At 41.2% G+C, this 144,179-nt stretch overlaps 1 protein-coding gene and 1 long non-coding RNA gene across 3 annotated transcripts; both read left to right on the top strand.

Annotated features, from left to right (window-relative positions):
- The first annotated feature begins 4,349 nt into the window (after window positions 1–4,349).
- On the top strand, window positions 4,350–119,867 carry dntt (deoxynucleotidyltransferase, terminal). Of its 2 annotated transcripts, none has more exons than XM_031296858.2 (11): window positions 4,350–4,600; window positions 9,770–9,944; window positions 15,024–15,134; window positions 31,929–32,099; window positions 37,410–37,481; window positions 37,667–37,790; window positions 41,556–41,688; window positions 54,074–54,176; window positions 69,300–69,548; window positions 72,542–72,625; window positions 118,126–119,867. In XM_031296858.2, exons 1-11 carry the CDS (start codon window positions 4,407–4,409, stop codon window positions 118,210–118,212), a joined length of 1,503 nt encoding a protein of 500 aa, XP_031152718.1. In that variant the 5' UTR covers window positions 4,350–4,406; the 3' UTR covers window positions 118,213–119,867. The 2 variants fall into 2 exon arrangements, with proteins under 2 accessions (XP_031152718.1, XP_031152719.1); XM_031296859.2 differs by having other exon boundaries at window positions 72,545–72,625.
- A 16,201-nt stretch (window positions 119,868–136,068) lies between these two features.
- LOC116047896 lies at window positions 136,069–141,412 on the top strand. Its single transcript, XR_004104508.1, has 3 exons — window positions 136,069–136,079; window positions 140,922–140,927; window positions 141,329–141,412. It is a non-coding gene; the product is annotated as an uncharacterized LOC116047896 (long non-coding RNA).
- Window positions 141,413–144,179: the final 2,767 nt, after the last annotated feature.

Consider the following 144,179-nt stretch of genomic DNA (forward strand, 5'->3'; position numbering starts at 1 on the left):
CTTGCAAGAGCCCTGCTGAGACTGGGGTGTTGCTGGAGGAGCCTGCCCCTGGTTGCTGGGGGAGTCCGCAGGGTTGCTGGTGGCTCCCTACGCTCTACAGAGTCCAGAGGCACCTGCGCTGTGTCATCCACAATCTGACAACCTTCTAGCTGCAAGTCTTGGGCACAGAGTGTAGGTGGAGCACCCCTCCTGTGGGGACAGGGACAGGGGCTGGGACTGACACCAGGACTGGGAGAGGTTTGATGTTGTCGCTCTCTCTCTGACGTGTGGCTCCAGAAAAACCAGTATGGAAAAGTACTTCCAAGTACTTTTGTGGTCTGCCCCTACACCACTTTTTTCTCTCTGTTGCCTCCTCTCCTTTAAGTACCTGTCCCTTAAATTCTTCCACATTTTCTTACACTCCTCCTCTAAATAGATGAAGACGTGTGGATTATTTTCATTTCTTGTCATTGCATGTTTACATACATAAGTAAGAAGTCTGCAGTCATTGCAGTTGGGTATAATAAAGCTAAGCTATGAGCCTAAATTCATACATTCATCATTCATTCATACTCTGGGAAACACTTTGTTTAATGCACATATGCAATTAATTCCTCCAAAACTGGAGCTTACACACTTGTAAATGGGTAGTTATTCTGTGTAAAGGCCATATACCTAACTACCTAGATGTGAACTTCAATGAAAACGAACATGACTTGTCAATCAGTCCAAACATATTTTACTTCATATAAGCATACAAATACAAATGTATCCTACAAATACCTGTATGGAGCTGTATAATCAACTTGGTATTTGGTTTTCGCAGCTCACAACAGTAGGCTACAGTTCTTCTCAGTTGCTTTGGTGCATTTCTCAGATCAGAGATGACAATAATGTTTAACTTTGTCACATAGGGAATAGTGCTCCCTTTCATGTGCATTGTTCATTAGACTATACTTACAGAGTGAACTGTTAAATATGGACAACAACACAAAGCAGTTTCACTATCTTGGTATAAACAATGGCATAAGGACTTGTAAGTTTGATTGTGTCATTGGTATAAATACTTGCTTTGGACACATAAACAAAAGATTTCCAGCAAGATACATGCTTTTGCAGGTCAGTCACTATGCGGTGCAGTTTACACCAATTGTTTTAAGAAAGTGTCAAGTTGAACTTTGACCGTGGCATGCGCAAGAGCGGCTAAGCGGCAAAATTCCGCTTGCAGGCCAGTTCTTGTATGCACAAGCCATTGACAATAATGGGTTTCATAGTGCAACGCTGCCGCTTACGCTTACAATGTGAATCGGCTACACAGGCACAGGAGATGTAGGGCTGGAGGAGGATTTGCTGGAACCTGAAGCGCAGCAGACTGTGTCCTTTTGGCTTGAAGACTCCAGCCTGGGTGGATAGCAGGAACACTATCACCCAGGCAAAGTGTGTAGTGAAAGAGGTGAGCGGCAGGCACTGGGAGTCAAGGCCAGTGTGGGTAGTAAGGGACATTGTTGTGTGGAGACTGGCATGTGTTTGTGCTCCCTATGCGACACTTTTGCCTGTATTGTTTTTAAGGACCACTCTTTTCAATGAAACATGTAGGCCCATGAGGCCTGTATTTGTACCCTGTGTCATACTTATTGAGTGACGCTCCCCCTGTTCTCAAGGATCCGGGCTGCAGCCATTGGAGAGCCTGAGGGACATCTAATACAAGAACTGTTGAGGACCAACAACACCATACGTGACTTTGGGCTAGGGTTTTTAATCTTTTTATTGTGATAAATCTGAACTTATAATTCCGATTTGTTTTTAAAACTCTGCTAACCCCTGCTTTTTAGAACCTGTGTAGTCTTTTATTTTAAGCCTTACATTTTAAATTTGTATAGGCTTTTAACCAACTTCGCCACACATGTAGTGCACATTTAAAAGTTGTTTTTTTACCCAAACTTAACTTCAAAGAAAATATTAGTAATTCATAAGAGCTATATTTACACATTACAGTGTTGATATAGAGGTTACACTTACACTATAGTTGGAAAAAGATCCTGTGAGAGTTGATGGCTAACACTACTGACAGATGTTGAGAAAAACTAACACTGGTAAATTTGAACTCCAAAAAAGTAATTAAGTTTAAGTAAAGGACGCTTCCGGCGCAAAACGAACCTAAGGGTTAATAACATATGTGTACCGAGTCAAACGTTCTCTGGGACATGTTTTCATGCTAATCGAATGCGTCTCTAGCTTTAAACAAGCTACCGCAAACCGGTGGTTAGCTGCTAACGCTAGCTTTCGGGGCAGGGGGTAAATCACTATTTCAAAACCACTAACAAGGCTCAAAATAGCACCACACTTCAACGGTAGCATAATGAGGGTCCCTACATGTAAACCAAGCCATCTTGGAAAACAGTCGTGAGCAGTCAAGCAACAAACGTTGTGCAACCAGTAACCAGTAACATAGCTCAAACACAGCGTTCATGATTCAACTGCTCATGACTGTTTTCTAAGATGGCGCCCGCATGTAAACATGAACGCTACTGTCTTTATAATCTATCTTTTTAATAAACTGTCTGTACACTTACAAAGTTCTCAGTGCTTCGGTTTACATGTAGGGACCCTCATTATGCTACCATTGAAGTGTGGTGCTATTTTGAGCCTTGTTAGTGGTATAGAAATAGCGATTTTAGCATTTTAATTTGAGCCCAAATATTGCTTGCATAGATTGAAAATTAGGCTGCATTGTTCATATTGCATTTTGATTTTCTTAATTTTAAATAACATTTAAACATTGTCTACTGTACACCACGTTAAGTCTTAGAATTAAATTAAATTAAAGTTTTCAAATGAGCATTTATTTAGTTTATTTGTGTCTCAGCAAACCCGTAATACACACTAGTACTCATCTTCTACCTGTGCTACGCTGTTTATATGCACAAAATACAGTGATGCGTTAACTGGTATTACTACTAATGTAGTCTACTTACTTAATGGCTAACCTGGCTAGTGCAAACACCACTGTTATTCAGACTTGTTGTACTGGAACACAGTCAACTCGGGTGTGATGTCATTCCCACCACCTGCTTCCCACTTCAGAGTTAAACTCTGCATAAGTTCTAAACCAAATTGACTAAATATGGTGACATGCATCCACAGAGATACTGAAGAAAGTTGACAAATTGGATTCATTGCTCTTTGCAGTGATTGCTGCTGGCAGTGTGAGAGCCATTTGTCTTAGTGATGGTAGAATTTCATCTGTCTCAGTTTGAATAGGGACCAGCACCTTCAAACACAGCTGAGCGACTGGAGGGGGGTAAATAGTCCAACAATTAGTCACGTCTGCCCTGTGACACCTGGTAACACCTCAGAACCCTACACTAATGAGACTAGTGTAATAAATTCTGTCTAGCTGACAGAGGCAAGGTGCGCTTATTAAAATGAAGAAATGAACGGGCTTTTCAATTAGAGTGAAATCAAGGCCTGTAATGATTTTTCCCCCCCTTCGCCTAAATCAACAAACCAATTCTATTTGTTCTACTGTAGATAATTATAGCAAAGTGACATTTAAACCTTTTCTTTGTCCCGTTGTTGACCGCTGTAGCAGAGAAATAACAACACAAGGCAGGGGCTCATGTTGTAATTACCTCTTTGGAAAGAAAAAGAATAGTTAAAAGGAATCCACTTTCAGTTTATGTTCTTGACCACTGCACATGCAGTTCCTTTCTCAGGATAAATGTCCCTAATCATCAATGGCCCTGCATGTACTATACCTGTGTGCATGTATGAGTTTGTGGGATCTCAGGGGAAATGCCCACAAAGCCTCTCATTTTAGGCAGTAAGCTAATTAAAGCGATGGAGCAGATGGTGCAGACTTGGTCCGAACATAATGAGATGGTGAGTGGCGAGACGAACCGGACATGGCAGGACAGCTGTGAGGGGTTTGTGAGGTGACCAGAATCCAGGCATCTCTCAGGAGTGAAGCGTCACTCCAGCCAAGAGAGCAGAGTTCCTACTGCATGGAAACTTTGCAGGGCACTTTTTTATTTTTTTTTATTTATTTGTTTTTTAAGAAGCAACTGCATCAGGCTTTGTTTACTTCCGCCAAACCATGTGTTTGCAGAACAACTTTTACAGGAAGTGAATACTTGCCAACGGGGTGTTTTTATCTTCCTTTCTCCCATCCTCAATCATTTCCATCTTGGCAGGTGTTTTTTGGTAAACACCAATTCCTCAACACCTGTTGCCAACGTCCTGTCTGCCAACTCTAACCAACTGACACACTCTGGCAAAAAAAAAAAAAAAAAAAAAAAAATGAGAGCTACAACTGTCATTACCAAAAGTGGGTGTTTTTTCCTGGATGAGAACTAAGTGGCACACAACAACAAAAGCAGAAATTCCTAGAGGTGCAGAAATACTTCAGATATCTCACCTCAGGAGAGATGTTCCACGGTCCTATTGTGCCTCCAGTGAGGAAAAGGTCGAGGCCAGTGGAAGCTGATGTTCCCAGGCGTGAAGAGGTGAAGTTTGAGGATGTCAGACTGTACCTGGTGGAGAGGAAAATGGGCCGCAGCAGGAGAAGCTTTCTGACCCAGCTGGCTAGGTCAAAGGGCTTTATTGTGGAAGACGTCCTCAGGTTGGTTGTTGTTCACTGACTGAGCACGGCTCTGTGCCTAAAAGCTTTTCTGAATGCGAAGCTCAAGAGAGCACGCTAATGTAGAGCTAAGAGGGATGCAGGAGTGTTTTCTGTGTTTGTGTTTAGTGCTCCGGTACCAGCCAGAACAGGTAGACCTTGTGGTCGGCTTTCAAGGCCTTTATTGTAACTCTAATAAAATGGAAGGTTACAATGCTAATCAAAGGCCTGTTTAGCATGGTTGTACTGTCTTAGAGCTGGGTCAATAAATGCAAAATAAATATGATTTTAATGCTTAAATAAACATCCATTTATAGTCTGTAGAGGCAGTTACAATGATGTTAATAATGTAATGAATTTTGGAATTGAACCTACAGCGCAGATGTTTACAGTAGATCTGCAGAGATTAGTTGACTAATCCATGAGGAAAATAATCGCTAAACTATTTGGATTCATTTCATTTTAATAAAATACTGTTTCCAGCCTCTCATATCATAAATAAACTGAATAACTTTGGGTTTTGGACTGACATAAGACATTTGACATTACCTTGGACTTTGAGAAACTGGGATGGAACTTTATCAGTATTTTCTGACGTTTGATGTACCAAACGATTAATCAAGAAAATAATCGGCAAATGAATCTCTAATGAAAATAAGTTGCAGCCCTAGTTTTAAGTTAAGACTTCCTCTGAAAACATGTCAGGACATTTTCGATACAAGATCAGTTCTCCAGTGAGAGATTCAGTGTCACAATGTGCAATTTTCTTGAAAACATGTCTTCTTTTTTTTAAGACGTTCCGGTCCAATTAGCTAGTTCCAAAGCCACTATTGTCTAATGAATACTTAATTAGGAAGGGTAAGGGCATCCATCCTGTCTCTGCTACACCTTAGTGGATGTCCCCCCTGAGCCATAACTCTCAGCTCCTACATAAATACATTAAGCAAGGGAATGGCATTAACTAACCCAGCTACATGTTGTTTAAAACTAAAAACATTCGAAGAAAAGTAACAGATCGAACAAACTCTTTTTTAATGAGTTTGGCGAAAGTTTTTAGTAAAGTCACACTTAAGCAGAGGTGTTTTGTGAACTTGTTCCTCCCGATGATGAATCATGTATTGTGCGGTAATTATGGAAGCAGCATGCCTTCATTTTTTTCTGTCTCTGATTGAACGTATCTTTTAAATCCCAAACTGTGAACACAGCAGAAGTCCTCTGCTTGACATCCGCACAATTCAGAGTCAGGTTCCTTTGAGGCTGGTGATACAGTTGATGCCGACTCCCTTTTCTTAACAATCTGCTTAGATTTTGGGAATGGGCAGCCCAAGACTCAGACTTTGAGCTTTTCTGGTGTGCGTGTGTGTGTGCGTGCGTGTGTGAGAATTTCTCTGCTTCTGTCATTGCAAGGATCAACTGGACTTTTTAAGATTCACAGTAAGGGTGGTTTTTCCAAATTCATGTCCCCTTAAGGTAAAAAACAGGTTGAGGTTGGCATGTGATTTAGGTTAATATAGGGTCCTCTCGGGTATAGTATAACCAAGACATGTGTGTGTGAGAGTGTTTAAGTGCGTGTCTAAGTGTTCCTGCCAGCCGTGCGCCAGCTTGGCCATGGCAGCATTCCCAGAAACACAGCTTGAGCGCTCCTACGGTTACACTTGGCTTCATACAATTGTTTGAAACCAACGACAGGAAGTAGAGCGTGCCTGCCTCAAACTGACATTAACCCTGCAAGCCAACAAAACTGATATCAGCTGCAGTTTGATAGCAACACTTCCCTTTTCTAGTCTTACACAAGTTATAGGCACACTGCCTTGAGCATATGGTCAGAAGCACATTCCTCTGTGCATAAAGGAATATTCCTTCTCTCTCTCTCTCTCTCTCGCTCGCTCGCTCTCTCTCTCTCTCTCTCTCTCTCTCTCTCTCTCTCTCTCTCACACGCACGCACACACACACACACACACACACACACACACACACACACACACACACACCAGTCTTCCCTTGGCCTAATTTCAAGTCTGATGCACATGAACATGGATTCAAATATTGACATGTTTGTCCTGGCTGATTGATGAGCTGCAATAAATGCTCTTTCACATCTGACTGAGGTAAAGTTAGTTTAAAGTTGGATGTTTGACAGAGGTTCACTCTGGATCCAGCAGCGTCTTCTTACCCAGATTCATCCCGTGTTGGCTACAGAACGTCTTGTCCCCTTTCGTTACTGTTGTCAAGCTTTCTGTTCCCACATGGCACATATGCAGTTTACAATGGTAACAGGGGCGGATTTACCACTCAATTTTAAAACAATGGGTCATTGATTTTTAGGAAAAATCAGGTTTCTCATTTAAAGGCAGCCACCGTTGATTTGGTGGCCTAAATAAAGCTGTCACAAGCAGATTTTATCAGCTGTAGCTAGCTGTCCTAAGCTGATTGTTTTTCGAAACCAGAACTAAAAATGTCAGCATCTCACAGTTGATGAGACATGTAGAGAATATAAAGAAGCTAGTCTTAGTATGACAAGGAATAATGTAAGATCAGACATTTTCATTCTAACATAACCTTGTTTGATTAGCTAACATGTATACATATATATATGAATACAACATACTGGATGTGCTATGTAACGTAACCAATAAAACCAAAAAAAGGTGTACTCTTAAATGTCATTGGACTTTCCTTCCAGCATTAGGTTAATACTGTAGCTAGTGAGCTCGTTAGCTGGACATGCTAACAGTTGCTTACAAGCGACAAAACACATCTTTTAGCCCACAGCTTACACTTTTGCTCTTGAACTTTTGGTTTTAAGGGTTAAGAAATGTATGGCTCTATCCAGCCCCATGCACACAGCTTCAACACATGGAGAAATCTGAATATTGACAGGCATGCCTCGCCAAGTTGAGCTGTGATTGGACAATCACTGTTCGGGGCGAGGGGTTTATAGCGATTGGTCCCTTCCTCATGTTGTTTATCTGTGAAATTGGTTGACTAGGCATGGAATTTAATAATAATTTAAGGCAATTTAATTTTGATATTTGTTTATTATGAATTATTTACTATGTACAAGGATCATGTATATCTCAGTGAAGAGGTCCAATGGGAGCAGCTGTAAAAGGCAAACAGATGAAGCCTCGCCATGGTGTACAAATCTGTTATGGACATACTGTGTCTTTGATCCGCCTGTTGGTTTTCACTGGAAGGAATAGGAGGGTAGCTGCTGACATGACACGACTGAAGAGTGTTCTCCCTATTAAAGCCCATTGACTTTAGCCTGTCCTTGTGTCTGGGCTCAGAGTCACACTGATTCTGGGAAGTACAATCTGGTGCTGGGCTTGCATCCCCGCTCATTTGCATGTCAATCTGCCGTTGTAAATTCTTCATGGCTACGCACAAGATAAGGATCCAAATTCAGGGGCTGGATTATATCGAGGTAAACATGGCACGAGGAGAGAGCTTTTTTTTTCTTTTTTTCTATGATCTTAATCTTGTTCCAACATAACAGCTTGTGATTTGAGAGGAAAATCAGCCCCAAGAGCCAAATTTCTATTACTGGGGTTAGACAACTGTTCACGGCAAGTGAATTTAAGCTTTTGGAGATAATCGCTGTGTGTCTTTGATACCTCAAATGTGTCTGCTTGCTTGAGACGCTCTTTGTGCTGTGAAAGACATGTTTTTTTTAAACATGGACCACTGGTGGCCAGACTGGTATGCCGAGCAGATAGAGGATTAGTTTCGCCAGTGATTTGGCCAATTAAGCCCCAGCCTGAGCACTGCTGGGTTATCCTTTAAAGAGTATTTCCACTGATTTACCCACGCCAGGAGAGAGGAAGAGGAGGAGTGTGCCGATAGTAATTATGCATGGCTGGGCGCCCTGATTGGGTATGGTAGTTAGACTCCGTGGCAGGAAGCAGAAGGGCGGAGGCCGTGATAAAAAGTCTGCTGAGAAAGTCTCGGCGGAGCTAGGGAAGGCACCGGTTCAATGAGTTCAGCTATCAGACAGTGGAGGGAGGCACTGAGGGCCTGTGGTGATTGTTGTTCACCCAGTGTTGATCCCCAAACAGCTCTTGTAAGACCACGATGCTGAGATATGAGCTGCATTTCAAAAGCATGGCTTAAACCTCCGGACTTTCTGCTGAGACGAAAACAGGAAAGTTATTTTTGTTTAAACAAGCAGTGAAGGAAATCTTTGCGTCAAACAATTGAAGGTATCTTGGGAATCCTAATCCATAAACACGGTATCATAAAGGCTTTTGGCATAATTCTTTGCATTATGAGTAGTCTCGCATTCAACAGCGCTGCGGAGTAAGGTCTGGCCCCTCCACACATTCACTCCTGAATAGGAGAACGCTCTGAGTTGTTTGCATTTCGTTTAAACCAATCACAATCGTCACAAAGATGGTGGATCTGCAAAATGGTCTTGTGAAGGAACTTGTTTTGGCGGAACATTTGCACCCCACAAAAGAAAATGCCACGTACAATATAAAATGAATTTAACTGTTCACACAATACAGTAACATGAGCTATTTAAATTAGCTGGATACATGGTTAAACGTCATTTGCTCTTACCGGTGTATAACTGTATGTATTTTTTCCATAGCAATACCCACCAAACGGTCCCAAAACGTCCCAGTTAGAGAGTAAATGCTGTAAACATATTCTTTGTAAATCTTTACAATCATTCCCCGAAAGAACCAAGCAGGCCTGCCTTGTTGCACGATCCAAATTTTCTTCAAAACATTTTCAGCGTGTAGCTTGCGAGTTTTGAAAGGCGAGGGACATCCGGCGATTATCCAGTGAATGAACTGTCGACGATCCAGACTACATTATGAGAAATATATTCACTTAAAGGTCCCCAAACACATATTTTTGGTCAATCAGCTTCTTCTCACGCTGAGCTATTTGGTCAAACATTAACATTATTAAACTGGAACAGTTTTCTTTCACGTGAGAGATTTATGTATTTGTGTTTTTCATATTTATAATGCAATGTTATTGTTATCTACCTTATTCTTAGCCCCCATGATGCCTCGCGTAAATTATGGTCTGGACTGGTATACTAATCCTCTTTCATAGAGCCAGTTGGAAATAAAAATGTGAAAACACCACACGGAATGTAATAAAACCACAAAGTGAACAATAAACCTTCTGACAGCTTTTTTTCTTCTCCCTCTACAGTGATGAGGTCACTCATGTGGTGTCAGAGGACAGCCACGCTTCATCCCTGTGGAAGTGGCTAAAGGAGTGTGCCCCGAAGAATCTACAAAACGTGAATGTGTTGGACATTAGCTGGTTCACTGACAGCATGAGAGAGGGGAGACCTGTTGCTGTGGAGACCAGACACCTCATTCAGGTGTGTGTGTGTGTGTGTATCTGTCTCACAAACCAGACAGAAATATCTAGATAGATATAGGTTAAGCACTAGATGGCACTATGAACCAAACAGGCAGCTTTTCATTGAGTATGTGGTAGCCACAAAATAAATCAAATAGGCATGCAGTATTTGAGGAAACACAATAATTGAATACTCTTTCATGCAGAAAGATGTTGTGGAGGTATTTCCTCTACGTCTAGGTATGTATTTGGATTTTTTCATCCCCCAGCAAATCTATGATGTCAACCCTGACAGGGAGCTCTTAAAAAGAGGACACATCTAACTTGCCTCTGCTCATATTACCACACTTCACCTCACTGATAGCAACAGAAACATCCCCCTATATTGCGTGGGAGAGTAAAATAAACCCATCAGCTGGATGTCAGGGCTCAGAGCGGTCCACTAACTGAAACACACACAGAGACACACACATTTTTCTCCTTGTGGGTGGCACTATAAGGGCTTGGCAGCATATGGATCCAAAATAAAGAAATATGTTGTCTCCTGCTTCTCCCACAGCGGAAAGGAAAAAAACTCCCGAAGTCACTGCCTGTGTCAGCATCAACTCTCACAATGATATTGGCCGAGTTTGTGCCGTAATGTGAAAATCCCCCCCCCCCCCCCCTGTCTTGTTCTAGCATTGTTTCCACATGGCCAAGTGAGCGCAGCTGCATCATTAAGTGACAGGACTAATGATGCCATGCTGACATTTATTGACCCATCTCCCCAGGTAACCACAAGCCCATTTCTCTACTTGTTTCGTGATGCAATTCCTCTCTGAAGCCAACGAGGCATTTATGTGCGCGGCTTTTCCACTAGATAGTTTTTATGAGTCATAAATCCATTTAAGGAGCTACCATGTAGAGATAAAATATTCCCCAAACGGGCCACTTCTTGGGCGCATTTGCCTGCGGCTCTTCTTGATTGTCTGGAATTGCAATGTGTTTTACTATCATAAATATTCTACACCAAGTCAGGGAGAAATTTTAAGTATTAAACCCATTGAAACGTAATATTTTCCATCACTTCCTCGCTTGCAGAGAGGCTGTTTAGCCTGTTTAAGCGGAGAGGTGGTAAGATTTAAGAATATGCTGCTTGAAAGGAACAAAAATGGAGATTGTCAGGGAATTTAGGGAATTTAGAGTTTTATCGGGCTTGTGAAAACGTGTCAGCCGTCACTCTTCTGTTAGGAGACAGGTAGGTTGAGGCTGAGGAGGATGTTTGTGGGTAGGTGTGTAGGCGCGCCTCCCTTATGAGGTGGAACCATGGATTGTAAAAAAAAAAAAGAAAAAAGAAAAAAAAGAACAAGAAAAAGATAGAGGACATGTCTCTACTTCCTCCCACTGTACAAAAGTAAAGCTAAAATGTCCCCAATACGGGTGCTGCCAACTTGTAATTTTGGAGCCAGAGTCTGCGCCGTAGTAGTCTGGAACGACGTTAATTTTACGGTTATTCGCCGGAAAATCCGGCGACACCGTTCTCTTTGGGTAACAAGGAAACAACAAACTTCGAGCTAGCAAGCTACAGGCTGAAAATGGCAATTTTTGAAAAAAGATTTGGATCGTGCAACAAGGCAGACCTGCTTGGAAATTATTGTAAAGATTTAAATATAATACGTCTACAGCATTTACTCTCTAACTGGGACGTTTTGGGATTGATTGGTTGGGATTTGCTATGGACAAAAGACACACGGCGTGAAATGACATTTAACCATGTATCCAGCTAATTTAAATAGCTTACGTTACTGTATTGTGTGAACAGTTAACTTCATTTAATATTGTATGTGGCATTTTCTTTTGCGGGGTGCAAATGTTTCAACAAAAAAAGTTCCTTCCCGAGACCATTTTGCAGAGCCACCGTCGCTGCGTCTGGAGCTTTGCGCCGCCAAAAACGGTTGGTTGTGGTCGTGAGGTCAAAAAAAGAATTAAATAACTAATAAAAAACAAACTTATCAGAAGAACAATCACTTGAACAAATATCAGCATGACAAGAACTCCCTAAAATAACAGAAACCATCTTTGGAAAGAATTTATTTGAGGTGCCAGGTCCCATCCGCTCACATGAAAGGGGGCAGGATTTATTGCTTGTACTGCAGTCAGTTACCCCTATATTCCACTGGGTGCGTCTACACTGCGTTCCGAAGGAGCCGCGGCAATGCTTGATGTTCCACCAGCTGTGCCACGACATCCTTGCTTCTCGGAGCGATCTGCTCACTGTTTACCTTTTCCTGCTACAATGGGACTTCAGCGCAAGACTACAGCTAGCCTTCTCTAACGCTATCACTGTGCAAGCCACAGACAGCATTTGGCCCGTTTCCATGTAGTTACATAGTCACTGATATGGTCATAACCACTGCAGTGCTCAATTACCTATTTTTGAGGGGGAATAAACTTCAAGTTTTCATCGCAAAGGCATGACTTGTCCTCTGGAGGACATAGCCAGACCACCGGGCACTCACTGGATTGTTTTCGGGAGTATGAGGCGACGAAGGCGGGGAGAAATCAGAAGCAAGGATGCCCGGTCGGGCCTGCTAGCGCGGCTAAGGGTACCACACAAGTCGACAATGCCAAGCCTCCTACTCACCAACACCAGATCGATCACACACAAAATGGATGAGCTACAAATACACACAGAACTGCTGCGTGATAATTATCACAGAAGTCTGGCTGAACACGCTTGTCATGGGCGGCAGCTAGCAGCTAACAGGGCGAGCTACCTACCTATCTTGTTGTCACGTAAGGGCCCTGTTCATGTTGCACAGACATTTTAATTGCATTTTGTGTCTGTTAAGAGGCACAAAGGCACTCTAAAACTTGCTCCGACAACTGCCGTTTTAGCTCAGTGGAAGCTCGTACACGTAGCTGCAGCTACTCTGTGTTGCCTCACCGATTCGGGTCAGGGTTTTTTCAATCGAAAGTACACGCATATTTATAGCGATCAAGAGTAACGTAAAAATTGGCGGGAATTCTCTTTTAAGGACAACACCAGAAAAGAGAAGGCATGGAGTTTAACTGTAGGAGTGCTTGGAGTGGAAGGTAGATACTAGCTTAATAAACACGTGATTGTTCTGTAAAGTACAAAGTAGAGACAATAAAATCTGTGAGTCGGGCAGCAAGACACTCCCGGTGTGGTATGGTGCGTGGCGGACGGAACAAAACCAAAACGCAGCCGGAATGTAGCACAGACACGCCCAGTGGAAAATGGGGATTACCAGGGGGCGATCAAGATGTTTTGGCTGATGCATCAGCCTCTGGGGGGAGAACCTCTGTGACCTTTGCCCTGTTCAGCGGTCCATTAGGATTTCATTAACCCACCTGAGTGCACTTCGCAGCCTTAAAGTGCTCATATTATGCTTTTTGGCTTTTCCCCTTTCCTTTATTGTGTTATATATCTTTTTTGTACACGTTATAGGTTTACAAAGTGAAAAAGCCCAAAGTCCACCCCAAAGGGACTTACCATCTCCAACAGAAAACACTGTTCACAAACTGCTCCAAACAGCTCTATTGTAGTCCAGCCTTTACTTCCGAGACGAACGTGCATCACTTTGTAACACACGTTATAATGCTCGCCTAGCTAGCGTGGCACGCCCTCATACTCTGCAACTGACTAGCTAGCAGTGCTTACCTAGCTACTGCGCATGTGCGACTCCCAACAAAGATGGAATAGAAGTGTGATGCCTCACTCTGTAGCTAAAACAGAGAGCTCAACACACAGGATGAAAAGAGGAGCTGCAGCAATGTGTAGTACAACAAAAATATGGTGTTTTTTGAAAATTAAACCATGTAAACCTATTCTGATATAACCTCTAAATGCAATTATGAACCTGAAAATGAGCATAATATGAGCACTTTAACATGGAGGCAGGAACGAGCCTGTGTCTCAGTATGGTATGGAGGAGGATGCAGGAGTGGGCGAGGTCCTCCAACGCTTACTGCACCTTTTCATCTCAGCAGATGGTATGTGGAGCAATGAAGCTGCGGTGTGTAGACGGCACACATTAGTTTAGTTACATCTAAGCCATACAGCAGTGGTGGAGAGGACGCTGGAGAGAAGGCCAGGCGGGGATACGAGGCCTCTGAGATCAGTCAGAGAGCTTTAACTTCCACAGAGTTATAGGCCTGTATAATAACCCAGCCCAGATGGGGAAAACCAACCTCTGCATGCTGATGCACAGACGTTTGTCTCCATGGACCCACAATCCCATATTGGATTAAACAAACTGCAGCTGAGGTAGAAGAAAAGTGATGGAGAACCCCCTGTTGTATTAAGAAGAAGAACAGTTAGGGAAGACAGTTTTACTTTTGATTGGCAGAAAAATTGTGCCGTGAAATATATTCAAAGTTATTCTATTTTTTATTTATTTTTTGAGAACAGGAAAGGCTCCTGGCAGAGAATAAATGAACATTTTTTGAATCCCTTACTGATTGATTCAGCCCAGCAGTGTGAGTGGTATTAGCTCCTTTCATTATCTTTTCGAGACACCCATGTTCTGGAGCATCGGCCCCAGTCAACACTGTGTGGTGAAAATCTCTCGATCTTCCTCTTTCTCCTCTTCCTCCACTCTCTGTATCATTCTCCCACCCAATACATGGGTAATTTTATGGACACAATGTTCCCTTTTGTGATGTCTAATTGTCTGCGAGAATATTAATATTACATTGGTAATCCGTTTGACATATATATTACAAATGGGGAACCATTTCTTCATAGAATGAAAAGGCAATTTACAGGAGGCAAATTGGATGATGGCAAGCAGATTTGTAATGCCACGGGTTAGGTAGCATAATGGATTTGGATGCCACCAGACTGTGAGATGAGTGTCATTAGCCTGTTGCCCTGGAGACACACAGTCATAAAAATAACTTCTCCAAGGCAAATGGCTACATTTTTATGTAATTCAATTTGAACTCTTGGTTGGCTCTGTGCTATTCAGGAATAGCCTGACACACATTTACACACATAGCCTGTCAACAATTTGCAAGAGCTCAGATATTATGGCAATGTATGACACTATGTGTATGTGCATATTCATAAGTCTCTGGTTGTTTTTGTACACAGGACAATTTGCCCACATTGCCAGAAGGTTCTACATCCACTCCTGTGACCACCGTTTCTCAATATGCCTGCCAGAGAAGGACAACAACAGAAAACCATAACAAGATATTCACAGTAAGAAACTGTTATCTAACTTCACTCTGGACACAACTGCACTTTTACATGTTCGCCCACCAGAGGCTGTCGCTCTGACTTTTCAATGTAAGAAAAAAAAAAAAAAAGCCTCCTAATCTGTTCTGCTCTAATTGGATGGCTGACTTGCTTCACTCACTAGCGCTCTGACACAACGCTCCCCAAAATACATTAACCTGCAAATGAGCAGCATCTGCAGCTGCGGCGCGTTGGAGGTGCAACAGCTGATATGCCCATGATCCCTGGCACAGGGGCTGGCACGGACACGCCCGAAGGCGCAGCGTGCTACGCCATGATGGGCGACGAACGTGACACTCCTCACGAGCAATGATGGATCTGTCCCTCTGCCATCTGGTGGGGCAGTGTGGGAGGGAGCGGTGGGCGGGGTGGGCCTCAGAACCTCTGGTTCCCACACAGAATGGGGAAGTGGTTGATCGGCTGATTGGCTTAGGTGTTGATGAGCGTGAAAGAAAAGAGAAAGGATGTTGCATTTAGATAATGAGAAAATGTAGCTCCAGATGTAGAGTGAGAAACCAGTCAGAAAATAGGAACAAGACAGTGTCTGCATGCCGTCAATATATCATCCAAACAAACAATAAACCAAATGTGCAAATACGATTTGTAAGTAGTGCCGAAAAGATTACTTGATCGACATAAATTAAAAAAAAATAAAATGAACATTCAACATTCAAACAGTAATCAGTTGTAAGTCTAACTCTTTGCTTACTCTTTGTATTTCATCCATTTCCACTTCGATTTTTGCGATCCTTCTCTGTTGGCACTGTCTTGATGCCATATCTGGCACAGGATATGAAATTGCATGTCTGAGATGTGCAATATCACTGTGAAGTGGCAGCCAAACCTATGTGTGCGTTTGTATTGAAGCCTGGAGACACACTGATGAGTTTCTAGACCTATTAAGCACAGCTTACCGAGGGCCTGTGAGGCATCTGTTATGACATAATGACTTCTTACCTCGCGGTGACGGTAAATGTACATAATAGAAGCATGCACGTGTATGGCAATTCACCCACACATGCTCGCCTGCATGTGTTGTCCACGTGGACAGACACGTACACATGTGCACACCCACACACGTCTCACCTGGGGAGGGCTTCTGTTCCGTTTCTTATCCCCTGTTTCTTTCCACAGCATTAACTCCATAAGTAGCAATCCCACTCTATTTCCCTATCCCCATGATTAACTCATTATCCCCACATCAAGCCACATCAAAGGAGACATTCTGATTAGAAGGAAAGGTTGTTCTTGATGTGGTCTTGGCAAAGCCACAGGTGAACACTCCAATGACGCATATACAATACAATTACTTGAAATATTTAATTCAGAAAAAAACGTTGCCTTGCCCGAATTCCCTTTAACTGTAAACCAAGTCTCTCTTTAGATATAAGCAGCAGCAAGCCAATAGACACAGGATATGATCTATTGTATTGCAGTGCTAATGAGGAGCAAGCTATTGATCCACCGTTGCAAAGCTATCCTTGATCTGTCCTGCTGTCTGTCACAGTAATGATGTAATCCCTCTCAATATATTAAACAGCTTTTGAGGGGACTGAGATACTGTGTGTATGGGTCTGTATTCATGTACGTATGGTATGTGTGTTTCTGTGCATGTCTTTGTGTTGGTATGTGCTTGTATGACTTTGTGATGAAATGATAACTGATATGAACAAAAACCTTTAATCTTTTGAACATAGGCTACTCATTATTTTTTTGCAAATTTGCTGGTTCTCAGTTATTAAGAATGGGGAGTGTTTTCAGAAGTCAGATTTAACACTGTAGATATATTTGTAGAGATATTTGCAGATGTACTGACAGTTGTTGGTTGCATATACTGTAAAAATAGTTGACGTAGCAGCTGTGACGTCACCCATTAGTTTGTGGACTGCCATTTTGAAGCCTTGAGTTTGACAATTTGGCCGTCACCATCTTGGTTTTTTGCATCCGGATGTGATGATTTTTGACGAGAGGGTGGAGCTGAGGAGGATGACGAGCCCAAGCCAGTGTTGTTTATGGTTGCAATGGTGCTGCGCTACGCTAAACGCTAGAAAGGGAAAGTTGCTGAATTTCATCCCTTCTTTTAGGCAACCAAAATATTCCAATCAACTTTGACAAAGTGAAAACACACAGTGAGAGGGTCAAAGTTTAAGATAAAGACACAAACAGCACCCAAAAACAAGTTCAGGTCTATTTTAATGTGCCCAGTGCCATGGTTAGCATTGCTAAGCCTCTGTCCTGATTGACAGGTCGGTGTGTTGCCACGCCCCTAACGCATCCCCTGCTTTGTCGTCTATTTTAAAATAAATGGACCATAGTTTACTAAATTAACATCATGCTGTATTGAAGAAGACCTGAAAATAGCGATTAAGACCATAAACTCATTATGAAAATGTTTATTGAGGTAATAAAGTGTGAAGTATGGTAATTTTCTCGTAGATTTTTATAGAATCTGACTTGTTTTTTCAACCAGTGGAGTCGCCCCCCTGCTGGAAATTAGATAGAATGCAGTATCAAGGCACTTCTGCATTGGCTTCAGACTTGTGTTGTGGTTTTTGTTGTTGTTGTTGTTGTTGTAGTGGGTGAGTTTTAATACTGTGAAATTTGATTGTTCTCCTTTACTGTTGGGCTAGCATTTTTATCCTCCAGTGTTAGGTTTCCTGCCCTGATTAGCAAAAACAGATGTCAGTTAACACCTTAGTAGTCTATATCCACAACGTTCCACTTCCGGGATTGCTCTAATGCCGCTGGAAATTCCACCGGATGACAGTCTTTTTGGCTGGACTTTTTTATTTATTTTAAACTCTGGTGGATTTATGAGGACTATGGTTAACTGCTCCTCAGATCTCTGCACGGTTAATCAAGACAGCTAGCTATCTGTCCAATCTGAGTTTTCTGTTGCACGACTAAAACAACTTTGGAACGTACACATCAGAGATGTTCACGAGTCATTTTTTTGGAAGTCCAAGTCGAGTCTCAAGTCTTTGAGCTCAAGTCCAAGACAAGTCTCAAGTCTTTGAGGGACAAGTTCAAGTCAAGTCTCAAGTCTTTTGCCACGAGTCCAAGTCAAGTCTCAAGTCTCTGGCCATCTGATCTGTCCCTAACACTGTATTGTTAAATCTTATGAATTCAAAGCATGTCCTGTAGCTACCATCCATACAGTACAGTATCAAAATCAGTTGTAGGATAACTTTATGGGGTCTACTTAACACATCCCTCTAGCCCTCTGACCTGGTGAAATATTAACCTATGTCTGTCACGTCATATGGATACAACTATAAAGATACAATTTGCCTGTTCTCAGCATTAGCACAACACTTTGCGATGGTTAGCTTGTTACCTGTGACAATATACAGTATGTTAAATGTAACGTCTCTTTCACTCAAAAAAAGTGTCAGTCAAGTTGGTATCTCTCAGCTCAATTAACAGAAGCTCTCTTGACTCATGTTCAGCATTGCTTTATAAATGTATGTGCAAAAGTGTGTTTTCTTTACTGCACATTACAATGCATTTAATATTTCCCGCACTAACAAAGCAGCTGTATCACAGAAATATGAGCAATGCAGCTTCTCCAACAGCTAGGCTAGCATTACACGGTCCAAGTTCTCTTTCAAAAGTAAGAAAACCTAATTCAAAACCACACTTTTACATTTAAAATCATTCAAATGACTAAACATGTATATCTGGAACATGACCTTTCTCAACGTAAGGTGATGCAGTTCATTCAATTAGTTTAAACAGGGATGGGGGCGGGCGTGGTTTAGGTGTGACACACCTAAACCACGCCCGCCCCCGCTGCGACTGTTTGGCATCCCCTTTTCCAAACAGTTTCCAATTACTGCTTCTCAGATGTTTTTGTGTTAACAAACCATCTGGCCTGTCAGGTTCGCAGTTGGCTGCTCGGTGAGCAAGTTTCACTCAGTTCGATCATCTTTGAGTCTGGTATCCAGTTCTTGTGATACATTAATGGTTGCATGCTTATGGCATCTTCAGACATGGCTGTAATTATAGAAGAACAGAGAGGGCCATCGTTGTAAACATTTTCAGATTGTGCAAATTACAGGGAAACAAACATTTTCAGCACCTAACTCTGGAAAAAGTTGTTTTTACCTTTCCATTGTTGTACGGATTAAAGAAATGCCTAGTTTAGAAGTGCTGGTAGAAATATTTTTTAACCTTGGATAGAACAAGGCTGGCTGTTTCCCCCTGCTTTCAGTCTTTATGCTAAGCTAAGCTAAGCTAATTACATCCTTGCTCCAGCTTTATACTTAATAGCCAGATATGTAAGCGTGCTATTGATTATCTCATCTAATTATCTGTGAGAAAGCAAATATCTACATTTCTCAAAAATGTTGAACCATTCCTTTAAAGGACAATTCCTGCGCAAAATGAACCTAGGGGTTAATAACAGATGTGTACCCACTCAATCGTTCTCTTGGACATGTTTTCATGCTAATCAAATGTGTTTGTAGCTTGAAACAAGCTAGCGCGGACTGCTGATTAGCTTACAACGCTAGTATTCGGGGCACAGGGAAAGTAAAAACAAATCACTATTTTGTACCACTAAAAAGGCTCAAAATATCACCAAACTTCAACGGTAGCATAATGAGGGTCCCTAAATGTTATCAGAGAGGGGAAATCTTCAGACTATACAAAACACTGCGTCTCTTGGGTGTCGTGACGCAACAGGTCCCACTCCGTGCAACACAGACACTCCTGTTCGGTGGCCATAGCTTCACAATGTCCGCAGGTACACCTCCAGTTTCCCGAAGTACGAGGCTGTGTTGCGGCATTGACTACCGGTAGCTCTCTCTCTCTCTCTCGTAGCCCTTTCACGGAGCTCCCGCAGCTCTTCGTTCAATAAACTTTCTGTACACTTAGAATGTTCTCAATGCTTCGGTTAACATTTAGGGACCCTCATTATGCTACCATTGAAGTTTGGTGATTTTTTAGCCTTTTTATTGGTATAAATAGCGATTTGTTTTTACTTTCCCTGTGCCCCGAATACTAGCGTTGTAAGCTAATCAGCGGTCTGCGCTAGCTTGTTTCAAGCTACAAACACATTCGATTAGCATGAAAACATGTCCCAGAGAGCAATCGAGTGGGTACCAGTGTTGGGCAAGTTACTTTTAAAAAGTAATTAGTTACAGTTACTAGTTACTGCTTCCAAAAAGTAACTAAATTAGTTACTCAGTTACAAATTATAAAAGTAACTAGTTACTTCAGAAAGTAACTATTGCATTACTTTCAAGTACATTTTTAAATGCTAGATGCTAGATAATGGCAGCATATCCTACATTACATACCTGGCTACTAGTTTGTTCAGTTTGGTCTGAGACAAAACGTGTGGTGGGGCCTTAAAATCAAGCTTCAGTTGCTTAGGTCTCCTCCTTCGGTGGTCTTGGCCACTAATTTCGTGGAAGCATGCAACATTGAAAGATGTTTGAGTAAGTTTGAGTTACTTGACACTGACGTGGATAGGCACTTTTGCCCAGGGCATAATGTGCATTTCATGATTACATTCGTTCCTTTAATTTCTTGGAGGAGTAATGGCTATACATGTATATTTAGAGAAGGCTACTTTTGGATTATTTGGGCTCGCCATACCTGTCTATTATTGACTGACTCGCTTGAGTTGTTCGTTGTGTGTCCAACTATGCGTGCTTTCGAACACCCGCCCAACTCTACCTCTGATTGGCTTACCATGAAATTTTACTCAACCTCAGCCAAAGCATTTATGCGCTTGTCTCGTGCACTGCCCAGTGCCCATTAACCAAGGAAGAACAGTAAAAAAAGTCTTTGCCTCTCGGCTCAGAGATCTAGTTGGTCTGATGAAAAAAACAGCTTCAATTATAGTAACCCACCGCATTTTTTGGCAGTAACGGTAACAGCGTCATTAAGATGGGAAGAGTAATCAATTAGATTACTCGTTACGTTAATGCCGTTAGTAACTACATTCCCATCACTGGTACACATCTGTTATTAACCCCTAGGTTCGTTTTGCGCTGGAATTGTCCTTTAACTACTGCAACAGATAATGGCCAACTCACAGCATACTAACCAACATCTGGATTTGTGTGAGTGTTCGTATAAACACGCAACATTGTAAATGAAAACCATTGCTCGTTTTGGGAACAAGCCAAAAGAATACAACACAAAAAAACTATCGACCAATTTTCCCCACTTCCAAAAACAATTTATTTGACCAAGCAAACAATTACTTTGACAGTAATACAGTGTGGTGAGCCAAACACCCAGGGGCTTTAAATGATGTATATGCGTATCCATGTGTATTCATGTGTATTCATATGCACCGCTCATTTTGGTGTATGCTGTTTGTACATGTCAGTGTTGGATGGATTCAATAGACAGGCAGAGGAAGTGTCGGAGGAAACAACCTGCGACAATTTCAGGATGGAGGAGAGGAGGGGAGCATCCTGGGGCCAGCAGGGTGTGCTGGTGAAGGGGGAGGAAGTAAGTGGTGCAGAGAGGTGTCAGCGTCTCAGCAACAGCACCCCAGTGAGGTGTCAATCACGCACTGGCAGCAAGCAGCCCTTCATTCCACAGCCGTGCACTATTGATTTATTCATCCCGGCTCTTCATCCCTCCCCATCTCTGCCTCATACTCCGCCACCACTTCTTCCTGCTCTTTTTGTTATGTCTAACACCCACCTTCCGTCTACCCATTCTTACTGTGCTCTCTCTCACTCTTGTTGTCTCTTGCTGTGACTGAGAAATCAACACTGTCCACACACACACACACACACACACACACACAAGTCAAGCCTACACCCTCTCTTTTTGTTATCTGCGTAGCCATGAGTCCTCTGCTGTCATAATTTCCCCATAAGCCTAACGTGCGCTGACACCAATATTGACATTTGTGTCTTGGCTGATTGACTTTTTTTCTGATGGCAACACACATTACACACAGATGTACACACACAAACTAACATATACAAGCGTACATAGTTTGTCAGGCGAACAAGGGGAGGGAAAGAAAAAGGGAGAAAGAAGTACAAAGAGAAATGGCTAAATATCCAGAATTTTTTTTCCTTAAGCCAAAGGCCTCCAATGTATTGTTAGCAGAAACGCTACGGATGAAGAGATGAGTGGACAGGGTATGGGAGCACTGAACTTTAAATGCATTAAATTGATTCCCTTCCATCCCCCAGCAGAGTTAACATTCTCAACTTAGCTAACAAACAAAAAGCCATAAGGATCATAAAAGGATCAAGCAGTGCTTGTTCAGAAGTTTTTAATACTTTTCATATGAGATCTTGTTCGATTTTATGCTAAAACGCCTTCAACTTTCCTTTGAAGGCGTTCCTAGAAACCAAAGTTAAAGAAACTTCCTTTCCTCATCTGAGGCAAACCTTAAAATTACATGAAGAAAAAAAAAATCCAGAACTACGTCCTATACTTATTCATTAGACATGGGATAGATAATATCCATCTCCTAGCTGTTAATCGTGTTAAAACTCTTCTCAGTGGGTTCTCTGACCTCCTTTTATGGTTTCCTTTTGTGCATGCAGCGAGACGGGCTGCTGTGCTAACATAACTCGCAGGCATGTCCGTGATATCCGGTGGTGGGGGGTAAATCGGCGTGCTATATCAACGTCCCTGCGCACCAAGTCCCTCTACCAGCTTTAACTCCTCATTAATTAGATGAGCACATATGCAGGGTGGGTTTTTCAGCCCGCAGCGCTGACTACATGCAGCTGCTAGGACAACATGACAGTTGACAGACTGGCTGCAGAGAGTGTGTGTCTGTGTGTAACATCTTAAAATCCAGTTTTTCTACAGGTGAGATCATTATAATTGGCTGTTCTGCTTGAGTGTGATTTTGCAACAGGAAGCACTAATGCAATTTTGTCACTCCACTAGTATCAAGGTGTACTTTAGAGAAGCATCATGACTTGTTTGCTCCCAGGAGTGCAATAATCATCATTCTTGGCCACTTGGCTGTCACCATGGCATAATTGTTGGGTTGTGTTAGCAGTAAACAGTTGCTCATTTACACGTCCAGCAGACACAGAGCAACATTGTAGCATTCATTTGGAGTCGTGTTTCTGGCCACCTGATGAATATAAGTCCAATATAGAATCTTCTTTTAAGTCTGTGTTGGTCTTTACCAGTGGTGTAGTCTACTTTATTGTAGTCTCGCATTGCCAGACCCTCACAAACAGCGCTGCGGAGGAGGGTCTGGCTAGTCCACACAGCAATCTGGGATGGGAGAAAAACGTGCTCTGGTTTTATTGGCATTTCTTTAAACAGGGCTCTCAAGCCTCACGCATTCACCGTGAGACACACGCATTTCAACCAGTTCACAGTGTTCACAGACATTTTCAACACCTCACTGGAGACATGCCATGTGCCAGCCTGCTTCAAGACCTCAACCATCATCCCTGTTCCCAAGAAGCCAAGGACCACAGGACTTAATGACTTCAGACCCATCACCCTGACCTCTGTGGTTATGAAGTCCTTTGAGCGCCTTGTGTTTTCTTACCTCAGAGCCATCACCGACCCCCTCCTGGACCCCCTGCAGTTTGCCTACAGAGCCAATAGGTCTGTAGACGATGCAGTCAACCTGGCCCTCCGGCACCTGGACTCCGCAGGAACCTACGCCAGGATCCTGTTTGTGGACTTCAGCTCTGCCTCAACACCATCATCCCGGCTCTGCTTCTCATCCCGTCAGAGGCTGACCACCTGGTGACCTGGTGCAACCAAAACAACCTTGAGCTCAACGTTCTAAAGACAGTGGAGATGGTTGGCGATTGGCTGCAATCTGACGCTGCTCCAGGACCTATACACCACCAGGACTCTGAAGCGTGCTGGAAAGATTGTTGCTGACCCCTCCCAGCCCAGGCACAAACTCTTTGAGCCATTGCCCTCTGGCAGGAGGCTGAGGTCCATCAGGACCTCAACCACACACCACATAAACTCCACCACTAGCCTTATCAACAAGGCCCGGTACCCACCCTGACTCTCTCCACACTCCACCTCTGGCTCTACATGCCACTGTACTCTCTCTGCTGTAGCGTTCCTTTTTACTACTACTGTATTACTACTACTGTATTACTGTTTTTATTATTTATTTTTATCTTTATTAATACATACTGTGTGTATATGTTTATACTTATATTGTTTATATTTTTTTTATTCTTCTTATATTTGAGAATGTGTGACATGCACCAACAACACAATGACAAATTCCTTGTATGTGCAAAAAACGTACTTGGCAATAAAGCCCTTTCTGATTCTGATTCTGACATGCTCACACGCCACGCCTTGTATTTCTTATGCTGGTGAAGGCACAAACACATTGAAAGTGACAATTGACGCGCCTACATCAATCCCTCCTTTTTTCACATTATTTATGAACACATCCCAATTATTATTGGGCTTTTTAAAGAAACTTCGGTTACACTTTACTTGAAGGTATCTACATAAGAGTGACATGACACTGTCATGAACGTGTCATAAACATTATAAACAGGTCATAAACGTTTATGACATAACGCTTCTGTCATTAAGTGTCATTCGGTTTTTGTCATGACAAGTTATGGTTAGAGTTCATGTGTCATGACAGTGTCATGTCACTCTTATGTAGATACCTTCAAGTAAAGAGTTACCGAAAGTTTGGACACTCCGTATGCCGTTACAGATGGCAATATGTGCGCACCGTCATTGCGCAATTCACACAACCATTAATATCCTCTGCTCTCATGTTGCAACGTAAAAGCAAAACAAAAAACAAATAGAAGATGCATTCACGCACCACTATCACGCTGCCCTCACGCCTGGTGTAGTCAGTAAACATGCAGACAGAAGAAAGCATTAAATGGAGCAGACACTGATGTACTTTTAAAAGTGAATGGCCATTCGTGGCACAAGCAGCTACTACTCCTCTCTGTGTGCTGACAGGAGAACTTATGTGCCCATCAAGGTGTGACAGATATTATACATACATATTACATTACATAAAACATTTTTATTTGGATGAATATATCTGTAATTTATCAGATTTACCAATTGTTATAATTTCTATCGCTATTGGTATAATCAATAGTAAAATTGAACTGCTATCAAAACCCTTAAGATAATTAGATGTTGGAAGTTGGGGTGCAGGGGGTGCTAATAAATAAGGTCTCATGATTCTTAATACAAAAGTTCTGAACAGTCAGGAATAGATGTGTTTTTTCAATCAGGGAGGCAAACTCTTTAAAGTAATTAAGATCGATGGAATAATGGCATTAAAATGTGCCAGAGGCCAACAAATTTTGGCTTTTATGGCCACAAAAATTCTCCGGGGGAGCCTGCCCCTGGAACCCCCCAAACCCCAGATGTGATCTCACTCCAAATATTTGATTAAACTTGAGAACTCGTTTTAAACTGATAACAATCGTCTCGGGCGGTGCTAAGCACCGAGCAGGGCCACGGTGTCTCTGCAAAATAGTCTTGGGAAGGAACTTGTTTTGGTGGAACATGTGTGCGTTCAAAAGGTGTTTTATTCGTGCAACAGAAAACTCAGATTGGACAGATAGTCTAGCTAGCTGTCTGGATTTACCCTGCAGAGATCTGAGGAACAGTTAACCATAGTCCTCAGAAATCCACCGGAGTTTAGAATTACAACACAAAGAAAGCGGAAGGTAACGGGACATCCGGCCGAAATGAAGGACATACGGCAGAATTTCCGGCAGCACGGGAGCAATCCCAGAAGTTGAACGTCATGGATATGGACAAAGTTTATTGTAGTAGTCGTTGCTGCATGCTCTGCAGCGTTTGTTCAGTTAACGGGTCACTTTACTCGACCCGTAATAGTAGTAGTAACTATTTATACTCGCGCATGGAGGTCGCGACACTAGTTGCAGTCTTCTCCTGAACAGAGGTGGCGCTAATGAGCAAAGGCTACCGACTTTGCTATTTCTACGGACTAGAAGAAGAAGAAAAAGGTAAACAACGGCAGAACTGGCAGCAGCATTGACGTCAATGCTTCGATTTGATTCGATGACCTACTTCGTCGGATCAAGCCTTTCATTCGCCATAAAAGAACTCATCTTAACCCAGTAAGTTTACAAGAGAGACTTGCAGTCACTCTGAGAGTCCTGGCATCCGCTTACCCTCGAACTCGTCCATGCTTCCTGTTTCCACTTTGTCGCGCGCTACTAAAAAAAATAGAGCTTAAAATCGTGGCACGCCAGCGAGATCTACGTCATTTTGAAGTCACATTGGCGCGCGCCAGGTTGGCTGCGGCAACTGTAAAAAGGCCTTAAGATTGAACCAAAACAGCTGCCCAGGGAACCAATTAGCTAAAAGATGCTAAATCTCTGTAAAGAGCTGAGGGGAACTCCAGGGTAGAGTAATATTTCTCAGGGTTTGTTACTCTGAGCAACCCCTTATACATGGTCATACGACCCACTGTTCATATCAATATATTAATTAGTGCAATATATTTAATTAAGAATACTGAAACAATTTTAATCAGTGATTTCAGTAGAGATATTAGTCTAGGTGTGTGTTATAGTTTATCTTAAAGACTGGAAGACTGGAAGAGAACAGTGTATTGCGTCTTTCATTAGATTGTTTAAACATTAACATACACATACCGTTTCTATATGTGACTCCACGTTAATAACATAAGCACGCTTTGTAGGGGTTGCACAGGGGTTTTACTACGTATTTCTCAAGTTCTCAGGTTTTATACTGGCTTTCATTTTTAGCAGAGAGCGTACATCAATAGGTTCAAATGTCAGTGTACATGAAAGAAAAATAATCACCTGAGCAAAACATTAAAAAAAGGCCTATTAATTAAAAATCACAAGTCAAAAGCAAAAAGGCTAGAGAAAATAAAGTCAAAATTTAGGAGCAGCATACACGGGGAGATTTATCAAAACAGCAATTTCCTAGATACAGTATATCTCTATGCATCTTTCTTGCAACTTCACTTAGGCTTAGAATATCTCCACTTACTACAATAGTTATGCTATTTACCAATGAGAACAATCATATTAACCAAGTCAGATATAGATGATTTGTAGCACACCCTGCACACTTGCCCAACACAAGCGTGCCCCATCATCCCCTATCCAATTACAAGCTTGCCTCTCCTATTTGTCTCATGCTGTGAAGAGAGCCCAGCTGTGTGTGTGTTTGTGTTTGTGTGTGTGTGTGTGTGTGTGTTTTTGCTGTGTAGTCGTTCCCTTTGCATGTGCTGTAGTAAACGGGTCAGTGCGTCTCCTGGGTGAGCTGGACTAAAGTCTGCTGCTCACTGACCTGAGGCTGCATGTCTGCACAGGACTGCGGGTGGTGAAGTGACCTCAGATTGCGGCTTGGTTAGAGGGAGAGGCAAAACAAAGGCATGAATATGTCCAAGTCTGCCCTGTGCTCTGGTCACACCAGGCTGCATAAAGTCCAAGTCCTGGATTTAGAATTCCTCAACTTTACTCCCTGTAGAGGGTTTCCATATTTATCCCATAGGCACTTTTTTTTTTACACTGGCTAGTTTTATCAGCTGTATGGTATTTCACTTATATGTATTTCTATATTGTCCTTTTCTTAAACATAATTGGTGCATGCATTCCATGAAGGGCAGAGTAGCAGCATGCTAGAGTTAGTATAATATGAGATGCAGATCCAAATGTCATGAGTGATTACCAACTTATTTCTGAGCTTCTTGTGCTATCTCAGGTTTCCTCTGTTCTTAAAGCTTCACTAAGCAATATTTGTTGAATCAAATGAATCCCTGTAATATAAAAAGGGTCGCTTGTAGTGTCGATCCCAATGAGAATCAAACATTGTCTACTCTTGGTCGCCTAGCGACAACAGGACATTAGCAGCACCTGCAGTCCTCCATCGGTGGTTAGAAAGTCCAGACTGCAGAAAGAAAAATACAGATCCAGCCTAAAAGATGCTGTGGCCAGTGAAAGCAGCCTTGTATTGGTTAGTACTGATTTCCTAAGATACACATCAGATGGATGACTGAGAAACGGGACAGTAGGAAAAGCACAGGTGTTCAAAAAAGATGAATGGCTGAATTCCACTTTGGTGCTTCAGTTTCAGGGTCCTGGTATTGGGCATGCTGTCTCACTGTCACAGCTTACTGGGACTCTTCAATGTGTCTGCTGTGAAAAAGGAACCTTGTACAATACCAGAGTGAAAGGCTGGACAGATTAGGTGAACGGCTAGAAGTGAACCAAACATTAGAACAAAGACGCCCGTCTAAATTCTCAGAAGTTGGTGCACCTAACGCCAGAAACACACTGGAACACACACACCACAAATAGCCACGAAGCGCTGTGAAGCGGAGACACAGACACACAGACACACAGACACACAGACACAGACACACACACACACACACATACTTGTCACATGATCAAAAAGAGACTTGACTTTAGACAACATACAGTACATATTACCCAGCAATCGTCATTGCACATCTGTATATGACACAATACCAAAGAAAATAAGACATGATTGTCCGCGGGAGATCAATGTTTACATGATCCTCTTTAAATCGGTCTGAAATATAAACTATAACTGCTATAGCATTCATTCTTTTTGCACTAGAAAGCAAAGGCTTCTGTCTTTCCTGTCACCATGTTGTACGCTCGTGATGATGTCATCACGTTATGTGCCGTCTGGTCTAAAGCGGGCTGATAACCAGCAGTGGCGACAGTGTATTTCCCCGTAATGGGAGATTGTTGTTTACATGATTGTTCATGATCTTCTGTCTTTCCTGTCATGACGTTGTACGCTCGTGATGATGTCATAATGTTACATGACGTCCAGTGCAAAACAGTATATCACAAAAACTAAAATATAAATATAATTCCAAAAATATATAACTAAAAGGTACATATTTCAAGTGTTAAGAAAAGTTTTGTTCACGTTTCTACATTTAGAAATATTTTATGTATTAATTTAGTAAAAATTGATGAAAACACATGTCCGATTTTTATATTTTTTCATTTTTGACACCATTTTAATACTTATATTAATTATTATGGGGTATTGACTAGCATAACCTTTTAGCTTAGGTTGTACTGATTTTGGGGGTATGAAGCATTTGAAGATACTCCAGGAAATGACATCACAATAAGCAGACATACCAATTCAGGCACTGGAGGACCTTTTCTTTGGCAGAGTTCAAAGGGTTAATGGAATAGTTTTTTTTTAGATTACTAACTATTTTACCAACAAAATTGAAAACCATGACTCTCTCTATGTGCTCCCCCCCCTCCCTCCACCCCAAGGGCCCCCTAGTGCAATGGTACTGCCTGCACCGTCTATATTTACACCCCTGCGTCAGTACACTCCAACTTCGGAACTGAGGGGGGCTGAATTCAGTTTGACCTTTTTTGAGAACAGCTGGCTCACTTCTCCGATTCATTTAGAAATGCCTTGGTGTTGCAAACATACATCCTATTTGCACATTATTTCAGTCATTGTTTATCATTCTTGTTACATAGAAATGGATTCAACAGACATAATATTACACATCGCTACACATAATTTATATGAAGAATGAATGTGGACTTTTTTTGACCGCAAGAGGTTTTCTAAGAAGATGAAAATGGCAAGATGGCAGTTTGATCTTTGAAGCTAATAATACAATTTGTGGGTTGCAAAATAACTTTTGTAGGAGGCGTTCCGTGTAATAACACACCAAATTAAAAGTACATGTGAGATAGCACACAATTTGAAAACAAAAAAGCAAATAAAGAATGCAATTATCACATTTGCCTCACTCAAAGAAGCACATAACTCAAAATGCTCAGGGGCTTTGGAAAGAAGAATACCCTGAGGATTCTCACGCAGCCACATATTAGCATTTCCTGTGATGTGAAATGTGATAATTGTATCAAGTCACTTTTCCATGAAATTTGAGATGTGCTACATAAATCTTTTGTGAGCAGTTAGATTAAATGATCACATACTGTACTGTAGTTTTTCTAACCATGAAGTGTTTTTCTAATTGTTTTTAAGCTGGTGGCTGAGTTGGAAGAACTATTATAGCTAGCACTTCATTTCAGAGAATTCCACCCTTCTTGCTTCAATAAAAACCAGCTCAATTTTTCAGCAAAAGTGCTGCCTATTCAAAAATAATAACAGTTCTCAAATGATTACAGGCACAAAGGCCACCTGCAGCTCTGTATTCCTGACTTCACCAGCCTGCTCCATCTCTGAGACATTCAGACAGCAGTCTCATTTAAAATGGCTTGTCATAGCCTTCATAGGAACATTACCTGTTTAGCTAATGAATGGCTCTGCTGATGATCCAGCTCCTATGTGGTGACATGTTTTTCTCCACTTGGTTCCACAACAGCAGCTCATCACTTCAGCAGCAGCACAAAATGTTCAGCTGCATGTCGTCATTATCACAAACTGTGATGGTGAAGTGTTTTCTCCTCACTTGCAGTGAAGTGCAATAACTGATCAGGGTTTGGGGAGGATAGAGCCACCCTCTGACCATTTACGAAGCTAAATAGTTTGTTTTCCCTGGACTATTTGGTCAAACAAATATTATTTTGAATTTGTTGCAAAACATTTTTAGTATGGCTGTCAATCGATTACAATTTTTTAATCGTGATTAATCGCACGAGTGTCCTAGTTCACTCGCAGTTTTAAGATCAACTAGAACACTGAATTTTAAAGTGTGTGTTAATAAATAGTGCGTTGGTTGGTTGGTTTGCTAGCTAGTTGCTGACTTTGTCTGTCTGTGTGTTGTTTGGTGCTGGCTGCGAACCTTAATGCGCGGGACTGTAGGGTCCTCTGTTGGTATGTGATACAATCGATCAGTGATTTGATCCAGTATTCATACAAAAATTGATTGTAGCAGCTTAAACAAACAACTTCAGAATGAAAGAAAAAAAATAGGATTGTTGGCATAGTTGTGTGCTCTCTCATAGATTCATCCATTCGTTCCTCGATCCTGACTGCAGCCTATTTGAGCGTTCCAACATTTCCTTTGTAAAGGGGGAGCCCGTGGCTGCTCCCCTGGGGGAGCCTGTTGTGAACAAGTGGAAAATGACAGGTTCCTGTCTGGTGTTTGCCAGCCTCTATCGTCTCTGTCTGGTCATCCAGAAGAAAAACCAACATGCAGCACGTCCCACTTTAAAGTGACGGTGACAGGGACAGGGACAGGGACAGAGAAAGGAGTGATAAAGGAGGGAGGGGGGGGGAAGAAGAACTGGAGGGAGTTCCGTTCCCTGCCTGGTTTCCTGTACGGATCAGTGCATCCACATGTGATTGCACACCTGACAACATTTTTGCTTGGTCTTGCTTTCCTTCGTGGGTTTTCCCTGTCTTACCTTTGTTTAAATACGTAGAAGAATTGGTCATTCATGCATAAGTCTGCTTTATGAAGTTCTTTATACAATGTCTTGGACATTTGTATTTCTTTCTAATCTTATCGTCTCTTCGAATCTTGACAATAGTATTATTAATCTTGCTTTACTCTCTTGAGGTATGTACTATTTGTGTTCCATTTGTCTGGGAGCCTTTTTATTTATTTATTTATTTATTTCTGACATCTATCATTGTTCTTAACTTGAATTGAACTGTGTATAGTCATTGCCCGGCCCTCGTGTGTTACCTCTGACATTCTGTCTGCTGTTTGTCTGCAAACGTTTTTGATCTGTAGACTGTTAAAACCGAATTGCCCTTTGGGATAAATAAAGTTGTTTGAACTGAACTGAATCTTCTATATTATTCCTCTTTCTCCCCTCACCTGTCCTTGCCTTCCTCTCCCTGGAGGATGCTTTTGAAGTGCTGGCAGAGAGCTATGAATTCAGCGAGATGGAGGGTCCATGCCTGGCGTTCAGGAGAGCGGCGTCTGTCCTGAAGAGTCTGCCATGGGCGGTGCGGAGCCTGGGGGCCACTCTGGACCTGCCCTGCCTGGGAGAACACACCAAGGCAGTCATGGAGGTAAAGTAAAGCCCAGAGCCTGCATGCTGACAGCCAGTCCATCTGTATTATGTTTGGAATGAAACAGCAGTGTTTAATTTGGGCAGCCATACTAGTTTGATTTTCTGAAACCATACCCTGTGAATGCAAAGTTTTCGGAAGCAGACTCTCAAATTTCTGAACAAGGAGAGTTTTCAAATCCGTCTGCGTGTGCACACACTAAATGAATGCCACGCTCACTGTGATGGATTACCTCTCTCACCTCACAACTTTCAGGTCTCTTGAACTTTTTTTCGTACCGTTGTGAAATGATCTGTGGCTGCCTTGAAGGGGGAAAGTCAATCTAGACACTTTGGCAAATGCATTGGAAAATGGTAGCAGTAACGCTAAGTATATGTGATGTGATTAATGAGCTACAACACCCAAAACAGGACGGTTGTTTAATGTAGCAGTGAACTATAGACTGTGTAACAGAGAGAAGTGACTATGATGGTAACACTGTCCACTTTGATAATGAAAGCGATACATCTTCGCTGCAAATTTTGCTGTTGGTGGGTGTCTGAAATTGGTTTATGTCCCCCTCAGATAAAGATATTATATGCACTTGGGTGTTTTCAACTTTTTGCTGCTTCCCAAAGGATGGCAGCCATAGTCAGCTTGGATTCACAAATAAATAAATATCACGCAGTGGAAACCAGTCGAGTGAAACACACCGACACTTCCGGGTCTCAGAAATAATGGAGCAACACCAAATTTAGGGGTTTTCCTGGTTTCTCATATTTTAAGAGAAGGCAAACAATATGAGCAGCTGACAGACAGCGAGACCTTGATAAGAGAGAGAGAGAGAGAGAGAGAGAGAGAGAGGGATGACACCTTCATGGATTTGAAAGTTAGCAGCCGTTAAATCATATATAAGTCCATATATTCCGTACAAGGTTGAATACATTTAAATTGCAGGCTAGTAAAGCAGTGGTTTTTCTTTCACTTCCTATATTTGGGTCTGCTTGCGTTCTCAGCAAACTGAACTCTAGTGCGCTTGGAAGTAAACTGAGACCCCTGTTTTCCAGTGGTGGAACGTAACTAAGTACTCAAGTACCTTACTTACTTAAGTACAAATTTCAGATACTTGTACTTTAGTTGAGTCTTTTCATTTCATGCCACTTTCTACTTCTACTCCGCTACATTTCAGAGAGAAATATTTTACTTTTTACATTACATTAATCTGACAGCTTTAGTTCCTAGTTTTGCACACAAAACACATGTAGTGTATAAAATACCATGTATTATTAACTACCCAACAATATATCGGCCTACAAGTCCAGCTGAAATGATTAGCCGATTGATTAAACACTGAGTTGATTGACAGAACTGTTTGGATCGTTTCCAGTTTCTAAAATGTGAGGATTTTTCTGCATTGAGTACTTTTACTTTTAATACTTTTACTTTTGATACTTACATACTTTCACTTAAGTTACATTTTCAATGCAGGACTTTTACTTGTAAGAGAGTATTTTTACAGTGTGGTATTAGTACTTTTACTGAAGTAAAGGATCTGAATACTTACATATAGACCAGAGTTTGTTTGTTTGGTCTGCTCTAGGGTTGGAATGAGCTTTCGCACCACTCCAAACGAACCGGACTATCTGACCAAACGCTCCAGGGTTCGGTTAGAATGGAACAAGTTTGATTTATTTATTTATTTTGACGTTTTTATGTTCCGGTTAGCCGTTAGACAGAGCCGTTTCTTCCTATAGGCGGACTATGCGGATGCATAGGGCCCCCACAGCCACTAGGGGGCCCCCAAGCTGCAAGATCAGCCCGTTCAGCCTCAATATATTTAGGGAGAAAAAAAATGACATGTCTTTATTTGTAGGCACTAGCAAGTAGCCTTCTTTGTTCTAAAAAAAAAAAAATGTTTGAGGAAAATCCTGCATCTGTTGCATTTATTGACGTATAGAGGAGCCTCATTGTTAACTTTTTTACTATCGTTTTCTGTAGGTTTAAATTGCTTGGGTCAACTTGAGATGTTTAATTTGACAAAATAGGGGCCCCCAAACAGCATCTTGCATAGGGTCCGCCAAAACCTAGAAACGGCCCTGCTGTTAGAATACAATGTAGCTGTTGTGAATCCAAGCTGGCTACAACTTTAAACTTTAATGTTCTTATCCCCAGGAGAAAATGTAGAGCTGGGTGAACTATTGAATTTACACCAGACACAAAATGCATAAAACAGACATAATATAAATATGTAAAAGAAATGCTGAAATCCACCATGCAGGCTCACATAGAACAATGTACTGTACATCAAGTGGCATTGCATAAAATCATACAGCCATTATCATTCAACCATCAGCTGACTCATTGTGTGCATTTCACATGTTGATGTTATGAGAGATAAAAAAAAAATAATGGACCTGCTGTCCTCTGTGAGGGGGCAAGTTTCAAACTTTTCCTCATTTGATAAAGTGAGTATTTCATACTTTTTTGGAATATTCCTTTAAACTTTGTGCCATTTTAGTGCACTGTCAAGAAGAATGTAGCTGAATCTTTCTTCTTGTAAAATGAATACCAGTCCGCACAAATATGCTTTCAGCGGAAACCAAAATGGTGTTTCATCTTGCAGAACACATTTTGCTGTGAGTTGTTCCACAGAAAATCCAATCATTCAAAAAGATATCAAAAATAGTTTCGGAAATTTGAAGTCCTAGACAGCTAACACAACTTGCCACACACATGAGCAAACACACTGACAGCCATCACACCGGTTTATCTCAACTTTGGGGGGGGGGGGAGAAGTCTTATTGGGTCACTTGGCAATCATCCCCTCACCTAGAGTCGTGCTCGGGGCAGAAATCATAGCAAGTTGTCAGGGGAAGTGCCGAGAAATGTTTGCTCGGAGTCCCTTTCGGAGAACAAGGTGAGCGCTGCAGTCCAACTTTCTGACACATTAAACCTAACAGACACACGGCGGGTCTCAGAGCAAGTTTCAAAATATGTCAAATCTGTCAGCGCTGAGGCAGATTCATTAAACAAAGTAACAGAAACAACCCAGGAGACTGAATTAGACTGCCTGTGAATGACCTCTCCCTGTTGTTGTTCTTATGATTCAGACGCACACCCAGCGGTGAGAGGTTTTTAGTTTTATTTTCTCCCCGCTAGGTTGTCTCTTTGAACAGATCGTGGCTCAAAACTAAAGGAAAAAAAAAAATGACATGACACGAAAAACAAAGTGAAACCAAACAGAGTAAAAACAAAACGCTTGATGTGCCTGTGAACATCGGAGTGACACTCTGTCAGCAGCGACTGAACCGCTCGCTGCTGACTGAACATCCACAGTGGGGGGAAAAGATATAAAAATCTACTGACATGAAAGTCTGGGAGCACTGAGGCACAGTCAGGGATGAATAGTCAGTATGTGTTTTTCAGTGTGCATTCAAAGTAGTGTGTCCTCCCCGGAGCAGCGAGTGTGTTAAAGCATTATCCTTGCATTTGAGGTTGGCCCTAGCTCGAGGGTTGAAAAGCAGAGGTGGACGGGTGGATGCATCATTGAGCAGTGAAGGCTGCTTCAAACTGCACCGTACTCACTGTGTGGATCTTAGGTCCACTGGTTCATTGTTACTAGATGTCATCCCTTCACGCACAGGCTTAAAATTAGGGGTGCACGATATGAGGAAAACATCTGATTGCGATTATTTTTGACTGACATTGCGATTGCGATATGATTCACGATATTGGAGGGAATGATCACTCACCATTATTCTCATTTGTGTTGAAAAATATAAAAATTAAAATGATTATAGTGTGATTCGGTGGTGGAATGTAACTAAGTACATTTACTCAAGTACTGTACTTAAGTACAATTTTGAGGTACTTGTACTTTACTTGAGTCTTTTCTTTTCATGTCACTTTCTACTTCTACTCCGTTACATTTCAGAGAAATATTGTACTTTTTACTCCACTACATTCATCTGACAGCTTTAGTTACTACAAATTAAGATTTTTTCACACAAAACACATGTAGTTTATAAAATATGATATTTTATTATAAATGAAACTACAATATATAACAATATACAGGCTTACAAGTCCAGCTGAAATGATGAGACCATTAAAGTTGATTGACAAAACTGTTTGGATCGTTTCCAGTTTCTAAAATGTGAGGATTTATCTGCATTGAGTACTTTTACTTCATTTTCCTGACGATACTTACATACTTTCACTAAGGTAACATGTTCGATGCAGGACCTTTTTACAGTGTGGTATTAGTACCTTTACTAATGTAAAGGATCTGAATACTTTTTCCACCTCTGGTGTGATTTTTGCGAGGATCTGTACCAAAACAAAGATTTTTTTCTTTAGTCTGTAGGATACGGTTTATAGGCTGGGACGTCTCTGCAGCACCACAATACCTAATTCAGAATGGTTTGACACATATTTTGCCTTTAACAAAACTTTGCGATGTAGATCTGCTAGTTTTAACATAACACATTTTTATTTCCAGACCTTTTAGAACAAGCACGGGCTAAAGGAAAGACAGCTTTGTATCGATGTCTGTCTGGAAGTGGCATTCCCTGTTTATTCATTTCATTTTTTTGTGGGCTGTAGTTTTATTTTATGTGTGGAATGTTTAGTTCTTGGACAATTTATGGGTTACACTAATGTGTTGTGTCTGCTGTAATATGTTTTCTTTATTCTTTGTATTGTGCAAAGTTATTGTGTGTTGTGTGTGGACATGTGTGTGGCAAGCTGTGGATGAAACTAGTTTTTGTATTGGTGTCATGTATAATTCCTTATTGGCATGACACTGAAATAAAATATTCATCATTCATTCTTGTAAAGCACAAATATATAGGCTCCCTTTCAACACCAACAACTTTTACAATACCCCCCACCCCCCCCCACCCTCACACCTCCCCATTGGAAGTTAACTGCTGCTGCCTCATTTTATGCCTGCACATAATGAAGACAGTTCAAATGTGACCAGCAAATTAGCCGTGCTCTGCTGAAAGCGGCAGACAATTAAACGTGCAACAAAGTTTTTCCGAAGCAAACAATACAAGCTGGGGAAAACATTACTCTGGGCTTTTTTTTTTTTTTATGAATGCCATAAAAGTGCCATTAATCTCAGGTTTCACAACAACAAAGTTGTTATTTCTTAAAAAGGAAATGGATATAAGGACACGAGGAGCACCTGATTTGAGTGGAAGCTGTTTTCAAATGAGCAGCAATATGAGGCCATTTGTTAATTGCTGATGGAACAGAAACCAGTTACCAGCAGATGCTGACACCCAAGTTTTTCCTAATGATATCATCTACTTTCATATTTTGCAGGAGGTCCTTCAATGTGGCCGTTCGTTTGAAGTCGAGAAAATACTCTCTGATGAAAGGTATCGAACACTTAAGGTCAGTAGACGGAAAAAAAACTCCAACGTTCGGTTGCTTTCTCCCCGTGAAAATGATTTGCATTTGCTCACATCTCTTGAGGACTTAGGGCTCTTGAAAACTTTGAATGCTAACCCTCCCCTGAGATGAGCCTGTCATTTCAGAGCATGTCTTCTTGATTACGTCCTTACCTCGTTTCCTGCCAGCTGTTCACGAGTGTGTTTGGGGTTGGACCTAAGACGGCTGAGAAGTGGTACCGCAGAGGGCTGCGCTCATTCACTGACATTCTGGCAGACCGCAGCATTCATCTAAACCAGATGCAACAAACTGGTACATCAACATCTCAGCATTTTTTCACTCTGCCACTCCACAAATTATAGACTGAAAATTACAACTCGAGTTTGCTTCCAAGAAAGACTCAAAGAACATAATCGTCAAATATCTCCAAGGGGGGGGGGGGCGCTGCATATGATTTGGACTTTTTTGTCCTTTTTTTAGGTCCCATAGGAGGCTCCTGATGTGAGCCGCTAGCTGTAATGTGTTTTCTCTAAAGTGAGATGAGATGTGACCAGCAGGGACTTTACGGTGACAACACAATGGAAAAGGCAGCAGGGGTGTTTTTAATAAAAATCAATGAACAGTGACTGTGAAGTGGAACGCTTGCTATGGAATTCCCATGAGCTCTCATCAATCAGCTGGGCAGAGGGGGCCATCTAAGCAAAGACAGTTGGGGAGTTAGGATTTGGTTCCAACGTTAGAGAGAGGTATTTGTAAAGGAAGATGTTGGTTCCTATTTCTGTGGGGAATCATCATATATTGCGTCAGTGATTTGGGATATAGGTGTTTGGATGGTTTCCACAGCAGTAGTAAATGAATGTGGTTGAGGAAAGTTGAGTTTCAACATTTGCTTAAAATCTTTTGCAGTTTGTGGTCTTTTGCAGTTTTGGTCATGTAAAATAATTGGGTGGTGTCAAAATGAAGAGTTAAGAGATGTGGGTGGTAAGCAGAAAGGTCATCTTGTGGAGTCACTTGTGAGATTAATTGATATCATTTCTAGAGTTGGAAGAGCAAAGATGTGAAAAAAAAAAATCCAGCTATAGGGATGTAAGAAATATATTTTTAGCCACACTAGTGGCATTGGTCTGTGGATGGCTTCGTTAGTCTGTCTCTCTTGCTGTCCAACGCTTTGGTCCAGACTGAAATATCTCAACAACTATTGGATGGTTTGCCATTTCATTTTGTACAGACATTCATGGTCCCCAGAGGATAAAGCCTACTAACTGTGATGATCCACTGGCCTCACCTATCAAGCCGTTCTCACTCCCAACTTGCCAACATACTAACGCTTGGTCAGTGGCTCTCAGCGTCAGATACCACATCACAAGTCTCCCTTTAGTGTCTGTATGGGACGAACCGGGCATAGCAGCCCTTTGACCCCAGCGCTGTAAGATAATGAAGTAAGAAGTTGGTTGCGAGTAGTATGAAAGACTGAAACTCTGCGTAAGGAGGTTGGTTGGGGTGGTGGATGGGTCAAACAAGACAGGACTTTCACCCAGGAGACCGCGGTTCATGGCCCGTGTGTAAGTTCAATGTACATCTTCAGTAAACAAAAAAAAGATTTTTAATATGGTGTAAAATAATATATGATATATAATTTACGTATTTCAACATTGAGACCACAGTTATGGGGCAAGATTTGTTTTTGGGCATTCACGCCTTTAATGGATAGGAAAGCTAGACATGAAAGACATGCAGGAAATTGTCACAGGTTGGACTTGAACCCTGGACCTTCTGTATCGAGGAATACACCTCTACATATGTGCACCTGCTCTACCAACTGAGCTAACCTGATATATTTTAACATAAATCCCAAATTTCACTACTGGGATTCAAAAGTAAGTGGTTTTACACATTGAAAAATGAAGCCAATGGACCCAGATCATTACAAGGTGACGACAGTAATTGACGAGTTTGGAGTGAGAATGTGTTGCAGTTCATCATCATCATCATCATCATCATCATCATCATTATCATCATCATCAGTGTTCTCATCAATGCTTATCACTGTTACCATATTAGTTTAGCAGGTTAGCATGCTAACATTGGCTAATTAGCGCACAGTTGATATTTGGTCATTTATTTTTTTATTTAGGATCCCCATTAGTTGTTACCGTAGTAACAACTATTCTTCCTGGGGTCCACACAAAAGATAAAGCATAACAATCAACGTTACATTAATACTTCCATATTATCAATGCAATACATAAATACTATATAATTAATAATTCCATATTATGAATAAGGTTGTGGGGGGGAGGGGGGATTGTATGAAACACTTTGTGCTACATTTGCTTTTATGTGAAGTCTGATTGATGGTTCACATGTTTACAAAGACTGTCTGCACCGAACTGCATCCATCCAAAAGACATTTCACTCTGAACCCCAAATGTCAACCTCATGGTGGTGCTAGAGAAAACGTCGCGGGTCAGTAGGCTTAATTCTCTGAAAACCATGAATGTCTGTACAAACTTTTATGGCAATCCATCAAATGGCTGTTTCAGATATTTCAGTCTGGACCAAAGCGGTGGATTGACCATCTGACATTGCCATCCTTTGAGCTATGCAACTAAAAACAAACAAATTCTGATTGGTTGAAAAAAAAAAAAAAACAGAATGGTAATGAATTGAAGTACAGTACAAGAAGTTATAGTTTAAAGCATAGCTGCGGTCGTTATTCTCTGAGGTGATGCAGTGCTCAAATAAAAAAAAAAAAAAATGGCTGAGTGAACAGGAATACAAGCAATATAGGAGCAGCCAGACATGTAGATAACATCCGCCTCAATTGTTGCCAGTGATAGAAATCCCACAGAGCATTTAATGTTCGTGGTTAAATGTCTCAAAGGGAAGTAGTGATGTGCAGCTTTTCATTTGTCTGCTTCTGCTGCTGCTCAGGATGGTGCTGGATGCATACACTGTAGCACCGCATGATGGTAATTCAAAACATTATATTACACCGCTCGCAGGTTCCCATTCAGTTCGAAACTCCATCTGATGATGTATTATGCTGACAGACATCTTCATCAAACTGGTCATAATCCATCATTCGGAACACTGCAGGCTCCGCTCCGTGCAGAGAAATAATGGCAGTTTTTGACATGGAAAATGTGTTTGAACCCTGATCTCTCCACTGTATTCTGCAAATCTTAAAAGAGCAGATGCATGAACTATTCCATTTTTTTAATGGCAGTACAGACAGAAACGTCCTTAAAGATATTGTAATGAATTGGCGGTCTAGCTCCATCTGTTCTAAGGGAAGGAAATAGTTTTTTATGTAGCATAACAGAAAAGAGAAAATAAAAGTGAGATGTATGAAATCAACAAGATACCCATCAATCCACCAATCATACTGTAATGTAGCTCAGAACCTACACTGACTGTAATCCTTGTGTCTGCAGCTGGCGTCAGGGGCAACCTGGGGGGGGGGGGGGGCTCACATTTATGGCAGCGATATGCACTATTTTTCAAGCATTTTGATAAAAGAATGCCTAAACATCTACATTATTTGGGAAAAACATGATAGTTGCCAAGGAAAAGACTGTAGAGCTCTAATCCTATTTTAAAACTAATTGTTCTGTCTTCATCATTCTGAAACCAGAACACAACACATGTTGAGGATGACTCTTTTCCCTTCTGTCACCTAAAAACAGACACAAATTGTCTGATGTTACGATTTTTAAGTCACATAACATAGATAGATTAGGGATTTGCTGTATACAGAATTACTAATCCTGAAACCTATTTTCAGTTCACAGAATGAGTGCCGATATTTCCCTAAGTAACAGAACTTTTGATCCATTGGCGATTTTAGACCCATTTTAGGGGGGCTCAAAATTTAATCTAAGCCCCACTTGGAGCCTCAGAAGCCCCACCTCGCTCCCCCACTGGTAGGCGTGCACCATCTCTTCTATCAGAGAGCAGCACATATCACATTTTAACCTTACTTTTAATTCACCCTGACTCCACTTCTCCAGAGCAAATAGCTATGATTGATGACTGGCTCCCAGACTAATAACCACGTGTTCTTTTTCCCTCCAGGTTTTCTGCATTATGGAGACATCACCAGGGCTGTCAGTAAAGCAGAGGCCCGATCCCTGAGGAACATTATTGACGAAGCTGTCCGTGCAATCACACCGGCCGCTATTGTAGCACTGACAGGTGGCTTCCGCAGGTACATGTCATGTCCCTGCCTCTGAGGGCCAGATGTACGTACATTTGCGAATGTAGCGTTGTCAGTGCCATGGCCAACCCGCAGAAAGCGCACGCTGTGATACTTCAGCTTAAGTCGTATTTACCAAAACTGCAGTTCATCGGGTAATCAGCGCCTTTCTCCGCCCACTATACCATAAATTGCGCTGTAGCAAAGTGTTAAGTACTGGTGCTATGATACGGCTGAGTGCAGACTGCGATATTCCCACTGCTGATTCTATGACGGTTTGAAATGATCCTGATGCCAATATTTGTAATGTAGTGAGGAGTTTAACAACTGCTGGAATGGAATGTGAACACTAAGTCAGAGATTCAAAGTCATCTTTTATTTCTTCCAGTAACTGTAATATTGCATGGCTGCTTAATCTGTAACGCTTAATGATTTCATGTTCACTCAACTGAAAAAGTGTGATCGTTGTGGCAAAAATTGTTGCGTAACAAATACGCCTGAAGTGGCCGCAAAAGCGGTAGTACATCTGGCCCTGTTGAAATAGAACAGCACTTATGGTTATGCAAAGGGAATGCAAATATATTAGAAATGGCTCGAGCGGTCTGCTTGAATCCTCATCTTTATAGTCTATATCGACGCCGTTCCACTTCCCGGGATTGTTCAGGTGCCGCCGGAAATTCCGTCTGATTTCCCACACTTTCCGCTTTCTTTGTGTTGGCATTCTAAACTCCGGTGGATTTCTGAGGACTATGGTTAACTGCTCCTCAGATCTCTGCAGGGTAAATCCAGACAGCTAGCTAGACTATCTGTCCAATCTGAGTTTTTTTTTGCACAACTAAAACAACTTTTGAACGTACACACATAGGCGTAATTTACAGGGGTTACAACTCCAATAATCAAAACTGACCAATGCAACCCACCCCAAAAACTTATTATAATTTCCTTTACATAAATAAAGACATTTGCACCATAACCTGATGCAGAAAAGGCACAAATTGTTGCAGAAAAATTCACCAGAATGCAGAAAATTATGTTTGACATTAGCAATTTCAATTTTGCTCAAAAGTGGAGATCTCAACCCCTCCAACGTTGAACCCAAAGTTATGTTCCACTGAAACAAGTTCCTTCCTGAGGCTATTTTGCAGATGCACCGTCATTGTGTCCGGTGCTTAGCGCCGCCCAAGACGATTGTGATTAGTTTGCCAATGTGGCAAAAAAAAAGAAATGGAGCACGTTTTTCTCCCATCCTGGAATGATGTGTGTACTAGCCAGACCCTCCTCCGCAGCGCTGTGGAGGAAGGTCTGGCAATGCGAGACTATCATCTTAATAACTAACTATTGTCACACAGTCGCAGATTGTGTGTGGTTCGAAGCATCGGTGCTGTTGGTGCTTGAATGCATCCTACAGTTGATATGAATTAGTAGGTCAAATGTGTTGATGCACACGCTCAACCATCTCTTTATACTTTATACTATCATAAAAAACAGACATTGCACAGTGTCACAGGTCATTCCCAACATAGTATTGCATTTGCATTAAGATATTGAAATGCATTACATTGTCAATCTCAGAGTGCATGGTGAGTGCTCTTGTACAGTCACCTACTGAGTGCAACCATTTGCTCACAGCCGGCGCCTTTCTCCGTCCCCACCTTTCTGTGCTGCTCTTTTTTTATGCACGACGCTTTGTGCCTGAGCAAGCGTGTAGCACTCTGCTCTGTGGTGTTGTAAAAATCCAGCCATAACCAGTGGCGTGTGCGGTAAATAATTCAAAAGCAGTCTGGCAATAAGGACAGGCGCTTGCATCTCAACAGGGGTGACAGAGCTGCCACAGCTTAGCTGATGGTCTTTAATAGTGCCTGGGCTACAATCAAAACATGTTGCCCAAGAGAGTTGTTTTTTTCTCTCTCGACAAATCTTATAAAGGTTCCCTTTTCTCTATTTGCTGTATTTTAACATTCCAGTTTGTCAAAGTTTGGTACAAAATTACCATAAACTGACTTTTAAAGTAATTTCTGCTAAACGCCCAACGACATCTGTATACAGATATAAATTTTGTGCCGCCAGATGTCAAACTGCGACTTTACAATGCCACTGACGTATTATACTCCTTTATATTCCGGACCTATTATACTCATATTTTGTGTTTCTGCTAGAACATGTTTGCATGCATTAATGTACTGCATATGGATGTGCCACCTGTATTCACCCTCTGTCTGTCTGTCTGAGACGCTCTGTTGGAGCGTCTCTTTATGTCCCCCTTCCCGAAAAAGACCAGTGAAAAATACCAATAACGCCTTCTAAACCAAAAACTACACAACTGGACATGTTCCAGCAGGAATGTGAACCCAAATTGGGATGAAATTAAAGTGCCCATATTATGAAAAAAATCACTTTTTCTGGGATTTGGGGTGTTATTTTATGTCTCTGGTGCTTCCACACGCATACAAACTTGCGAAAAAAAAACATCCATGCTGTTTTGAGTGAGATACAGTTTCTGAATGTGTCCTATATAAACCAGAGCACGTTTTTCTCCCATCCCAGAATGCTGTGTGGACTATCCAGACCCTCCTCCGCAGTGCTGTGGAGGAAGGTCTGGCAAAGCGAGACCATGCAAATATTGAATAAATTGGGCTCTTAGGATCAGTATTTAGTCACCTCTGATTTCTACAATGCCGATTTCTACAATGCCAATACTTATAGGTAGGCTGCCACAGTATGCAGAAACAGGGAAGGGAAAAAGGTGATAATAATATTAAAGCAGCCATATTATGCTCATTTTCAGGTTCATAATTGTATTTTAAGGTTGTACCAGAATAGGTTTACATGGTTTAATTTTCAAAAAACACCATATTTTTGTTGTACTGCACCGCTCTCTCTCACTGCTGCAGATCCTCTTTTCACCTGGTCTCTGTTTTAGCTACAGAGTGAGACCTCTTTTCTTCTTCTTCTTCTGTACTATCTTTGATTGCACTGCACATGTGCAGTAGCTCATCAGATGTAGATCATGTCAGCTAGCTAGCTCCATAGACAGTAAAAGAAAGGCTGTTTCTACAACTTCGGTCAGTTACAAGGCAGGATTAGCTGGGAGACTTCTAAATGAGGGCGCACATGGAAGTAGTTCTTTTGTAGATTATGGTGAACTTGTGTGTGTTGTAGCAGTGCTTTGCTATTGAGAACGAGGTAGCATGCTAGCGTTAGCATGCTAGCGTTAGCATGCTAGCGTTAGCATGCTAACGCTACGAGCTAATGGTTGCGGTTAGCCTGCTCGTTTCGGCTTGTGACGTCACAAGCCGTGCCGATTTTGAACAGCTCACCCAGAGACTGAAGGCAGGACACATTCAGAAACCGTATCTCACTCTAAACAGCATGGGTGGATTTTTTTCAAAGTTTGTATGTGTGTGGAAGCACCAGAGACACAACATAACACCCCAAATCCCAGAAAAAGTGTTTTTTTCATAATATGGGCACTTTAACATATTTTCACTATTTCAATCATTATTATTTTCACTTCATGCAGAACTCGAACTTCTCGAACCAAACTTGCCTAGGCTACAGCTCATTCAGATATCTTGATGCAAGAGTATAATGGACCCGTTTGAAAATAATCATGCAATAAACAGCTTCGCTAACTTAGAAGGCATGTTACGACCACTTCTTCACTACTTCAGGTGATACCAGAATCTGCACTCTGGCTCAAAAACTGATCTTGCAGGAACTTGTCAAACACAGACTTCTTTTTTTAAACAATTATTTTTTAGGGGTGCCGAGATCAAGTTTAAAAAAAGGGCTTAAATCTCCCCTGGGTCATACCAGACCAAGTACTGTAAGTCTGTAGCAGTAAAACACCCTGAGTGAATTGAATTGAAAGAAGGTGCATTTTACTGCTCATGAATTAAACTTTTCATTGTGTTATTTCTTTTCACAAAAGGTAAGTCGTCTTGGACGGTGGTGTATATTTAATAATTTGTGTCGGTGGTTATAGGTCCACAACTTTCTTAAGTAAAGATGGTATCAAACTGCACCAGACTAAAAAAAAACCAATATGTCTAATCTTCAAAAGGATAAATGACAGCTGGAATGATATCTGATTATGTAAATAACTGCTCCTCAAGGGGATAATGTGGTAAAAGAGATGAGGAAAGTGATTAGAGCCTCATGGATAGTTAACATCAAGAATGAAGGGGAGGAACAGCGCAAGATTAATGGACCAGGAGTCTGCTGCAAAGCGGTAAGGGGCCTTTGAGGGAGCTTTTATAGCCTTGACTCGGGGAGATGAAGACCACATTGACTTCATCTCATATACAGTACTGTATGGCGCAGGCTTGGGGAGTATTACGTGAGACCTAATTGGAATCATGTGGAGCTATAATTGAAGAATGATGACTTGTACATTATCACTCAGTAAGTAAGTCATTTACCTTTTTATCTAGCTGAAAAGCAGATTCTCCAGACATGGTTTAAACACAGCGTGAGGCATTATTATAAGGCCTTTTACACCAAAATAGTTCATCTGCTCTCTAAGATGCCAGCAGCGCCACTAATAACCCACTAATTCTCTTCGGGGTGACATATTGGAAAATGTTCCCTTCCAAAGTCCTGTCAAAGCTCGATTTTAATTATCTATAATTTCCAGCGTGATGTAGAGTCTCTTATTAGCTTCATCTTTCCAGCCGGTAGCCCCTGTCAAAAATGGCGATGCACATTATACTATATAGCCTACCTCTTTAAATAGATGCACTCGGCTCTGGCGAATCTTTCATCTCTGGATAACATACCCCCCCAAAGAAAAAAAAGAAAAAAATAATACTCTGCTCCCAAAAAGTCACAAAATAAGTGCTGTGCACCAGTAAACTCAAGCTGTCATCCACTTCAGAGGGAAGCAGCATGGCGAGGATTTGTTGATGCCACTGACATTAGCCTTATTGAAAGGACAGCTGCGGAAGGCGGGTGTCAAGTCTTAAAGCGGTTTTGTTGGGAGGAAGGATTAAAAATAGATTAGGCTTGAAAATACAGCTTCTACCACCAGTGCGTGTGAAAGGCTCACACGGTGTCAGCGGTGTGTGTATTTATTTCAGTGTGAAGCCAGCAAGTCCCCGCTGTGACTCTTATTCAACATGAGATTGTCTGGAATACGACTCTAAGTGACACTGATGAGGGGCCCAATGGTGTCTGCTCTCAAATCCTCAAACAAGGGCTGAGTCCCGCTGCATTGTTTCCCTTGAACAACAACCGAGATAAGTAATCCTTATCAGTTTAGTTCAGGGTGTCATGATTTTTAAAACTAACTCTAGTATCAGCTTGAAGAGGAAAAAAGCAAAACAAGCTGTCTGATCATGATGTATAGCCCACGTATCCGCTTTGCACTTGGTGCTTTTTCTTGTTTTTAAGTAATAGCTTCCTGATTATCGCCTTGTTTTTTTTTCTGTGTTAGGAAGATACTTAAGATAGCAAGTGAGACACAAGGTGAAAATGATGCATCGGTGTGCACAATCCAGTTTCTTTTACCCTGACCAACCACTTTTGGGCTGCCCCTGAACTCTCCTTCCCGCAGACAAATGCATTCTGTGAAACTTCCAGCAGCAGCGACGCTTCCCCACAGCTGTATTATTCATACATGTCGCCGTGTCGTCCACACACATTTGTAAATAACTATGTATATTTGATAGGCTTTGTGCTGAAAGGATTAATAATTTAGCATTTTCCCTCACGCAATAAAATAGCTGACTGGCTAAATTCGACTGCTCTGCCCTTTTGTGGTGCTTGATTTAAAGACTGGCGGGCGTTACCGTGTGTTAACAGCTCATCAAAGCTAATATTTTTCAGCCGAGCCTTGCCAGCCTTATCTCCCGCTGAGCAGGAGTGGATGCCTAATGCTTAATAAAAACAGTGTTCTGAAGGTGTACCATTAGAGGCAGAGATGGAGAAAAACACTCTCTTCGCTGCAGAGAATTGTCATCTACTTTTCTGCTGACTGCGGTCGAACCAGAGGAGGTATCTGTACACATACTAATGTTCCAGTGCAATCAGGAAGGAGTTGAAAAAAGTGTAATGCTGCGGCGTCTTCTCCTTCAAATAAACCCTGATTTGGGTGCCTGGGTAGCTCACCTGGTAGAGCAGGAGCCCATGTATAGAGGTTTGCAACGGCCGCAGGTTCGACTCTGCCCTGCGACCCTTTGCTGCATGTCATTTTTTTTCTCTCTCTCCCCTTTCATGTCTTCACCTGTCCTATATCAATAAAGGCCTAAAATGCCCAAAAATGTATCTTAAAAAAATAAATAAAAATAAACCCCAATTCCCTTGTTTCCCATGCTGCGCTGAAATCAGTTTGTTTTTTTAAAGCTCTGATTGGAGGTAAACTCAATTCATGCTGATGATCTCTCCGTCTCTCTCCCGCTTTGGCTTTTTGCTATTCATGCCACTCATTTATGCACTGCACTCGAGTGAGTTTTGCCAGCGCAGCAGAGGGCTAGCAGTGAGATTCACTTAACAACTTGAGTGCACTGTACAAACTGGAAGTGTTGTAGAATCCCAGCTTTGCCAATTAAGAGTGTTGGCAGAAAGTTGCTCGTTCAGCAGATGGAAATCTGTGATGCAGTCTCAAATAGCTGTGTCCTACCAGTCGACTCATTAAACAAGCGTCGACTTTTGACATGAAGGACTACATAAATACCATCGAGTGTGAAACACAAGCGTAAAAGTGAGCACTCCCACATCTTCAATTATTTTAGAAAGAAAATAAATGACATAAAGTCACAGTGCAAATGAAATGCCTGTGACTAGAGCGGCATCTGCCGAGTGAACCTGTAAGCCAGGCCCTCTTTCTGTTAATGCCGCATGGGTGCATGCTGTCTGCCACTAGCGCTAACCATTACCGTCATCATGCCTTGTGGAGCTCTAATTGCTGTTTACTAATACGTCCTTGCTCCCTGAATTAGCCACAGTGACCTTTGAAGCTTTGCCACGAGCCATTCACAGCCTCCTTTAATGTGCCTCTCTCTCTCGCTGCCGTCATTCGTTCGAGGCGGAAAGTAGAGATCAAACACGGAGCCTCGCCACGGCTAAACCTTCTTCTTTGCAGCCATATCACCACCAAAAAAAAGTAAAAAAAAAAAAATAAAGTTTTGTGAGTGTGTGTGTGTGTGTGTGTCAGTGGGTGTTGGGTAATGATCAGGTTTAAATGATGCCCTGCCTTTTAGCAGGTAGCCTGATCACAGCCTGGCAGGGGGAAGCTTCTGTCGTTTGAGGGGCAACTTCAGCACTTGTGCATGGTGTTGGCTGTGTGTTTTGTGTCTGCATTGTTCTCACTGTCATGACAATGCAATATAAGGGTTGTTTTAGACAGTTATTCTAACCACAGGCAATCACTCTTTCTTTTTCATCATTCCATCTGACTGCTTATTGAGTCATTCTGGATGAAAGACAGGAAAACTCAGGCTGCGTTCAGAAAAATAGCGATCCGGCGATTTCCCGCAGGGTTGTGCGGCGGTGGGAGTGTCACTAAAATGGCCCCTTTGTGTGACCTCCTGTTGTTTTCTTTAACCCCCCAATGTAGCACAAGTAAACTTAATATTTCGCAATTACTGTATTCCGTCAGATCGTATCTAGATCTCGAAGTTTCCGACCGCACATGAATGCAGCTTCATTTCACGGAGAAAAAGAGAAAGACAAGAGCGAAACATCGACTTTGTTTTGTTGTTTGGCAAACAATCAGCTGCTACACAATCTCCTGGACAGTTCAGTGCTTGTGTTTGATTTTAAAACTTTCTTGTGGCAGCGATAGAGGCAGTGATGTTTCCTGTTTCCTGTACGTGACTCTCACACCACCTCAAAACACACTGACAAGTTCTGATCATCAGTTGATTGGCTACCGCAGCATGATGTAGGGTTATAGGCTGCAGCCTATAAGCACTACCCCTATTCAAAATGAATGGAAAGACCCGTGTTTTTTGCCACACCGTCTGATGGCCGACCAGTGGTGGAATGTAACTAAGTACATCAGAATGTAACAAGTACTGTACTTAAGTACATATTTGAGGTACTTGTACTTTACTCGAGTCTTTTAATGACACTTTCTACTTCTAATCTCTTACATTTCAAAAATAAATATGGTACTTTTTACTCCACTACATTCATCTGACAGCTTTAGTTACTAGTTACTTTACAAATTAAGATTTTTGCTTTATATTTTTGTATTATTATAAATTAAACTATCCAACAATATAACGGCCTAAAAGTACAGCTGAAATGATTAGACCATTAAACACACAACAATTTGGATTGTTTCCAGTTTCTATAATGTGAGGATTTTTCACATCTCACACGAGTACTTTTACTTTTAATACTTTAAGTACATTTTCCTGATGATACTTACATACTTTTACTTAAGTAACATTTTAAATGCAGTACTTTTACTTGTAATAGAGTATTTTTATAGTGTGGTATTAGTACTTTAAGTAAAGGATCTGAATACTTCTTCCACCACTGTGGCCGACGCAGGCCGTGTGAATGCAGGCTTAGACATGTGATCAGTCCACCACAGGGCTCACACGCAGACAAACACATTAATTCTCATATTTATAGTTTGGAGCAGTTGCTGCCATTTCCCTTTTCCCAATTTGTTTATTAACTGAGTGAGTACGTTAACGTGCACACTAATATTCCACTACTATTCTGCATATGACAATATTCCAAATTTGATATAGGTCATGAACACAGCTTAATCTGTTTGGATATTCCCAATAAGGCCTTCCGAATATAGCATTTTGTGATTAGACATGTGGGCTTCCTCCCAAACAGTTGGAATCCATACCACCACGCAGTATTGGCCATAGCTAATCAGCCCTTCTCATGACATTTAAAGCACAAATATAGAAATGAACTGTAAACATACTTTAAGGACAGGTGTGCCCCAGGAAACGTTGAAATTCCTGTCCTGTGTTGTAGGGATGCAGCGATTAACCAATTTCACAATTAACCACGCTTTAAAACGTCACGGTTAATTAATCGTAAAGGCTCCGCTACACCAAGTGTTAACTGACTGCAAGTTATGTGTAACAGTGTGTGCAGTTCTTATTAAACTTACTTGACAACATAAACGTTTGCGCACACAAGGCACATCAGATGCCGGTCCGGTCACCGCAAGAATTGACTGTCAGAGTGACAGTGGCTCCCCATGGTGGGATAACTTTCTGCTGCAATTTTTTAACGTTACATAAAGTTAGCAAACACCAGGATAACACAGAGCAGAGCCAGCCCCTGACCTCACAACAGCTGTAGCTGTAACGGCTTTTCTTGTCACAGCTATGCAGATGACACCCAACTAATTTGGTCCTTTCCGGAGTCTGAAACGCAAGTAGCAGCACACATCTCTGTCTGTCTGAGTGACATTTCTTCTTGGATGTCCACACACCATCTGAAACTCAACCTTGACAAGACTGAGGTCCTTTTCCCTCCAGGGAAGGGCTCTTCTACTCAGGACCTGACTATAACAATTGACAACTCTGTGGTAGTCCCCACCCAGACTGCTAGAAACCTGGGTGTGACACTTGATGACCAACTTTCCTTCACTGCCAACATTGCTACAACTACCCGATCGTGTAGATACATGATGCATAACATCAGAAGGATACGTCTCCTTCTAATGCAGAAGGCGACTCAGGTTCTGGTTCAGGCTCTAGTCATCTCACATCTAGACTACTGCAACTCCCTCCTGGCTGGCCTGCCTGCATGTGCCATCCGACCCCTGCAGCTCATTCAGAACGCAGCAGCTCGATTTGTCTTCAACCTCCCCAAGTCCTCTCACACTACTAATTACTCAACGAAATCCTGACTGTTTACTGTCCTGGCTCCTAAATGGTGGAATGATCTACCAATTGATATCAGGACGGCCGAAAGCCTATGCATCATCCGCCAAAGGCTAAAAACACTTCTCTTCCGACTGCACCTCGGATGAAAAAAAAAAAAAAAGAATATATATAAATACTCTTGAAGCTGGACTTTCATATGGCTCTTTGTAGTTTTGCTTATGTAAAGCTAATGTACTTGCACTTGCTACTTGTTGTCTGGAGTTTGTAACTTAAGGATCGAAAGCACTTAATTGGAAGTCGCATTGGATGAAAGCGTCAGCTAAATGACATGTAATGTAAAAGTTGGTAAGCTTGCTAGCGACTTTATTATTTGTTACCGTTGTTGTTAAGTGTTTGTTAGCTTGCTAACGTTACCAGTTAGCTAACGTTAGCCTGGTTAATGTTAACGGTAACATTACAGTTAACAGATAACGAGTCAGAAGCCGACGTTTGCATTTACAGTGAGCGAGCTGACAATATTGTTACGTTCGTACGAGTAAATACAATCATGTCACTGACATTACCACTTAACGTTACTTACTTACTCCTCTCCATCCCCTGTGGGACATAAGGCTGCAAAGAGATCTCTCCATCACATTTATTCCTTGGCAACATGCTGCGCATCTCCCTGTGACAGGTGCATCTTGTCCAGTAGCTCCTCCAACTTTTAGACACACCAGCTAGCAGGGCCGTTTCTAGCCCAAAAAGGGCCAACTTGGCCTTTGCTTGTTATGACTGATTCACCTCTAGTCTCTAATCTTTTCAGATTCATTTAAATAAAAAGGTTGATGATTAATCATATAATCATTTTCAAACCATTCAAAACTGTTTCCTGTGTTATTTCTGTTTCAAAAGGCAGCAATAAATAATGATAATAAAGTTGTAGTATCTGACATCTTATAACATCACAGCATCAAAACCATAAAGATACCACAAAGTCTAGAGCTAATTTCATACATTAGCAGTGAAATTAATTTATGCATAATAATCATGATAATAGTGATAACAAGTTAAGTGTTGCCTTATGGGTTACATGTAGATGCAGTCAGAGAGTGCAACAAGGTAGAACAAATCAACAGAACGCCACCTCCAGATCTTAGAAACTAACACCCTCCCAATATGATTCTGATGGCATATTCACACAGGGCTAAACATACCAATTTAACATTCAGAATAAGATTTCCATAACCAAATGTCACAAGTATATATATCTTAGTCCGCCTCATTACATACTCTGACAGTGTTGTCCTCAGAGGTTTTCAGTGAAGACGTAACATGAATTCAAAAGAGAATAGATCAAACCTCAACCCTGTAATTGTCTTTTAACCAATCCACAGTGTACAGAAGTGGATTAGGGCAAAATGTGAAAAATGTATTTGAGTTCTGAGTTTAAAGTCATAATTCTAACTTAAACTCATTTACATTGCTACGTTTTGGTTTAAAAACATATCTTTTGCTACGTTTACACCTGGCATTCCCCCCTGCTCTGGCGTTTCAGAGCCCCTAAACCGGAGACATTTGAAAACACTTCTGACCTGTTTTGGTTTGGAATCTCCAGGGATGTGTTGCAGTCTCAACGGCTGCAAACGGAGACCTTTAGCAACACGTCAATGTTTTGCCGCCTGATTGGGTCAGAGCAACAGGCGGAGTATACATGCTGCCTCCTGTTTACCCCGGCACGCGCATGCCCTGTATACGAGAATGTTGATGAGATATGCGGTTTGGGCTTAGGTTTAGTTTAAACGGAGATTAGTTCTTCTACTGGAGTTAAAAACCCTTGCTTTTGGCTCAAAACTCAGCTTAAAAAACAAAACGTAGCAGTGTAAATGTAGCCTCAGTATAAAGCCAGATTCCTGAGTTTGAAGTCAGAATTCTGACTCTTTACTCTGAATTCTGAGTTTAAAGTCAGAATTCAGAGAAAAAAAGTCAGAATTCAAATATTATAATTTTTACACGAATTAAAGGGCTACTGATATAAATGAAACATACATCATCTTAAGCTGCATCTACACAAATGGAGACATCACTGTCCTGAATAACAGGAGTGAAAAGTATGTGTATGTGTTGTAACTGCTTCACTGGGCCGACTCCAGACAGAAGCTTTGGTATGCCTTTTGTGTACAAATCTTATGCACATGCAGGGGTTCTCTGCTGAGCTTTTCACTGTAGCTGCTCCTGCTTGATAATCACTTCATAATCACTTCCACTACAGCGCAGTTGTGCTGACAGAGAAAATACATTGTGTAAGCGCAGTCGGGCTCCATATGGGTATGCTTTATGACACTGATCCAAACAGAAAACGATGATTCTCATAAAAGTTAAAGCTCTGACAGCTGAGGCAACAAAATGGAGCTTTTACACTTAACAACTTAGGACAAATAACTTGTTAGAATAATGAAAAAAAAGTCAATGCCGTTAGTGTTGCCTGTGCTTTTAATAGCTCCGTCTGCCACCTTTCCTCTTCATCAGTTAAGGGCTGTGACTCAAAGATAATTATTTTCATTATTTCGTGGACACAGTGAGTAACAGCGCTATGTCTCTATCTCCAGGGGCAAGGAGTTTGGTCACGACGTAGACTTTATCGTGACCACACCGGAGCTGGGGAAAGAGAAGATTCTGCTACCCAACATTATTAATGGACTGAAAAAGCAAGTATGTACTGTATGTTGTTTCCTTTTTTTTTGCAGTGAAGGTTGAGTAATGAGGATGTTTAGCCTTGTTGATCATCATTTGTGAATAAAATAATAAAATATACTTATTAGGTAGTATCGGTTTATATTTTGGAAAAACAACTGCTGTATAGATTTATTTATAAAGGGAAATTACGAAGGACAACATTATAGAATAAACAATACTGCAGATATCCTCTTAAAACCTGTGTGTTTAGTGCTTGCATTACAACAGGGGTGGCCAACCAGTTCAGCATAAAGAACCAAAAAAAAAGAAAACCCCGCACCATAACAAAGAGCCACATGCACGTCCACACTACTACAACAGCAACAGTGACTTCCAGATCTAATGGCAGTCCTGCTACATAGCAGTTTTCATAGGGTTTTTTTCTTACCTAGATTGACTCAGTGGGAAACCTGACAGTCTTTGTTATTCACAATCCTTTTCACGTCTGGCTTGTACTCGGTTGTGGCCACTCGAAGTGACCCCTTTACACGTGTGTAAATGTATTTTTACCCCATCTAGTTTGAACTTAGCGGCGTTGACAATGGCAATAACTGTACCACAGAGGGCTAGCTAACGCTAGTAAGCTGGGTTGCTAACCCTACATACTGTAATCTGGGAAAACAAACTTCAACATCATCGCAAGTTAAAGGGACAAAACAATAATTAAATGACATAAAACAGGAAAACATAACCTAAGGAGCAGGACGGGACATAACAACTTCTTGCCTGAAGGTAACCTTTTACCGCAGTGCATGCAGTATATGTTTCAATACAAGTTGGTCACTTCTACAACTTTCAGAAATGTACTTGGAAGCTCACAGCAGCCCCTTTTTTCATAAAACTTAGAGAGAAAGGTGGTCCAAGGTTGAGCCGATTTTGTCACCTTTAATGGAACGAGATTGGGAAAAGGTGAGTGAATGAGGTAAAAGAGAAATAGTACAATTTGGCAGGTCACTTTAAGAACTTTTAGCCGGGCTTTCAAGGACTGTCGGCAGCCCCTTAATGAAAAATGGATCCAAAAAGGAGGAAAAAAAAGGAGAGGATGAATGTGGAAGAGAGACAAACAGATGGCGTCTGATTACAGCAAAGAGACACTGAGTAGAAAGTGAGAAAATGTGTGAGCAAGAGATAAAACACAGTGACAGACAATGTTAATGGCAGGCTATGTTTTCTTTTAGATAATGGTGTAATTATTGGCTGTACTCAAACGATGACAATTATTTGCTGCTAATATCACAGTAATGTGACAAATGTCAGTGAGCTCCAGAAGTGTTTGATTAACACCCAGTGCATGTAAACACATTTATCTAATTACATTAAACGGAGCTCCTAATCACAAATTGTGCAAACAGAAGTCCAGCATTTTCATTTTTACACACACTGCTTTTACCTCGTCCAGCTTTCCGGCTTTATAAAATTAAATGAGAATGGAAATTTCAGTAACGGCACTTTTTGCATTTAAAGGAAAGGGGAAAAATTCAAGTTGGTGTAATAGATTCAGCCCTGAGAGAAGGAAGTTCAGTTATACAAACATTGATTGGATGTGCAATTAGATGTCTGGCAAGCGTGACTCACAAGTAAAGAAGTAAATGTTACTTTCAACATTTCAACTTTCAACTTCAATTTTTGTCCGCGGAGGACAATTGGTTTTGCAGCAAGGTACAATGCATAAAAAACAACATAGTCATACAATTCAGAGGGAGATTGGGGGGGGGGGGTGGGGGGGGGGGTGGGGGGGTTGTACCAGTGGGCTAGAAGATCAACAATAGTTAAGCACAGCATCAATAACATCTAAAAAAGCAGCAGAATGAGGACACAGCCACAAATACCCACAATAAAGTGCAAAGTGACCAGACATGTTCGAATACATGATCAACATCTCTTCCATCGTAACACAAATTGTCCCCATCAGCAGCATAGACATCATCATTATCATCATCATCATCATCACCACCATCATCTCTGTCCACAGAAACCCCATCATATCGCTAACTAAACTACACACTTTGACAAGTGAATTGAGGGGTTATTACCTCCTCCCCCAGACTGAGTATACAAGTGAAATGGCTGTGGGGATGAAGGAGTGCTTATACCTGTTACTCTTAATCACAGGGAATCTGAACCTAGATCCAGAAGGCATACGCCCTGCTATAATAATAATTAGAAATGATTGTTTTTGCCTTGCCATTTGAGATTCTTAAAGAATCAGTAGACTTTAAAGCAGTGGTTCTTTTTCTCTCGTGCCCCCCTTTAAAGCTGTAGAAATGTTTCATACTACCATTCAATGCACATGTTTATCTTATCACATTTTTATTAACCGCAACACGTTTGAGGAAATTAGTAACTAATGGAGCCAAGTAGATTTGTATGAACAAGAACATGAACGTTATGTTTCCATATGTTTGTAATTAGTTTCTGGCAAAAAAGTTTCTGGGAAATTTGAGTGTCCAGCAGCTCACACATAAACACACATTTCCATACACCGCAGTTTGACGCAGTTATGTTAAGGAAAAGGTTTGGGACATGCGAGAACAGGACGGTTGAGTTTAGGAAAAGGGTTTCCGTGACACACGGGAATAAGAATAACTGCTGCTGCTCTCCCCGGTACGTTATACAAACACGCTGAAGGGCGCTTTTTTCGTCGCTTCAGCCGCTGAAAGCCACTGTCCAAACATCAGTTCAGAGTGAGATCGGGTTGGTCCAAATGTCTATTTGGGTCATTATAAAGGATAGTTTGAATATTGAGAAGTGGGGTTGTATAAGGTACTTTTTACAATATCAGTGTATTAGCTAAAGTAGATGGCGGCGGGTACGCCCCCAGTTTAGAGAATCAGGCACTAGTACAGGCATGGAAGCTAAGCAATGTACTGCTTTGAACGGGAGCAGCAGCTAATGGATTTTAGCCTCCTAAAAAAAAAGCCCACCTAAAACAATCAATATCAGTTTAGGTGTATCCTATATTAGAGAATTTTCACTGCTTTACTTTGCCGTCAGGCAGCGCTTTCCCACCGGGAACTGAAGCCGTTATCTCCATCCGTGCTCTCTTCAAAACCACCAGACTCCTTTGACAAAAACAGTAAATCAGCCTTGCAGAACACGGGAGTTGCTGGTCTACTGCTGGCTTGACCAGTTAGTTAGTTAGTGTTATCCAAAGGTTACACGGTAGCACAATCAATCTAAATGATCGAGGAAACGGTGAACCAGCAACTCCTGTGATCTGCAGGTTTAAATTACTGTTTTTTTTGTTTCGTTTTCACAGCACAGTGACTTGACATTGAAAGAGTTGTGGGTCCCTATAAACATCCCTCCTCTATATACTGGCCGTGAAGCATAAACTTTAGTCGAGCGATTATACTGTACAAAAAACAAACAAAAAAAAAACATGTCACCGTGGCAAACTTTGTTGTAAAATCCTGAGGTGTGAAATCCTGTCTCATAGCATTATAAATCATTGTGCAGTGTTTTGGCATCTAACAAGCCTTCCGTCTCATTTCTTTCTCATTACTCTATAACTAAACTTTCTGGATCATACTCTGCAGCTCATTGCATTAAATGCCCACTAAGAGAATCAGCCGTAGTGTGACCTGTCTAAACAAGTGTATTGATTAAAATAGAAGCATAGCTGTTCAGTAAGATGGACAACTGAAAGAGCTCCCCCCCCATACTTACACCAAATTGAGGTGTGTACCAATCACACCACTGAGATTATGTATGCCTTTAGAGCAGCTTTACCCTGTTAAAATATCTGTATGGGTAAAGTCCCGATTAATGTCATACAGATAGTTATTAGATCATAGTTTTCCACTAAACGAGATGGCACATGTTACAGCAGAAATGGATCTGCAAAGGCTAATTCAAATGCACAGTGGTGGAATGTAACTAAGTATATTTACTCTAGTACTGTACTTAAGTACAAATTTGAGGTATTTTATTTGAGTCTTTTCCTTTCCACTTCTACTCTGCTACATTTCAGAGAGAAATACTACCCAGCTGAAATGATTAGCCGATTTAACTCTTTGTTGATTGACAGAACTGTTTTGATTGTTTCCAGTTTCTAAAATGTGAGGGATTTTCTGCATTGAGTACTTTTACTTCTATTACTTTAAGTACATTTTCCTGATGATACTTACATTCTTTTTTTTTTTTTTAAAGATTATTTTTTGGGCAATTTTAGGCCTTTATTGACAGGACAGCTGAAGAAATGAAATGGGAGAGAGAGGGGGGAATGACATGCAGCAAAGGGCCGCGGTCGGAGGCGATCCCAGGCCCGCTGCGTTGAGGAGTAAACCTCTATATATGGGCACCTGCTCTACCAACTGAGCTATCCAGGTACCCTGATGAGACTTACATACTTACACCTAAGTAACATTTTAAGGATTTGAGTACTTCTTTCACACTGCAAATGCATTTTCGACAATATCACTTACAAAGAATGTACAACACATGACTTTCTGTAAAATAAAAAAAATAAAATAAAACCTAGGCAGAGGATTTGTCAACACAGCTTTCTCCCTCAGATAAATGCCTGGTTGGAGAGGGTCATCAGAGGAGACAAGTGTTTGATGAAGAGCATGGCCGCGCTGTCTACCTGCTTTCAGCTTCTTTTTTGTCATCACTGGGTTTAAAAACATAAAATAAAACCCTTCCGTCTCTTTTTCATCCACACCTCCACATGCCTCCACTCCTTCAGTGGTCCGTCCTGGCGATAATTACCTCCTACTTACTGTATGTTATCGCGGGCAGCTCTCACCTCTGGCAGCCACTTACGTTCACCATAGGTGGAAAGGAAAGAAGTGAAGGTGTGACATTATGTGTGAATGTGCGGGGATAAGGAGCCAGAAGGGATGTGTGAGAGTGAATTAGGCGGGTAGGGCAGGTGTTAAAAAAAGGCTTCAGGAGCTGAAGAAGGGATGGCGTCCAGTGGTGGAAGAAGAATTCCGATCTTTTACTTAAGTAAAAGTACTAATATACTGTAAACAATTCTCTGTTACAAGTAAAAGTCCTTCATTGAAAATGTTACTTAAGTAAAAGTATGTAAGTATCCTCAGGAAAATGGAAACTTTTGAGCGTCAAAGACTTTCTGACACACTTTTATGCACCGATTTATGGTGGAAATACCTTTATTTAGCCTATGCGGATAAAAAAAAACACAGATGTCAATACAAAATATATCAAAATTATAATGGAAAGTATGTTGTTGCACATTTTTAAGTGGGAATATGGAAATCCTGGAGCTTTCTTAGTGGGTATAGTGCGTTTACCTGCGTATCACATAGACCACCACTGGACTCAAATAAAGTACCTCACATTTCTACTTAAAGTGCTCACATTATACTCATTTTCAGGTTCATAATTGTATATCATAATAGGTTTACATGGTTTAATTTTCAAAAAACATATTTTTGTTGTACTACACATTGCTGCAGCTCCTCTTTTCACCCTGTGTGTTGAGCTCTCTGTTTTAGCTACAGAGTGAGGCATCTCACTTCTGTTCCATCTTTGTTGGGAGTCACACATGCGCAGTACCTAGGTTAGGACTACTAGCCAGTCAGAAGCAGAGTATGAGGGCGTGCCACGCTAGCAGCTAGGCGAGCATTATAACGTGTGTTACAAAGTGACGCACGTTTGTCTCTGAAGTAAAGGCTGGACTACAATAGAGCTGTTTGGAGCAGTTTGTGAACAGTGTTTTCTGTTGGAGATGGCAAGTCCCTTTGGGGTGGACTTTTTCACTTTGTAAACCTATAACGTACACAAAAAAGATATATAACACAATAAAGGAAAGGGAAAAAGCATAAAATGAGCACTTTAAGTACAGCACTACAGTACAGAAAATGTACTTAGTTACATTCCACCACTGTCGGCGTGATGATTCTTCTCAGCGGGCTGGATGGAACAGGGCTGCAGAGGGGAGCGGTCCGCAGGGACGAGGACACAAGAGACAATGATTAAGTGGAGGTAACGGGAGGTTGACTCTAAGTCGTGTAACCTTGTCATCTGCAATCAAGCCCCCGGGGGCCCACGTGTCTTCACTCTGGCCCAATATCACGGGCACCCCCCCTCCAACCCCTTCAGCCACCCCTCCTCGACCTGCAGGCAGTTAAAAATACATCTATCTAGGAACGTCCTTGTGAAAACGGGTTCATAATTTTTTTTCTCCCCCCCCTGCTGATATTCTGAAAGTATAACTTGGGGGCAAAAGCAAGGTCAGCCACCAGCTTCTGTGGCAGACAGATGAGATTCAGCTTGGCCCCGGTAACTGCAACAGAGAGACAGAGAGGGCCATGTTTCATCCTCCAATCATCTATCATCTCTGTCTCTAAATACTAGGGCTGCGACGATATGCTTTTGTCCCGATTCAGTTCTTTCGTGATACAATACTGTTTCGTGATGCTGCCGATTCGATTTGTGTTGCGGTTTTCATTTATTGCGATTCTAGAAGTATATTGCGATTCAATAGCATTGAATATTGCGAGTTTCTTTTCCTTCTTTAACAAAAATTTAAGTTTAATAATACACTTGGTACTCTAACCCTTTACTCATTGGTATACAAATGTATAAAAAATACCGGAAAAAATCGTTTTAAAAAAACATTGCAAAAAAAGTCACAAAAAAACCCTGATTCATACATAGATCTTTTTCTTTCTAATTTTCTTTCCCTACCCATACTAAATAGTGCTGCTTTCTGAAGGCTGAGCTCTGTGTGCATTGCTACCATTACAATGCCATTCAGCTCTGTCTTTACTATTCTGCATTTGGTCTATTTTTTGGGTTATTTTGCAGTCACATCGAGTTTGTCAATTTGAGACCTAAATAAAATCTGAGCCCCAAAGGCTACTTTGACTGACATTGCTAGGACACACATACAGACACCCAAACCGCCGCCCTTTAATTCCAGCAATGGGTCTCTTTCATTCCGCCGAAGCTGCGAATCAAAGTCGAAGCACAGTTCAAACGGCCCTGGCTAACGCGTGCTAATTTGCGACTTGAAGGCAGGTTTTGAAGTCTCTTTCTGTGAGTCAAAGAGATTGCCAGATGAGATCAGAGCTCCTTGCGTCCCTGACAACATCGCCCTCATCCTCTGGATGCAAGTGGCCGCTCATCACTCCTCCTCAAGGAAAGACCCTGAGTAAATAATCAAATCGAAAAAAATAAAAGCTCAGAATTTTCTTTTATCACAATTTCAAAAGTCATGTTCACTTGACTCTTCTTTTCTTCAGCGCTCAGAGGCGAAGCTTTGGGAGGGGGAGGGGGGGGGGGGAGATTATCTTCCCGCTGTCCTCCTCTGTAATTCCCTCTGTAAACAGTTCTGGTGCAATAAGCTTACTTTCAGATGCTCGCTGACATTACCTGCTGCGTGGGAGATGATTACAGAGCGCTATTGGGCTAAACAGCCCCCGGCGATACTGAGACGGGGAACTTCATGTCATCCTGTTTTTATGGTGGATTTGTGAGTGTGCGTGTGTCAGGCAGAAAGAAAGAAAGAAAGAGACTGAGAGAAAGCAGCTCATAGACTACAGTGTGTGTGTGTGTGTGTGTGTGTGTGTGTGCGTGTGTAGGCAGGAGGGCCGCAAACTTTATCGAGCAAAGGGCGTCCGTAGTCAGGTACTTAATAGTCTGTTCAACTGTCATCATAACTCATTAATACTTTTCTCTAAAGGCGTCAAAATGATTCAAGGCTTAAAGAAATACACTGCCAGGAGGAACCGAAAATATCTGCCAGAATAAGACGTGGCCTACATTTGTGGCCTCATGCATGAGATGGGTTGCAGACCTTCTCCCACAACTTGTCTCAAGTGTGGCTCGCGGGGATTTTAATTTCAGATTAGTCAGTGTTTAAGTGCTTTTATGCTGTCATTCTGGCCTCATTATCTAAGTGGGGACTGTCACCGCCTTAAGCTAAGCTATTACTGAATGTAAAGGGAACTTTAAGAAGCCCCTCTCCCTGCCTATTATAGGAAGGTGAGTGGTTATCTGTAATTGCGGAGGTGGAGCGGTCCAGGGGTGCAGCAGAGGCTGACATCGAGACTTTTTGCCTGCAATTGGGCAACACCCTCCAACCACCCCTGAAAATAATTAGAGGTGGAAAAACGTGGAGGAGGCTGGCGATTTCTTTGAGATCTGCTTCCAGTGTGTCACTCAAGGTTTTCACCGTCGCAACCTTGGATTTCTCACTACCTTGTTTCTCAGTGCCCTCTGGGAAGCAATGTCCTCATTTGATGTCTTGTACAGTTTGGCAGTGGGGCAGGGGCGGAGCCAGATGTTATAAACATTCGCCGCTCAGCCCAAACCTAGGGGGGTCCCGCGGCAGACTCCTCCGGGGAGATTTTTTTCCCATTTACAGCAATTATATACAGCAACTATTTTTCAAGCCAATTGATAATAGAATGCCTAAAAGCTGTAGATTATTTGGGAAAAATATATGATAGCTGCCAAGGGAAAATATCATCCTGTAGAGCTTACATCCTGTTTTCTATCTGAAGCCCAGTTCAGACCAAAGATTTGCGACGAGACGAGTTGAAACTTGCAACTACTTGCAACGCACCGGTCTGCAGCGTTCTGAAAGCTGCCAGTTCACACCAATGCGACGAGACGGTGTGTCATCTCCATAGCAATGACTCTTTGTACTTCCGTCCTAACTTCCAGGCTTTTTGTAGCTAAACATTTAATTTTTTGCGTCTAAATATGAATGTGGATAACATTAGTGATAGTGAGATGCTCGCTACAGTTACATTTCTAGTGATGAATCGACGAAAACACACTTTATTTCTCGGATGAAGCGGCTTTGTCCTAGGCGCTCCCTCTCTTCAGTCACTCTTGTGGTATATTTCAGTTGCAGCACTGTGTTGTCGTTGTATGGAGAAGGAACTTCGTAGACACTGCTCTTGGTATAAAAAGATTTATTATATCAGAGTTTTCAGCATCAATTTACAGACCCATGGATATCTGGAGAGACGACCGACCCAATCTTCAAAATTTGTTGCTCTAACTTTTCTTTGTGTGAACAACGTATATATCCTATGCATTGTATCAACATAGGACGTAATTTTGTAAGTATATCATTGGACGGATAACTAACCAATCAATGCCTGTTATCTGGCACAACTCCAAAAAAGGTCTCTTCTGTCTTGGGGGGACCCCTACTCATGTTAACAATTTCCAGATGTTCTCAGTAAATGTAGAGTAAAGTTCATAGGACTCCCTTATAACAAACCTTTAAGCAAAGTTTATAGAAAGTTATAGAATGGTCATATACTACACTCTCTAGCTCGCTCGACCGTAGGTGCATGCGGTCGCACGTTGCGACTCCGTTAACAGTTTGTAATAGAAATAAAATGGGTTATGGATTATATTATTGTAGCTGACTTAAGCTGACTTCGCTATTGGCTGTTGAAACAGGTGAAGTCCCTTACATTCTAAAACCAGCCTTTGGAGACTTGACCAGCTGAGTTGCAGCCATTACATCCGCTGGTTTGAGTTGAGCTGAGACCGGCCGGTTCAGACCGCTGCAACTTTTCTCTGCAATGTTCTAAAACGGTTAGGTAGGAAGGTAGTCTTGTCGCGGATCTTTGGTCTGAACTGGGCTTAACTGTTCCCCAACTGTCTTCATCATTCTGACACCAGAACACAACACATGTTGAGGATGACTCATTTTCACTCCTGTCACCTAAAAAGAGGCAACACTTGTCTGTTTCTATTTTTAAGTTACATAAGTAGGGTAGAAATTTGGCATAAACGGCATTACTAATCTTTAAATCTTTTCTGACATTGTGCTGGAGTAGAGTTCACTCAATAAATGTTAAACTGACAAATCTGCTGCATTTTAATCGAAATGTCATAATAATCTGCTCTAATTGGAAATCCAAGTATTCAATACATTAATTAAATATAGTAGGCCAACAGAAGACAATTTACTCAATCATATTTGATTTAGGAATAGCAGAGTAGTAGTAGCATAGATCAATTGAAGGTATTTTGAAAACCTAAAAGATTCTGGGCTTTTGAAAAAATACATTCAGAGCTGGAGCCCCAGATCCCTACCACCCCCTCCGTCCCTGATGCTGACTAGGTGTTAAATGCTTTGTGATTAACCTAAGTCACTGGCTGGATGGGGCCGAGTGGCTGCCCGCTGCACTCACTTTCCCAATTATTGTTCTTTAAGGAGAGTGCGTCAGATTTATGGCCAGTGAGAGGAGAGTAGTATCCCAACAATTACACCGGACGCTGGAATTAAATTGACAATTTGTAATCTTAATCATCTTAACCCTCCTGCATCCAGGGAGAGGCACAATCAGCCAGGCCATGCCTCGGAGGAAATCAATTCACAGACTCTCTCGTCTCTTTCCTCTCTCTCCTTTTCTGCCTTTCCCGCTATCTACTCGTCCACCTGTTTCTCACTTTCTCCAATGGTTTGAACGTTTTATTCTCTGACTCTCTTGCACTCACTCCATTTCACTCTTTTTCTGCACTTACGGCTTTGTTTCTCATCAGTGACCCTCTCTCCTTCTCTTCTCTTCAGCAACTGACATCTTACTTGGCAGAGATTTCCATTATCTAAGGAGTGGAACCATTTACCAGGGTATGGGCTTCAGTCGTCTACTATGGCTGACTAGAGGCCCATCTCTCTATTGGATCTTCCATCCATCCCCTTTTTTTTACCACTCCAGGCTCAAATTAGACTGATGACAGGTCTGAGAACATGTTCACACAGTGGTCCATGTCCTTTTACTGGCAGCCATAGACCTTTACCTCTGTTCTCAGCCATGACAAAAGTGACTGGGTATTTAGCTTGATTTAACCAGTAAAGTTGACTTTGCTCTTCATGTAGTCTATATCCACAACGTTCATTTTCAGAATTGCTCCAGTGCCACTGGAAAATCCGCCGGATGTCACTCTTTTCGGCCGGATGTCCGTTACCTTCCGCTTTCTTTGTGTTGTAATTTTAAACTGGTGGATTTCTGAGGACTATGGTTAACTGCTCCTCAGATCTCTGCAGGGTAAATCCAGACAGCTAGCTATATGATCTGTCCAATCTGAGTTTTCTGTTGCACGACTAAAACAACCTTTGAACGTACACATGTTCCACCAAAACAAGTTCCTTCCCGAGGCTATTTTGCAGAGGCACCGTGACTCTGTCCAGCGCAAGACAATTGTGATTGGTTTAAGGAAATGCCAATAAACCAGAGCACGTTTTTCTCCTATCCCTGAATGCTGTGTGGACTAGCCAAACCCATAGACAGTAAAAGAATGAACACAGTGATGCCATATATTTCTATTGAGACCAGTGAAGTCACTTTTCCGGTGAGGGCTGAGCGTTACTGCGCAGCCTCAAACTGAGCTTGAAGACGTAGATGTGACGTGAGCAACCTGTCTGAAAGTTGTAAGTCTTCTGGTAGCTGTGCCAAGAGAAATCTCAATCATTCCGAATCTTGCAGAGACGGAGAGCGTAGGTATATGTAAGGAGATAACATAGGCACAGGCTAATTATTGCTAACTAAAATGCTAGTTAACATTAATTATTAAACTTAAACAGTTAATGTAAGTCGAAACTGCCTGCGAGCTTCTCCTTACTATACGGTAATTTCTCTACTATGCGACAGTAAGTCGCGTGGTTATGACACAATCGTTACCTATTTTTACAAAAATGGCTGCTACAAAGCCATAACGTGAGATACAAGGTAATGGAGCCTTTTATACATTGTCGTGTTTCTTTAGAAATAAACAATGGACAAATAGAGTCTTTAAACGCTTCAGATGTTAAGTTATTCACTGTCAAAGTGACGCCAAAATGAATGGGAGTCAATGGAATGCTAACGGGAGGTGATGGCTTGTTAGCCTACAATCTCTCCATAGGAGGTACGCTTTCCAGACGCTCGCTTACCCCCTTGGCCAGACCCTCATCCGCAGCGCTGTGGAGGAAGGTCTGACAAAGGGAGACTACTCTTCATTTAATCAACAAGCAGATTCCATTCATGTAAATCATGTTGATACTCGTATACTTATACAGTATGTTTAAAAAGTACAGTTTTAAAAAATATGAAAATACACAAACAATTGGCTAAAGTGTGCTTAGTGTGCCTTAAGGATATTTGCCCAAAAGCAGTTACAATTTTCACACAAGGTGGAAACAAGAATAACAGTCTACAGCTGGGGCCAGCAGTTAGGTTCAACTGGGTTTTTCCAGTTTTTCTTTCAGCATTGTTCAATGGGGGGGGGTCAACCTCATTTTAGAGTATTTTATTTTAAAGTGTCAATTTAGTTTGGCAGGATAAACCCCTTGAGATGTCTCATATCGTTTTCAAGGGTGTCCCAAAGTTGTTGTTTTTTTTAACAATAAAAGATTTATAAATCAGGTTGTTTTTATGTAAATGTTATCCAAGAAAAGGGTAATTGTACTCATAAGTAAGGGCAGGCAGCAAAACGTTTCCACTCATCTGGCCAAAAATATTTGATTATGCAAAATGAGTTGCTCTACGAGACTTAACTGTATCGGTAGGTTATCCACACTCAATAAACTGACCAGTTTAATGGTTGAATGAAAATGCTTTTGTTGTGCACCATTTCTGTTAAACTGCCACCTAGTTGTGTTAGAGATGCAAATTATTATTATAATGCTACAATGTCATGTTTATCGGGATTTACACAACCCTTGCATTCATATAGTCACCCAAAGGAGAACCAAAGGGCAGATATTTTTGTTGGAGGGCCGGATTTGGCCCATAGGCCACTATTTTCGCACCAAATGGTCTACAGCCATGCTAACCCTCTGTGAGGCTGTTCTTAAGCACAGAGATGTTTGAAGCTAGATGCTTATGTCAGCTAACATGCTCACAATGACAGCACTAACATGGTGATGTTTAGCAGGTGTAATGTCTACCATGATCACCAACGTAGTTTAGCATGTTAGCATGCTAACACCTGCTATTTAGCACTAAACACAAAGAAGGCCTACAGCTGAGGCTGACGGGAATGCCATAACTTTTGCAAAAATAATGTTATTGTAGATTACCTTTTTTGACCTGAAGATGGCATCAGAAAATTACCAAAATAAAAAAAAAGTTACAATTCTTTCTGGGGGGGGGGGAAATAAATGTCTGTACCAAATCAAATCACAAATTAACGACAAATCAGAACATCTACCAGACCACTAGACATACTCCCCAGAAAATTCCTCTGCTCAGTATTTCAAGATAGCAATATCCAACTTTGTTTAAAAAACTTTACCTTGAGCTTTTCAATACCTCCAGGCCTATATCTAAGCCACCTTTTATCTCCAAGATTTTTTGAGAATCTGGTTTTAAAGAAAGCTGCAGTGCTCATGGAAACCACAGCACTGAAAACCCTTTGCGTTCAAAGATCTTATGATGAATCCAGAAACAGTGAGTGCTCTGTGATTACAACATTAGGCCACAAATGATTCCAAGTTTTTTATAGGCTTCAACTATGGGTTTGGTTTCTCTATGGCTGCGCTGTCATCCTACCTATCAAATAACAGAAAAAGTTGCGTTGGTGCATTGAATGGCGCAATTCTAGGTATGAATCATCACTTTTTAACAGATGTAAGGGACTCAATGTCATCAAAACGTCTGTGACAATAGATAAATCTTTTTAAGTAAAGTGAATCTGATGCTCCCCTAACAAATACTGTAAGATGAATCCATGAATTAAAAACATTTTACCGTAATTGTGCTTTTTTAATCCAAGTTTAAACCTTGATCAGTATTCCAGTAATTTAGTCTTTTAAAAACATGAAATGGTTCCTGCCAGTCAGTGACACATAATCCCACAGGCTTCTTATATCCTCTCATCTTAATTACCGTAATGCTAACAAGGCATGACTCAGCTCTGGCAATATCCTCAGTGCTTTTGTTCAGGACTAAGAGACCACATCACTCCAAATGTGTAATCCTCACTTTGGTGTAAATTTTGGAATTAATGAATAGGGTTATTTGATACGTTTAAGGCTGATCAACACTTTGCTTATAGATTATACTTCAGTACTTGTAACCTATGAGTCAGTGTGCCGGCTCTGATCCCCAGATACAGCTGTGCTCTTTTTGGCTGCTCTGAAGTCTGGGCTAAAGATGAAAGGTGACCGGGTTTCTGCTGTCAGGGCCCCTGGGTGCTTGAGAAAGATAGACTGGCTGGCCTCTTCAAAGTCGCTTGCCAAGACCCATGCAAAAAGACCTGACTTTTAGTTAATTTCATGTCAATACTTAAATGGTAGCTTTTTCAACCTGGACCCTATTTTCCTATGTTTTTGTGTGTAAGTGAATGATGGGAATAATAATCTTTAAAATTGGTCCAGTAATAAACAATCTACAATATAAATTATTGGGCAATTGCAGACCTTCAATTTACATCCACAAAAGTGCTTAACCCACCAGACTCCATGTATATAAACAGTAATTTTAGCATCGTAAAATACACTTCATTCAAAGTCGACAGAAACAAAATAAAACTATCAAATGCTGTCTCGGTTCGTCTTTCTACTGTTCCAACAATCACCACTCTGCTTTGGTTGAAATAAACACATAATTTACAGATTTACATGTGAGAATATGCTGGCTCTAGACACGCTAAAAGTATTGTTTATCTGGAGTCTGGTGGATTTAGCAATAGCAATCTCTGAGCTGTTTCTCGTTAAACAAAAAGGATTTTACTCTTTAACAAAAAGGTCTATCTCCGTAGGGATCCTTTCTCTAACGTAGTCAGACTAAACTGACTATGCATATTTGCCCTATAGGATTACATTGCAGCCTGGTTTGCGCCTGCAGGTCACAGCGTTCCTGCTCAATACTAGACCAATTTCAAAGATTTTTGTTCACATTAGTCACTTAGACACCAATGCATAGGCAAAATAGGGTCCAAGTTGAAAAACCCTGAAATTAACCTTTAAGCTGTGAGTTTTACAAGTAATACTGTTAGTGGTTGTAGAGAACGTTTTATGAACTGGTGTTGGATATATAGTAGGCTGATACTGTATATAGTAGAAGCAGAACATTTTATAAAGAAAAAGATCTATAAAACCCAGTAAACATAAATGATCAATTTCTACCAAAATCCATGCTAAAATACTTAATTTGTCTCTCTTTTCACCAGGGCATTCTGCTGTTCTGTGATTACCAGGCCTCTACCTTTGATATGGCAAAGCTTCCCAGCTACAGGTTTGAGGCCATGGACCACTTTGCCAAGTGCTTCCTGATCTTGCGGCTGGAGGCTAGCCAAGTGGAGGGAGGTCTCCACATTGCCGAGGGGGACAGCAGGGGTTGGAGGGCAGTGCGTGTGGACTTGGTGTCGCCACCTGTGGATCGTTACGCCTTTGCTCTCCTGGGCTGGACCGGCTCCAGGGTATGAAGGTTAAAAATAGACTGAATGACAGTGAGCAGTTACTGCTCACTGTCATTCAGTCTATTTTTAACCTTGGTGGAATCTTTCGTTTTACAAAACAAAAGGAAAATGTAGAAGTTATGATACATGTCCACAATGGCGTTTTTTGACCACAGGGATGGCCCCGCTTCCCAGCATTAATGCTTGGTGGGCTTGCCAATAGTGTCGCATTCCATTCCCAGACCTTCCTTCACAGCGCTGCGGATGAGGGTCTGGCTAGTCCACACAGCATTCTGGGATGGGAGAAAAATGTGCTCTGGTTTATTGGCATTTCTTTAAACCAATCACAATCGTCTTGGGCGGTGCTAAGCGCCGGACAGAGCCACGGTGCCTCTGCAAAATAACCTCGGGAAGAAACTTGTATTGGTGGAACGTGTACGTTCAAAAGTTGTTTTAGTCGTGCGAGAGAAAACTCAGATTGGACAGATAGCCTAGCTAGCTGTCTGGATTTACCCTGCAGAGATCTGAGCAGCAGTTAACCATAGTCCTCAGAAATCCACCAGTTTAAAATGCCAACATAAAGACAGTGGAAGGTAACGGACATCCGGCCGAAAAGAGGGACATCCAGCATCCAATTTCCGGCGGCAACGAAGCAATCCCAGAAGTGGAGTGTCGTGGATATAGACTAGCTTGCCACTAGGGTTTTCAAAACAGACCAACCAAGCCTTTTACGCTTATTTTCGAAAACAGTTCAACGAGATGTGATTCTGAAAACATTTTATGCGAGAAATAGCCTATGCAGTTGCTGAATCTGTCTTCACTTTGGAGTAGCCCAGACCTCAACTTTATGCAAATGAGAATCAGGCCACTCGACACCCGCTTCCCGAAAGTTGCCTGGCTGCTTACATTGACAATAAATGGGAAGCGTGGAAATGACGTTTGCCGGTGGACGTGTACCATTACTGCCTTTCAGACCAATCATTGATGCTTAGACACAAGAACAACATCAAAGTCCAGGTATTCTTTAGTCTTTGGTAGTCTGGCTCTAAGGAGATATACATTTTAGACAACTAAAACATCATCTAAGAATATAGAAAGATATAAAAGTTCAATTTCAATTTCAATTTCAATTTAATGTTGTTGTATTGTCATTCAGCATGTTAGACACACAGAGAACGAAATTCGCTCTCAGGACCAGCAATATGACAGTGGCAGTAATTCATTAGCCTATGGTAAAAAAAATAAGGTTTAAATATAGAATAAATAGGATAATAAATTAAATCAATTATTTAAAAACAATCAAAGTGACAAGTATTTCAGGGCATCAGTAGTCCATAAAGTGCATCAGTGGTCCATAAGGTAAAGTGCATACAGTTCAATAAAACGCATGCAGTTCTTTAGGGAAAAGGGATGGAAGCAGCACACAGTAGACAGTTTAGTTGACAGTCCTTGAGTTCACAAGCCTCACCGCCTCTGGTTAGAAGCTACGCTTTAGCCTTGTGGTCCTAGCATTAAGCTGCGCATCCTCTTGCCGGAGGGGAGGGGGTTAAACAGGTTGTGTGCTTGGTGAGAGGGATCTCTCATGATGTTGGAGGCACAGCTCCTGCATCTTCTGGCGTAGATGTTATCCAGGGAAGGGAGACTGCAGTTTGTGATCTTTTGAGCAGATTTAACTACTCTCTGCAGGGCCGCCTTATCCGCTGCAGAGCAGTTCCCATACCAGACAGTGATGGAGAATGTCAGTGTGCTCTCCACCACACACCTGTAAACGGAGGTGAGGACAGCAGGACTGAGGCCAGCCTGCTTCAGCCTTCTTGAGAATGTTAGCCGTGTTGGTACTCCACGTCAGGTCGCTAGAGATGTGAATCCCCAGGTATTTGAGTGACGATACCATCTCCACCTCAGCTCCTCCGATGATGAGAGGTGATGGGGTATGCCTCCCACTCCTAAAATCCACAACAATCTCTTTGGTCTTATCCACATTGATACTAAGGTTATTTCCTCTGCGCCAGCCCACCAGATTGTCCACCTCCTGCCTATACACAGACTCGTCGCCATTGGAGATTAGTCCAACGACGATACCTGGCAGAGCAGTCATGTGTGAGGAGCGTGTAGAGGAGGGGGCTCAATACACATCCCTGAGGCGAGCCGATATTGAGCACAATGGTGGATGATGAGATGCCATGGACCTTAACAGACTGCGGCCTGTTTGACAGGAAGTCGAGGACCCATTTGCAGAGAGATGGTCTAAGTCCCAGGAGTAGCAGTTTATTGACCAATGTCTGCAGACTGATGGTGTTAAACGCAGAACTCAAGTCCAGGAAGATCAGTCTGGCGTAAGTGTCCCTGTTCTCCAGGTGGGTGAGAGCAGAGTGGACAACAGCTGATACTGCATCAGACACAGACCTGTTCTTCCTGTATGCATACTTATGGGAATCCATATTGCTGTCTATGTTGTCCTTTATGTGGGCCATAACAAGCCGCTCAAAGCATTTCATGACTATAGGTGTGAGAGCCACCAGGCGATAATCATTCATGCTTTTTGCAACTGAGTTCTTGGGCACTGGGATGATGGTTGATGTCTTCCGGCACACAAGAACAGCAGCTTGAGAGAGTGAGAGGTTGAAGATATCTGTCAGCACACTGGTAAGCTCCTGTGCACACACCTTCAGCACTCGTCCCAGGATGTTGTCTAGACCTGCCGCCTTTCGGGAGTCGATCCGCCGCAGTGCCCCAGTCACCTGCTCAGCAGACACACTGAGGGGAAACTCGTCTGGGGGAAACATGGGCCTGATGATAGAGTTAGAGTAAAAGTCAATACAAAGTCGGGTGCAAGTGTACAATATTATATAAAAAGGTCTGATATGAAATACCTTCTATGTTATGGGATGAATAGGTATAAAGTCAGCAGGAAGAAAATGGCATTAAGGCATCCCTATTTCCTTTCAATGCAATAAAAACAGATAAGTAAAACCAATATTTGGTTACAGACTATTGATTCTTTTCTTCCACAGCAGTTTGAGAGAGACCTGAGGAGGTTCGCTCGAGTGAAGCAGCGGATGATTCTGGACAACCACTGCCTGTACGACAAAACCAAGGTTAGTGCAGCATTAGATTCTCAACAACTGGGACTGATTCCTTAGTCAATCACATAATAATGTGCAAAAAGGCAGTTCATATTTATAAGATTTATATTCCAAGTGGTGGGGTTAAAACAAGAGCCAACTTAGGATATAATTGCTGTAACATAATTATTTATTAGACACATATTTGACTATATAGAGCAGCTAAATGTAGCAGTTTAAAGTCAAATACTACCACTGCATGCTAGAAATTCATTTTTTGGTTGCAATGTACATGTATAGCAGACACTAGGTAGATAACAAACTACTAATAATATTTCTGCAGCATGGCCCACTTCCCTGTCTTCTATCCATTGCTCAATGTTTCAGCAAAAGATGCCAAAAAAAAGCAAGAAAATATAAACAGCTCACCATACAAGCTGCAAGTAGAAGCCACATATTCATACAAATTATTTGGCTGGGTATATGATTTGGAATTTGATGTTGTGTTATGAGTTGAGTATCCCTTAAAATGTGTTTAGACTAAGCTGGAAGTTACTATGGCTACCACTGCCAGCAAAAAGCATGAGGATCTGTGTGAAATTGTCAAATAGCAAATGCGTTCAAAGGGGATGACAAGAATCTTTTAGTGAGTTATTGCTGATTCTTTTTCTCTTTTAAACTTATCTGTGCCACTTCCTTTTGGGTGTGAGACATTTTCCTGTCTGTATTCAATACAATTAAGGCAAACTAGAGGCATTTCAGTTTGTGGGGATGGGACCTTCTTTTTTGTTGTTACCTTATTCTTTTAAATATAGGCACCCATCATATACACTATTTTGCAGTCTCGGCCACGTTATGTGTAGCTTTAAGAGTAGTGTTTCTGTAATGTATCTTGCAACAACTTGTGCAGCTGCATTGATCTCATCCAAGCTCCAAGCCATTTCTGCATTTTTCTGTCAACACAGTCTCACTCCCATGGCATCAAAAAGAGACGCTTGGTCAGGTACCTTTGGCGTTTGTTATTGAGGCAAAAAGTCTCCTTCAGCGTCATCTTTAGATGCGCTTGGTCGGCACTTTTGGAATCAATTTTTAACGCTCTGGGTTGGACGTACGTTTAACTGACAAGCGGCACAGGAACAGACAGGGTTAGGTTTGGGAAAAGATCGTGGGTGGGGTTACAAAATGTACTTTTCTGTGACACGCCGGAGAACGGGACGACGATCTTTATAAACCAGGCTACTCTGAGGGAGGACACAAGCTAAATGCTTTGGCCTGTAAGTTACTGCCAGTGTTAAATAGGAGAGAGAGAAAGAGACACTCAGTGGGTCTGAGTGCGCTCATGAATCTGGATAGTGAATTACTGCCAAAGCATTGGTCCTCAAAGGTTTTTGAAAAGATTAGGGTCGGCGTTTGCAATACCACAGCATCATAAAACTTAGACAAATGATCTCAAATTATTCAATGCAATATGTGTTTCCACTCGGAGCGAGCAGAAAGTTGATACTGGAGCGAGAACAACATTTTTAATTATAGCGCAGTGCTCAGTGGGAGGTGGGCAGGGTTTGGCGGATGCAATGCTCCATCACACACACACACACAAATGCATTCGTATACACATGACTACATCAGAGCAAGTTGATTGAACAAAATCCATCTTAATGTTTCAATATATGAAAGTGCAAGCTTGTTAACGTAAAGGTAATTGCATTGGGGAGTCCAAGATTCATTTACACGTTTGCAAATTAAATAAACCACATCTTTCCTTACACAGTGCTACAAAGGCACACAGTAAAGCAGAGAAAATCTTTTTACAGAATAACATGTACAATATAATTGTAATTGTTAATAAGCAATTAACTCTTTGCTTGCCTGCACTGCAAGAGCTAATTAGGTTTTGTTTAGGAACACCTTGCCTTTGTTGATGTTGTTAATTGGCTTCTGGAAGGATAAAACAGCTCCTAGGTTTTCATCCAGGACTTAAAAGTCTCCTTTAGTGGTGATAATACTACTATGTTATTCAAGATGGGCTGTCATATTTGTAACCTATGGCAGTCAGACCTTCGTGTCATGTGAGATATTTTCAGCCATGCAGAGAAGTCATTTTCCACATGTAACAATCAGTTTTGACAGTAGGTTTGATGAGATTGGAGGGGTGACAGAATGTCAGTTAACTTTGTTATATTTAGGGTTGGGTATCGCTTGGGTTGTTTCTGATACCGGTGCTAAAACGATACTTTTAAAACGGTGCCGGTGCCTGAATCGATACTTTTAAAAAGATAAAAAAAAAAAAAAAATATGTATATATTTAAAAAACAAAAAAGGAGCACAAAACGACAGTCGGCGACATTTAAGAACGGCTTGTTTATTACTAAGGCCACAGGGTCAAAATTAAAGGATTTATTAAAAATGTAATAACAATAACTTATAACAATAACTTATTTCACCAGTAAATTGCTGGTAAACGACAAAAACAACCACTAGCTGGAAAAAGGGTATTTTACAATAACTTTGAATGCACCACGAGGCTGGCGAGGCGAGTTTCAAGTGAACGCACTCTCTGTGTTCAGCAGCTGCAGACTGTTACGTCTCGGTGTTGGAATCCTCAACAGTGAAACAGTGAAATACAGTCACACCGTTTAACGTTAGCTGTCAGCATTTTAACCGTGTTTAATCCAGCTGCTAGCTAACGGTAGGCTAACGTTACCTGCTGCCAAGTGTATTATTATTATTAATTAGCGTCACATGCAGCGACGTTTCGGTTGCCTCTAACGTCTGTTTCAGAGCATCAGAGGGCAGCGCTGGCATTTCAGTAGCACCGAAATGAGGCACCGAAATCCGCGTTATTATTCGGTCCAGTAGATACCGGTTGTTAAAGCAATACTATGTAACTTTTCCCGCTTCGGTACCCCTACAGGTTGTGTCATTGGAACTACAGCTGTAGCTAAAAGTTACATAGTGTTGCTTTAAGGCACCGGTGCCGTATTAGCACTGGGTGTCGGTACCCTACGCTAGTTATATTCTTCACTCTTTCATGTTATTAGATATAACAATGATAACCCGGACTATGATGGAATATTTATTAGCCCGGACAGACAGCATTCAGGGATGGGAGAAAAACGTGCTCTGGTTTATTGGCTTTTCTTTAAACCAATCACAATCGTCATGGACGGTGCTAAGCGTCGGACGGAGCCATGGTGCCTCTGCAAGATAGCCTCGGGAAGGAACTTGTTTTGGTGGAACATGTGTACGTTCAAAAGTTGTTTTAGTCGTGCGAGAGAAAACTCAGATTTGACAGATAGGCTAGCTAGCTGTCTGGATTTACCCTGCAGAGATCTGAGGAGCAGTTAACCATGAGCAGTTAGTCCTCATAAATCCACCAGAGTTTAAAACTACAACACAAAGAAAGCAAAAGGTAACGGACATCCGGCTGAAAAGCATGCATCCAGCGGAATTTCCGGTGGCACCCGAGCAATCCCGTTAATGGAATGTCATGGATATAGGCTATGTGTATCTCAACTACGGATCTAATAGTAGCCCAAAATACACAACACTTTTACATTCACAAGAACAAGTCAGGGAGCGTGATTAACACATAATACATGATAATAACAACTGAAGACCAAGAGTGAACAAGAATTAAGGTTTGTTTGAAATTTGTTGCTCAATCAATCCCCTATAGAGAAGCAAAGTTCCTCTCCTTCGGGTGGACCCCATGGGACGTTATTTTGGAAAGAATATGTAGGGAGAAAAAAAAAACTATTTTTCAATCTGTTTGAATTGAGTCATGAATTACACATATCATGTTTGTCAATTTAAAAAAATAATTTGAAGTGAAGAAAGTCTCAGTTTGTGGTAGGTTTGTGGTGGTACCACTTAGTTTTGTGTGAAACCGCTCAGTGAACTACATCTCTCGTCTCGCACAGTATACATCACCTTGCTTGCTGCTCGGCTTGCTCGCTAGCTAGCTAGCTTAGCTATTTTTCACAACACATCTAATGTAATCGTACCTGATGTGTTTCATCCAGCGTCTTTATTATCAGCTGGGAAGCGAGAGAACAAGTGACAAGTTTGCCGGTGTGAAGCTCAAAATGGGTGGCTCCGGCAGTCGCCATCTTGGCAGTGCCTGACTCTGCCTAACTCCCGGCTAATTAAAAAATGGGCAAAGAGGTGGAGCATGGATGGAGCTGAGGCGGGTCGAATGAAAGCTACACCACCTCTGACGACCCACCTGTCATTTAAAGCGGCCATGCCGTTATGCAAAACTTTAAGCCTGAATATAATTTAAACAATTGTAATGAAATTAGCTATAATGACCTAACCGTTTTTGTTTTTGTTTCAGGCTGAAAAAAAAAAAATGAAATGGGTGGATAATGCGAGTCAGTAACACAAAAATAAGCATGGGGCATTTGGAACATAATAACAATAATAATAATAATAATAATAATAATAATAATAATAATAATAATAATTTTATGCAGCGCTTTAAAAGGTACTCGAAGACACTTTACAAGGTAAAAACAAAGAAAAACATCAATAACAACTAGAGATAAATATGAAAACGGTGCAGCAAAACAGGATAGAAACAAATGGAAACAGCTAAGTTGGTTACAGGTTACCCCTGTGCATGTTGATTTCTACTTTAAAGTTGGGCATTTTAACATGGAGGTCTATGGGGATGGACTCCCTTTTGGAGCCAGCATCAAGTGGCCCTGCAGTTTTTGGCACTCACGCATTGGCTTCATTTCTCAGACCTGGAGGTTGCTGCTTGGTTCTATATCACTATCAATTTAAATATCTTTTGGTCTGTTTGGTCTAGACTAAGAAAGCATTTTGAAGACGTCACCTCGCACTTGCAAATATTTTGTGTCATTTTTTAACAGGTTTTTTTAACAGACCCAGAGAAGTGATTTTGCCCAAATCAGTTTCGACAACAGGTGTGATGAGCTGCGAGATGAAAGATGGCAGCGATTTTCACATTTTCAGCCAGACAAGTCAGGCCGTTTGAATGTCGTGTAATATGATTAAGATTTAGCTGAAACCAAGCAAATGCTAAAAAAAGGTTTGCTTGAAATGTGTTGATGAATGACTCCACTTGCAGTTTTTGTATTACATCCAAGTCATTTGTATGTTGTACATCAGCTGAAATTGCACAACCTCAGCTTTCTCTTATCCAAACGGCTCTCTGATTTACAGCTATCAGACAGTGAGATACACTCCTGAAAGCACAAGTGTGTGTGAGAGTAAACTTAAAAAAAAGATTGACACTACTCTTCAGCTGAGGGACTCAGTTATTCAGCAGGGATAAGTTTATAGTGCTGACAAGACGACAACAGAAAATCCAGGGAACCATCAATCTTTGTGACAGGCATCTCCGAAGCTTGTGTTTATCCTATCCTCGCGACTATTCATTGCATCCTGTAAGGCAGCCTCAGCTCATTTCCAATGCATAGGGCAGAACGGTGAGCCATTTGAGTTGCGAGCTGAGCCGGAGAATGGTGTAAGGCGTATCGGCGCGGCGGATCGACAGGGGCGACATCCTGTCACCGCAGTGTCCCGTCAGACGCTCCCCGGGGGACAGAGGTCAGAGTTGCAGGGATCACCGGGTGGCATCTTCCTGACAGATATTATACACAAGCAGCCAACTCAGATGGTGTTTATTCAAATGCAAGGGCAGAGCCAGGCTTGCTGACGGTGCAGCCATCCGTGCACTGGAGTGGACAGAGGGAAATCACACACCAACACATCCTCATTCTTACTGAAATCTTGCATATGTTTGTTGAGAGTTTGATGAGGTAAGAAGGTATGTTCAGTTGTGGAATGCAACTAAGTACATTTACTCAAGTACAAATTTGAAGTACTTTGTACTTTACTTGACTCTTTTCTTTTCATGGCACTTTCTACTTCTACTCCGCTACACGTTAGAGAGAAATATTGTACTTTTTACTCCACTACATTCATCTGACAGCTACTAGTTACTTTACAAATTAAGATTTTTGCACACAAAACACATGTAGTTTATAAAATACAATGTTTTATTATAAATTAAACTACCCAACATTATGTTGCTGTATGCCAAAGTGCCATGTCCTTGTTTTCCCCACATAATTCCTTTGCTATGGTAGAAAATCATAAAAGCGTGCAGAGTTTGACAACTGCGAACTTACCTGCACATGCAAAAGTGTATAAAAGGTATTTCAGAGGTACAACAGTGTGTTCAGACAGTAAACCAAGAGGAAGGCTCAATACTGTAGCAATACAGTATACCTGCTAATCTGGAACACAATAAACAAGCAGCAGGTGTACCACTTTCTAAGATATAAGAGTGAATAAGATGAATATTTCTTCTAGCGATGCACTGTTTCCATGCTGTATTAAAGTCCAGCTGAAATGATTAGACCATTAAACACTTAGCTGATTGACAGAACTGTTTGGATCGTTTCCAGTTTTTCTGCATTGAGTAGTTTTATTTTTAATATTTTAAGTACATTTTCCTAATGATACTTACATAACATTTTCAATGCAGGACTTTTACTTGAAGTATTTTTTTACAGTGCGGTATTAGTACTTTTACTGAAATAAAGGATCTCAATGCTTCTTCCACCACTGGGTATGTCATACACTTTGAAGAAAAGTAGATTCTATAAAGTGACAAGGGTGAGGAAATGTGACCACACACTGACTTACAAACTTACAGCACAAACTTTCAGCCTGTTGGAAATTATAAAAGTGCTGGAAAACAGGCCAAACTGTTTATGTACGCGCACTCACTCGATTAAGCAGCGCCATCACTTGCCAGGCGACAGTTTCGAGGTCAGCAGAAAGCTTAGCAGGGTACATTCAGACTGAGTCGCACAACAGTGGGACCCGTTTTTCATTCTCCGCACCCCATCACCGTCATAATTAACATAATGAAGATCAATTAACTGTCCCGTTGTCTGTCCTGTCACCCCCGGCTCACGGCGCCCTGTTTGCTCTCGCTTCTCCGTGGCCAGGACATGAGGAGTGCCCACTGACGTTAATTGGCTCGACGTATTGTTGAGGACGGCGCGGTAATGGCGCTTTTATCTTTTCCCTGTCCCTTGTAATTGGCCAGTGGTTTTGGAGAGATTTGACACTGCTCGTGTGACTGGTGTCAGAAAAACATGGGAGCGATGAGCGCTGGTGTCTGATTAAAGGGGGAGACATCCCAGCTCAGGACCAAAGGCGGTCATTTAGAGGACTTTAATCTTGTGGCTTTCAGAGAGGCTCTCAGCGGATACAAGCTGGTCTCTGTCTTATTATAAAATGCTTAAAAAAAAAGATTAGAGAGCTATACTATACTAATGATCTCCTCCCAATTAAGAACAGGCTCAGGGGGAATCGTCCAATCGCCGTGGGAGAGTTTCTGGACAACCGCCGACACAGATACGCAACCACTTAGGGTTCATGCACACCAAAGATGTTTTCCTGTTTGAAGCATTTACTTTCAGTCATTGAGATTGCTTGCACAGGTAGACATTATGTAATTGGAACACAGGTGACACCAGAGGAACAGTAGTGAAATGGCTGAAAGTGCAGGTTCTGGTCCATAGTGGGAACATTATCCAAACCAATTTCAGGGAATGACCCCACAACACAAGGCTTTATGGGTATTAGGAGATGGGTGCTTCCTCGTGCTCATAAAGGCTCGCATAACAAAATGAACAGACTGGAACCTGTGCTGAGTCAGGGCTGAGTCGTACACTTCCTCCACCATTTTCTTCTCTACTTTCATTTCCTGCAAAATCCTCTTCAATGTTTTTTAGGCCAGTTGGACCCCTTAGTTGTACGTGAGACAGAGCAGGGACCCCCTACTACATATTGTATAAAATGAAGTTGTATAATAAACTGGACCTACAATAACGTGTATTGCGGCCTAAAACCTTTACACATACCTTTTTATGGTGCATACAATACTAAGCTATTAAAATAATATATATATATATATATATATATATATATATATATATATATATATTCATATACAGTGTTGGGCAAGTTGCTTCCAAAATGTAATACATTATAGATTACTAGTTACTGTCGTTTGAGAGTAATTAGTTATATTACAATATTACTGTCTCTGAATTGTAATGCGTTACACTACTTTTGCGTTACTTTTGAGTTACTTTCACCAAAATAACAGGGATGTTTGATTTGGCACCTAGCTTGTGAATTTCACCACCAGATCAATAAAGTCTCCTCTTTATCCACTTTAATACATCGTAGATTATTCATATTTTGTATAATTAATATAAATATGCAAAGTAACTAAAGCTATAAAAAATAGATAAGTAAAACGTATAATAGGCAAGTAGGAGAAAATGAAAATACTCAATTAAAAGTGCGGCATTGTTGTAAAATGTTTGTTTATAGCACTTGAATAAGAAATTCATGTTGTTTAGTTTAAAACACTCTAAATGAAATGTTCAATTATAGTGTGATTAAAACTCACTATTTACAGTACTTGATTTACAGCTGATTTGTGAAAAGGTAGCCCACACAACCTTATTTAACAGTAATTTAGTTTTACTGAGAACCGTCACAGGAAGTGCTTTTATTTTGAAGTAAGCTACACGGAAGTTGTCTGTTGTGTAGCCTACTCTTGCTAGCTTACTGAGATGAGGCTCAAGTTGTTCACTTTCTTGTGTGTAAAACTGCAACGTATTGAGCAGTAAATGGTCACAGTAAAAGACAAGCGTTTTTGGTCATCATTCGAAGTAAGGCATGGATACCCGACCCGAGCCCGACGGGTCCCGACGGGTCCCGACGGTACCCGACGGGCCGGGCCGGGTTGGGACAGATATTTAGAAATGATGGTCGGGTTCGGGCCGGGCTCGGTCACATCAGCGTGATAAGGCATTTGTTGTAAAATGGTGCTACGGCTCCTTTAAGAGAGCTCCGTGTGTGTGTGTGTAAAGTGGGCAGAAGAGAGATAGAGAAAGAGGAAGCAGATGTGTAGATGTGACCGGAGCAGAGTTGGTGGAATAAGTTTAAGTTTTGTACAGTGTGTGCGGTGTCCGAGATAAACCCCAGACTGAAAACCAAGTTCATTCATCTGCTCAACAGAAACGGGATTTTAACCCAGACATTATATAACGTCGGCCCTGGAGGTAACGACTCTCCCCTGGTTTTCTGACCACGATCGGAATCGAAGCAAGCAGGAAAGGTTAACACATTGAACATTTTAAATTAAAAAGCTTATTAACGTGCGCTTGTTCCCCCGTGTGCGCTGATGCACTCATCTGTTGACATTTCCGAATGCCTTCCAGTTGCTTAATAAAAGCGGGCTTTCCACACAAACAAACATATATGTGTCATTAGTATGAGAAAAAAAAACAACGAGATTTTAACTGTGTCGGGCTCGGGTCGGGCTCGGACATAAATATCATAATGCCTGACGGGCTCGGGCCGGGTTCGGTCACGGCTCTGTCGGGCTCGGGCCGGGTTCGGACAAAAAAATTCGGCCCGATCCAGGCTCTAATTCGAAGCCATTCCACTACAGGCATAGTTACTCTCTACGGCTGATAAAATGCAATGATATTTACGTGTAGCAAGCCTCAGCATTAATTCCCGACATGTTTATATCTGTCAGCCGCTGACGTACCGTCACCTGTTGGGACCATAGACTTATTATTATTACTTATTAGCAATAATATTATTATTAACAGTCTATGGTTGGGACATACATGCTGTCCGTAACTTCTCTGGTTCTGGCTCTGACCACGGGAACAGAAACAGGACAGCTCACTTCAACGCAGCGTAATAACTCCTGAAAATAATATCCATCTCGCAATGTATCAGTCTCTACAGTCATCTCAACCATCGAATACAGCGACAGGAAATAATACGGCTTTTTTTTTCCTGTGAAGAAATGTGTCGCGGTGTTGGTGAATTCTTAAAAAAAACAAAGCACCACTAAATGTTGCGTTAAAATGCGTTGTAACTCGTGTTACTGAGATTGTAACGAGTATAATATTACCGAAATCTAATTAGTAATGCGTTATATTACTGCGTTACAGCAAAAAGGAACACATTACTGTAATTGCGTTACTTTTGTAACGCGTTACTCCCAACACTGTTCATATATTTATACATCATGTGGCACAGTTTCTGTGGATGGCTACCTTACCTAGAGGCCAGGAAGCATACTGTTATGTTATTATCATCAATGTATCTTTGCTAATAATATGATACACTAATGTTTATGTGTATTTTCAGACATATTTAAATTTTTGCAAAACATTTTTTTAAATGATTAAACAATAACTTGGTGGCCCCCCTGCATTAACTTTGAAGACCCCTTAAGGGTCCCGGACCCCCTGTTGAAGAACCCTGCTCTAAACTGGCAGGATGACCAGGGAAATAAGGAAAGAAATAAGGATCTACATCACAAACTGAAAACTATCTTTTATTATCACTGTATCTGAAGAACTATAGGGATTAGACAATTTGTCAGAAACAGTTTTCACATCGACATTTTGTTGTCTGTAGTTTTCAGTTATATTTAACTTTTTATTAATAGCCATGATATTTAATGTTTAATCTCCACGCTGCTTTAGTATGTGAAGCAATCGCGTCACAGTGCCATCTGCTGGGATCTCAACTTCGTTCAGTTTCTGTAAAAAAATAAAACCGAAATGATTCATGTTCGTATTTATTTTCTTTTTTCATTATTTAATATAGGCAATATAGTTTCAGTTTACAATTTAGTTTTTATTTAGTTTCAGTTCACAAAAAATATTTGTTACCTGCCAGTGCTGTAGTACTCGAGATCGGTCTTGGTCTCAAGACCACTATGAAGGTCTCGGTCTTGTCTCGTAATCGACCACATTTTTACTCTTGGTCCCAGATAAAGGGGACTCATTTTATTTCAAGACCAGTCAAGACCACAACTGCAGGGAAATCGATTAATTGCTTGTGCATTACTGTAATCGGATGTAAAACTTCCTGCTTCAAGTGCAACCAATAACTTTTTGAATTTGAAATTTGTTACTGTTAATAACAATAATAACAGACCCTTTAACACACACTCCCAAGAAAGTGAATGCTGGAAACAGGAGAAAAAGCTCTAGCCTTCTGTCACTGGTCTAGTCTTGGTCTTGGTCTTTGTCTTGGTCTCAACCCCTCAAAGTCTTGGTCTTGTCTCGGTTTTGCCCTGCCCTGGTCGTGGTCTCAACCCCTCAAAGTCTTGGTCTTGTCTCGGTTTTGCCCTGCCCTGGTCGTGGTCTCAACCCCTCAAAGTCTTGGTCTTGTCTCGGTCTCGATACACTCTGGTTTTGTTCTTGACCCGGTCTCGCCCTGTCTTGGTCTTAGTCTTGGTCTTGGTCTTTGTCGTGGTCTCAACCCCTCAAAGTCTTGGTCTTGTCTCGGTCTCGATACACTCTGGTTTTGTTCTTGACCCGGTCTCGCCCTGCCTTGGTCTTAGTCTTGGTCTTGGTCTTGGTTTTGGTCTTGGTCTCAGCACCTCAAAGTCTTGGTCTTGTCTCGATACACTCTGGTCTTGTTCTTGACCTGGTCTCGCCCTGCCTTGGTCTTGGTCTTAGTCTCAACCCCTCAAAGTCTTGGTCTTGTCTCGGTCTCTATACACTCTGGTCTTGGTCTTTACTTGGTCTCGGTTTAGGTGGCCTTTACTACAACACCTTTACCTAACTTTATTTTCGTTTTAGTTTAACCCTGCTGTGAACCAGGAGATCGTTCAGACCCCGGCGTGATCGATATGACTGCACCTCCACTGTCAGCTTTGAGTTGGGACACCCTGCTAGCAATAACTGACATCTAGGCGTCCTCTAGAAATACACTGCTGACTTGTAGTGCCACCGGCACTTACAACCAGCATCAGTATCTAGCCAACACAGTTACATTTTAACTGTAGGTCTGAGGGAGTGGTGTCGGCTGGGGGAGAGGGCCGAGGGAGGGAGGGGGGTCTCTGTGTGTGTGTGTGTGTGTGTGTGTGTGTGTGTCCTCTGCTGTAAGTCTGAAGGTTTGTGATAATTAATATGTGTAGTGGGCTTGATGAATGAGGACAGGTGGAGGATTTCATCATGCCTAGACAGACTGACTCCCTCTCTGGGCAGGAGGGATCCATGACCTGCCCAACACCTCGAAAAAAAAAAAAAAACACAACCGTCTATGTGTGGCAGGATCTACCCTTGAAATTTACTCCGTGTGTATGTGTGTGTGTGAATACACAGCGGTGCGGCTCAGGTGCTGCAAACCTTAAAGTACACCTGTTAAAAATGTGTTCATGTAAATGCAATTCCGTTTGTCGTTTGTTCTGCCTGTTTATGCATACTTTCACATGCCATGTGCATAAAGTGTGTATACACTGCGAGTGGGAGTGTGTGTTTCAGTATGTGTCTTTCTCAGAGGGTAATTACTCTGTGTCATCTGTAGGAGTGTGATTAATGAGGTTCTGGTCAAAAGGCAGTGAGCATAGATGTCCTGGCTTTGGTCCTGAAGCACAGTTACTGATATGAGGAGACCATTTATATTCTCTCTACCTGACACTCCTCCGGCTCTACACCAAATGGTATCCCAAATACAGCAGTTTGCCTATGTAATATCATTTACGGACAACAACAAAGTTTTTGACAACTTAGAATTATAGAATCTACTGTACACTTTTTACTGTACATTTTTCTTTCTTTTCATTCCTTTATTGCACGTAAAATGTAAAATTTGTGTAATATATTCACATGTAAAAAAACAAACATGGCCTGTATTTATCAAAAGAATTGCACTTATCCTACACTCCTTGTGTAGTAATTGCACTCCTCCATTGTTTATTATTTAACAGGGTTTCCACAGTCTTAAGAAGTCTTTAAACAGGTCTTAAGCCGCCTACACGATAGGCGGCAAAACCGCTTTACGCCGGCCGTTCCATTGATTTCCTATGGGGAGGGCGGTGGCGCCCAACTAGGCGCTGCTCCACCCCTGGCGTCGCGCACCGCTCCGATTTGCCGCTTTGCGCTGTCTCAAAGTTGAAATTATTTCAACTTTGACCTAGTTGCCGCTGACCTTTCGAAAGCGCAACCAATGAGATAACAGCATGTCGTTACCTAGCAACGGGAAATAGCTTCCTTGCCACCCTTGATGACGAATACCTTCGCTGTGCTTTCTGCGCTCTACCTAGAGAGCAAATTGCGTATCATGTGTAGGCGGCTTTAATGTTCCTATGTCCATGTACCTCTAATGCTCATTGAAATGCTCTCGCAGCTTTAGAATGTTTTTTTTAATTTTTTATTCTGTGGTGGTTCTAGTTCTTTCTTTCGCTAGTCCAACAAACTACAAATGCAGGTTAGACCAACATGCAACTTATATTGCAGCCAATCTTGTATGATCTGTATTATATGTTGTTGTCTTTGACCTGAAATAGGTCTTTGTGATGTGTTGCATGTTTTAACACCAAGGACCATGTTGGAAATAAGTGTTTACACTTTAACATGCTATCCTTTGGATTATGTTGTTTGTCAAATCCAAAATAAATCAAATCAAATCAAATCAAATCAAAAATCAGCTTTTGTTTTAATTGGTGCAAATCTCTTTCGGATACCGCTGACATATAGGTTTTAATTTCATTCATAATGGTCTTAAAAAGGTCTTTAAAAGTCTTAAATTTGACTTGGTAAAACCTGCAGAAACCCTGTTTAAAAAAAAAACTTTAAACAAAAATCTCTTTTCATTGGTGTGAAAACCTTACAGAATATCAATCTACATGGAAAAATGAATAACAGATGAATATCAGCATTGCATATTAACAATATATAAATAAATAGCTATGAATAAAATAATAATAGGAAATTGGCTTAAATGAAAACAAAGGAAACCCAAACTGAAGCAGGAAAAGGTATTCTACTGTTCGACTGACGAGAAATCATTTTAAAAGGAGAATTTAGGAGCCCAATGACTGTGAAGATGCATATGAAGTGATTGCAAATCAAATCAAAGCTGTCTTTGTTCTTGTTGTTTGATAAATGCAAAAGAGAATGGTGGAACATCATATCAAGTGTTCAAATCAAACTCAAATAATAGGCTAAAACTGCTCTTCTGAGTAATACATATTGCTTCATCCTTACCTATTATATTTTCACTCTGAAGCATGTTTCACAAGGTGTTTCTGTACTGCAGTCACCCAGGATCTACTGTTCGCCAATTTAAGATTCCTCTGAAGCTCTCTTGAATTTAAGAGCATTTTCAAGTCATGATTGATTTGATAAAAAGCTTTTATTCTTACGTTTCTGAGTAAAAGTGAAGGATCATTAATCACAAATATTACAGATGCAGTACAATACATACTCAAAGTCATGGACCAGTGGCATGCAGCAAGTCTTCACAATAGCACTTAATAAGCACAATACTCAGTTCTTAAGGGTATAAGTAGCAACGTCTCTGCCATATGTGGCGGCTGCCAATAATAGCAGATATGGCACAGTACTTTGCAAGCTGTTTAGCCCTATTTTTGGCCATCCCATGTTGCAGCCCTCTTACTACCAACACACACACACACACACACACACACACACACACACACAAACTAACTAGATTATTTTTAGCATAAATTCAGCATGAAGGTCCACAGGAGATTCCTTTTAACATTTAAAAATGACATATGAACATAATTCTGCCGCTTGCTCTCGCAATTTTCCCCGACAAGCATAAAATGTTTAATTTAAAAAGCGATCACAAAGTGAAGATAGTGCTCCACCACTTACTTCCTCTCTCTCTGTCCAGCGGGGTAGAATTTAATACAAAGCTCACTGTCAAATTACGACATCTTGGATGTAGAGTGCTCACAGCGCTCTCTCGACCCCCCACCCTCCCCCACCCTCTGAGCAGTGGATGAGTGGACAATAACAGGGCAATTGCACTGGGCTTTGGGGAGTGGCGGTTCTGAACGCTCCCCGGCCCGCCTGCTGCTCACACAGGCAGTGTTTGCGGCGAGGATGGGAGCCGCCTGCGAGCAGTGGTGGAAAAAGTATTCAGATCCTTTACTTAAGTAAAAGTATTAATACCACACTGTAAAAATACTCTTGTTACCGAAGTAAAAGTATGTAGGTGACATCAGGAAAATGTTTCTTAAAGTATTAAAAGTAAAAGTACTCAATGCAGAAAAAACCCTCACATTTTAGAAACTGGAAACGATCCAAACAGTTCTGTGATTGATGGTCTAATCATTTCAGCTGGACTTGTAGGCTTATATATTGTTGGGTAGTTTGATTTATAATAAAATATTGTATTTTCTGAGGTACGTGTTTTGTGTGCAAACATGTTAATTTGTAGAGTAACTAAAGCTGTGAGATTAATGTAGTGGAAGATTTCCCTCTGAGATGTAGTGGAGTAGAAGTAGAAAGTGGCGTGAAAAGAAAAGACTCAAGTGAAGTACAAGTACCTCAAATTTTTACTTAAGTACAGTACTGGAGTAAATGTACTTAGTTACATTCCACCACTGTCTGCGAGGAGGCCCCTCTCAGCGAGAACAGGGAAGGGAGGAGAGGTTTAATTTAGCGGATGGCGGCACAGGGACCCTCAGGGCGTCACATGCTGTAAGACACACACACATACCTGAGCGTACGTTGTGACAGACAAGTGAGCCGAGGAAGGCGCGGCCCCTGTCCTCCAAACATCCTGCTGGCAGCTTGGGAGAGCTGGGAAATTAGCCTTGTTATTTTTTTATCCTTTTTTAAAATTTATTTAAATGGAGTGGTGTGGAGTCGGTGGGGGAAGGTTGTTCGCTTACCATTCACATTTTCAAACGTTTTCTTCTCGACCTTGGTGGCACGTCTGTTCCTGTGAATTCTAATTAACGGAGGTAGATGGATAGACCTGCTGCAGCTGCATTTGAAAGATGAGGGATACATTTTGATGTTTTCCCTTTTTCTTTTTCAAGGTTAGAAGTTAATCCAGTGCATTCAGTGATCAGTGTGTGGTTATTAGCTTTCAACCTAAGCCAATCTATTTGTATTTAGTAGGGACGGTTATTTCCATTATCTGTTTATCTGTTGATTATTTTGTCGATTCATTAAATAGTTTTCGGGTCTATAAATTTGTCAGAAAATGGTGAGAAAAAGGTCGATCGGTGTTTCCCAAAGCCCAAGATGACGTCCTCAAATGTCTTGTTTGATCCCCAACTCAAAGATATTCAGTTTACTGTCACAGAGGAGTGAAGTAACTAGAACATATTCACATTTAAGAGGCTGGAATCAGAGAATTTTGACTTTTTTGTTTTGTTCTTGAAAAATGACTCAAACTGAGTAATCGATTATCAAAAAAAGTTGGCGATTCATTCAATAGTTTGCAACTTATCGATTAATCGTTGCCGCTCTAAGTGCAATAGTGAAAGAATCTTTTTATTGGTGATAATACGAAGAAAGGAAAGCAAATCCTGGGGAAACAAATATGATTCTAGACTATTTTAAAAGCATGCAGAAATTTCATGCTATTTTATTACCATTTCTGTTTCCATTATGAACCTTTAGCTGGCAGTTTTTAATCCAATGCTGCATAACAAGCAAGAAGAAAACTAAAATGATTCCTGTTCGTTGCCCACATGTTAAGCAACCAATTGCACAGAGCGCAAGAATCAAAATAGCTCAAATAAGACATGCACCCACTTCTGCTCTCTGTCTTCATTATATGCAGATCTAACTGAAGAGGGCTGAGGGCAGGTAAGGAAGTGCGAGCCAGAGGGAAAGTTTTTTCCCCCCTTTGTCTTACACGGGTACAAACATATGTAGCCTTTCAATAAGCACAATAAGTGGATGCAAGTGGAATCATCGTCACTGATTATTGTTGTTTTGCGGAAGTGGAGTATTCCAGGAACATTACACTGATAATTGCTGCACTGGCTGTTCTATTTTCAGTAACAGAAATTGATTTCAAGTTTTTTTTTTTTTCATTGCTTCCTTCCTCTAGGCTTCCTCTAGTTTGTGGATGTTTTGTTGTTAGCCTATGTGTGGTTTGTTGTTGTGGTTGACTTTGCACTCAGTATTGGATTGCACTCTCTTTTGCTTTTAACCCTTATTTAGCCACATGCCGTGATCAAGAACTTTGTGCAGTATGATTTATAAAAGTTAGACATAAAGAACAAATGCATTTGGGAGGTGCAGCTTTAGTCTCAAGCTCTTTTACACCTTTGTAACACATGTCAGTTTAAAAGTGCACAAAACATTGTGGATGGAATGTGTTCTGGCATTTAAGTCACCTTTAAAGGTGATCAGATCTCTGCCAACCAGATGTTTTTTGAGGATGCACAGCTTCAGAACTCAACATGAACAGTTTACCTCGTCATTAAGATTGTCAAAAACTATAAAAATTACACAAGATAAAACCCCTAATATTGATCCGACAGGATAAAAGCTTGTTTGTGTCACTTAAATAGAGAAGTAGTATATAGTGGTCGGATTTTGATACTAAAATGATACATAAGGGAGACCCTATGTATCATTTTAGTCACTGCAGGAAGCCCCTACAGATAGATAGGTAGATAGATAGATAGATAGATAGATAGATAGATAGGTACATAGACAGATAGACAGATAGATAGATAGATAGATAGATAGATAGATAGATAGATAGATAGACAGATAGATAGATAGATAGATAGATAGATAGATAGGTAGGTAGGTAGATAGATAGATAGGTAGGTAGATAGATAGATAGATAGGTAGATAGATAGATAGATAGATAGATAGATAGATAGATAGATAGATAGATAGATAGATAGATTGGCAGTACCAAACATAGATTTCTTTTGGCACCTCTAGCACATTGCACATCACTACAAGCCTGTAAACATAGAGGCTTCAATGAATAAAGAAAATGAAGTACATACTGGCCATTTAAGTACAGTAGGCTACCAGAAATAGTGACATATTACACATTGAACTAAATATAGCCTGATACAGGCTCTATCTGAACTCCTTGAACATAATATAACCCTAATCCTAACCCATAATTAAAACATGTCAATGTCAATGTCAAATGCTTTCAATAAATTAATTGAAGGAGAAACAAAATAAAATAAATCAAAGTCATTTAAAAATGAAATCGGGAACAGGGGTGAATCGAGATCGCGATTTTATAACGATTTATGCAGGCCTACACAGAAACCCCCCCCCAACTGCCCAGGGCACCTGTTCAGCAGTCGCAGCCCCCTCACTCTGACATCTCTCCATTTGTGCCTGTAAAAGGACCTGAGGGTGTGTGTGCATTTCAAGCCTGTGTGTAATAACAACAATAACAGAGGACTACAGATGAAAAATAGCCTTTTGGTTAATTCTGGCATTTTTAACCCATGTAAAAGCATGTGTTTTATTAATTTGCACTGCCCCCTTTCATAAATACACTGAATTGAACTGAACAACAGAGTGTAAATTGTAATTTCCCCACTGGGGAAAAGTATGATAAAAAAATTAGATAGATAGATAGATAGATGGAAGGAAACTGGGGAATTACTGTATTATAGCAGAAAGACACACACTCTCACATACATACATACATAAAATACAAGAAATGCACCAGAAATAATAAATGAGATTTAAAAAAATATTTAGATAAAATAAGAAAACAAAAGATCAAAATACCAGAACACCTACTAAAAAAAATACTTTGAGGAATGAAAAGAATACACGTGTACATGTGTATATACACGTGTAGAATAAAATGTACAACCTACAAACATAGTATATATATCAAAATAAATTATGTATAATATAAAATATGAAGTAACCAGAATGCAATAGCATAATAGTGCAATATTGTAATGTGTGAGGTAATGAGATGTTTATCATACACACAGCTGTGAATTGTTGTACAGTTTTATGGAATGTGGCTGTAATGGTCAGTACGACATTGAAGCTGTCGGAGCCTCTACATTACAGTGAGCCCCTTACCAAACTAAAGCCTATTACATAATGACCTTACACTGTTGGCCGTCATCATCTATCCACTGTAAGATTTCACCTGGGGTGCTGGGGCTCCGCCTTGCTCTTCTGGAGTGTTTGTTTTGCTGCTGCTGCTGCTGCTACTTAGTTGCTCATAATAAAATGAAACATGACATTCAGAAACAAATCTGCCATTTGTCTCTAGCTATTTTCACACCAAACCTAACCGCTATTTGTCTGAAATCAAATTCATTTAATCTGCCAGCAAAACCACCCTGGCAACTTGATGGCTCTCGCTACGTCTAGGATTTCACCAGAGCTCGGTTCTACTCGTACATTTGCAACACAGTCTCCCATCTTGACGCTTGGTCAGGTGCCTTTGGCGTTGTTATTGACGCTGGGCAGTTGGGTTTAGGAATCGTGACACACGGGACACGAACCCTGGTCTCCAGGGTGAAAGTCCTGTGTTGTTTGACCCATCCACCACCCCAATCAGCCTCCCTACGTGGCATTTCGGGCTTTCGTACTACTCGCTACCGTTGTCGCTCTTATTACTACGTCATCTCATATAGCGCCGAGAAGCTGCTGCTCTGCCCGGTGCGTTCTAAACACGCGCTGAAGGGTGCTTTTTGCGTCATATCTGATGCTGACAGCCACTGCCCAAGCATCGGTATTTTACAAGTTTGGAGTGAGAACGGGTTGACATTTGAAACTAGAAACTGAATGAGTAGCCGTCGACTGAAAAAGGTGAAGGTAGGGCCTACCTGGTTTTCCTTGACTCGCTTGACAGATCATTTGGTAAACATTAAAGACACGGATATACCATAAAATAAGCTTGGAAATTAAGTAAACTTTTAATAATAATAATTTAAACTTAAATTAAGTAAAATGAATTATTATGACAAATTAGATGTGCATTATAACTAGTTAAAAAGTCTAACAGTCTACAGCCATGTTCGTCACCCTGAGGCTGTACCACAGCAACATGTTTCCCATCTTAGTTTACCATGTAAGCATGCTAATATTTGCTAATTAGCACCAAACACATAGCACAGCTGAGGCTGATGGGAATGTCATTAATTCTGCAATAAAAATTGGACCTGACACTGGCACCAGATGAAAAGTTAACATTTATTACAGTTCATCCTCTGGGGACCGTGAATGTCTGTACCACATTTTATGGCAATACTTCCAGTAGATGGAAATTATATATTTCACCGGAGAAAAGAAAACTTTGACCTGCTAGTGTCGCTAGGGGAAAAGCAAGGGGGTAACCAAAGTCATTAGGGTTCATCCTCTGGGGATGACATGAATGTCTGTACTTAATTTCATGGCAATCCTTTTAATAATTGTTGAGATACTTCAGTCTGAACCAAAGTGTTGGAACGATAGACAGTGACATCCCTAGAGCTTTGTCACTAGCATGGCTACAAACCACTCATGCTAAAGGCTCTCCCAGTGATGCTAATGTCACTTTAACTACAGGGGAAGTTATATCCGAAGCTCTCAGTAACTGAATCCAATAAAGTCATACTATTTTAATGGTTTGACATAGCTGATTCCCACCTCACACTCCGAACTGCAAGCTGTACACTGACTGTTAAAACTGTGCTGTGCTAGTGTAGTACTTCGTGTTCCAGCTGCAATACCCTGTCCATAGAGGAGTTTCTGTTTATCAGAGATGCAGAGAAAATATGAAGAAAAGGATGAAGAAAAAAATAGAAATAGCAAAAACATACTATTTTCTAAAGCCATCAAATCACAAATATTTAAAAGGGGGGTGCCCCCTCAAGTTTAGTGGGCATGACACTGTTGGAGCCTTATCAAAAGCAAATCATAGTGTGTTTCAGTCAGTAAGTAACCATCACTGCTCAGAGGAGAAAACGTAACACTGCAAGTTAAATAGTCATCACTGTTGCAAAAAACTAAAATCATCATCATGGCTGGACACATCCTCACTGTGGGTAGAATATTTATCACTGTGGGTGAAAACATTATCCCCGCAGATAGAAATGTCAACACCATGGGTATCAATGTCCTCACTACAGGTGGAAACGTCATCTCGGGTAATAACACACTCACTATGTCCCCTAATCCTGGCCATATATCATAAAATGGACGATTATCGTCCCCGGAGCCAACAAGAAACTCACAGAGACATTGGTCAGTGATGTGACAGTGCTGTCCAGGAACCAGGGCAGTTAATAAAAGTAGAGCGATATACTGCATGAAGACATCTTGGCCCAGAGCAAAACCGGATGAAGAGTTGCTTCTTAAACTGGGATCAGACTACAGGATTTAAAGAATCTCAACATATCTCATACATACAGGCCGCCCGCTCCAGATATCTTTCATAAAACCTTGTCTCGCGTTCCAGAGGAAGCTCCCACCTAGCCGTGAGATAAGCACGGAACATTACAGATTACAAGATTCATTCGGATTTGTAAATAGGATTTGGAAAATTGGACCGTCTTGAATGTTGCAGACATGTGCATTCTTGCAATCTGTGCAAGCATGGAGCCAAGCCAGCAGTTAAATCTCTGCAGTCATAATTTATGGATGGCAAGTGAGGTGAGGAAACGTGGATGCCAGAATGGCTGTGCAAGTGTGAGGCCTCCTTTACTATTTGCAAATGGGTTGCTATATTAACAGATGCTAACATGTGTAATTTCTAGGGTTGTGCCTCTCTCCCTTATAAGACGATCCGATACGTTTCTAGATACATGGGCTATGATATGGTTCAGGGATGATACATTTTTATCTGGATCGATTCAGTGCAGGTCGATGTTGAAACGATTCGGTGCGATACGATGAGATACGATACAATCTGATAGATACAGTTAATATTTGTTTAATTTACACACATTCATTCCCCTAATAAATTAAAATAAGCCACCTCTATAAAAGATGTATTGCCTACCTTCAAATAAATATACATTTTGTAAAAGGGTCCAGGGAATAGCAAAGCTTGGACATGCTATTAGTATACACTCTAACTTCAATTTAATTAGCTAGTCACTTTTAACCAAATCACAGCTCCATGTTAAATGAAACTGCCTGCTTGCTGCTGTAATCTTAGAGACAGTAATTCAAACATAGGTCCACGTTACACAGTCATTGTAAGCACTCCAATGATATTCATACAGTATTACGTGGGTATACATGTGAACACAATAATACTGTTGTGAGCGTTACTGTACGTACACACCGCCGCCGACTTGAGCTTCTAAAGATCCCGGAAGTCATTCATTTTCAATGGAAGCTGGCTTCTCTCAGCAGCAAGGAGCGTCAAATCTGTCTGCGTCGCGTTTTGGGCGTTTTGAGCGTTTTGAGCGACCAGAGCGTCAATCAGAAAGTTGAAAGTAGGTCAACTTTATGGTAATGAACTATGACACGGTTCAGCGGCAAGCAGCGGCAACCAATCGGAATATAGACGTCCTTCGCGCTGGCTGATTCCAGAGAAACATACGATGTAAACTTTCGTTCCTACCAAAACATTAGTTCCGAGAAAAAGGAGGAAAAGCTCATCATCGCCGTTGCTGGGTTCCCTATCATTTATGATATTTGTGTATAGGGACCAGTTAACGTTACCTGCCGGTCACATCGTCTCTAAACAGGCCGCTCACAGTGAAGTCCTGCACGGATCAACAGCTGGCGGATGCTCACTCTGCCTGCATTCTGCTGCGGTTCAGCTGCTAACGAGCGAGTTAACTGCTAACAGACACCGCTGCGATCAACAACCAATACAAATTCTGTCATTATATATGTAATTTATAAAAGGTTTCTAGTGTCAATGTATTGGCTGTGCAGTGGCTGCTTGTGCTTTTTCCATGATTGAACATAGAATGCTACTACGTCAGAGCGGCCAAAGCGTCAAACAACTTCCAACATTTACAACATTGTCAATACAAACTTAACACACACAAATACATATCTATATAGCTATATTTATACCGGTCTACTCACATGTTAATGAACACACACACGGATGGATGGCTCACAGACAGTAGCTAGTACAATTTACGATAACAATGTATTCCTCTCAGCCACTTTCACCGCAAACTCCAAAAAAACCTAGCAGTCTAGTCAGCACGTTTGTTCTGAAAACCCAAACAAAGGCACTGATTAGCTGATCCCTGCCATCACACAAATGGTGAGGCGTTTATCTCAGTCACACATAAACACACACCCGTCTCTATCAACAGCATTGCGGACACCGAAATTCGTCAATTCGTTGAATTGACAGCAAAGCTTCAGTCAACTGATTCATAACGTTAGAACCGGGCCATCGGCCGAATCTTGGTCCGGTTTAACCAGTGTTGGGCAAGTTACTTTTAAAAAGTAATTAGTTACAGTTACTAGTTACTTCTTCCAAAAAGTAACTAAATTAGTTATTCAGTTACAAATTATGAAAGTAACTAGTTACTTCAGATAGTATACTTTCAAGTACATTTTTAAATGCTCAAATGTGACCCAACCTCCACCCCTCTTTAATGGAACTTAAAATACATGTGCATGTTCAATTATTTATGATAAATCTGAATATTATAATGAAATGGACACTTAATACAATACATTATTAACAGAAACAATGTACACAAATCTAAATTATTGTAATGTTGCTGTGGGACAAAGTGAGACTAGCCTTCAATCAAATGCCATGTATGTAGATATTATGTTTATATAGTGGATCGATACAAATAACACAACACCTCAAGAGGCCACAACTGGGCAAAATTAAATTATGCTTGTTAAGCACTATACCAAAAATAAATAACAAATAGATACACTCTTTGTAGTGCAAATAACGTAAGTGGCCTGATGTTTAGACTTGTGCGCTGGTGTGTGCGTCGAGCCGGCATGTGTGTGTGTGTGTGTGTGTGTGTTTGTGTGTGTGGGGAGTAGGTGATAGAGCGAGGGAGAAGTGAGAGAGTGACGGCGATTAGCTTTCGAGCGAGTAGCGACTCTAGAGTCATATAGTGAGAGAAACAAAGTGTCTCCCATGTGTTTTCTGACCACGGTGGAAAATCTGTAGCAGGAAAAGTTAACCCTCTCCTTGATTTCATAACGCCATACCTGTCTCTCTCTCGTTGACTGACTCGCTTGTGTTGTTCGTTGTGTGTCTGACTATGCGTGCTTTCGAACCCCCGCCCACCTCTACCTCTGATTGGCTTACCATGACATTTTACTCAACCTCAGCAACCTCATGTGTGCGCTTGCGTCGTGCACTGCCCACTAACCAAGGTAGAACAGTAACAAAAAGTCTTTGCCTCTCGGCTCAAACTCAGAAATCTAGTTGGTCTGATGAAAAAAACAGCTTCAAATATAGTAACACGCCGCATTTTTGGCAGTAACGGTAACAGTGTTATTAAGATGGGAAGAGTAATCAATTAGATTATTTGTTACTGAAAAAAGTAACGCCGTTAGTAACGCCATTATTTATTCCCATCACTGGTTTTAACTGATGCAGTGTATCGATATGTATCGATGTAGCCGTATCTGTGATAGTATGACTGGATACCGCTTTGTATCTGTGAATTTTTACACCCCTAGTAATTTCCACACACTCATTAAGAAAGGATTACAGTAACTGGGGTTAACGCCTGATCGAACAGATAAAAATACTTGATTGTGTGCACCAGAAAGGTGATTCCGAGTATCATTACATTGTAGAGCTGCTTGGCTTTTTAAAGGTGGAAATCTCAAAATGTTGGTTTTGTGGTTGGCCGCCCTTGGAAGATGAACATGATAGATGTCGGGTTGCTCAGGTCACAAGAAGTAAGATAACATCACAATACAGCTGTAGGATAAAATAACCAATTTGACCAAGTCACCAGAATAATGTCAATCCCATTGCACGCCTTGGGATGAACTTGATCGGTTTAAACAATGGGACATTCCTGCCATGATGTGTGGCAGTATGTGTCAGGGCCAAAGGTGGTCAAAAGTGGTACTGGACACAGGTTTCTTTATTCTGGTCACTGAGTGCTAATCACACATCCTTCTCTGGACATTCCACACATGTGGAAGAATGGATTGGAGAATTTGACTGGCTTCTTTACTTGTTCACTGTAATGGCCATGGTACTTTGTACAATTACACATCAAAGTCACATCCATGAAAAGATTGTTTTCTCCCACTCAGAAAAAAGGTAGCAAGCATCTTGGATTAGTTTGCAAATGGCTAAAATCCTGCTTGATAAACTATAACTTCCATGGCAACAAAAATACATGTTTAGGGCAGGGGTCGGCAACCTTTTGAATATGAAGTGCCATTTTAAAATGTTCTTGTTTATCAGTGTGCCAAATAAACATTAAGCCTGCTATCATCTACTGAGCCCTATTTTTTTTCCTTTGGGCCGCATTCTGTGAAGAAGGCAATGAGTACTAGCCAATATTTATCGCATCGTTATCGTAAATAACCATAGGCACGGAGTGTCTTGTGAGAGGAGGGAAGGATGGGGGGGGGGGGGGATCCTGCGCTCTCTATGCGCTCATATAGTATGGAGATGCAACATCAGTTATTCTCCCAAAACCCCCAGTTTCCACACAGTGTCCAACACAGAAAAGTCCAAAAAGTGACAGAGAGCGCTGAGCTGTTGCAGCTCATCAGCCGAACTCTAGAGCACAAATCTACGTTTGGTGTACCGAAATCATCGTAAGGTAGAGACACGGTGGGCCCTATCTTGCACCCAGCGCAATTGACTTTGTACACCAACGCATGTATCATTCCTATTTTGCACCCGACGCACAGCGGACTTTGCCCTCCACAGACTCATGCCGGTAAATTAGGGAATGAACTTGCGCTCCCGGGTGCGGTTCAGCAAAAAGAGGAGGCGTGTTCCGGCGCAAACGTTCCCTAGTGCTATTTCGCAGTTTCAGAAAACAGTTCCGCCACAGACCAGGAAAAACCTAGTCTAAAGTCAGTATTCAGATGCTATTTTAAGGGCGCATGCTTGGCCGTAATGTAGAGTGTGCACACCGCGCATACACTTTGCTTCTCTCATCTCACGGACTCAGCAGTTCCCATTTTTGCAAACCATACATAAATACAAGGAAAAATATGACCTTGTTTTACACAACATTTCCATGAATCATGGATGTGTTGTTGATATAAATGAGGAAATATTAGAGGACTTAAGGAGATGTGATGTTGAACTGCGTGTGCCGATGCCACTTAACCCAAATGCCCCAGCAGCAGCACGGGAGAGGAGAGACAGAAGAGCTGCATCGTCTATAGTGAGGTAATCTCGGTCTAATGTTAGACTACGTTGCAAAAATATCACCATGCATTCATAACCTCGTGATTCAGTGAGAGTGAGCAAAACATCGGAAAGTATGTTTCTGTGACATTTCTTTATTTACATTTTGACAAAAAGAAAAATCAATAGCAAACGTCGGTCTCTTCGGCTGTAAACCGCTCCTGGCGTGCGCCCATGGATGTATTAAGAGTGTGCGCCTAGCAAATCCTCCATTATAATAGCAATCCGCCATGGAACAAGCGCACCTGCTTTTAAAGGGAATGTGAGATAACGCTCTGATTGGTTTATTGCACGTTACGCCCAAACCACACCTATGAGTAATGTAGCTACTTCAGACCAACCCATTTTAGATTTGCGTCGGCGCAAGAGTCATTTATCCCGCCGGCATAATAGCAACAGCGCCCGAGATCCGCCCACAAAGCTACTTGCGTTTGGCGTTTGATGCTTGCGTTTCAGATCGTTAAAATAGGGCCTGGTGTCTTACATCTCTATGTCTTTTTCCTGCCGCCGTGCAGGCCCAGATGGTAGCCTATATTTAGCCCAGTATGGTTGTGATTTATGTATGCCTATTTGCCTATTATAAAGAAACGAATAGTCTGTAACTTTTTAGAATTTGTTATATACTGTCGGAAAAGAAAGATTTTGCATAGTCTGTTAGTGTGGCACCTAGGCTTATTTTTGTTCGTTATGCGGTTTATGAACACTTAATCTACTTGTGGTTGTTTTAAAATAAACATACATTGTCATCTAGTACTGATTTTCGTAACAATCAGTATCAGAAACTGAGGAGGACACGCTGTTGGATGCTGTCCTCCTCTCCTACTTCAATGCCTAACAAATCTATCTCTCTCTCTCTCCCTGACCCTGACTTTCACTGGTTGAAGCCTGAAAATATTGTAAACAAATTAGGGACCGTTCGGTATTTATGGAATGGACCACCGGAAAATAGGGGAGGGTCATGTCTTTTTATTCTTGGTTGAGGGGAGGGTCATCCAATTTATTTTAGTTTAGGGGGGAGGGTCACCCAACTTTTGTATTCATGAGAACAGCAACATTTCAAAGTGGCTTGTTCGGTGCATATTTATCCATGTATCCATGTAGCTCTCTCAGTCTCGGCCCCTATTGCTAGCAGATGGGTCCCTCCCTGTTTAGTCAGCCAGACAATTTGAACTGTAGCTTTAGAGACCGTGGGATTTCCCAAACTGAATAAATCCCGCTGGCGCATATAAACACAAAAAAAAAAAAAAAGCTTTGCTAGCTCTATCGTGTTGTAACTAAGACATCTGATGAAAAAATAATTTTATTCATTTGCATGATTTCCATACTGTTTAGTTCAAAAGCATCCAAAACACCGTACGAAAACATAATGGACCAGATGCAAGCTTTTATTTTGAAAAGTCTAAGCTTGCGGACTGCACCAAGCCGGGAGGGCATGAGACGGGAGGTCTCCAGGCTGCAGCCATAACCGACTCAAATATCCTTTCGGTCCCGGTGATATTATATATATATATATATATATATAAAACGACAGCCTTTTCAAGGCATTTCAGAAGGAAGGAGTAGTAGCATGCAATCTCCCAAACTGACGCTCGTCTGAGAAATGGAGTTTTGGATAATGTTCAGCTTCAGCAGCTTTACCTATGCTAAAATATACAATGACTGAGGAAGCCTAGTGACGAGTCCATAGCAACCAGTGTTGAATTACCCAGTGTGCTTTGCTGAATGGTCTCAATGTTTTATTGTTTTATTTCATGTGAATACTAGTTTACTAGAAGAGTAACTTAGTATTTGAAGTAATGCAGTAATGCAGGAAGTATGCATTTAGTTTCCATGCTTATTGTGTTTCCACAACAATGTTAGTGAGTAAATCTACTGAAATGGCCACCACACCATAACAGAGGAGTGGGATGCGTAAGATGAGAATGCAGAGGTTTAGTCACGTATGTCATGGCTGTAAAAAAACTATGACTATCTGTATGTCTTTGCCAAGCGCAAACCAGTAAAGAAGGCATCAATAAATTGTTGGGGAGGGTCATTCTTTTTTTCCATTTCATTTTGGAGGATCATCCAAAATGTATTGCTGGTGAAGGGAGGGTCAGGTCTATTTTGACTAAAGGTCCCAAAACTCCTCCGGTGGTCCCTGAAATAAATAACGAACAGTCCCTTAATAACATAAGTAATTACACTGCTCGGACTGTTCAGTTCTGTTTCAGACTGATACCTCCGGTTCAGGCTGGTCCTTATCCTTATCTTATAAATACTTTGCAATACTCATCTTAATTGAAGCAGCAAACATTCAGTGTAAGAGTAAAAAATGACATAACATTATTTATAATACGTTTATTTGATTCACAGCTGCTATATAGCGTTTTGACCTCGACAACCCAACTGCATTTACCGCAAACTTATGACTAGTTAACTTTCTAAAGCAGGCGCAATCGCTTGTTTGCTAAGAGTCGGGTCGGTGATTGTGAATGTGTGATTGTGTAAAGGTGTTCACGAGATAGATACCAACCTTTCGTGAACTTGTGAATTTCGCCAGCCATCTTCTCTCCTTTACGGAGACAGACGCTGTGTGCACGGTGGGCTCGATGGTGTTTTAAGCCTCCAACGTCGCCTTACAGGCAGCTAACCCTCACCTTAACACTAACATAACTACTTTGACATAACCATTGCCGCGCTGCCTGAAAGGCGACGTTGGGGACTAAAAACACCAAACACCGCACGGTGGGAGGAGCTGTGTGTGTGTGTGTGTGTGTGTGTGTGTGTGTGTGTGTGTGTGTGTATGTGAGCGAGACACAAGTGACAGAGAGACGGAGGAGAGCAGGGAAAGGAAATGCAGAAGAACGTGTTTTAAATAGCGTTTAAAAAAACAACAACATTATAACGAAACGCAATGCGTGGCGGCCGATGCTGATAGTGCGGCGCACCGCCACACATTAGTCTATGTGTGGCAAACACTGCTGTGTAACATAGTATCTTTAGAATCTACGTGCACCATTGGAAACAATTGAAGTGCTCCATTGAAAGGTACTAGCTGGTAAAAGAGAGGAGAGAAAACTCTTTTACTTTGCCGTTCCTTCATGCCCATACATACCCTTACATTTATTGCTGAACTTTGGTCTGCTTGTTATCTTTCTCTGATTCATTTGCTCCCAGTCTGTGTGCAGGTGCTATGATCAGGATATTCTCCACAGTGCATGGCTGAAAAGTGCTGATTCTGTGTCCATGTTAATGCCGTAACCACGCAACAGGTCTGAGCATCTTCTTGCATTTATTCTGATTAGGAAGCCTGTTCTCCTCTGAGGGAGCTGCCACTCAGCATTACAAAGGAGGTTGCTGGTTTGCCATAAAAGCCTGCACATATTTCCGTTCTTTTTTTTCTTCCTTTTTCAGTGCCAGTCAAAAAGGGGTTCAAAAAGGTTTGCTTTAATCACGTCGGTTTGGACATTTTCTTTGCTATGTCCTTGAGTTGGTTTTGAAAGGCTCTGACTGTAAGACAGAAGCCGAGTGGAATGATTGCAGACAGGTAAAGCAGCATGTGTGTATGATGGATTGTACAGTGACAGCATTCATTGAGGGTAATGTGAAGTTGTTTGCTGCAGTGGCGTCTAATTCCACTCTTGCGGTTTTCTGACCAATCCCTAGTAATGATGTGTGCTCTGCTGTTGTTTTGACAAAAATAAGCCATCATAACTAAATGTAAGATGCTGACAGCTTATCCTTTGCATGCTTGTTTTATGAAAAACAACTGTAACTTTTGCGTTTGGCAAAGGACAATACAATGCCTTAGAATGTATTAAAGTACAAAACTTAAATGTCACTTTATAGTACAAATATATATACAAAAAATTCATAAGCACAAATGTGTGGGAACCATTCTTTGTCCGCCCTTCCCTTGAACAAGAAGCATGTTCGCTCCAACCACTCAAGTAATGATGCCCCCATGACAGGTGAATAATGCAAATATGGACATTCATTTCAGGATACAGTTGCCATGTGATTAGGTCGTTCCACATAGAGGTCAGAGAAACAATTAAGGGACTTTAATGGGAATGATTTGGGGAGTGTGAAGTGGGAGGGCTGCTGCCACAATGATGCACAGTGATGGAGGTAGCCTAGTGTTACACAGCCAGTTAATAAATGCTCCAGCAGCTTTTGGTTTACAGGCTTTTCACTTTGAGTTTCACGTGTATTTTGTTACATTTGTAGTACAGGAGCCACATTTAGTATTTACTTAAAGTTGTGATTAAGAAGGTTCCATTTTTTATTTTTTTATTTCCACAAATACACAGAACACACGGCATGCAGAGAGCAGATACTGTAGTAAAGAAACAAGACTAAAAGACTGCATGCATGATAGCAGCTCTGTGAAGTAAAATTTTTTAAGGATAAAAGTTTTGCATATTTAAGGGCTGGTCACTTTGAGTGACAGGTGGCTGTTGTCACTGGAGGCGAGCATAGACTTTAGGCTTTATTCAGTCCGCGTTCACCTCTTTGCCCTTTTTGGATTAGCCAACGTCAGGAACTAAGGGGCACCTACCTTGTTTAGTCCGGATTTTCTGGATTTTCAGTTTGATCCAAACCAAATTTACAGGTGTAGACTACGTTCCGGACCGAGTAGACAAAATTTGGTCCCACCAAAAGAGGTAGTTTCGGTCCAGATAACTGTAGTGTGAAACCAAAACTAACCGGCTAACCGCCGGAACCACAGGGAGCCGCCCACTTTGAGCTTCATTTTGGCTCTCCAGAAACAGATGGGTGACGTCACGGAGACGTCCATACGTCCATATTTTATACAGTCTGTGGAGGTGCTAAATAAAAGTCAGGGTATCAGAGTCTGGACCAAAGCGCTGGACTGACCAACCGACATTCCCGTCCCTAGAGCCGGCAACAAAGAACAGATTGCGTCACTCACTGGGCCAATAGATGTTGTAAAAATGTTATTTGTGAACAAAAACCAATATGTTACTGCAAAAATCTTCATAATTACAAAGAAAATAATACATGATAAATAATAAAGCTGCAGTTGGGCAGCTACATGCTGGTTTTAAACTGAAAAGTTAGTAGTGCCTAGAGCTTTAAGAGGCTGGCATGTGATGCTTGATGTGGAAATGTGCTAAGAAAAGGCAAACGGTCATGACAATAAAACAGGGGAGAGTGGACGAGACAGAGTGACACATGAAGAGATGGAAACAGACGGGAGGATTTTGTTGCCATTCCCGTAGACTGTCATCCCTGACGAGGCTGTATCAGCAGGATGGTCATCTAATCAGCCTTCACAGTGGGACAACTACATCAGATAGCATTGATGATAAATCATATTGACAGCTATTGCCTGACAGAAGGGGGGTAATGATAGAGGAGGGAATGTGGAACTGTTGAAAAATAGACTGGAATTAAGGGGAATTAGGGGAGAAGAATGATGGACACTGCTAGGGGACATTTCTAAAAGAAGAGAAAGACATTCAGGATAATTGCATGAATATTATCCTTTTGCTTACTGTACTTGAATTTCACCACCCCCTCTTTCCTCCGTCACCCGTTTCACCATCGCCACTGAACCTCAACGTCTCCATCCTCCCATCCACCCACACAGTGCCTGTTACCAGGGCTTAATGGGTGAAAATAAAGTATAGGAAGTATTTATAGATTCTATTGAGCCTGCCTTTTGCACATAAAATTAATAAATTCAATAGCATGCTATTATCCCCCCAAATCCTGCAACCTGCAATGAATTTTTTATTTTTTTTTTAAATTACAGTGCAAAGAGAAGAAATTAGTTGACTCTGTGAACTTGCTATGGAAGGAGAGGACAAAGAAGGGAATATAATGAGAGATGGAGATTTTGCAGGTGGGGGCTGCCTGGGGATTGGGCTGAACCAGGGTGTCGGCTCACTCAGGAGACAGATTCCAATCCATTATTGATGAAAGTGAATGGCAGAAGGTTTCAGGAAAGTCCCAGTGTCGAGCCGTGTCCGCTTGTCATGTAACATTAATTGACACAGCCCTTGCGGTGGCACAGCCACCCGTCCATCCGGGTCTCTCATTTCAGTTTGCCCCATGATTTATTTACAGGGACACTGGACTGAACAATCATTGGGGTGGTTCAGGCTTATTTGTGGTCTCTGTGCTACCGTGCTCTCTGAAAGGCATGGCTGGCTTCAATCTAGAATACCAGGAAAAGGAGAGCTCATGTTGCAAGAGGTGTTCAGTACATGTACGCACACATTTTGACCACAGACTTTTTAAACTGAACCGACTATACTGAATCATTGTCACTGTAGTGCTGTTGTCAGCTATGATGATGACTTGGTAGTAATAGCTTACTAAAATACAGTAACAGCCAAAGAAACAATCATGATGTGATAATTCTACATTATAAACAGAGACTGTCCTGCCCCGGAAAACAAGCCCATAAGTGGTTTGTTTAAGCAGCAATTACGTCTCATATTTGTGTTTATAGTGGCTGCGCCCTCTAGTGGCCATGGAAATGATGACGGGAGCAAAGCAGGAAGTAAGGTGACAAAGTGTAGGAGCGCAAAACTCCACATCTGGAGGCAGGTTGAGGTGGTTGATGGGTCAAACAAACAGCAGGCAGCATAATTGAAATCCTGAAATCCAGTTCTGGCTTTGCCACCCCAAGATTTTCAGTTCATCTGGCCACCACTATGAAAGATTTCTATGGGCACCACTGCCAGACCCCCCTACAGGGGCAGCTGTGGCTCAGGTATTAGAGCATGTTTTCCAATGTCCTCTTCAACTCGTGCTGCACCAAGTCTGTTGCCTCAGAGCAGGAAACACCCAGTGTAACGACAGTTGGTGTCGACCACAAGAAAGCAGCAATAAGCTTATTCCATACTTGAAAACAAGCTAGGACGGGCTGCACAAAGATGAGATTTGTGTTTTATCCAAAGTGTTTTTGAACAGTAAGCTTAAGTTACACAAGAGATAAGGCTAACTGCTTGGTCTGGCAAATGCACGCCTGGTTAACCTTCCCACCTCTGATAACGAGCAGCACACAGCCGCCTCCTTTAGCTTTCCTTACGGGAAGCACCTGGAACTTCCTCCCATGCGCTGGATGACAAATGGGACTAGTTTTTGTACTGAACTAAACATGACATGAAACTGACTGAATCTGTGTGATTATTATGGCGATAACCTTGGGGAACGAGTCAAGACTACACAGTCAGTGACTCCAAATCTTTGAACTTGACTGTACAAAAAAAAATCAAAAAAATTCAAATCAGCAAAATAAGTCTTCATTCCGCAGATATTAGTAATCATGTTCTGTTTAGGTGTGTGTATACAACCTGCACTTCAACTACAATTGATAGCCATGAGCACATTAAGGGCTGGATCAGGATTTAATAAAAATATGTAAATGTTTCTGTTTGGCAACCCTGTTGTCAGTTGCCGTCATACATTGATGACTCAGCCTCATGAAAGGTTGTACATGAGCTATATATAAACACAGTTTGTTGATCAGATCCCTCGTGCACAGAGGTAATGCATTTTCTGTTTGCAGAACCAACAACTGAGGTTCGTTGGCCGAAATATGAGAGGGCAAAGCAAAGATACGAAGCTGCATCTCATCCAAGGCTCTATTTATGTAATGGTGCAGGGGCACAGGATGTGGCAACTGTTGTTGTTTTTTTGTCACCTTGTGGCCCCAGTGACACTGTGTTGGAACCAAGGTTATTATGGTTTTGCATTTTTCATTGGTTTTTATTTTTATTTCGTTTTGACTTTTTGTTTTCAAATTCAGTTTAGTTTTAATTAGTTTAAAGCGGGTTTGCTAGTTTGGTTTATTTTTTATTTTTTGAAAATGCTTACTTTTAGTTTAGTTTTTAATTAGTCTTAGTCTTAGTTTTAGTCTTTTTTTGTAATATGGGTTATTTGACCGGGGCAAGATTCAAAAAGGTCAGGAAAAGTATTCTGTAATAATAACTCAACAAAAACATCATACAATTTTATAAATATGTATTCACAGTGTATTCAACAATAACACCAGTACATAAAATGTACATATGATGAGCACAAATATGTAAACAGTCTACACAAGATGCCGCAGTAAGTGCAAAATGTGTAAGTGACATGTACCAGGAAACAACCTAAATAGCCAACAGACTAAAGAAGACATACATCAACAGGTGTTTTGAACTTTGATTCAAGTAAATTGGCGAACTTTTTGAAGTCAATCGACTCACACAGTTGTGTTGACATCCCAGTATTAATCCACATATTAACCCACGCTTCCTTCCGCTTATGGTGTTCCTGCGTATGTACTAACCAGTAGCTATCGGGTCGCTGGTGAAAGCCCTCCTATAGTGTTCTCTGTCCTGCTGTTGTCTCCGTCATGCTGCCTGGCCCTGTACCCATACATCCATGCCCTGTACCAGGGTTAGCTTCTGTTTTGAGGAAAGGGGGCTTTGCGTTCTCCTTTACCTTGTTAAGGTTAGCTAGGTTAGCCTTCTTGTGCGTGCTTCTCAAATGTACTTTCAAATTCGTGGGATTTTTCCCTTTAATAAATTGTCCACATATTTTACCACTGTTAGGGAAATTTTGATTTACATACTTTCTCTCTTGTTATTATTAAACTGTTTGCATAGAATAATATTATACTGAATACTCTAAACAAGATAACATGGAGCCATTGCGTGTGATGCTGAGGAAGGAACAGGCGCTCCCTGACTAGATAGGGGAGACGTCATCGTCCCTTACCAGATAACAACTGACGACACCAACTCTTGTATCATGATTTCTTGCATTACACTTGTTATTATAAAAAGCAGCTGTAGAGAGCTTTTTGTTAGGTCATTGTCTGTACTATTCTGTAGTGCGGATAAGGCCTCCTTGTTGGGTTCTCAAGTAAAATTAACTTTAATATATCTTCAGTGGTCTCTGTCTATTCTTGATAATATAATTATTCTAACAACCACCTTCCACTGCAAGGCACTTGCTTTTATCTGACACAGTCATAATCAAATAGGGCTCTGCCACTTTTTTCTGACTTCTGGTACCGCCATGATGCCAGGCGTGGGGCATATGTGGGACTATGTTGTGTTTAGTTTGACATGTAATGTCGGACTTTCTGGGTTCCCAGTCGGAAACTATGTCTATGGCATAGACTGTGTACATTTTTATTTCAATTAACAATGTTTTTCCCCACCTAGTTTTCGTTATTTCATTTAACCTTGGTTGGAACTAGGGTGCGATTAGGAAGAATACATTAATCAGCCAGTGTAGGCCCTGACATGATTCATGACAAATCCGATTTTTCTCTTTCTTTTATTCCTTTTAAAAGCAGTCTGCTCTGAGCGACTGAATAGTTAAGAGCAAACATCCACTACAAAAGATTTTCTGTCACAAAAGCCTCTCCCAATGGGACTCTGAAGTAAATATATGGTACCTTAAATTAAATTGGCGTGGGAAGAGATAGCACATTTGGCAACATAAGAGAACAATTTTCCAATGGAGGAAACCGTTCAATGATAGATGATGACGCATATTGGCAGTTCTGTGCTGGATGGTAATAATTACAAGCACAGCCATAAAGTATACAGCATTTAGAATGAAAAATGGAGATTATTTGAAAGTTTTAAAGGGCAACTATTATATAGCATTTTCAGGTTAGTACTTGTATTTTGTGTTTGTACTAGTACATGTTTACATGCTTTAATGTTTATTTTTCACTTTAACGCTTTATTTTTCTCATGCTGCCCATGGCTGCTGCACCTGTATTCACCCTCTGTATGAGACGCTCTGTAGGAGCGCCTGTCTCTTTAAGCCCCCCTCCCGACAAAGCCCAGTCTGCTCTGATTGGCCAGAGTGTTTCCTGGAATCTGTGCTTCAATCCACAGCCTACGCTGTTGTTTCACTAGTCTCAGCTGGAGCTACTGCAACGGAGTATATAGCAGGACTTTGTACCATGAAAATAAAGGCCTCTAAACCAAATACTACACAAACGGACATGTCCCAGCAGTAAAGGTACAGCATGTAGCTCCTATAGTTAGCAGTGGACACTAATGGAATATAGCAGCACTTTCTACAGTCAAAAATCGCAGATAAGGCTTTTAAACCAAAAACTCCATAACTATAAATGTTTCAGGAGTAATGTGACCCGGAATTGGGGAGAATTTAACGACACTGGCAGCCAAGGTGACATTGTTTACTGCCGTTAGCATGTAGCTACATGCAACAATGTTAACAGCGCAGTAGCTTAAAAAAACACTTCAGTAGTTCCTGCCTGGAGCAGATAACCAATCATAGAAGTCCGGCTTAGAGTTGCGGAAGACTTTGCTGAGAGTAGAAAAAACTGTTGAAACCGGAGCGTTCAGAGCAGTTGGAAATCTGAACGTTTTAGCTCATGGGGATTTCTCTAAAATGCATTTACCTCGTAATTTGAAGTTTTGGCCACGTTTTACATGAAAATCCGACATTATAACATTGTAGATATGACCGAAAATACGGAAAAGCATAACATGTCCCCTTTAGGATCTCTTGATATGTGCAGTGCTTGGTAAAGCCGTGGAAATAACACAGAAAATGACTCCTTCATCTGCCATGAAACTCTGACCGAGACTTTCCGTAAACCCACAGTCCAGCCCTGACACCAAACTTACCCAGCACTGCTTGATTATTACTGACACACACTATATTGCACCTTTTGCTCCCCAATGGGACATTCACCATCACAGTGAGTTATCAAAATGCAAGATGACTGCCATCAAAGGAAATAAAGCTATGTGTATCTGGCAAAAAGGCCAACACAAAGCCCACCAATGCACTGTCACAAAAATAGAACCCCGAGTGCCCTTATAGATGAAACCACTGGCTGATTTATGTGTTGTGCTTGCTGCCGGCTGCAGAATAAAACTGAATGCAATCACTGACTGTGGGAGCGCTTATATTTGGGTTGATCACAGTCAGCATCGCCCCCCTCAGACAGTCTCAAAACATTATTTTGAAAATTGGTTTTGACAGCATATATATGGAATGCATTGAATACATTATTTAAAAACAAAAAAATCTTGAACACATGAAATTGTAAAAGTATATTTTTTGGACAGGAAATATTCAAAGCGTTTATTGCCTAGCAAGAAATCAGCTGCACACTGCAAGTAGACATCGGTCCTAAAAATGTTGTGTTTTGCATCATAAGCTTAATTTCAAAGGCATGATGATGGCTATATTCAGGGTTTAAGATTAGCACCATCTACGTTGAGTGGCTGGTAAAATTTGAACATTTACTAGCCATTTGGCTGGTGGACAAAACAGTTAATTTTGAAGCCTGATATATTTCATATAACCGGTTCTTTGTTGATATTTATAGGCAAAAGCAGTTGAAAAGCAAAATGCTTCCCTTGTTGTTTCACATGTTTTAAGGTGAGGTGCCACCACAGTTATGGCGGCGTATATACGTTCGACTTCAACCCGGATCTGGTAAAAACAGATCAAATGTGTTTTCATAATTTGCGAAAACAACTTTAATTCATTAATTTTGGAATCATTTTTGGTCACAACCTGCATTTCTAACCTTCAGGAATAGCATATTCCTACCGAATCCCATGATTTGCTGCCTCTCCAGTGGTGTGACTGATCAAACGAATCATATGATCCTGGCTCATATCATACAAAAACGTGTCATTAAAATTCCCAAACACAGCTCATATTTTGCCAATGTGCTGTTTTAATTGAGCAGAATGTGAGGAGTGCTGAGGCAGCAGCATCCGATCACACTGTCTGGAGCAGGAAGTAATTTGGTCACGCAAAACCGGCCACTCTTCAACAAACCAATTAATTATTTATGAGCTTCAGTGGAGCAGAGAAAGTTAATTTATTGTTATCATTAGAAGATTGTTCTGTTTGGGTCCATGTGAGGAAGAGTCAAGCTACAATTACAGGCTCCACCGATTAGACAGAACTTCATACGACCGCGGCAGACAGCCATTCTGACACTTCACAAGTTCACAAGATGCCTCCAAACTTCAGCGATGAACTTTAGGAAGATTATACCCTAATAAATGCAAATTAAAAGGGTGAAGGCAGCAAATGAACATTGTGAAAGGACAATTGTCCAAGTTGACATGTTGTATGTCAGGGGGAATAATATTTAAGTAAATAAATGTACTTAAAAATTGACTTTTTAGGAGTTAAAGCTAAAGTAATGCCTTTAAATGGATATATTGTCATTAGTTTGGAGAAAAACTAACAATGGGGGATTTACTGTTGTAACTTCAATGAACAACATATGTGTTGCTGATTAGTCTTTACTGTAGTTATGGATGTGCAGAAAATCCATGATTAACATATTGTCCATAGTAGTCAAACATTTGTGACAAAGGGTCAAACAGCGTTGGGTGTGTTCAGACATTCTCTCTGTAGCACCTGATTATACATAGTGCATACCTGATCATTGTTTATGATGATGGAACTGAGTGAGACATATACAGCACGAGAAAACATTTCAAGGCCGATATCAAAGTAATGAAACAACTGAAGTTAATTTGAATATATATTTGATAGGGATAAAATTAATCATTGCATCAATGCATTGCTATGCGGACCTGAACGATTCTGCATCAATGCAGTGACAGACCATAATTGATTACTGATGTTGCTTGTTGATTTTCCGTTTGCTGCTTTTTTTAGTTTTTGCTTTTTGTCTGCTGTGTTCAGACTCCGCTACATTCAGGAAGTGTCTTTTTTAAGAGCAGATACAATAAAAAGGGGAGTTCATCAGTGGTGTAGTCTACGTGATACGCAGGCATATGCAGTATACCCACTAAGAAAGCTCCAGGATTTCCACATATCCACTTAAAAATGCCCAATGACATGCAATAACATACTTTCCATTTTATTTTTGATATATTTTGAATTGTCATCTGTGTTTTTCTTCTTCACATAGGCTAAATAAAGGTATTTCCACCGTAAATTGGAGCATAAAAGTGTATCCGAATACAGGAAATGAAGTCGTTGATGCTCAAAACTTCCCTGGGGAGGACACCCAGATCCCCCACTATGATACGGCCCCCCCCTCCCCCAAAGGCAAATTCTGGCGAATATATAAACTTATATATAAGTATATAAGTATATATATAACTCCTTACAAATGGGGCACCATTTGAAAGGGAACTAAACAGGCTTTCCAAGAGTATAAGATTTATTGCCAAAAAGCATTGTTACCACAGAGAAATAAATTACCAAACACAAATTTCCTTACTTTTTGTGCTAAGTTTATATATATACATTACAGTATACCCACTACAATACATTAGACTACACCACTGGAGTTCATACATATCTGACTCCTTGAATTTGTCGATGAAAACCATTTGTATCAATGTATAATAATATTGAGGAGGTGATGCATCGGGATATCGAATCGATTCGAATCGTTGACAGGATCATCGTAATCGAATTGCGAGGCCAGTGTAGATTCACACCCCTAATATTTGAGTTGTGTGAACTTTTAAAGCACTAGCGAATGACAGCTTTCTTTGCATCCAATCCCTTTATTCAATGACAATGATATGCAAATAGTAATATACATTTAGAAGGTCTACTTTGACAACATGACATCACAAGGACACTTGAAAGACATAGGGATTTTTATTGCACTTCTCTCATACTCTTGACTGTATCTGTTCATTACCTTTGGGCAGCCTAATCAACTAAATAACTTTGATTTGCAAATGTTTACTCCTCCACGGGAGCATAGAGCCATAACACCAGAGAATGTCGAGTGAGGATCCCATTGCTTCTGATTAGGAGTTCATTATTTGCTAGCCGTCTGCCTCTCTGCCCAGTGCACGGGCTGATTAGCAAGCTGGGGACGGATAGGTAATGACGGTAACACTAAACTCAATAGCTGTTTTATAGGCAGCAGTGCTTTATGATGCTTGCGCTAATTGCCGGTGTGATTAGTGAGGTGTCTGTGCCCTCGCTGGTTGCTCTGGCTGTCCTGTGAACTGAGCTCTCGCAGACCCCGAGCACAGGGGAAGTGTGGGTGTGCGGCGGATCGTTGCAGGAGGAAGACACAAGGGCATAATCGATTTACCGCTTTTTTTCTGCCCTTGTCAGCCCTTTCCTGTGTGCTGCAATAAAGACAAATTAACTTAAAGGCAATCAAAGGATTTTTTTCTTCTTGATCTCTTGGCAATAAAGTAATCTATTTCTAACTGTCAGTGAGAAGAAGAAAGTCCAAATAAGTAAGCAGGAGACTGAGAACATTAGCTGATTTCATAGCCTGAAATACAGGTGAAAAAAAACCTTTGACTCTTTATATGAAGGCGTATGTCCTCAGACATAAAATACTGTACTCTTAATATGTTCCTCTTACCATTTTGACCCGTGAAAATACGTGTTAAAAACTGATTCAAAAGCTTTATGTGCATCGCCATTCAGCCTGACCTCAATACTCGAGTGTTTGATAAGTGGCTATCGCTGCTGCGTCCAAGCAGACAGTCTGTACTGAAAGCGAGATGACTGCACACTTACTGAGGCTTTTTTGTTCAGATACATTTTACTACCAGAGAATTGCTATGTTGCTAAGTCAATTTGCATGCATTTCAAGTTGTGTTTGCATACTTCTCCACATGACCTGTACCTTGGTTCTCTTAGCAGACTTCTTTTTTCTTTTGTCTCGCTGTGTTTCTAAAGATATCTCTCTCTGTCTGATACTGCCTAATAGGTGTGCCGTGTTTATATGAGATCCTTACCTCGCATATTATTTCTGTCTCTTGTTTAATCCCTTAATTGTACACACACAAACAGTTCACATTGCAATAGATGTGGATACAGGAAACCACCACACATCTTCATTGTAAATATAAAAATCAATCGTCGATAGCCACTGGGTTTGTTAATCATCACCTACACTGCAAAACATTTTGCACCTGCATTAATAGATTTGTATGCCACTTGGATGCAGCTCAACAAGCTGTAAAACATTAACATATCATCGCCTTATAATTGCTGTGTACATAACTGTTGTTATGTGAAACAGTTGCCTATTTCAGGCTGTTCTGAGGAACCATTCTTACATATAGCTACTAAAAGTAATGCCCTGTAATTTGTATGTATTCCACATATTTATTACTGTATGCACCACATAGACTGCCACTGTTTAAGACAGCGAATAGCTGTGTAAGGAGGAGGTCAGGGTGGATGGAAGGGTCCTAAAACACAGCGCTTTCAATTAGGGGAGTGGAGTTTGTGTCTTGGAAGAAGTTAAGGGGAAACACGAGACTTTCACCCAGGAAACAGGTGTTTGTGTCCCAGGAGTACATGGGCCGGTGTTTTAACCCAAACCGCAATTTAAAAAAAAAAATCTTTCTGTCGTCACCACTTGTCGGCTAAACTCAACTGCAAAGTCGGCTGAAATGACCGTTTTTACCTGGCTCACTGTCATCTTTTGTCTGCTAAACTTAACTGTAAAGGCTGCTTAACTTAACTGGCATGTGCCGGCCAGCCGCGTCGTAATTTTGTAGGATATCATACAAATTGTTGTGCATACGTTTTCATGCGATGTCTCATTTGTGTTGATATTGAGCTTCCTCCATGTTTCTGTCCTTTGAACGCTTGCTGGTTTCCTCTTTGTCTCTCGGTCTCCCCCTCTCTCTCTCTCTCTCTCTCTCTCGATGTGTCAGCTAAGTCAGGCCAGAGCCGGGCAGGCAGCCATGTCCATCAGCTCCATCCATCAAGCAGTGGGCCGGGTGGCAGAAGGAGGATGACGGGCAGCAGAGAAGGGGCAGATGTTTTGCAGGAACTGATAGGTGTTCATGTCCACGAGGGATGTCATTACGTGGTGGACAGAGAAACATGTGGCTGATTAGCGGCTTATTAAGTCAAGGACACTGGCTCGCGGTAACACACACGGCTTCCATTCTGGCTTGCGGTGCTGATGGCTTGCCAGTCATGGAGAACCCGAGTGTCTCAGACAGATAACCTCTCCTTTTCGTTTTCCGCCGCTCTGTTCTTAAACTCTAAGCTCCTTTTGAGATACCAAAAAGCTGTTTTTTTTGCCATTTCAAGTGTAGCTTCCCTGTGTACGTTTAAAGGGGAGAACTCAGAGGTACACAAGGCTAGTGGATTTTTCTCTCAGAGATCCCACACTGTGTTGTGCTAAGTAAATAAAGCAGCGTCTCCCTGAGGGCATGTGAGGATTGTACGAATTGAGGAAAGTGGACAGTGCCGCGGTGGGAGGGCTTTAGCCCTGATCCAGGACAATGGCTAAATTGGAAATGTTGAGAATCTCATCTGTACCCTGTTGTTTTCTCCTTTAGTTGGATCTCCTGAGTTGCCCTCTGTTTCCTCTGAACAATAAGTCCTGCCTTGTGCTGTTGGAAATGGGGATTTGCTCTAAATCAAATCAGCTTTGTCCAGCAGTGTTCTTTCTTTCCTGTTGTCTTTCATTCCTCCTCCCTCCCTGCCTCCACTTTTTATCACCTGTATGTTTAAGTATAGCTTGCCGCATCATAAATTGCAGCGATCTGTGTCTGCATTTCACGTGTTCCGAGTGGTGAGAGCAATAAATGAGTTCAGGCTTATGAGCACAATGAAAAATACAGGCAGAAGTGGACCACATTATGGGCCTCGGGATGGTTTCAGTCAAATATAATACTGTTTCACTAACAATACACCGTTTTGTTTTTTTTTATATTAAGGAGCGATAATATTGCTCTGGACAGCAATGATTAAATATTTTGTATGCATGAGAAAATGAGGGCTAGAAATAGAGCTAACCTCAGAGTGCACTGATTTTCAGAAGTGGACCTTAAAGGATATGATTGGTTAACACACCTGTTGTCTTATTTTTGTAGTTTTGGCCAGCATTTATATCATCGCCATCAAGGTATTACAGCAAGTCTGACATATGAAATTACAAGTCAAACCTGATCTACGCAATTTGCATCAAAACTGGCAATCCAAACACGGACATCACACACAAACACCCAGGAATCCGCAACTTGGTCTTTCCAGAGATTGCGGTATCGTATACATGGCAGTGAAATCTGCATCCTACCAAGAGTTTAATCCTCTACCCCAATAAGAGAAACCAGATTTACCCTTTCTGACTTAATTGCATTGTTAATCTGGCTGACCAGATGTACATGGCTGGGATAAAACCTGACATACCTTTCTCCCCTTCCGCTATCTCCGCCATCTATTCTGTAAGGGCACCGTTGCTGCATCCAGGGCTTAGCGCTGGCCAGAACAGTTGTGATTGGTTTAAAATGAATGCAAACAAGCCAGGACGTTTTTTTTAAGCGGTGTAGTCAGACCATACTCCGGCGCTGACAGTGCTATGGCGATAGGTCTGGCAATGCCAGACTAATTGCATTGAAACACATAGAGTGCAAACAGCAACTGCTAGCAGCTAATGCAGCGAGACATTTCAGGGTGCATTTGCCAAAATGTAGAAAAAAAACGTGGTTGTCTACATGGCAACATAAGTTTTCCTACAAGAAATCAAAATAATTTTAAAATGCGTAAAGCCGTTTCAAGCCTGTTCCAGAACATGTATTGTACCACTAACATAAGTAGCTTAACAATAACGGGAGCAAAAATGTAGCCAAAACAGCCAGTGGTTCCCACACGTTAGCCAAACTTATTTGGAAGCCAAACAATGTCAACAGGTTTTTGGATATGTGAAAACATCGTAACGCTGATGTTTAAAGAAACTGGTTGAAGCAATGAAAGAGGAACGCTGTGTTCGCACGGTTAAACAAGTCTGCCACTGGTGGAAAACTTTGAAAAAATCTTTCACGGCTGCATGTAAACTGGAATATTAGTGGAATATTCACTTTTATTAGCCATGTTAACAGCTTAGTTGGAATATTGTCTTTTTTGCAATAAGGGCCGAAACCGGAATAATATATGTATGCAAACATAGTCATTGACTCACCACACTTCCATACCGAAGTTGTGTGCACACTGTTCATTGGGGGATTTTCATGGACCTTTCAAGTGCGCTCACTTTCACTCTTTCTTCCAAATAAAGTGGTTTAGAAGATCTGTGATATGAACAGAGACTTCATACAGTGTGCACCCACTTGTCCCCGCCGCATGGCCAACCTGTCATTTGCATTATAAATAACAAGCCAGTATGTTGGGAGACAGGCCTTGTAGTGTTTTCCCTCTCCTGGCTGCCGACTAGTTGCTCTCAGTTGTCTCTGCCTTTCGGCTGGCAGTGGGAGCCGACCCGCTCTTGGTTTTTCTGCCATCTCTTCGCAACGTGTCAGGTCCAGTTTCGCACTTGAAGGCAGGATGTGTCAGAATCGCAGTCCTCTCTCTCTCTCTCTCTCTCTCTCTCTCCAGGCTGTCTCGCTCTCAAGGTGAGTCAGGCCCCGTCACCACTTCTGTAGAGACATTACCCATCACATAGCGTTGGTGGACAGCCAGCAGTTAATAGCCCTGTCGTGATTTGTCAGGGAAAGTACTCATCTGCTGACGAGTGCAATCACTTAGAGCAAGGTTAGAGTGTTTATGGGTTGGAGGGGAGGTGGGCGGTCATATGTAAATCAGCACAATCACTGCATGTGTGAGCCTTGGCACAAACTGGGTGAATAAAATCCTAAATTGATATTGACAGCTTGCAGCGGAGAAAGGAGTCCAAATACAAGCTCAGTTCAGGCTACAAGACATGGATACTTTCAGTAGAGCTGCAAAGATGAATCAATTAGTCAACGATTCAATTAATTGCCAACTATTTTTTATTATCGATTAATCGGTAAAACTCATCTGATTCCAGCTTCTTAAATGTGAATATTTTCCTCTGGGACAGTAAACTGAATATCTTTGAGTTGTGGACGAAACAAGACATTTGAGGACGTCATCTTGGGCTTTGGAAAACTGATCGACATTTTTTACCGTTTTCTGTAATTTTATAGACCAATCAACTAACCGATTAATCGAGAAAGTAATTGACAGATTGAGCAGCCCAAATTTTCAGGAATAGTGAAGCTTAAAATTGAGATTTTGTGGACTTGCACTGGATTTGAAACTTAATCCTACATCCTGTTCCCTGCACATTCCATATATCCTTTTGCCTTTTTTAACTTTGTGCACATCCCTATACATGTTTGTACACCCTGCACTAACCATACAGCCTCTTTTTTCCTTCTTAATGTTAAATAGTTATATGTATGTATGTGTTATTTGTTTCTGTATTTATTGTTTGTTTATTTTATATTATTGTTTTCTGTATGCACCATCAACCAAAACAAATTCCTAGTACTGTAAGTGCTACTTACCTGGCAATAAATCTATTTCTGATTCAGATTCTTGAGATTCTGATTTCACCGAGACAAATTCCTGCACATTCCTGCACAAGTCACTGACTTTCTGTTTGTTTGTCCTCTCTCTAGAAAGAGTTCCTGGCAGCCACGACTGAAAAGGACATCTTTGCCCATCTGGGTCTTGAATACATCGAGCCTTGGCAGAGAAATGCGTAGGCCTCGGCTGTTCCCTGACTGGATGGTACCCATGTGCACGTCACTGTTTATCCCATCTCCTTACCGTTCTGCGGCTCTCCTGTGATTCACTTTCAAACAGCTTTTGATTTCCATGCCGTTTTGTTTTTGCTGCTACCGCTATGGTACTCTTTGTTGTCTAGACTGATGTATGATTCATAATTCTGCTTATTCACTATTGTCTGTTAGCGAGTAAACACTCTCCTATGCAATTCACAGCTTGCCTGTCTCTGAGTGTTATAATCATAGGCGGGACACAAAGACAAATCAGTCCGAGTGTGAATCCCCTGGGGTGCCTGCGAGGTGCAGGAGAGAGGGAATCTGAAAGAAACACAGAGGAGAGGGAAAGATGGAAGTGGGTGACCACAGAGAGAAAGGCAGGGTGAGGGGGAAGACAGGAAACGATGAGAAAAGGGAAGGGGAGAGGGAGCTTTTGTAAAGCAAAATGTTGTAATCACCCTCCTCCTGGCAGGAAAGTGCTCGACGTGAAGCTGAGCCAGGTCTCTGGGGGAATCGAGAGGCGGGTAATGAGCTTCAGATAGAGGAGCATTCGCTGTCGCCATTTAGCCTCCATTGAAGCCTACGTCCACTGGAGATCATTTAGCTGGCATGCGGCAATCCAAAGACCCACAGTCTCCGCTCTTGTTCCACAATGAATCCCCTTTCCCAGATGCTCAGATGAAATTAGAGGCAATCAACTAACCGGGAAATCATGAAGAATTCAGACGGAAGGTAAATGAGTCCACTAACCACATGAATGGGTCTTGGCATTCAAAGCAACTCTGGCTCCAGTGCATAAAACATCCATTATGTTATTGGTTTGACTTAGTCTTATGTTTTATGTATGATGCTTGCTTATCAAGATTTGTGTCCTTATTTTGTCTGTAACGTGGCTCTGTAGGGCAAACATTCACTAATGAGGAAACTGTATTGATCCCTGTGAGCAATTTGGGTCATTCTGAATTGTTCCTCCCGTAGTCTCGCATGGCCAGACCAGATCTCCACAGCGCTGTGGAGGAAGGTCTCGGAACAGGCGCATACACTCCTGGATAGGAGAAAAAAACTGTTTGCATTTGTTTAAACCAATCACAATTGTCGCAAAGCTCCGGCAGCGAGCCTGGCTCTTCAAAATAGTCTCGGGAAGGAAGTTGTTTTGGTGAAGCATTTAGACCCCGCAAAAGAAAACGCCACATACAATAATGAAGTTAACTGTTCACTCAATACCGTAACATGCTCTAATACATAATTTGCTCTAACCAGTGTACAGCCGTGTGTATTTTGTCCATAGCAAATCCCTGCCAAAGGTCCCACAACGCCTCAGTTACAGAGCAAATGCCGTAAACATATTCTTTGTACAGTAAATCTTTACAATCATTCCCCCAATGAATCAAGCAGGGCTGCCTTGTTGCATGATCCAATTTTTCCTTAAAACTTGCCATTGTCAACCTGTAATGTTGCTCAGAGGTTTCGGTTAATGTTGCTCGAAGCGTTCAGAGTTTAAAGTTAACACAATGAAAGCGGAAAATGAGGGCTATCCGGCGACACATCCGGCAGCACCGGAACTATCTGGTAAATGAACCATCGGCGATATGGACTACTGCTCCGGCAGTCTATATCCGTTCCACTTCCTGAATTGCTCCGTTAAAACAACCTACACATAGTTCCTTCTCGAGGCTATTTTGCAGCGGGACCTTGGCTCTGCCTGGTGCTTAGCGCCGCACAAGACGATTGTGATTGGTTTAAAAAAATGCCAATAAACCACAGCACGTTTTTATACCATTCCGGAATGCTGTGTGGACTAGCCAGACCCTCCTCGGCAGCACTGCGGAGGAAGGTCTGGCAAAGCGAAACTACTGCTCTGGTGATGACACAACCTGCCCTGCCGTCCACACCCCCAACCCACTTTCCCATGATGCTCAGCCCTCGGTTTATCCCATGGTGTCTCAACAAGAGCAGAGACGGATGAGAACAAGGCATTCTAGTGAATCACCCTATTTAAAGATCTTTAAGTAGAACAGTCCGGCACTTTGAGGACTCGACCGGGGCCTCCTCCCACCACCCTTTCTTCTTTCTCCCTCTTGGTCTCTGTCTTTCTTTCTCTCACTGCATTGCTCTCTCTCTCTCGTTGACACTAAACAAACTTCAATGTTCTGTGTTGCAGTGTTGACCAGATGGAGCAAGCTCTGGCACACTAGTCTCCTGAGATATCTAATGTTTTTCAGTTTAAAGCGGGGATGAATTCTTACCAAAAAAATAGGAAATCTCTCCAGAGTAAAAAAAAAAAAAAATCAAGCTGACCTCTATAAATTTACATTTGTCCTGCTCTCTTTTTCCTAATTGTTTTTCAAGTGCAAATTAGATCTTTTTTATTTTACTTCCACATTAAATATTCACCAGTGTAAAGGGATTAAAAGGCTGCAGCACTCAATTCAAGAATTCACAAATTGTTGTTTTGGTCTTAGAGAGTCTTAAACTGTTTGTTAAGCTGAAAAGCACACAATTAAATAACACTATCTGCTCCAAAGTCCTCCATTTAATTCCCTGTGGAGCAATATGTTTGCATGGTATCACACATTAGTAAGTGAGACCATCTTTTCTCATGTGACTTTATCTGACTGAACTGTTGGAGATAGCTGTGAATGCCTAACAATACAACTAATTATACTGGAGTATTTCAACACTTACTCAGTGAACTCAGGTAATTAGGGGTCCAAGCCCGAGTCTGTAAGAACGGGCAATAGCAAAGCTATGCCGTTCATACAGCAGGGCTGTAGAACCCTATTGTTTTTCTACTGATTAATCATCATCATCAGACATCATTTTTTTCCATTATTCTTCCCCGCCTAAAACTCCGACTACAGCCTAAACCGTACATGGTGGGGGGTTGGCATTTTCAGTAATGGTCCCAAACTCCGCAAGGACCTCAGACGCAAAAATAGACCCACTTCCACCACTAGGTGGCACTATAGCAGAAAAAACGCATTTCCGCCTAAACTTTTATGCGTGAAAAATCGCGATTTATCAAAAACCTACTTTTTCAAACTCCTCCGAGACTGTGCGACCGATCGGCACGAAATTTGGCAGGTAGCATCTCCAGATGGGCTGAACAAAAAGTTAATAAAAAGAATTTTGATAGGATAAAAATTGCGCATATTACGCACAAACAAATTTGTATAGCTAACTATGAAAACACCAACTTTGCCATATCTTGGCCAAAATAAATGCCATCAACGCCAAATTTTAGATTCTTGTTTAGCATGACCCTCTGAAGTTCACCCACCCGTTTTAAAAAAATTGGCCACTAGGGGGCGCTACAAGAACAAAAAGTTTATATCTCATGAACCGCTAATCACATTTTTACAAAATTTGATGGGTACCATCTAGGGCCACTCCTGAGGCCAAACCTAGAGTGGGGTACTGAGGGGTCAAAGTGGGCGTGGCCTATGGGACCCATGTCTACATTCACTACTTACACTAACGTGAACAACTTTACATTTACAGGGTAGATAGACAATGGGTCATGGACCACACCTACCAAAAATTGCACATGTGGACCACTAGGTGGCGCTATAATGTTTTTTTGCCTTTAACTCCCACATTACACATCGCACATTAGAAAACCATAGATCCACGTGTTCCTTGAATCAAGCTGAATCACATTATATAGGCCACACCCATTTCTGCTTACATTTTTTTCCGCAATATCGCACAATGCGCAAAGCCAACTTTTTCGAACTCGTCCTAGGCCGTGCGACATATCAGCACGAAACCTGGTTTGTAGCATCTCCAGATGGACCTGACCAAAAGTTACCCAAGAAATTTTGCTATGTTAAAGTTTGCGCATTTGACGACCAAACAAATTTTCCTAGCTAGCTACCACACACGTATCATATCATATCTCGGCCAAATTAAATGTTAACAGGAAATAACTTGAGATCTTTGTTCAACATCACACTACGATGCTCTGTACCAAATCTGGCAAAGATCGGCCTTCAGGGGGCGCTATAAGCAACCTTTATTTGTGTTGGCCAATAACTCAATGCATTTGAATGGGGAATTTGCAATTGCAATATCTCTGCCACAGTACATGCAATCAACACGAAACTTGTGGTGCTCGTTCGGCATGCCGCCCTGAGGATCTATACCAAATTTGGTGAAGATCGGCCATTAGGGGGCACAATAATCAACGTAGACGAGTTTTGGCCCTTTTACTCAAAGTTAATGGGATATTTGCAATGGAAATGTACCACAGACCTTGCAGCTTACACTTCTCAATATTTACTGATGATTTCCTCCTACATTACGTTTTGGTTTTCGCTCTTGCGTGCTCCTCTGGTTTTTTACAATAAACAAACTTCTTAACCCACTTGACAAAGTTGCTACAACCTTCACAGTGGACAAATTCAACTCTTTTCTCTCACTTTTTCAATCCAAAATCAACACCATTAATAAGAGCCGATACCGTGCAATTAAACACTGCAGTTGGTGCTAAGTGGAGCGTCTGTTATAGTGTGATTGGTTATGTTGGTGGCATTGATTCTTAATTTCCCACGAAGCACCAACTGCTAAAACTGCTTTTATTTGGGATGAATCAACAAATCATATGTGTAGGTTTAGGTAATGATGGTAGGGACACATTCCTACACATGTTAGGTGTTAAGATGTTGCTGAATTGGGGCCTACCAATATTAACAATCTTGCCTCTCTTGGTGTTAAAAGTAAGGTCAATGCAGAGGCCCCAGGTGGGCTATTTTGATGGATAACTAAAGAGTGAAATAGGGGATTCTTAACCTGATGATCTGGCAACCCAATCATGTTGTGGAAGAACTGAGAAGTACAGATACCACAGTGTTAAAATATTCCATTACAAGTAAAGGTCCTGCATTCAAAATGTCACTTATGTCCAACAATTTTATTATCAGCAAAATGTCAAAGTATTCAAAGTAAAAATACTGTGTGTGTGTGTGTGTGTGTGTGTGTGTGTGTGTGTGTGTGTATATATATATATATATGTGTGAGTGTGTGTGTATGTGTGTATATGTGTGTGTGTGTGTGTGTGTGTGTGTGTGTGTGTGTGTGTGTTTGTTTGTGTGTGTGTCAAGGTTATTATAGTTTTGTATTTTTTATTATTATTTTTATTTCATTTTGACTTTTTGTTTTCAAATTCAGTTTAGTTTTAATTGTTTTTTAAAGCGGGTTTGCTAGTTTAGTTTAGTTTTTATTTTTTGAAAATGCTTAGTTTTAGTTTAATTTTTATTAGTTTTAGTCTTGGTTTTAGTCTTTTTTTGTAATATTGATTATTTGTCGGGGGATTCAAAAAGTATTGTGTAATAATAACTCAACAAAAACATCATACAATTTTATAAATATGTATTCACAATGTATTGAACAATAACACCAGTACATAAAATGTAGCCTACATATGGTCATAAATATGTAAACAGTCTACAAAAGATGCCGCAGTAAGTGCAAAATGTGTAAGTGACATGTACCAGGAAACAACCTAAATAGCCAACAGACTAAAGAAGACATACATGAACAGGTGTTTTGAACTTTGATTCGAGTAAAGTGGCGAACATTTCTTAGTCAGTCAACTCACACAGTTGTGTAGACATCCCAGTATCAACCCACATATTAACCCACGCTTCCTTCCGCTTATGGTGTTCCTGCGTATGTACTAACCAGTAGCTATCGGGTCGCTGGTGAAAGCCCTCCTATAGTGTTCGCTGTCCTGCTGTTGTCTCTGTTATGCTGCCTGGCCGTGTACCCATACATCCATGCCCGTAACGTTACCGGGGTTAGCTTCTGTTTCGGGGAAAGGGGGCTTTGTTTTCTCCTTTACCTTGTTAAGGTAAGCTAGGTTAGCCTCCTAGCTTGTGTGCGCTTCTCAAATGTACTTTCAAATTCGTGGGATTTCTCCCTGTAATAAATTGTCCACATATTTTACCACCTTCCACGGCAAGGAACTTGGTTTTATCTGACACAGTCATAATCAAATAGGTGCCGCTTTCTTCCGACTTTCGGTACTGCTATGATGCCAGGCATGGACTATGTTGTGTTCAATTTGACATGGAATGTCGGGATTTCTGGGTTCCCAGTCGGAAACTATATGTCTACGGGAAATGTCATGGTCAGAAAGATATAACGTTATTTGCTCTATGAAAGACATCAGCAAAGACGAAAACTAAGGACATTTACTCGCTAATTTTATTTTATTTTAGTTAGTTTTGCAAACAGACATTACAGTTTTAGTTTAGTTATCATTTTTTTTGTAATGCCTCATTTTTATTTTTATTTCAGTTAACGACAATGTTTTTTCCCACCTAGTTTTCGTTATTTTGTTCGTTTTCGTTAACGATTATAACCTTGGTGTGTGTGTGTTATTATACATTATTGGATTGTTAATACTTGTGCAAGGTGGAGCTAATTTTAACTACTTCATACTACTACTGTTTTAATTTAATCTATATTGATACATACAATTTATAAGCTAATCATATGTTTTGTGTAAAATCATAGTAAGTAACATATAATTGTTAAATTGGACTAATTGGACTAAACATGGCATTTCCCTCTGAGATGTAGTGAAGTTGAAGTATATCTTAAAAAAAAGATTCAAGTAAAGTAAATGTATGCCTACTTATATTAGAAATATTAGTGGATGTTTCAGGATGGTTAAAAATAGGTGGAAGCATAACTTGACAGGAAACTCTTGAGTTGTGTTGCACACATTGACAGACTAAAAGAGAGAACTGCTAAAAATCTCAGGTGGGATTTGAAAATGACTTACAGCAGACAGCTGCTGTTTAAACACATTATTATTTACTGGTTATTTTTCATTTATTTGAAAAACTGCCTAATTATTTATATATATATTTAGATTATTATTTAGGCTCAGATCTATATCAATGAAATAAAAAGTAAAATATGTTTCAAATGAGAGAAAATGTCACATGAAACAAGTCCTGTTTTAGGTAGATTTTATCACCAAATACAAAGTAAATATTTTGCAGTGTTATGCTCTTTGTGTGTGTGTGTGTGTGTGTGTGTGTGTGTGTGTGTGTGTGTGGGTGTGCCTGTGCATAGAAAAGAGAGAAAGAGCAATTACAAACATACCTACCAAAGTTAAAAACCACCCCTTGCAACAAACTATCTACTTTGCCTCTATTTTATTCTCTTCCAATAGTCCATTGACTTTTAGTATAATATGCATAAAACCAAAAAAGGGAGTGCTAACCTGTTATCAGACACAGCAGTAGCCTTCTTGTCGTTGCTCTACACAGGCTACAGGGGAGAAATGACTTGACAGATTCTATTAACTCGTTACTGTCCAAGTTTTAATCTCGCTCAAAGGAATTGTTTTTCTGAGATCCAACTCTATAGCCTCACATCCAACTCATTTGTTTATTCGTCACTTTCAGCCAATCACATGCGGCCATTTTCTATGCAAATCACAGCCTTTGGCTTCTTGCAGTCTGGCAAACCCTTTTTTTTGCATGCTTGATGTCTGAGGTCTGACTGGGGTGACAGATGTGTGAATATATGAAAAATTCCTCAGAGCAATTTGCATAAAAGTGCTTGATTTGCTAAAGAAAATCAGTTTTCATTTCTACCTACGCAATCATTTCCAATCCCCAGTTTTCTCTCAGTGACATTCCAACGACAAAAGCCTTCAATCATTGCAGTCTGACACCCTTTCTTTTAACTCAGCCAGATCCATCATGGCCCAGGAGCTCTATATTGACACCTTGATGGTATATGCCAGCCAGACCTCATTCATTCTGTGGCTTGCAACATCGCAGCCTCCTTCCCGACCTTTTAACAAGCATGTGCACTGGGATACAGTCATGGATGGATTACCTACTGGCACAGGCCCAAGGGGGCAGGGGGCCCTGGACCAGAGACTCTGTTTAAATTGGGTCTTTGGTGTTTTTTGCCCCCAACGTCTCCTCCCGAGCATCGCGGCAATGGTTATGTTTAGGGTTAAGGTTAGGGTTAGCTTCCTGGAAGGAGCCGTTGGATGCAAAAAACACCATTGAGCTTTAAATTGACTGTTAGCATTTCTTGTTGGAAGATCCAATCAAACAACTATAAAGAGACACAAAACAACCACAAAGAGATGCAAAACTACTAAAAAGAGATGCAAAAACAATGACAAAAGGATGCAAATCAACCACAAAGAGATGCAAAATGACCACAAATAGATGCAATATTACAGAGGACAGAGAGATGCAAAATTAACCACAAGTAGACACAAAAAACGACTACAAAGAAACACAAAAAGACTACAAAGAGACACAAAACGACTAGTATAAAGAGATGCAAATCGGCCACACAGAGAGACAAACGATTGCAAAGAGATGCAAAACAACCTGAAAGAAGCAAACCAACAAGAGACGCAAAATGATTATAAAGAGACACAATACAACTACAAAGAGAAACAAAACAACTACAAATAGATGCTAAAGGACTACAAAGAGACAAAACAACTACAAAGAGAAACAAAAAACTATAGAGATGTGAAACAACTACAAAGATAAAGAACAACTTACCCTACAGTCACATTAGCTACAAGAGACAGAAAAAAAGCGACAGGCTACCATTCATGTTCAATGGGGGTGGCCGTTTGCCAGCGACAAGCGACGAGTTTGCCGCTGCCACGAGCAAGGCATGGGCAAAATAGACAAGAAGTCTATTTTATGCAAATGCTGAGCGATGCGACAAAGCGACTGCCAATCGGAGTGAAGGCAACGTGAGGGCAGCATGACCAGTGTTTGGAATAACGCCATTTAAAAGAACGGCATTAGGTAACAACGTTATTTTTTCAGTAACGGGGTAATCTAACGAATTACTTTTCCCGTCGTTACAACGCCGTTAACGTTACTGGACGTTAAATGCGGTGCATTACTATGCATTGATTGAATAAACTGTGTAATCCGAACGCACCCCTGGTTCACAGCTAGTGAGGAGGTGGGTTAATAACGAGGTAAGCGATTATGATTGGCTAAGGTAGAGTCATGTTTCATGGTAGCCAATCAGAGCCAGTGTTTTTACACACGTGCCAACACGCGCCACACACACACACACACACACACAACAGCTAAACAGAGATTCGATACCTCCACCACAGATGATAGCTCGCCATCCACTAGCAAAGAAGGACTCGGAGCAAAGTCCTCCAAGCAGCAAAAGCTAGATCTTTCTGCCTCACAACAAAAAAAACTTCTCAAAAAAATCCAAATTCTTTGACATATAGCAACTTTTTTTTTTTAACAGTAACGCAAATAGTTACTTTCCCTGGTAACGAGTTACTTTTATCATAGAGTAATTCAGTTACTAACTCAGTTACTTTTTGGAACTATTAGTGAGTAACTATAACTAATTACTTTTTTAAAGTAACGTTCCCAACACTGAGCGTGACGTATGTCCGTTGGTTGCTCGAGTCGAAGAAAATCATTCAAGATGGCGGAAACGCTTTAGGACATTGTGTTTCTGTATATATCTGATAAGTTTGGCATTTGATCTCATATATTTTGTTACTTCTATCGAGAAATAAATACTTTTAAATCCAAAAACATCGTTCTTGTGACTTGACAATACCTCTGAAGTGACTTTTAAGACGTGCTTGAAGGTAGCACCAGAGAATTTCTGTTTACTGTTGCCAAGCAACCAGGAGTAGGCTAGCCACACCCAGGAGCGCCCACAAGCGAGTGCATGTCGCTGTCTTTTGTAGCTAATGTGACTGTAGGGTAAGAGAGACTAAAGACTACAAAGAGACAAAACAACTACAAAAAGGTACCAAAGACTACAAAAGAGACAAAACAACTACAAAAAGGTACCAAAGACTACAAAGAGACAAAACAACTACAAAGAGGCGCTAAACGACAACAAAGAGACAAAGCGACAAAAAACAACAAAGAGATGCTACACAACAACAAAGAGACAAAACAACTACAAAGAGACAAAGAGATGCAAAACGACCACAAAGAGTTTACTGGGGCCATTTGTCTCATTATTCATCTATGGATACATTGCAATGTAAAATGACGTAAGGTCATTGTGCAGCTCTGTCAATTTGTCACTGCAGATATTATGAGGTTGACTGAGAGAGGCGATGATATGGGGACGTTTGCATTGATAGGAAGTGCTCAAAGATTAATGGGTGGCTTTTGAGGAGGACACATGCACCCGGGGGAACATGCATCAGCAATAATGCCTCTCCAGAGATGGTCTGAAGATAGAATATGAAGTGTCACTTTCCTCTCAAAGTTATGTGACAAAAGGTCATGATGAACAATGAGTGAGGAAGTGTCCAATGTGAATAATTGTGTGGACACATTCCTCAGAAGTGAGAGCAAGGATCTGTGAATGAAATCCAGATCAGTTTGATTATTATCCTAAGCATTAATGCAGCGAAGAACATCACAGTTTTCATCATAGTGTGAAGCACTGGCATATCTATATCTTTCATGTCAGACATCCAGCGACTAAAAAGGAGAGGACCAAAATAGATTGTGACCAAACACTGATAATGTCTGTGTCGAGCTCCTTGAGCAAACCTTCTTTTGTATTGTATCAGAAGACAGTGATTTATTGGCTCTGCTGTAGGGGCTTGAATGCATTGGTTGGGGCCAGTCAAAGCCAATGGGGGAAGGTGACAGAATAAGGACACTGTGTGTGTATTCTTGCCTCTCAAGGCCTGTCACGACGTCAACTCAGTCGGAGAGAAGTGAAGGCGATGCATGGCTTTAGCTGGCTCTGAAACAAAAGAACAGAGAGTGAAGAGAAGACACTGCACTGTGAGACGTCTGCATTACAGTCAAAGTGTTCTCATGAACCATTCGTACATAGAGCTACAACAACTAATGCACTGCAATTCGTACGTCTTCCACATATTTTTTGCTGTATGCCCCACATTTCCTGCTGTTGTATAACAGCACTCTGGTCCACGTAGGGTGGAGGTCGGGGTGGATGGGTGGGTCATAAATACAGGGCTTTCAAGCAGGGGAGCAGAGTTCGTGTCCCGGGTAAAACACAAGGCTTGCAAGCACCATCATATCTTGAAGAGCTCATAGTACCTTATTGTCCCACTAGAGCACTGCGCTCCCAGAATGCAGAGTTACTTGTGGTTCCTAGAGTCTCTAAAAGTATAATGGGAGCCAGAGCCTTCTGCTATCAGGCTCCTCTCCTGTGGAACCAGCTCCCAGTCTGGGTTCGGGAGGCAGACACCGTCACCACATTTAAGAGTAAACTTATAACTCTCCTCTTTGATAAAGCTTATAGTTAGGGAGTGAGGAGTTGCAGCGTTCGCCTAGACCAGTGGGGGAGGGTGCAAAGCTACAGACACGAGAAGACACGACTTCGCTTCTCTTCATATTCGTCAGATTCATCTACCAACCCTTATAGAACTGGCTCAGGTTTGCCTTGCACCAGCTCTTAATTATGCTGTTATAGTTTTAGACTGCTGGGGGACTTCCTTTGACACTTCCTTTCTTTAACTGTCTTTTAACCTTCCTTTAACTGTCATGTGACCGGTCGTCACATGACCCATAATTTCTTAGGATATCATACGAATTGTTGTGCATAACTTTTCGTACGATATCATGAGAACCCGTTCATGACAATGCGTTGGTACAGTAGATAGAAATTAAACCTTTTTAAGGATTTCTTTTTAAAAGTTTTCATCTTGACCCTGTCACTACCAACAAGTTCTGCACAGATCTTTTGTTCAAATCACATTTAGAGAGCTGCCATTTCTCACATATATGAAGTACATAAACATTTCTTTGTGAATAAATGCCATGCCAAACATTTTAACAAAAAGGTAAGAACTGGAGTTTAATTTCCACTGAGAGTTCCTGCAAAACACAAGCCTTTTTATTTTGCCTGAACAAAAAGAAATTGAAGATTTGTGTGATCAATAGAGATGTTTAAAATGGATCTTGGATACATTTTGCTCGCAAAGACAAACTCCCATCGGTATCACTGTGACTTTCAGACTGACAAGTACGGAGCCCACAAAAAGAATCATGCACTCACACAACAAACTTTAATTTAAGGTGACCTGCTCCTTTCATGATAAATGACCTGTTTCGGAGAGTGTGTGTCCTCCTCCACAGGTGGCAGAGGAACGAGAGGAAGAGAGGAAGAGGAGGATGAGGAGGAGATGAGCCATCTGCTGCAACATACTCCACTCCTCCCTCCGCTTTCTGCTTTGTGGCAAACAGACAGGGTATCTGATCTGTTTGTCTTTGACTTGAGCTTTCTTTACAGTACAGCATGATATGTGATTGCAAGTCTGTGCATGTGTGTGTGTGTGTGTGTGTGTGTGTGTGTGTGTGTGTGTGTGTGTGTGTGTGTGTGTGTGTGTGTGTGTGTGTGGGTGTGTGTGTGTGGGTGTGTGTGTGTGTGTGCATATGTACATGCGTGTGTGTGTGTGTGTGCACATGTATGTGTCTGTAAATCTGTCCATTCTTTATGTGTGCTCTTTGTTTTTGCCTATTCATTAAAGATCTTTGGTGTAGAGTATCTGCAAGTGTGCATCTATGTCACCGACTGTGAGAACGGGGAGCATCTAATCTTTGATTAAATTAATATTAATTCCTGTCATTTTTCCTCAAACAAAAACACTAGAAACGTACACTTCCAAGCTTTTTCCTGACATTTCAGCGTTCTTGTCTTGACTACATTTGTATTTACTTTCACCTGACTTTTGCACTCTCTGTGTTTATATTTGACCTTTCCCTGATACTGCCTGCCCTCTTCCTAAACAAGCAACCAGTAGTTGGCAAAATGGTGACTTGAACAAATTAACTTTTTGTTGTTGTATCCATTCATTGATACATGCATCTTTATAAAAAAGTGGAGAATGCCAACAAAATGCTAATAGGAGCAGATTATACAGTATAGAGACCATGTACATGAAATGGTGCAACTGCAATGAAATTAGTTTGTCTTGATTGTCTGTTGGAGATATAGATATTGGGCTATGAATGGAGAAAATCCACAGACCTGTCCATTATGTAATACTGCTCAAATACTTTACGCTTCAAATATTTCCATGAGCCCAGGTTAACATGCTCCAGGGCCTCCCTCTTAACCCCAACTAAGTGCCTCCAAGCCTGGGTCTTGACGTCCAGGCCTAACATCCTCCCTCCCAAGCGCCAGTTAGTCCATTTATGGAGAAACAAATATTCTTTTAAAGAAACCAATTTTGCACATACAGGTCAGTTTGATGGTTATGTGGAGTACTGCTAGCAGGTGAAACAGTTGTATAATGGCCTCTGTGGCTCTGCAGGAGCTTTGTCAAGTGTGGAAAAAAGAACCCCAATGAGGTCATCAGGGTTATCCCAGATTGTGCCTGGAGATGAGAAATGCATCGCAGAAAGCCTGTGTCAAAAACTGGGGGCAAGATATCTAGATAGATATATAGATAGATAGATAGATACATAGATAGATGCATAAATACATTATACACAGCCCAGTCTCATGGCAGTTTGTGAAATTGTTACATTATTGAATCGTGAACAGGACACAATTATGTCATTTTTTTCATGTGGTGATTACGAATTTGAATTTAATGTATTTAAGTGGGAAGCATGTTTCGTAATCACAGCACGACAACGGTAGGGAGTAGTATGAAAAGCAGAAAATCCGCGTAGGGAGGTTGGTCGGGGTGGCGGATGGGTCAAACAATACAGGACTTTGCGCCCGGGAATCGCGTCCCCGTGTGGCAGTCCGTCCCGTTGTTGTCGCCGGCGTGTGGCGTTTAATTTCCCCGTTGTGGCGTTTAAAAAAATAATGGATTATGGGAGCGCTGTATTCAATAATTAGAGTAGCCTTAAAACAATGCATACAAACCTTCCACAATAAGAGATTTTTGCATGTTTTTTGCATACCCAATGCAAATATGACCACTCCGTAACACTCATACATACTGCATATGCAGTATTCATATTTACTGCATCATCCATGCATTTAAAATACACATGCATTCATACAAACTGAAACACAAGCACATCTGTCCCGTTCCATGAGAAGACCCATTAGCTAAGTTTTATGCCAGACTGCATTTTTTACAGGAAGTTATAAGTATAATATGAATATTTTGTAGAAGCTATACAAATATGGAAAACTACTCAGGCTCTTGAGCAACAATTTAGACTATGCAACAAGGGCTTAAAATACAGTTATAGATCTCACAATGTCTATGTATGTGCGTGTGTGTGTTTGTGTGTGCGCAACGCTTTCTCATTAATGGGTTTGTATGATATCGTACGGAAACTTATGCACAACAATTCGTATGATATTCAGCGAGATTAGGCGAATGCCAGTCACGTGACAACCAGGCAAATAACAGTTAAGTTTAGCGATCTTTACAGTTTGATTTAGCCGAAAAAAGACTGTGAGCCGGGTACAGAGCACCGTGAGGTGCCGGTCGTTTTAGGGTCTGTTGCAGTTGAGTTTAGCCGACAAAAGGTGATCGTCATGCGGTGACGACGTTAAGTTTAGGCATCAAAACGATCAAAAAAAGGATATGGGATTAGGGATCTGCAGGAATGGTTCACAGAGAAACAGCCTGGTGTATTTCTATGTGTTTTGTATAACTTTGACATTGACTCAGGTGATTTTAACAGGGATGGCTATGTGTGCTTCTCTAGATCTTTGTCTGCTTGCTTCATGCCATTGTGTGTGCGTGTGTGTGTCCTGCAGTCAGTCTGTTCATCTTTGAGCTATTTCTGACCCTTCTCTCTCTCTGTGCTGAGTCCCAGTCTCTCCAGTTCCTCTGCCTGCTATTCCAGATGGACCTGCTACTATAGCAGGCTGCTAATGAGGCAGCACTGTTCATTATGTGTTCTTTGAATGGGGGGCCAACCATTTAACCCCACCCACTGCCCCCCTCGACCCCCATGAATTTGTAGGCTTCACCTCATTTCATGCTGAATAAACAGCTACGTCTGGCCACCCTCAAGGGCCAAGCCACACACCATGCCGATAGATTGAGCAAAACATGAAAATGTATAGCGCTCAGCAAGTTGGTCTTATACTGCAGGTTAAGAATAGCCCAGTAAAGTGTTACCTTAAGCCTCTTTGGATAGGCACACACCTTTCTCAAAAGTGGAGCCACGTCTACAGTGGAGTGCATTATGACAATTTTCTTACTTTGTATTACATTTCGTGTTTGTTAAAAGTGGTGGCATAAAGTTTTAACATCAATACATCCTCATTTTCATGGGTAATCACTGTAAACTGAGATCACTGTTAACATGACTGCAGTTAATTTTACATTTTGCTTCATTGAGTGAAAGTAGGTGTGAAATCTGCTGGAATACTTTGGAGCACAAAATGGAAAGTGCTTTGATTTTCAAATTAATGTAAAACTCTATTTCATTTCCAATGGTATAATTGCATCATTTAGACTTTGCATAAGCATAAAATTGCATATTGATCATTATGAAAAGCTGCTGTACAAACCTCCATCTCCTTTTCATAACAAATGGCACTGTAAGACTGAGCAAGACCTTACCATACAAAAAAGTATATAAAAAGCAATGTTTGTTTGGTCAGACATATATTTTTGTTGTTTGCAACAACTGTACTACTGTATATTGATCCCACAAAACCTTAGATTGATTGGTTGAAATGATGTTAAACGTATCCAACTTTGACACAGGAGACCTCTGTTTCCTACCAACAGTAAGCACTGGTTTATTGTAAACATAAGGGCCTTTCCCCAGCATTAAAGCAATATTAACTGTAGCATTGCGAGCCGTAAAACCAACATCACTATTGCCACATGGGGCAACCTCTATCCCTAGAAAAAATGAAAACTAAACAAACATGGATGCCTCACACCAGTTCAAGGTCTTCAGTGTAATTAGCACAAATGTAATGGATATAGTGTCATCATGTATGTGCTTTTTAAACCTCACACGACCAACTCTGTAATCAAACAATCATCTTGATGACGTAAACGCTCGCAAGTCGTTAACATGTGAATCTTTGCCATCTCTACCGTCCATGTCCATCTCTAGGTCCATGTCCGTGACCTAAACTTTATACCAGGAAACAATTTTTTAGTAGATTGAACACACTACTACACAAATCCTGTTGAGAATGAAGACCAATTTATGCTCCTGCGTTAAATCGATGCTGTGGGTACGTACGTAGGTACATGGAGACACCGACCCTACGCCGGACCCTACGCTGTAGCCTGGCACGTACCTATCAAAAAATATAACTACACATCGCTGCGACACAAGTCGCTCGGCCATGGCTTGGTAGCGTTGCATTTCCCCCTATTCATTTCCTAGGGATCCTTCTCCATCAACAACATGAAATCAAGGAGAGGGTTAAATTTTCGTGCTACAGACTTCCCACCGTGGTCAGAAAGCACAGGGGAGACACTTTGTTTCTCTCACTGTGCCTCCAGAGTTGGTACTCGCTCTTAAGCTAATCACTGTCACTCTCTCACTCGCTCTACCACACATTCCCCACACACACATGCCGGCCCTGCTAAGAGATCGACGCACACGCGTAGGCTATGGCGAAAACTCTGCGTAGAGCCTCCGCACAACCATAAGTCAGACTTTACTCTGCAGTATGGTTTCGGGGCACTCCCAAGGTCTTTCCTTTGAGAAACACAAAACAGTAAAAACTAGATTATTAAAGATTAGCTGTTACTGAAAAGTCAACTAATGATGTCATACAATCTGTTTTTTTCATAAGCACTCATTGTGTCAATCTAGATGATTGCTCCAGTTTAATGGATGTAAAAGAGAAGATGGAGTTTATCACTGGGTGAATCCCAAGGCATCTTTACTTGTCAGTCTGGCACAAAATGAGTCCCTGTCCTAATTTATTGGACTTAATTTATCAACACACTGCCTTTCCATTCACACAGGAGCTCACTGTAACATCCCTTGTATTAGTTTCTGCCTACACACTACTTTTAATGGTAATGCTTCCTGAGGTTCCACCACCACTACCTGCTACATTTCATTTCTGAGTAAACCATTATATTGTCCATTGACTTCAAAAAAGCAGGTCTAAGGCACCAGCCAGGGCCACAATCAAACAGGGAGACAGACAGGGCTCAGACAGCCGGCTGCAATCAGTCTCCTACCCACACTTTACACCTCTCATTCCTTCTATCACACTTTCTTTCGATTTGTCTGATTCTCCTCTCATCCCATTGCTGCTACCGATTAGCGTAGCAGCCAGAACTTTGATGTTGAGCCGTAATGTTATATTTGAAGGATTGCAAAATCCTTGGCTTTTCAAGAGGACGGAGTGAACATTTTCTAACGATGGCGTTTATAACACATATCTCTCTCTGCCATGTTTCCAACCCAAACCCCACCACATAAAGTGCACTGTGGAAATAGCAAGAGGACTGATAAGGGATGGGATTAACAGAGTAAATGACATGTTGGAAAAGACTAAACGTGTCCCCTTACATTGCTGTCTTTTTTATCTACATATAATTCAACAACTCAACACTTGAGACATGAGAGACAGATATCTGAGTGTGATGACAGTAACAGCAATTTACATTTTCCTTTACACCCAGATCTCACAGTCATATAATTGTTAACCCTATACTTAGGTTATGATGATCAGTCAAGCAAAGGGAATGGAAATTAATGTCTTGTAAGACCTTTCCTGTCGAAAAAGCACTAGAATATATAATATACTGTACATTAAATGGTTGATCCACCCAAATACAAATGCAAAAAAACTATCTTGCAATACCTACTGATTGTTATCAGTTAGATTTATGCATTGGCACACTGTTTACTTGCAGGAAATGTTGCCCTTTATTTTTTTTAAATGTGCTTTTAAATGCTGTGATCACCACAAATCAAATTCCATTTACCTCCATTGTGTAGGATCAATGGCAGAAATCTAATTTCACATGACCTGGACAAATACAATCAAAACTATCAGCATGGCGCGATACCACAACAGATAAATATATATATATATATATATATATATATATATATATATAAATATATATATATTCCATCAATTCACCCTACTAGCGATGGTAAGGCAATTGTATTTATATAAAACATACAAAATATAAACTCAATGTGCTAGGGTCTCCAAAGGTAAATTGGTCTTAGAATCACAGACGCCACATAAATCAACCAAGAAGGAGCTTCAGCACCTTGGGGACCCCTCTTGCAGCCAGGCCTGGGAACTTGCCAGCAAGCGTCCGGTGGCCTTGTCCTGCTGGGCCTGGTCATGCTACAGTGCGGAAAAACTAAATTAAAGTGCCGCCCTGTGGTTCCGCCACCCGCAGGGATAGGGATTGGGTGCATTGACAGCCAGCTGGCAGACAGTGACCTAGGTGTGCTGACCCCTGGCATCGCAGAGTTTCTAGGGACACCTCAGCTGGGCTCACCTCTATGTATGGCACCGGGTCTGCAATCAAACTCCTGGAGAGGGGCTGGACCCTTTCTGTAGTTTCCCAGGGTGAGAGACACCGGACAGGTTCTCCACAGAGAACAAGAGGGTAGCCTCTATGCGACTACGAGTCACTGAGAGGAAGGCATGACATAAAATAGTCCTGAGTATTTGGCTTTCTTAGGGTCTCTGAATGGGGTCCTGGAAAGGATACTGCATAGGGTCTCTGTTGTTCTGCTGGGGGACTTAAGAAGAATTATTCATGGAATAATAATTTAAAACATCTGTACAAAAAGTGTTAAGTTTGATTGACAAAAGCTGAACAGTAATTAAAAAAATAGGCAACATGGAGGTAATTCGAAATAATGAACAAAAACACTAGTCATTGTTTGAGAAATTACAGTATGTGCATTGTATCACTTTTCAGCCGTGGTGTAGGCGGTTATGACCACTCTTGTCAAAATGTTTTGACAGTCAAAAAATACAAGCTTTTATAGTATTTCCTCTGTAACTTCTCTGTGGAAACAAAGAAAACCATGGCAGAAACTTTTCACATCATGGTTGCTTTTACAAAGGGGCACAAAACGCTTTTCTTGACTTTTGTCATTATAAGCTTAAACAATGCTTTGAACATTACAGGCCCTTGACTCTGGGTCTGCAGGCTACATGGTGACAGCTGGAGGTAATTCACTTTGCTTCATTTCGCTCGCTGTTAACGGCTCATGGGATGATAACGGCAGCGCGGAAGCTTTAATCATATTCCTCTGCCTTCAAGAGAGATATTGCTTTTTCTCACAGTTTATTGAGTAGGTAGGGGAGGGGTGTGTGTGTGTGTGTGTGTATGCGAGGGTAAAAAGGCAGGAATCCGGGGCTGGGTTGAGGGATGTGTGTGTGTGGCTGGTAGGTGTCATGGGTGGCTGGGGGACATGTATCATCGATCTGCTACTCGGGTCTTCCTGTACACGAGATGGCATTAAAATGATCCATTGCCTCTTTCCCGGGCTAATACCAGTGATATTGAGATATCAGACCCCTGTTTTCTGTTCCTGGCAGCGGGGGGCACACACCCACACCAACAGAGCTTACACACACAAGACGGGAGAAGAGAGTTCTTCCACAGGGGCTGAGGTGATAATCTAATAGGGACATTTGTTTTCGTCTCCTGCTCATTCCTCACCCTCTCCTCCTCTCTCCTCTTCAAGCTCGGAAACAAAAGCTTTCATCAAGGGGGGCCCGCTGCTGCCGCTGTGGCGTATAAACAACAGGCGAATGACAGCTAAACAAGTGTAACACACACCATCTGGCCCTCCGTCGGTGTCTGCCTCAGTCACAGAGATAGGCAGGAGTAGCGTTTAGAGGGGGTGGAGGTGGGGATTAGATGATCAGAATGGCATCTCCCCCAAAACTCAAGAGGGATGCTACATGGAAACCAAAAAAGATTTTTATTTTTACCCAGTTAAAATTAACACAAAATGCAATTTCTTGTTTGAATACAGCAAAATATGCCTCACTTATTGTAGCATGTATGGTAGAGGGTTTATTTGAAGGTACATGATGCACTATCTGGCATATGTATAATTACCTCTAGCTCCAAATCAAATGAGTCATTATAAATCTGTCCACAAGCAGGATGTGGCTGAAAGCAAGCTCCCCACAAACTGTAAATTTCCGTACAATAAGCTTTTCCGGAGGGTTTAGTTAGTTAGTAGATTTACTGCAGTTTAGGCAGAAAATGCCAACTGTTGATGCATGTTTTTTTTGTTTATTTAATTATTTTTCCGTCCCGTTATCTCTGTTTGTACTTCATCAAGTTACGATGTCTGGAAAAGGCAGGGGCTCATTACCCCCTTGTGATTGTCTTCTAATTCATTTATCTGATATCAGCCAGATATTTTTTCATCACTTCCATGAAGGCCGATCGATTCTTTGAGCGGAGCATGTTTCATTACCAAGAATTACTCATCCATTGATGGGCAAGAGGGGATATTAATCAATGTAACCTTTGTAATTAACAACCTTGTTATTCTTCCGAGGCCAAACAAAATGAGAATTTGGCTGTGTTTGAGGCTCATTATTAAGAGCTGTGGTGAGCTGACATTATACATCGCTATTGATCATGTCTGAAGACAGGCCTACCCAGTCAATACCCACAGCCAATGAAAAATTGTCTTTTTTTTATGACTGCATCCTGCAGAGGAAAGCAGTTTTCAGATGTTTTCACAATTCTGGGAACATTTGATCAGAGGTGGAGAGTAACAAAACACATTTAATCAAGTGCACAATGCACTGTTTGAGGTGCTGGTGCGTTATGTTTTTTGGCAACTTTATTATTTTATCCACATCTGATGGTCGGGGTGGATGGGTCGGCGTTAACATAGGCCTACAGGACTTACAAGCCAGAGAGCGGAGTTTGCTTCCCGGGGAAAACTAAAGACTTTCACCCAGGAAATTTCCAGGTAACTGAACCACCAACTACCGCTGATAGAACGGAGGTCCGTAGCCCGTGTCACAAAGCTTTGTAGCAGCTTAAACAACTAGCAACTGCCGTTGCAGCCAGCCGGCGTCAGGTGACCACCCGGCGTCACGTGACCACCCAGCGCGCTCCTAATTTTGTAAGATGTCATACGTTTTGTTGTGCATTAATTTTCGTATGATATCATACGGACCTGTTCATGCGAATGTGTTGACAAATACCATAAAAACATGACACATTACTTTATATTAAATGGTCAGTGTATTGACATTGCTGGGGATAGTTTTTACTGTTTTCACTGTGTAATGTCTGGTAGAACATATTTCTCAATACAAACTGTAGATGGAAATGTGTGGATATCATGGCCACTGGAGAAAACACAAAGAGAGCAGATTGCTTAACTGCTTAAAATGAAAAAGTATCTACTTTATGATCTACAGTATATTGAATGCTGAAATATTCCTGATACAAATAAATAAATATTTAGACTTTAGATTATATTTTGATCGCCTGCTTTTCCTCAGGTGAAATAACCTATAAATGTATTCCTAAACACGATTCTCACAATCTTAAATTGTCCTATAGGATCAGTATAACAATCATGTGGCAAACATAACAGTTAACATCTTGAACTACAGATTTTTAGCCTGGTTGACAACTGACCCTTCTCAGTTGTAACTGAGAGTGGGTCTGGGTAAGCTTCATTCACAGCCCATTTCCAAAGGGACGTCACCAACGGACGCCGCTCAAATGCCTCTGGGCGCAATTGGATAGTCCTTCAACCAATCAGACCAACGATCCGGGTGACGTTGCAGCGACAGCGGCATCACAGGTTGCTGCGCTTCGGAGGCCGTCATGTTGAATGTAAACAAAAAGCTGCTTGCCGTCGCTGCGCTATCGTCATCGTATAAAGCCCGCCTCAACGGTGATTGGTGCCTCGATTTGGAAAAATTGGAAATGGGCTTGAATGGTCTCTTGGCCAGACGAACTTGCAGAGCAAATCTCAAATTTGCCGGAAGTTCGTCAGGGTTTTCCCAGGCTAACAGATTTTGTGATACTGTCAAAACTCAAAACAATTATGTCAGTGTAACACTATAAACAAACTTTAACTGTATCAGCTGTTTCTGTTCAAAGTTGTTTTGCGAATGCTTCTTCTATCAGACATTTCTCTAAAATTACTTTAAACAGTTTAGTCTCCATATTAATAAAGCCACATATTTGGCCCTGTTTACCTGAAACTGAGTGCAAACACATTATGTTTATTAACTACAGCCCCTACACTACAAGGCTTGATAACAGTGTGTTAAAGCCTATAATCTGAATCTATATTCTGCAACCCATCTCATCTAGAGGTTAAATATGCAGATAATCCATACCATAATGCAAAGGTTACTAAAAGCACAAAGTCAGAAGGCCATGTTTGCAATTGTTTTAATTAATGAGTGTCAGTGGACTCTGGTGTTTCTAAATCTAATTGTTAATCTCCCTAACAGACTGAGAATGTATGCTCCATGTAAAAACAGCAGTCACTTTATATGAGACTAAATTCTAGAACCATCTGAGGTCCAAACAGCACTATAGCAGTTAATGACAAGGGAATTTAGCAAGCATCAGATAATGTCGCTCTTTACATCAGCCAATATACATCTGACACATTAAAGCAGTATTAACGGTTTGCTAACTGTTAGCAAACCTGTATCTATTCACGTATCCAGCAGACACAGAGCAACATCAGCAGTTGGCCATGTCTCTGGCTACCAAATGCATGCTGTTGGGGGGAATGTTGGGTCTCTGTAAATTAAAGAGTGTGGTCTAGACTAGTCTATATCGACGACGTTTCATATACGGGATAGTTTCGCTTTCTTTGTGTTGGCATTCAAAACTCCGCTCAATTCGGGAAACATCTTCCAAACTAGAATGGGACAATCAAATTATATTTATCTTTTTCTTTGAGTAAAATTATCGTCACACACACTACAGCCATTTTAATTCCAGAGCTCCCCTCCCTACATACACACGTTCCACCAAAACAAGTTTCTTCCCGAGGATTTTGCAGAGGCACCTTCACTGCGTCGCCTTAGACGATTGTGATTAGTTTAAAGAAATGTCAATAAACCAGAGCACGTTTTTCTCCCATCCCAGAATGCTGTGTGGACTAGCCAGACCCTCCTCCACAGCATTGTTGAGGAAGGTCTAGCAATGAGAGACTAGGCCTAGACCTACTCTTTCTGTAAATTATCCTGAGATAACTTCTGTTATGATTTGACACTATAAATAAAATTGACTTAAAATGAAGTCCAATATTCAGTCTTATTTGATGTCTTTTTGTTCCCCTCCAACTCCTGACTGGAATATCTGACTCTTTAGCATCCAAATGTTTCACTATGTTCATCAGCGAGTTTGTCAGTGTGCTGTTTGTTGCTGGATAGGTAGTGTACAGTAACAGTGTTGCAGGTCATATAACTAAAAACAAATAGGATTAATTCTCTGTGCAGCTGAGGGGAACTGCAGAGTTGGCTGATAATTATCTAAGGGTTCATCACTAACAACGGCACTTCCTCATTACACAGAGTCACATAACCATTATGTCAATATAAAAATATAGATTAATGCTGCTTTAATATTGGCAGTCATATTTTTGTGAGCTCTTGAATGTGATCTTTTAAGGTTGTCGGACACCAATTATCTTATTTTATGTATTTATCTTTCTTAATGATAGGTTTGGGGATATGGTGATCTGACCCTGTAGACCAGGGGTGTCAAACTCAATTTCCTTAAGGTTCCACACTAGAAAATGAGAATCACATCAATGGCCAGACATAGAGTTTATTGCTTTTATGTCATAGGAAAAATCAAATATCTTTGACTGAATTATTGCATGTCTCACATATTCTTCTCATTTACAGTTTTGTCGTCAAAAATGTCGAAGAAAATGCCAAAAGCGTCAAAAAAATTTATTGTGAATTTAAATGTATTTAGGGGCCGGATCAAAATTAGCAAGGGGCCGGATTTGGCCCGCGGGCCTTGAGTTTGACACGTGTGCTTTAGACATTTATTGTGCTGGTCAGTTTGGGTTTTAAATCTTCTGACATAAATGCTGGTTAAATTACCTATGACTAAGGTCAGATGTTAATGGGCAGTGAGGGCAAGTTCACAAAATGCCCATAAAATTAAAATGAGGCAAGAAAAGCCTCAGTAATTGGGAGAAACAGTGGCTGCAAATATTGAGGGAGAATAAATAACTCATTCAATGCTATTTATCTATTAATGTAATACATTTTAAACAAAAATGAATCCTAGCCATGACAATGTTTTGTGTGTGTGTGTGTGTGTGTGTGTGTGTGTGTGTGCAAATATACAAACAAAAATCAAAAAGCATCAAAAGCATATTGGTTAGCACTCTCATCACATCATACCTGTAGGCTGTGAAAGGTGGCAGTATGGGCAATATGAACAGTTGTGATAATCATGTCATTGATTAAGTGGAAATACAAGTGAAACAGACGAATCCCGCCAATTATCACTTGTTGGGTTAAAAGATGCAAACATTTTTTTTCCCAACAGTGTTAAAATCAAATGACATCCAGTGAGCCATTGCAGTCTGTTTCCCCTTGGATTGCATGTTGCCAATTAATACTGCTATAGTGTCTGTGCTAATGAATGATACATTTCTGCTCCTCATCAAACCACTTCCACATTACTGCCTCAACCAAACACACACTTTGAAAATACACTAGGTCTCAAAGAGTGTCTATGAGAACTCATGCAGAATGCAAAGGCGTGTGTTTACACGACTGTGTTTATGAAATCGGAGAGTCCACTGAGAGTGATGGATGGGTAGGAAACATTATCGATGGGCAGATCAGGAGGGTGGTGGAAGACAAGACCTCGCACATGGAGCGTTGGTCTCTCAAACTCATAATCCTCAATATAGAGTGTAAACTCAGAAAGTCAAGTATTTATCCTGAAACCCCCACACCTGAGCTTCTTGCAGTGTGCTCTGGATAAATCAAATACCTTCTATTAAATAAAACCCTTATATTACCAGGGAGAACTGTTGATAAAGTTTAATAACATGAAGGTCAGTTCATAACTGGATCTATTATTAAGCTACCCCTAAAATACAGGAATACTAATTCCCCCACCCCAATATCTATCGGTTATAGTCTGAAAACAGGGCTATTTATGATGATAGTTTGAAACAAATCTAGAGTATAGTTCAGTGGGGATGTAGTCTCGCATGGTCTGGCTACACCCCGCATACATTCTGGGATAGGAGAAAAAAACACTCTGGGTTGTTTGCATTTCTTTAAAAGCAAAAGTACTCAATAAAAAACTAGTAACTAAAGCTGTTACATTCCACCACTGGTGTTAAATTTGGAAAAATGAACATAATTCTTTGTGTGAATTATGTACAGCCAAAATTCTTTTTTTTCCCTGTATCGTTTATATACATGTGTACCCTTAGGGAAATGTTTAATTATCTGTCTCAACTGTTTTTCAGTTTAAAAATAAATAAATTATCAAATAAATTTAACTTACGTTTTTCGTATTTGTTGTTGTTTTGTGCCATTATAACTTTGTTATACTGCTTAGAAGACATTTAAGAGTTATTCCGACTTCTGGCCATGGTTGTGCTTGTTAATTTGAAAAAAAAATGAGCTCACAGGGAGTAAGAATGTGACAGGAGCAAAAAAACGCTCAAAAATGGTTTCAGAGGGTTAAACAAATCACAATCGTTTTGGGCGGCACAAAGCTCTGGACGCAGCGACGGTGGCTCTAATGGTCCCGGGAAGGAACTTGTTTTGGTGGAACATTTGCACCCAGAAAAAGAAAACGCCACATACAATATTAAATGAAGTTAACTGTTCACACAATAAAGTAACGTGAGCTATTTAAATTAGCTGGATACATGATTAAATGTAATTTGCTCTTACCAGTGTATTGCCGTGTGTACTTCGTTCATAGCAATCCCACCGATCGGTCCCAAAATGTCCCAGTTAGAGAGTAAATGCCATAAACATATTCTTTGTAAATCTTTACACTCATTCCCCGAAAGAAC

The sequence above is a fragment of the Sander lucioperca genome, chromosome 15 (assembly GCF_008315115.2).
Source record: "Sander lucioperca isolate FBNREF2018 chromosome 15, SLUC_FBN_1.2, whole genome shotgun sequence".
Lineage (NCBI taxonomy): Eukaryota > Metazoa > Chordata > Actinopteri > Perciformes > Percidae > Sander > Sander lucioperca.

Bases quoted from the DNA above. Each gene is read 5' to 3' on its own strand.
- dntt (XM_031296858.2), top strand. From the start codon at position 4,407: ATGTTCCACGGTCCTATTGTGCCTCCAGTGAGGAAAAGGTCGAGGCCA. The intron at 32,100-37,409 runs GTAAAGTAAAGC...CATATTTTGCAG, and splicing joins ACACCAAGGCAGTCATGGAG to GAGGTCCTTCAATGTGGCCG. The intron at 69,549-72,541 runs GTATGAAGGTTA...TTTCTTCCACAG, and splicing joins TGGGCTGGACCGGCTCCAGG to CAGTTTGAGAGAGACCTGAG.